This window comes from Coptis chinensis, chromosome 1 (assembly GCF_015680905.1).
Source record: "Coptis chinensis isolate HL-2020 chromosome 1, ASM1568090v1, whole genome shotgun sequence".
Taxonomy (NCBI): Eukaryota; Viridiplantae; Streptophyta; class Magnoliopsida; order Ranunculales; family Ranunculaceae; genus Coptis; species Coptis chinensis.
In genome coordinates, this window is record NC_141456.1 from 41258530 (window position 1) to 41402708 (window position 144179).

The 144179-nt window shown below is 36.5% G+C and overlaps 5 protein-coding genes, 3 long non-coding RNA genes and 2 pseudogenes across 9 annotated transcripts; 4 read left to right on the forward strand and 6 right to left on the reverse strand.

Annotated features, from left to right (window-relative positions):
- The first annotated feature begins 44881 nt into the window (after window positions 1–44881).
- On the forward strand, window positions 44882–49693 carry LOC147524050 (uncharacterized). The gene is given in 6 exon segments (XM_086573412.1): window positions 44882–45203; window positions 45370–45425; window positions 45427–45701; window positions 45793–46000; window positions 48929–49476; window positions 49534–49693. Coding segments are annotated over 6 exon segments (1569 nt in total).
- Window positions 49694–49874: 181 nt separating this feature from the next.
- Window positions 49875–51150, forward strand: LOC147524051 (uncharacterized). The gene is made up of 6 exons (XM_086573418.1): window positions 49875–49917; window positions 49990–50222; window positions 50313–50519; window positions 50594–50686; window positions 50776–50880; window positions 50968–51150. The coding sequence occupies exons 1-6, from the start codon at window positions 49875–49877 to the stop codon at window positions 51148–51150; spliced, it is 864 nt and encodes a 287-aa protein (XP_086429544.1).
- Window positions 51151–52679: 1529 nt separating this feature from the next.
- Window positions 52680–54012, reverse strand: LOC147524052 (glutamate--tRNA ligase, cytoplasmic-like). 2 transcript variants are annotated; one of them, XM_086601766.1, is made up of 3 exons: window positions 53628–54010; window positions 52899–53366; window positions 52681–52812 (listed from the first exon to the last, which is right to left on the reverse strand). In XM_086601766.1, the coding sequence occupies exons 1-3, from the start codon at window positions 53931–53933 to the stop codon at window positions 52771–52773; spliced, it is 816 nt and encodes a 271-aa protein (XP_086457892.1). In that variant the 5' UTR covers window positions 53934–54010; the 3' UTR covers window positions 52681–52770. The 2 variants fall into 2 exon arrangements, with proteins under 2 accessions (XP_086457884.1, XP_086457892.1); XM_086601758.1 differs by having other exon boundaries at window positions 52680–53366; window positions 53628–54012.
- A 1733-nt stretch (window positions 54013–55745) lies between these two features.
- Window positions 55746–56820, forward strand: LOC147524053 (large ribosomal subunit protein uL18y pseudogene; annotated as a pseudogene).
- A 4590-nt stretch (window positions 56821–61410) lies between these two features.
- Window positions 61411–63897, reverse strand: LOC147524054 (tubulin-folding cofactor A-like). Its single transcript, XM_086601776.1, has 4 exons — window positions 63743–63897; window positions 63510–63671; window positions 61902–61988; window positions 61411–61669 (listed from the first exon to the last, which is right to left on the reverse strand). The coding sequence occupies exons 1-4, from the start codon at window positions 63872–63874 to the stop codon at window positions 61571–61573; spliced, it is 480 nt and encodes a 159-aa protein (XP_086457902.1). The 5' UTR covers window positions 63875–63897; the 3' UTR covers window positions 61411–61570.
- Window positions 63898–63981: 84 nt separating this feature from the next.
- On the reverse strand, window positions 63982–67184 carry LOC147524055 (uncharacterized protein At1g28695-like). Its single transcript, XM_086573427.1, is given in 5 exon segments — window positions 63982–64414; window positions 64416–64685; window positions 66252–66514; window positions 66517–66628; window positions 67029–67184. Coding segments are annotated over 5 exon segments (1083 nt in total). The 3' UTR covers window positions 63982–64132.
- A 7588-nt stretch (window positions 67185–74772) lies between these two features.
- LOC147524056 (uncharacterized) lies at window positions 74773–75472 on the reverse strand. The gene is made up of 3 exons (XR_015196853.1): window positions 75356–75472; window positions 74956–75030; window positions 74773–74832 (listed from the first exon to the last, which is right to left on the reverse strand). It is a non-coding gene; the product is annotated as an uncharacterized LOC147524056 (long non-coding RNA).
- A 1787-nt stretch (window positions 75473–77259) lies between these two features.
- On the reverse strand, window positions 77260–78487 carry LOC147524057 (uncharacterized). Its single transcript, XR_015196854.1, has 3 exons — window positions 78312–78487; window positions 77717–77781; window positions 77260–77279 (listed from the first exon to the last, which is right to left on the reverse strand). It is a non-coding gene; the product is annotated as an uncharacterized LOC147524057 (long non-coding RNA).
- Window positions 78488–92644: 14157 nt separating this feature from the next.
- On the forward strand, window positions 92645–94340 carry LOC147524058 (nascent polypeptide-associated complex subunit alpha-like protein 1; annotated as a pseudogene).
- Window positions 94341–94615: 275 nt separating this feature from the next.
- Window positions 94616–96205, reverse strand: LOC147524059 (uncharacterized). Its single transcript, XR_015196855.1, has 3 exons — window positions 95679–96205; window positions 95326–95475; window positions 94616–94985 (listed from the first exon to the last, which is right to left on the reverse strand). It is a non-coding gene; the product is annotated as an uncharacterized LOC147524059 (long non-coding RNA).
- Between the last annotated feature and the right edge of the window lie 47974 nt (window positions 96206–144179).

The following is a 144179-nucleotide window of genomic DNA, read 5'->3' on the forward strand; positions in this document are numbered from 1 at the left end:
AAAATTCCTAGACAAATTTTAATAAAGATTATATTTTTGATCCCTAACAATATAACTCATCTCTAAGATCATATTGCTAGCATGAGAAACCAAAGCAATGACCTATCTCTAAGTCATCACCATAATTCCTAACTAGACTACACCAACTACCATTTTGGGGTAGGATCTAAAGCCTAACTTATGGTCCTAAACAACTAACTAAAATAAATTACAAAAGTTATTCCTCACATGAGCATCATTAACCCTCTACAAAGGGATGGTTTAGCTCATGATCATAGGATTACAATGATCATATAATATTTTCTATGATATTATAAAAGTGAAAGAAGAAGAATGAAAGAAGAAACTAACTTTGCCTTAAGGAAAATGTTGATTTATTTGGAAGAACTTAAGTGTTTCACCATTATAAGAAAACTACTAAGCTTAGAAAAGATAAGAAAAATATAAGTTCAAAAGTGAAAAGTGAGAGAATCATGAAATGTGGTTTAAGGAGTTAATTCCAAAATCCACGCACACTTAAGCTTTCTCTCTTCTCTTGAAATCACATCCCCCAATTTATTACATTTAGTACAAACTTATTTAAAAAATCAAATCATGACAAAATTTCACTATTTTGGATAACCATGCATTTAACCACATGCAAGGTGTCCATTTATGCCAATAATTTGGCACTTTTGTCTTGACATGCTCCATGATTGATGACTCATCTCGGAATGTGGGTCCATTTGCTATGTCCATTGGTGGGCCCGGACATCGATTTTTACAATTTCTGGCCTGAGATAGAGCAAGTCGTACTAATCATCTAGACAACTTATTTGCCAAAACCGGAGTCTCAGTTCAAGAGATATGAACTCGAAAGTTGATGCTTTTCTTCCCCGTCTTCATTGAGCTTCCTACGCATTTGAAGAACTTCAGATATACATCGTTCCCGTGTTTTAATGAAGGTTTAACCAATATTTTCATGTATACTGCGAAAAACTGCAAAAGTACTAAAATATAATTATTTTATGATTATATTAAACACATAATTAACCAAATTGATATGTCTCAATGGGGTTTAATATTACAGTTTTGGGTGCTTATCATACTACCCCCAAACAGCACTTTGCTTGTCCTAAGCAAAGAAGAGACATTAAAACAGATAAGTGGCAAAAAGTGTAATCCTAACTAATTCCCGTTTCGTAGAGTGCGGTTGCATTGACTGTATGCAACAAGGTCTTAAACCACTAGGAATTTCCTAGTTGACGAGTTATAGTCTCGTGAGAGTTTTCGAGAAGATACTCACAAACTTCATCTATACTACAACGACTCAATAACAAAAGCTTGTTTCCTAAATTAATCTAAGATATCTATACATCTCCTTAGCGAGGAATGAGGATTAATTCCTTGAAACTCAAGTTAATATGCATACAATAATTAAAACATCTACATATGAACATGCATATAGTGAAGTTTACATTGAAATGTACAAGTAGAGCCGTTTTTGGATCCTTTGGAGAGCGTCCCTAAATGGGTTCTCACAGGTATGTGTCGAAACACAAATTTGCTCATAATTTTTCCACTCAGGTTTTGCTAATTCCAGTGTGCAGTGGGCACACGTTTCCTCACATACTTGATGACAACAGAGGAGCCGAAATCATATGGACAGCTTACTTGCCAAAATCGGAGTCCCGATTCAAGAGATATAAGCTGTGAAAGTTGACATTTTTCTTCCCCGTCTTCATTGAGCTTCCCACGGCTGATCTGGCGGACTTCAGATATACATTGTTCACGTGCTTTAACACAAATTTAACCAATATTTTCATGTCTACTGCGAAAACCTTCAAAAGTACAACCAAATTGATATGTCTCAATGGGGTTTAATATTACAATTTTGGGTGCTTATCACACTACCCCCAAATAGCACTTTTCTTGTCCTCAAGCAAAGAAGAGACATTAAAATAGATAAGTGGCCAAAAATGTGTAATCCTAACTAATTATCGTTTTGCAGAGTGCGGTTGCATTGACCGTATGCAACAAGACCTTAAACCACTAGGAATTCCCTAGTGGATGAGTTATAGCCTTGTGAGAGTTTTTCAAAGAAGATACTCATAAACTTCATTTATACTATAACGACTCAATAATAAAAGCTTGTTTCCTAAATTAATCTAAGATATCTATACATCTCCTTAGCAGGGAATAAGGATTAATTCCTTGAAACCCAAGTTAATATGCATACAATAATTAAAACATCTACATATGAATATGCATATAGTGAAGTTTGCATTGAAATGTACAAGCAGGGCCGTTTCTGGATCCTTTGGAGATCGTCCCTAAATGGGTTCTCACAGGTATGTGTCGAAACACAAATTCGCTCATAATTTTTTCACTCAGGTTTTGATATCTCAAGTATGTAGTGGGCAAATATTTTCTCACATACTCGATGACAACAGAGGAGCCAAGGTCGATCTATCACATCTACTACTTAATATCACACCATCCTACTCCTAATTGAGCTAGATGTCTTTATTAGGTATTGTGGGGCGGCTTAGGTGGTGGTGTAGAAGAAAATGGAAATGGAAAATAAAAAATGACAAGTATGAGATAATAGGGTCTTCAAGATATTTACACTAGAGAAATCCTTATTTCTTTTCTTGCTTCTACCTGAGTTTTCCTACTTTACTATTAAGCCTTTGAACTCTGATTTTAACGTTAGATCCTCAAGACGAATGTGAGTCTTTTAACGTTAGATCCTCAAGACGAATCCCAACCTATGGGAGTAACAGGCGACGACGAAGGTTATCATGCTCAGCTGGTGTTAGACAAAAAATATGCCTTATACCGGCAATTATCGGATAGAAATTTAAGACCCGGACAGAAGGGTGTTTGACAATGCATACACCATCCCATCCTTCGCGCACGTCGCTTACGAGCAAAAGTACTATGACCATTACCTATTCGAGATGGGTGAGATTTACACCAAATGATTAGCTGAAGTTCGCGAGGAAGATAATAGAAAAGGGAAGAGAAGGAAGGAGGGGAAATTTTTGGTACTCATTGTTTACCAGAAAGCACGTTTGCTCGATTATCAGAAGACATTTATACTCAGTTCTGAATAGAGTTTTTGTGGACTAAGGTTCCGACGCTTGCAGCCACACATTCTAGAAGATTTGAGAAAAGAAAATATAAGAGGGCCCGGATATCATAATGGCGTACTTCCCCTGTTTTAAACACATGGAAGGAAGTACACCAGCGAATCTATTAGTCTCTGTAGACTAGATCTTAGAGAAGAGTCTTTTCGACATATGGAGAGCGCAACTCATGATAATATTTAAGGCGTTGGCCATTTACTTGAAATTCACTGTTATCGTTTAAATTTTTCAAAGAGATAGCCCTATAAGGGGTGACAGAAGAGACAATGAAAGGACCAGACCATCGAGTTTTTAATTTTCCTGGAAAAATGTGTAATCTTGAGTTGTATAACAAAACTTTTTGACCAATTTTGAAATCTTTTCTCAATATGTGCTTGTCATGCACTCTTTTCATGTTGGCTTTATAGGACTTTAAAAGATCATAGGCATCACTCTGAATCTCCTCAAGCTAATTTAGTTGCAATTTTTGCTTTTCGCCTGCCGCATTGGTATTATAATTTAGGCTTTTGATGGCATATAGAGCACGATGCTCCAGTTCAACCGACAGATGACAAAGTTTTCCAAAAACGAGGCGTAAGGAGACATGCTTATAGGTGTCTTAAAAGCCGTTCTATAAGCCCACAGGGCATCAGATAATCAGAGAGACTAGTCTTTCCTAGATGGATTAACAGTTTTCTCCAAAATGGATTTAATCTCTCAATAAGAGAATTCTACTTGGCCACTGGTCTGAGGATGATACGGAGTGGCCACCTTGTGAGTGACTATATTTCTTTACTAACAACTCAAATATTTTATTACAAAAATGTTTTTCCCCATCACTAATGATAGCTTTGGAAACATCAAAATGAGAGAAAATATTTTCTTTTATGAATAAAACGACAGTCTTATGATCATTTGCACGGCATGTCATTGCCTCTATCCATTTTGACACGTAGTCAACAACTACCAGTATGTAAAGAAAGCCATGAGAGTTTGGAAAGGGACCCATGAAGTCGATGCCCTACACACAAAAAATTTCCACAATTAAAATTGGATTTAAGGGCATCATATTGCGTTGAGTAATACGTCCTAGCTGCTGGCAGCGGGTGCATGCTTTGCAATGCTCATATGCATCTCTAAACAGTATTGGCCAATAAAACCCACATTGTAGAACCTTGGTTGCAGTTTTCTTACCACTGAAATGACCACCACAAGATTGTTCATGGCAGAATGATAACACGTCATTGTGTTCCCAGTCGGGAATGCAACGATGGATCAGTTGGTCTGAACAGTACTTGAAAAGGTTGGGGTCATCCCAGAAATAAAATTTCACAGCGGATAAAACTTTTTTCGGTCATTACGAGACCAAGATGAAGGGACTTCCTCGGTGACTTGGTAGTTTACTATATCAGCGTACCAAGGAGACGAAAATACGGAATACAAGTGTTTATTCGGAAAGGAATCACTGATGGGTTCAGTATCCGTATCGACATCACTGACGAGTTGTGATAAATGATCTGCAACCACATTCTCGCAACCTTTTTTATCTCTAATTTCTAGAGTAAACTCTTGCAAGAGGAGAATCCATAGGATTAATCTCTGTTTTGCATCTTTTTTCGCTAATAGATAACAAAGCGCCGCATGGTCAGTATAGACTACTGTGGAAGAACCAACTAGGTAAGGACGAAACTTATCCAAGGCATATACCATAGCGAGAAACTTTTTCTCAGTGGTGGTATAGTTACGTTGAGCTTCATTGAGAGTTTTAGTAGCGTAATAAATGACAATTGGCTTTTCTTCTCTGTGTTGCCTTAAGACAGCTCCAATAGCATAGTCGCTCGCATCACACATTAATTCAAAAGGTTTAGACCAATCAGGTGGTTGAATTATAGGAGCAGTAGTTAGGGCGGATTTTAAAGTCTCAAAAGCTTATTTGCAATTGAAAGTGAACTCAAATACGACATCTTTAAGCAGGAGATTGGTTAAAGGTCAGCAACCTTAGAGAAATCTTAGATAAATCTCCTATGGAACCCTGTGTGTCCTAAAAACGCATGAATGTCGCGAAATATTTTTGTTATAGGAAGGGAAGCAATCTTTTCAATCTTAGCTTTATCGACTTCAATACCGTCCTTTGAAACAATATGTCCTAGAACTATTCCTTTTGTAACGATAAAATGACATTTTTCCCAATTAAGAACGAGATTTTTCTCTTCACAACATGTAAAAACCTTTACAAGATTTGATAGACAGCTATCGAAAGAATCACCATATATTGAGAAATCATCCATGAAGACTTCTATAAAATGTTCAACCATATCACTGAAAATATGAAGCATACAGCGTTGGAATATGCCAGGGGCATTGCAAAGGCCAAAAGGCATTCGTTTATACGCAAACGTACCAAATGGATAGGTGAACGTTGTTTTTTCTTGATCAGCAGGATCTATGACTATTTGAAAATATCCTAAATAACCATCAAGAAAACAGTAATATGCATGACCTGCTAACCGTTCAAGCATCTGGTCGATGAAGGGAAGTGGGAAGTCATCCTTACGAGTGACTACATTAAGTTTGCGATAATCAATGCATATTCGCCATTTCACTGGAATACGAGCAGAGATGCATTCATCTTTATCATTTCGCACAACTGTAATGCCAGATTTCTTGGGAACAATGTGTACTAGACTCACCTAAACACTATCAGAGATAGGGTAAATAATACCCGCATCGAGTAACCTTAAAACTTCCTCCCGTACCACATCTTTCATGGTTGGGTTTAGACGACGTTGTGGTTTACGCAACGTCTTTGTATTTTCTTCAAGATGTATGCGATGGGTGCACACGCTAAGGTCAATGCCTTTAATGTCATTGAGAGACCATCTAATAGCAGAACAATGTGTTTGAATGACATCGATTAAGTGAGATTCCTGGTCGTCAGTCAATTGTGATGATATGATAATTGGGTGACTACCATCTGGATCAAGATGTACGTATTTTAAATCCGAAGGAAGTGGCTTTAAGTCAGGGGTGGAGTGGATATTAAAGATTCTTGAGGAAAGTCATCTTCCATGGAGAAAATAGATTGATGTTCGTCCAAGTCGCTGGACAGCATGGTAGTAGGGTCAAATAGTGGTATTGACTCTAATAACGTGTTTACTTCCTGTGTATAATCATCGACATCAAATTCAGACCCGCCAAAGGAAATAAATTGGTGTACTTCCTCGTCAGGAAAAGAGTTTGTTAAATATTCCTGCACAAGGCTGTCAACCATGTTAACCTCACCATCAAGGTCAGCCTTTGGAATTTGTTTCATCAACTTGAACACATTCACCTCGACCAAAAGATTTTCGAAGGACATGGTCATGGAACCATTCCTACAATTTATGAGAGCATTAGTGGTTGCTAGGAACGGACGCCCTAAGATGATAAGAATGGAGTCACAAGCAACTTCTGTATCCAAAATGACAAAATCGACGGGATAGTGAAAGTCTTGGACTTTTACAAGGACGTTTTCCACAATACCTTTTGGATACTTAATGGAACGATCTGCTAACTGCAGAGTCATGACATGAAGACCTAGTTGCTTGATTAAATAATATGGAAGTAAGTTTACACTAGCTCCTAGGTCTAGTAGCGTAGTAGTCATATATTTGTCATCTAATGTGCATGGAACTGTTGGTCGACCAGGATCCTTGTATTTGACTATACCATTTTATTCTGTGATGGACGGAAACTGTTTGGTGAGCAACGCTTGTTGAGGAACATTGGTTTTTCTTTTTGTGGTGCACATATCTTTAAAAATTTTTGCATGTTTTGGCAATTGTTTGAGAGCATCGAGAAAAGGTAAGTTGATTGTCAAATTCTTAAAAGTTTCTTAAATTTTATTAAATTTTTTGTCAGGTTTATTCTTTGCCAAACGGGCAGGAAACGTTGCCTTAGGGCGGAATTTAACATAAGGATCCGCTTGTTCATTTCCTAATTTTTGAGTCGGTGACTTAGTTGGACTTGGTGTTTCCATCGGAGGTTCATTAGTGGAAACAGATTCATTGGAACCTTCGGATACCTTTGGGTGCTCATCTGGCATACGTATTTGATTATCTACAGTTCTACCAGATCGAAAAGTAGTGATTGCGTGCACCTCACCCTGGTTTGGAGTAGTTGTACCAGGTGCATTGGTAAGTTGAAAGGTCGTGTTTGCTGGCTTAGGGTTCGGAACTGCTTGTCTAGGAAACACGCCTTTCTGACTATTTTCTTGTGCTAATTGTTGAAGTGATTGTTGGATAAATGTCAATATTTGAGATTGTTGGTTCATATAAGCTAAGAAAGTCTCGCTTGTCCAATCAGTAATGAGTGGCGCAGGTTGTGCAACAAGTACTAGTTCACGATTATTGCTAAGAAGTTGTTGATTATAACCGGGACTTGGATTGGCTAGAACAAGGCTGCGGTTGTTTTGATAGTTAGCATTGGAATTACTTTGAAACTGATTTTGACTTTGTTGGTACTGCTGATTATTTCCTGGGCGGTATGGAATAAAGTTGTTGGGTGATCGAACAGGTGGATTGGCAAAACTTGGAGGAGCCATCTGTTGTGTATTCGGGCGCCAAGCGAAATTCGGATGTTGTCTCCAAGGTGCATGTTTCGACCAAATATGATCAAAACAATAAGTGGTGACGAAAGAGACGAAGAACGTAGAAAAGTAGAAAAGTGATGGTGATCGGGAGAATGATGAGACTGTACTTTGCGGTTGCCTACGTACCCAAATTATCGATGGGATCAAGTCTCAAGGACGTAGTTCTTTATGAAAAATAGTTTGGTATTTATATAGGTAGCGTAGAGAGTCCTTGTAGCTTAAGTATTCTTGTATCTTAAGTAATTGTGATTGAATATAACTCTCAATTGATAATTATCTCTTTGATAAGAAACGAATCTAGACATAAATTAACGTACATTAGTAGCAAGCCATGTGGCTAAGGTTCAGCCTTAGACACATGAGTTAATGGGCCTGTACATTGATCCATGGTATTGCAAATTGGGTTTTAGCCCTGTTGATTAAACAAATAAAATAGAGACCCCTACTAATGGACGTTTGCCACGTAGGTGGGGGTCGAAACACTGCCCCCTCTTCGGCATGCGAACAAAGTTCATATGGCAAAGAAGAGAAAAAAATCAAGAAAAAAATGGAATAAGAAAAGAGTGAGCGGACTGTATAACAAAGTGTCGTGTGAACATAAACGATAGGAAAATGGACAGTCGGGAAAAATTCGTGAATTATCGGGAACGAAATAATATCAAACTAACGTATACGGGACGCAATGTAATTAAATAAAAGATGGCTAAAAATGCATAGAAAAACTAAAAGATGCACAGAAAAAATTGCAAAAGAAATTGATTGCCGAAAACTGTACCGAACGCATCACGTAACAATACGAAAGTTGATTTCGACGACGCATGCCAGCGGAATAGCGATATTAGTATTAGGCCATTGAAATTAAATGTAGGGGCAGTTTAGTAATAATAGAAAGAAAAAGAATTTAACTACGAATTGGATTCAAAGGTTTCGGATTAGATAAGAATGTGGAGTAGATAAGAATTAAGATTATAGACGAATTTGGATTAGAAAAGAATCCCACCAACAATGGAACACCAGGTCAAAAAAACCTTATATAAGTGTTGGCGCAGCACCATAAAACCCAATCCAAGAAAAGACATCGACGCTCCTCAAACAGACGTGGTCAAGACTCCCTAAAGTCGTATAAAGCTTTTCCTCTTCTGCAGTATCGCCAACACTGGCCTCTAGAATGCTGTGTTTCGTCTTCGCGTTGTCTAGCAGGTACGTTGTCTCTCCGTCAAACTCTGTTTAGACATAACTTGTGTCGGTTTTCGGTTCGGCTCAGGGGACAAGGCTGGCCGGCAAAGCAATATGGCCTTTGGTGGTAGAACACTGTCCTTGACCCATATCGACGTGCTCTCGCCATGAAGATTTTTGCATGACCAAAGACGATCAAATATCGCATGTCAGTGCTGATTATCTTGTTTCTGATCTCAAGTCTTTGAAATCTGGTGAGTTTGGTTGCAAAGTGGTGTCCCTCGTTAGATCATCACTCCGTATAAAAAAAATCAGCCGCTTCCATAAAACAGTCACTGTTCAGCTCATCTTGGATTTCGATGTTTGTGGTAAGTAAAACTTTACTCGTTATACTCCTTGTTTTTTATTGCCTTTGAACGTTAGAACTCTTTCCTCAGGATGTCCTCTGCATGGAACATATGGTGGCGACAAAAAATACTAACGTTAGTTTTTGGAGTGAACTTCTTCATGATCTGCTGTGGAAGACACGCTGAGATGGCGATACTGATGGCGCCTCTATTCAAAAACTGGTTTTAACAAAACATGATACGATGCAGTGCCATCAAAGGAAGGGCACCGTACCTGTGTCGCACTGATTTGGCCCGGTGCACCCCATTTGGATAAAGTGAACCCGGTTTTTGTGCTATCTAACCCGATTTTTTTTTTTTTTTTTTATTTGCCGCAAGTAGAAACGACCATATTATACGGGCTAAAGAAGTTTCGCGAAAAGGAATGAAGAAATGTTTTAGAAGAAATAAAGAAAGTGAAGATACTCAACTGAAAATTGGAAGAATACTCAAACAAAGCATTAAGCGGAACCAACAGAGAGTTAGAAGACGAAAACAAAGACTTAATCGAGCGGACGGAAGAAGCAGAGCAGAAATCGTACGAAGAATTCGGGAAGGCCTACGAGATAATGGAAGAACACAAACGTTTAAAAGCAGAGGTAATAGAATTGAAGTCACTCGTGGCGACCAAAGATCAGGAACTTAAACATGCGCAAAAAGAAGTGGAGAAAATTAACAAGCGGATGATAGATGTAAATGAGCGACTCGGCCAAGATCACGTGCAAATGGCACATTGTGAATCGACCGTAAGACAATTGACAGAGAACCTAACAGAAATGGGAGATGAACTAGAACGTGAAAAGATGAATTACAAAGATTTGTACGAGTTGTTTAAGCGAAGAACTGGTAAGGAACCATTGGATTTTTCCAAACCAATTATGATGTGATTGTTGGAATGTAATACCAAAGTGCTAAAATTCTGTTGATGAAAATAAAAATAAAGTATGTGTTGGCAATTGAATATCGTTGCGATGTCAGATAACATACCTGTGGAAAACCGACAGTATTGTTAAGTTATGTAGATGAAACGAAATAGAATGAAATGCCCCCAATGCTAACTTTAACTTGGCAAAATGGGACTACGCGAGCGTAAAAATGTCCAAACTCAAAAATGACGACACAAAATGGGGTAATGTCGTCAGATGTTGTCATAGCGAGAGTAACGGACTAAGCGAGCGAAAAAACGTTCAAACTTAGACTGATGAAATTAAACGTGGTAACTTTGTCAGATTTTGTCGTAACAATAATAATGGACTAAGCGAGCGTAAAATCATTCAAACTTAGACTGATGAAGCTAAATGTGGTAACTTCGTCAGATTTTGTCGTAACAATAGTAACGGACTAAGCGAGCGTAAAAGCATTCAAACTTAGACTGATGAAGCTAAACGTGGTAACTTCGTCAGATTTTGTCGTAACGATAGTAACGAACTAAGCGAGTGTAAAAGCGTTCAAACTTAGATTGACGAAATTAAACGTGCTAACTTCGTCAGATTTTGTCGTAACGATAGTAACAAACTAAGCGAGCGTAAAAGCATTCAAGCTTAGACTGACCAAATTAAACGTGGTAATTTCGTCAGATTTTATCGTAACAATAGCAACGGACTAAGCGAGCGTAAAAATATTCAAACTTAGACTGACAAAATTAAACATGGTAACTTTGTCAGATTTTGTCGTAGCGATAGTAACGAACTAAGTGAGCGTAAAAGCGTTCAAACTTAGACTGACAAAGCTAAACGTGGTAACTTCATCAGATTTTGTCGTAGCGATAATAAGGTTTGCTAGAACCAAAATAATACCATTGGAACTTAAGTAAAAGAACTACTTCTTTATTGATTACCGAGTCTTGAAAAATGCAAAGATAATAACGGAAAATAAATGACTAAATTGGAAACAAACTAAAGATTGTATTTTTTTTTCAGGATAATGGGAAAACAACAACTAAAATCTACTTATAGAACTTGCGCAGATGAAACGCATTCCATGGCTTATCAAGAACATTCACATCTAAATCTCAGAGAAAATAAGATCCTTTGGTGGCGGGGCGATCAATGGTGTATGTACCTGTCCAGTTTTCTCCAAATTTACCGGAATCTATCAACCTCGTCTTTCGACAAAGTACCCATTCATCTTTCTCAAACACTTTAAGTCGAACTTTCTTATCATATTTTCATTTCATATCAGCTTGATAACGAATTAACTATTGAAGACCAACATCTCTTGTCTCATTTATCAAGGCTTTGGCTTGAGCAAGTGCTTGATCATTCGACTCCAATTCCACGGCAGAAGTTCGTGTGGTTGGAGTCATCAACTCTGTAGGCAAGATTGCTTCCGTACTGTAAGCAAGATTAAACGGAAAAAATCTCGTTGAATGCTTAGGTGTGGTTCGATAAGCCCACATAACCGCAGGAAGTTCCTTAACCCAATTTCCTTTGGCCTGTTGAAGTCATCACTTGAGCATTGCAAGAATGGATTTGTTAGTAGCTTCAGCTTGTCCATTAGCTTGAGGATGGTATGGTGCCGAGAAATTGTGACTAATCTTCAAGTTAGAACAAAATTGTCTAATTTCTTCAGCATCAAATTGTTTGCCATTGTCGGAAGTCAATGATGTTGGAATACCGAAACGACAAACAATGTCACGCCATAAGAACCTTTTAACATTTGAAGCATGGATCTAGGCTAAGGGGCGGCATTTCACTTAGTAAAATAATCGGGCCATGACGAAGTGAAATGAATTTGTCGGGGAGCTTCGGGAAAGAGGACCGACAATGTCAAGACCCCACTTTGCAAATGGCCAAGGGCTCAAGATTGGATGAAGTTCCATCGCTGGAAGAGTTCCTATATTAGCATATTTCTGACAAGGAACACACTTCTCAGACAAACGCTTAGCATCATTTTGTATGTATGGCCACCAATACTCTTGTGTCATTGCTCTATGAGCGAGACTTCTCCCCCAGGAGTGGTTCCCACATAGGCCTGAATGAATTTCCGCGAGGATGAGTAAACCTTCAGCTATGCTGAGACAATGAAGCATAGGGTTAAGACTTGTGCCTTTGCGATAAAGTTGCAAAAGACCGTCCCAAGTCGAGATGAGACAATATTTCTAAGCATCGCGTTTGACACAATCACCCACTTTATGATTGGGAGGCAAGATGTGATCATGTAAATATGTGATATAAAGAAGACGCCAATCATCCTCGTCACAAGGCGTAAGTAGAAAACTTAGCTTCATGATCATTGTCGGTATGGATCGAGACAATATCATTGATAGGATCATCATAAGTTGTAGATCAAGTGTTTTCTCTGCAATGACAGCTTGATTATCAAGATCACGCTTGCGCTTCCGAGTCAGCACAGGAGATATCAAATTGGCATGACGGGATTCGTCAGAAAATGTCTGGACGAAAAAACAACTCTGAGTGATGTACATATCGTGCAAATCCTCGATGGACAGATCGATACTCGGCTCCTTTTGAAATTCAATGGTAATATGGCGAGGCTCATCTGACTTAACTATCGCGGATAAATATGCTAGAGAATTAGCATGTCTCACATCATGACGCAGACGTTGCACAATACTGATAGATTCAAAATTTCGAGCAATTTGATGAATTAAGTCCAAATAAGCCGTCATTCTCTCGTCACGAGTAGCATACGATCCTCCAAACTGGCTAGCGACTAACTTAGAATATGTGAATAATTATAACTTAGTCCCCTGTGTGAAGAGCGAAGTCGCAAAGTCGCAAATGATGACTTTCGTGACTTTCGGCCTCATTATTTGAAGCGTCAAAACCCAAACGCACTGACTTCTCAATTTTTTCTCCATTCGGCTGCAAGATTACACACCCAATACCGGAGCTAGACTTATTATGCAAACCATCAGTGTAAACAATCCAACAATCGGCATATATATCTGATAAGTGTGGCAAGTCAACGCCCCCAAAAGGTAGTGGCGTGTTGTCGACAAAATTTTCTTCATCCAATAATGTATCAGACATAGGAATATCATCAATAGGAAAAGCAGCCATTAGCGAAGCTAAAACTTGTCCTTTCTTAGCTGTGCGAGTTTCAAAAACAATGTTATAAGCGCTAAGGTAATATTCCCATTTTGCGAGGCGACTTGATTCCTGGGTGTTGCAAAAAAGCTTTCGCAGTGAATATTCGGTATAAACTTTGACAACTCGACCCTAGAAATAATGCTTAAGACGTCGGGCAGCATAAACCAAGTCTAAAGCAATTTTTTCCACTCGAGAATACCTTGTTTCAGCCGTTGTAAGAGTCTTGCTAACAAAGAATATAGGATGACCATCGTCACCGTTGACAAATAAGATGGTGCTTATGATATGATCAGTAGCGGCTAAATACAGACCTATAGGCTGCCCCCTTGCTGGACTGTCAAGAACTTGAGGTTGGACTAAGTATGCTTTCAAGTGACAAAATGCAAATTCACAGTCCTCCGTCCAAATTGATGCGTCTTCAATGTTTGGAAAAAAAGACGACATCGATCAGAATACCGAGAGATAAAGCGATTTAGGGCAGCCAAGCGTCCTGTAAGTCGTTGAATCTCTTTCTTTGACGTCGAAGAAGGCATTTCAAGGATAGCCCGAATCTGATCCAGATTTGCTTCAATTCCGCGTCTAGTAATCATGTATCCTAAGAATTTACCAGACAATAAACCAAAAAAACACTTAGCTGGATTCAAACGCATGTTAACATTGGAGAGTCTGTCGAAAACAGCTTGCAAATCAGTAAGATGATCAGGTGCTTCTGTAGATTTGACAACCATGTCGTCGATGTATGCTTTGACTGTCTTTCCAAGTAGATCAGAAAAAAAGGTGTTGACTAGTTTTTGATATATGGCTCCAGCATTTTTCAGACCGAAAGGCATTACCTGGTAACAGTAAATTTCTTGGTCTGTAATGAATGCAGTAAACTTTTGGCCCTCAATGAATAACGGAATCTGATGATAACCAGAATAAGCATCCAAAAAAGACAAACGCTGAAAACCAGATGTGGCATCAACCATTTTAGATATATGAGGCAATGGATACGGATGAATCGGACATGCTATATTGAGATTCATGAAATCGACACAAACACGTAATTTGTCGTTCTTTTTAAGCATTGCGACTACATTTGACAGCCATGTTGGATAAGTCACAGACCTTATAAAATTAACAAACAAGAGACGGTCGATTTCTTCTTTCACTTTCATCTTTCTATCGAGGATCATCCTTCGGGGCTTTTCTCTAACCGGCTTTGCATTGGGATCAATGTCGAGTTTATGACAAGCCACAGAAGGATTTATACCAGGCATTTGTTCTATTCGCCAAGCAAAAACATGACTATTCTTCCTCATTAACAAAATAAGCTCTTGTCTCTCGGCTTCTGGAAGTTCGGCTGAAATAAAAGTTTTCTTTTCAGGGAGTTGGCCAATTTGAACTTCTAAAAGTGGATCAATGGTCGGGGGTCCTTCAACATTTCTATTGGTAGAGTAAACTGAAGGTCCCGGATGCTGTAATTGCTATTTGACTGCGTTGGAACTCAGAATAGTTTGTCCAAACAACTTCAGACTTCTTATAATCATCGAGAATATTGTCGTGACAAATTAGAGATGCAACTTGATCACTGCGCACTTTACAGACTTTTTTATTGAATGGAAACTTGATGACTTGATGATATGTTGAGACGACAACTTCCATATAATGAATCCAATCGCGATCAAGGATGACATTGTAAGGGGATTTACAATCCATCAATAGGAAATCAATATTGACTTCCTTCTGCATAAGAGTGACCGGAAGAGAAACCTTTCCAACGCAATGAGTAGCGGTACCATCAAAACCAACGATAGGCGCATTTTCAGGTGTGACCAAGTTATCAATAAAAGGAATACTGCGATAACACCCAGAAAACATGACGCTAGCTGAACTACTAGTGTCGATCATTATACGTTATACGCACATATAGCTGATATACGCAGTTATCACGACAACATCATAATGAGGAACATGCACTCCCATTAGATCTTGGTCAGTGAAACACAATGGTTCGTCTTCAATAGTCTCTGTGCGAAAACCTTCCACGAAATTGATCCCGTTAACTTCGTAAAAATTAACAAGATATTTGACTTTAGAACGACGAGCATTTTTCCGCTGAGTATTGGACAATGAGTCAATGACGGCATGTCCAACCTTAATGACATTGTGATCGGTTACAGTTAAAGCTTGAGTTGTCACTTTTTCTGCACATATTGATCAAGTTTCCCATTCTGCACAAGCTTTTCAATTCTTCCCCGCAAAGACTGACAATTCTCAGTCTCATGACCATAATCATTATGAAATTTGCACCATAACGATTTATCGCGAGTTGTTTTAGTGTCGTCGCGCAGAGGAAACGGCGGAGTGAGCAGATTTTTATCCTTGATTTTGTCGTAAACTACCGCATATTTAGTATTAAGCGGAGTTAATTCAAGATCAGTAAAAGGCTTTTCGATCCTACTCGTGGAGTCTTCTTTCTTATACGGAGGCTTCTGACTGGGTTGATGTTGATCAAAAGTCAGATTCTTCTGTTTGTTTCGTTGATCATTGAAATCTTTTCCTTTCTTATCGTTGTCACGAGAAGTTTGAGCAGCAGTGTCGTCCTTAACATTGATAAATTGTTGAACTTGCTGGTATAACGCACGTCTTGAAGATGGAATGTCCCGAACAAGAGAGTTGTACAACCCGTCTTTATCAAATAAGATAGCTTCTTTAAAAGCATAGACCACCATTAGATCAGACTGCTCGGAAATCTCAGTTGCAGCTTGGCAGAAACGAGTGACAAAACTAAGGAGAGTTTCATCACGTTGTTGCTTGATGCTGAAAATAACCCGGACACCATTTGAACGTTTCAGATTATGATGAAAATGTTTTGCAAACTTTTCAATTAAGTCCTTGAACCGATGAATAGATCGTAGGGGTAATTCGCTAAACCATACCAATGCTTCCCCTTTTAATGTAGAAGGGAAAAATTTACATTTCAAAGCATCGTCACCACCCGATAAAACCAGTTTGTTGATGAAATTAATCACATCAAGCATAGGATATCCCTCAACATCATCATATTGATCAAACTCAGGTTGTTTGAAATCTTTGCTGTGAGTAGCACGTTGGACAGCGAGAGAAAATTTGTCAAAATACCATCTTTAATTGCAAGATTCTCTAATGTCGATTCAAAAGGATCACTATCAAGAAAGAGCTTTTTTAATCATTTCTAGGACACGTTGAGGAGTCATCAGATCCATATCGGCTGGCTCATAATCATGATCGCGATGACGCCTATGGGAACGAATAGAACCAGAAGAAAATGATGAAGATTCATCGTGACTGTGTCGAGAGGAATGTGGTTGGTACATTGGACCTTCAGTACGATAATGTTTGGAATGATAAGAACTGCGTCGCTGAAGTGTTTCGCCATACTGATGGTTCCGATCATGAGTGCGACCATTATTTTGTTTGCCACCCGAATTCCTCATGACTTGCCGATAATCTGTAGGACCGTAGGGTGCAGTCGGACGGTTATTAGCAGTACCTTGCGTACCGAGAATATGGTCAAGTGGTTGGAAGTTTCTCGGCGGAGGTCGGGGAATTCATCGCCCATTACTTGGAACTCGTTGATGGCTGTTGCGAATATCGTGAATCTCATCCTCACCACTTAAACGATCCCACACACTATTATGTTGTTGGCATATGTTACATTGTGGTGTGACAGATACAACATCATCTGCGAGTAGAGTGGGTGGTTTAAGATGACGCCTGTAGTAGTTGTTCTGTTTGCGGACAATCTTTAACTTTTGAAGAAGTGCTTTGCGAGACATATGACTTACATTATCCATATCAGATACTGGAGAATCGTCAGAGACAATAACCTTGTGCTGAATAATTTGGCGCATTGGTGGAACGACAGTATTAGGAGGTATTATTCTGTCATCGCCAAGTTGACCTTGACCATCATGTTCGTGATGATCGTCAGTAATTACATTGGGACCTTGAGCTCTTCGAGTATGCGTCATAACTTTCGCAGAACGTGATCGAGGGTGTTGAATAAGAACCGCAGACGGCGCTAATTATGTTTCGACCAAATATGATCAAAACACTAAGTGGTGATAAAAGAGACGAAGAACGTAGAAAAGTAGAAAAGTGATGGTGATCGGGAGAATGATGAGACTGTACCTTGCGGTTGCCTACGTACCCAAATTATCGATGGGATCAAGTCTCAAGAACGTAGTTCTGTATGAAAAATAGTTTGGTATTTATATAGGTAGAGTAGAGAGTCCTTGTAGCTTAAGTATTCTTGTATCTTAAGTAATTGTGATTGAATATAACTCTCAACTGATAATTATCTCTTTGATAAGAAACAAATCTGGACATAAATTAACGTGCATTAGTGGCAAACCATGTGGCTAAGGTTCAGCCTTAGACACACGAGTTAATGGGTCTGTACATTGATCCATAGTATTGTAAATTAGGCTTTAGTCCTGTTGATTAAATGAATAAAATAGAGACCCCTACTAATGGACGTTTGCCACGTAGGTGGGAGTCGAAATAGTGCATTAGGAATGTTGAATGCACATGCCTCTTCTGATGGTTGAGAAGGGGATGCATATAACAAGGAACAATAAGCATCATGATGTCAGGACTGAGACAAAGAACACACGGGGGATGTGTTAACGTTCATGACCTGTTTTGGGAGTTGATCGTTTACTTGAACTGCGAGGGCATCTACTTTGTTAGTGAGGGATTCTATCAGATTTTTTAATTTGGGATCGAGTTTTACCTCAAAAATAGATGTAGCTTTTATAACAGTATCCTTAGATGACCTAGAAGAATCAGTGTTACCCCAATGTGTACCTCTTTTTGCTTGTTTTTCAAGAAAATTATACGTTTTAGTCGCTCCTTTATCCATGAAGCAACCGCCGTTCATTAAAGACACCGATGGAATATGATTAAGATTTATGGATTTTTTTTTTAATTTTTTTTTTAGTTAAAATTTATGCGAAGGATAAAGGCACAACTTTTTTTAAATTTTTTAGTTAATTGAATGAACAAGGGGTAAAGTACAATCATACAATCATACAAATACAACTCATACAATCATACAATCATACAAATACAACTCATACATATAGAATTGAAGTACAATCATGCAAATACAATCTACTCATACATTACTAGATACAGTAGCATGTGAAGATACTCTACTCATACGTATAAAAATACTAATAGGCAAAGTTGTATCATCAATAATTACTTCGATACGCACAAACAAATACACATCAGTAATACGTATATGTAGGCTAAGAGGCAAATATATATTACCATGATATCTCGCTTATGGCTTAATTTATACTACTCGTGTTTTGCAAAATAAATTGATTTCGTCAATATTCGGTGAGATTGCGTATGTCATATAGAGAGCAGCTTCACCCCGAAGGGTTTAGAAACAACTTACCCAACTCAAATTTTAACCCTCGTTGAAATGTTTTCCTCTTCCATGACAAAATCACCTTATTAAACAAGACAATTTTCTAAAATGATGAATTTGGAAGGGAAAATAGTGGATTTTGACCTCGAAAATGACCACCACAAAGCATAGCTTGATGGTGACAACGTGCACACCGTTGAGATCTTTTCGAATTGAGGTCACATGCATGATTCAGACAACCGTAGCCAAAGTTATGGCCAAAATACCAAAACACACCCTAATTACTATGTATATAACTCATAAGTTATATATGCCAACATGCAAATAACCACTCATAAGGTAATATATATGCTAAACATGCGACTTATATATATATATATCATGCAAAACAGTATCACCGATATGTATACATACATTAAGATGCAATTCATAATCACTCAAACGATATATATATATATATATATATATATATATATATATATATATATATATATATATATATCGGTTTGTCTAGAGTGCCACTCTTACGGTGACACCCTTATCTCACACTTCTCTTGGTCCGTCGGATCTGTTCTTTAGATTATCGGATCTAATTCACTAAAAATCGCTTGAAATTTCAAAATTTCACACTATTTCAAAAACAAAAAAGAAACCGAAAACCCATTTTTTCTCTCCTATTACGAAGGTTTTCTCTCTCCTATTTCTATTCTCCAATTTTCCCAAATCCAAACCCAACAATTTTCGGTAAATCAAAATGGAAAATTGAAACCAACTCAGTTCCATCTTCAAAACAAAACCCTTTACTAGAATGGGTTGCATTTCAACTAGGCCAAAGAGGAAAAGGTGTGAAAATCGACAAGTCGTAAACTGAAGAGTTGGTTAAGACTCTTTTAAGGAATTTTAATGATAAGAAACCTTTGGTTAATGTATTGGATAAGTATGTTAAGTTGATTAGAACCGAACATTGTTTTCATTTGTTTGAAGAACTTGGGAAGAGAGATAAGTGGCTTCAATGCCCTCGAGGTTTGTTTTGTTTTTGTTTTTTTTTTTTTTTTTTCACATTTTGATTGATATGGGGTTTGTTTATTAGACTATACTAGATTTGACATTTTGATTGAACTTGTGTAAGTACCATTTTGGTTTAATCATCAAAATCAATAGTAGCTTTGAACTCATGGAAATGTTAGCACAATTTCCATCAATTTGATGTTGATGGAATTGCATCCGTCAATTTCGGTGTTGTTTCATGTCAAAGACAATTTGATTATGTATGGGTTTTGTGCCTTGCAGGTCTAAGACAATCCCTCGGACAAACTTCGCCCGACGCGGCCTCAACCATTTTGTTCATATACAATGGAAAGCAAAGGCAGCAACAAGGCAACAAGTACATGTGTTGTATTTGATTATGTTTGCTTTTTGCCGGTGACCGCCTTTTATCACTAAAAGCCTATCCTTTTTGAATGTACAGTTTACATCAATCCAGCTAGGCTGGTTTAAGTCTCTGAAGGGGGTAAGCTAGATTGAATGACTTGGTATGACTTCAAGTCGTTGAGTAGTAGCGAGTGAGTAGAGAGGATTTTCGTCGAAGTTAGTTTTGGTAGTGTTGACGAAGAGGACATTGCAATTGGAAGCTATAGTGGCATTTGGCCTTTTATATGTCGGTGTTTTATTGTGAACATATATATATATACTTATGTTGATTGGCCTTTTTATGTTATGTGAAGTATCATCGACAAATTAGAAATGGAGAATTCTATCATTGTATATGCTTCAAAGTATTAAGTAAAAGAAAATTTTCCTTTCATTTGATATTATGGATTTTTTTTTGCTTTACTAAGATGATTCTTCCGACAGATCAATGGAAAAGACCATTACTTGTAATCGCTGTCTTGGTCCCTCCACTTGAGAATGTTGAAGGGTATTCTCAAAACTTGGATGGTATGCAACCGAATGAAACATATGAATGTCGACAAAAGATTCTTCGACGTCTATGTTTTGTTAGTATTTAGTATTGTTGTTGTTGTAGTAGTTGGAGAGAGTACTCTTTGCAGGCTTGCTGCTATATATATAGTGCATTATTCCTTAAATTTGTCTTTTTTTTAGTAAACCTTTGATGTCGGAAACATGGTTTTTTAGCTTAGATGGCTGTTTAACTTATATTGATGATGATTATACTACCTACTTACGGGGAAGCTTTGTGTTTACGCAAGCCAAGGTAATTAACCTCATCTCTCTCTTACTAGTCTCTAAAGGTCTTAGTACTTGCTAGGACCGATATTTGCAGCATCGAGTTTTGAATCAAACGAAACATATAAAATCATTACAATCCTTGGAAATATCGGTTTCATTGGGATCCACGGCCGGGGAGTTCGTGTTCTGTCACGACTCCATGGAAGTGATGATATACCGATTGAGGAACCTCACATTCGGGATATGTCGGTGGGTACAACGTGACAAGAAGAAACATATCTTCCAATTTTGCTTTTGTTCAGGGACGTGTGATTGGGACAATCTTCCCGCTCCATGTGATAACCTTGATCTTTACAATGAGCAAGAACGGTTGGTTAAAGCGTTCAAGTTCGAATATTCTTGACATAGATTACGATTTTTAAATGCAGCGAAGGATCGTCCGTAAAGGCTTACAAGGCCTGCAATGGAAGATAAGAATGGTGCCAAATGTATTATAGTATTGAGCAAATGGCAGCATCATACATGGAACATTTTGATAGGGTTTGCTTGCACTTTTGTTTGATCTATTTGCTGTCCCGATTTCTGAATGATCATTTAAAGATCTGCGTAGTAGCTTCTGCTTCCTCCAACGATCGCAGCTGGAGACGCTTGTACCTGTATTTAGCAAAGAACTTCATGGTGGATGGATTGCGGATCGACCAAAAGGCAGGGGACAGGGGCGGGCACCTGGCTCGTATCATTCTTTCAAGCCATCAATAGCCTTTGGCACAATCCTCTCTGTAATAGGAGGCCTTTTTCAGTTTCACAATTTTATTCATTTGAACTTTCTGTTTTATAAATTTTAATCGGATTAGAAATGCATGCATGTGTGCAAAAGGTTGTATATATTATTCCACAAATGTATCAAACCATCGCTTATAATTTGAATACACGACACACTCAATTCATTTTCTGCACACCAAGTAATCGATCATCGTGAAGCTTTTATAATTCACATGAAGAGTCACATGTGCTGAGTGGCTCCACAAGGAGAGGAAACTATCAATGATGGGAAGAAAATGGAGTTAAAATAGGTGGCGTGGGTTAAAGTTTGGAATATCAATTGGCGTGTGTTTTTCAGTTTTGGAGATACTCAAAACCAATTGATGTGTGTTAGTGTTACTCGTTTTCAGCGTTATCTTCCTTACTTACTTGATGGCTAAAACACTTGTTCTCTCTCTTACTCTCTCTTGCTCTGTTTTTCCGGTACCATTTCCTTTCTTCACTTGTTTACTCTCAATTTTTCTTATTAAATATCTGTCATTGATTCAAATTAAATGCTTAATGGAAAGTTTGTTTCATACTTTATGGTAAAATTCCCTTGTGCAATGTATTCTACCTGCGATTGCTTGTTCTACTTCTATGTTCTATGAAAAATAAATTACCTTCCTTTAGCGGTGTAATGTCCTTTCTTGCATCGCCATTACCTTCCTTTAGCGGTGTTATCATTAAGGAAAGAAAAATTGAATCTTGGTGCTACTCCTTTCAATGTCAATGTCTACTTTTTGAAAGATCTCACTGAACTGCAATTTTGATTGGAATGTAGATCGAGGAAGTTATGCAAGTACTGAAAAAGAAAAGACACGGCAATGATAAAGCCGGATGGTTTAAATTACACGGGATACATTAAAAGAGTTATAGATGAGTCGGTTTTAGCATCCTCAAGGCGACAATGGTTCAAATTTTGATGAAAGCAATGCAAAGACACTCTTTTATCTTTGAAAGCATTCGAGCGGACCTTCTTTCCTAGCCTTGTCAAATACATTCGAGGTATTAATGATTTTTATTTTTGATGCTTCGGAAGAATCATCTTAGTAAAGCAAAAAAAAAAAATCCATAATATCAACGGAAGGAAAATTTTCTTTTACTTAATACTTTGAAGCATATACAATGATAGAATTCTCCATTTCTAATTTGTCGATGATACTTCACATAACATAAAAGGCCAATCAACATAAGTATATATATATATGTTCACAGTAAAACACCGACATATAAAAGGCCAAATGCCACTATAGCTTCCAATTGCAATGTCCTCTTCGGTCAACACTACCAAAACTAACTTCGATGCAAAATCCTCTCTACTCACTCGCTTGTACTCAGCGACTTGGAAGTCATACCAAGTCATTCAATCTAGCTTACCCCTTCAGAGACTTAAACCAGCCTAGCTGGATTGATGTAAACTGTACATTCAAAAAGGATAGGCTTTTAGTGATAAAAGGTCATATGACTTAAGCAAACATAATCAAATACAACACATGTACTTGTTGCCTTGTTGCTGCCTTGCTTTCCATTGTATATGAACAAATATAAGTTTGTCCGAGGGATTGTCTTAGACCTGCAAGGCACAAAACCCATATGACATGAAACAACACTGAATTGGCGGATGCAATTCCATCAACATGAAATTGATGGAAATTGTGCTAACATTTCCATGAGTTCAAAGCTACTATTGATTTTGATGATTAAACCAAAAATGGTACTTACACAAGTTCAATCAAAATGTCAAATCTAGTATAGTCTAATAAACAAACCCCATATCAATCAAAATGTGAAAAAAAAAAAAAAAAACAAAAAACAAAACAAACCTCGAGGCATTGAATTACTTATCTCTCTTCCCAAGTTCTTCAAACAAATGAAAACAATGTTAGGTTCTAATCAACTTAACATACTTATCCAATACATTAACCAAAGGTTTCTTATCATTAAAATTCCTTAAAAGAGTCTTAACCAACTCTTGGGTCGGCCGACTTGTCGATTTTTCACACCTTTCCTCTTTGGCCTAGTTGAAATGCAACCGATTCTAGTAAAGGGCTGTTTTGAAGATGGAACTGAGTTGGTTTCAATTTTCCATTTTTGATTTACCGAAAATTGTTGGGTTTGGATTTGGGAAAATTGGAGAATAGAAATAGGAGAGAAAACCTTCGTAATAGGAGAGAGAAAATTGGGTTTGGTTTGAGTTTTTTGTTTTTGAAATAGTGTGAAATTTTGAAATTTGCGATTTTTAGTGAATTAGATCGATAATCTAAAGAACGAGATCGGACGGACCAAGAGAAGTGTGAGATAAGGGTGTCACTATAAGAGTGGCACTCTAGACAAACCGATATATATATATATATATATATATATATATATATATATATTAACAGGCATATTCACATGATTCATACATATTTCTAACCTAATACGTAATAATAGTCTATTACCTACGATATATTAGATAATACATGTGAATTATACAATAGTCTATTAAAATTTGAAACCTGTTAGCGTCCCGCAAGTCTGCCAAAGAAATGAAACTATCGTTTCAACCCGCGGACGTCCTGAATCCGGAAGATAGTTGAAGTATCTTTAACAGGTGCAGAGAATTAGGCCTAGTACTGGAACTAGATAGAACAGGAGGTGCTTCCATTGAAAAATGATAAAAAATAGAGAAAAATCACCGGATTACGAGGTGGAGTTGGCGGGCCTTGAAGTCGGTATCAAGCAAGCGTGCGAGGAATTGTGTACAATCAGCCAATTTTTTCACAGAAGTCTTGTGTTAATGTATAGATTATGCTCCAGGTCCTAACTTTTGGTTCATGTAAGTGCCATGAAAAATCACATCTCGGATCAGTACCGAAACGTGGGAAATTTAAAAAAAAAAGATGAAAATGAAAGAAAATTAAACGAAGGAAAGGAATGAGAGTGGGGGGTCCCCTTGGAGCAATTCTAGTTTGTATGCAATGGTCCTTGGGTCTTTAGAATGGCAGCGGCGTCATTTGATCTTTTCACTTTGCAGTTATAGAGATTTCGATTCTCTACTCCGTTTGTTGTAAACTCAATCTGCCCTTACTCACGAATGTTCGTTCGTTTAGTTTGAGTAGGGATTCGATCCAACCTAAAGTTTAGGACAACATACCACTTGATTATGCTCTTTAGGAAACTAGTGAGTAAGTTATTTAATATTTAGTTATACTAAAACTACTTATCTTATTTTTAGATTCTTAAGATTATGTAAACATGCACACTAAAACAAAGTATAAATCGATATATGGAAAGGTGTGGAGGGAGTAAATCCACTTATGTTAAGAAAAAACTCTATTGCTTTACTTTAGTTTATTGCATCTTAGTCTTTCTTAAAATTCCTAGACAAATTTTAATAAAGATTATATTTTTGATCTCTAACAATATAACTCATCTCTAAGATCATATTGCTAGCATGAGAAACCAAAGTAATGACCTATCTCTAAGTCATCACCTTAATTCCTAACTAGACTGTACACCAACTACCATTTTGGGATAGGATCTAAAGCCTAGTTTATGGTCCTAAACAACTAACTAGAATCAATTACAAAAGTTATTCCTCACATGAGCATCATTAACCCTCCACAAAGGGAGGGTTTAGCTCATGATCATAGGATTGCAATGATCATATAATATTTTCTATGATATTATAAAAGTGAAAGAAGAAGAATGAAAGAAGAAACTAACTTTGCCTTAAGGAAAATGTTGATTTATTTGGAAGAACACAAGTGTTTCACCATTACAATAAAACTACTAAGCTTAGAAAAGATAAGAAAAATATAAGTTCAAAAGTGAAAAGTGAGAGAATCATGAAATGTGGTCTAAGGAGTTAATTCCAAAATCCTACCCACACTTAAGCTTTCTCTCTTCTCTTCCACGTGAAATCACCTCCCCCAATTTATTACATTTATTACAAACTTATCTACCAAATCATGCCAAAATTTTACTATTTTGGATAACCATGCATTTAACCACATGCAAGGTGTCTATTTGTGCCAATAATTTGGCACTTTTGTCTTGACATGCTCCATGATTGATGACTCATCTCTTCTTATGGGCCCGAAGGTAGGTCCATTTGCTATGTCCATTGGTAGGCCCAGACGTCAATTTTTGCAATTTCTGGCCTGAGATAGAGCTAGTCGTACTGATCATCTGGTCAGCTTACTTGCCTAAACCGAAGTCCCGGTTCAAGAGATATGAGCTCTGAAAGTTGACGCTTTTTTTCCCCGTCTTCATTGAGCTTCTCATAGCTGATTTGGAGGACTTTAGATATACATCGTTCCCGTGCTTTAACGCAGGTTTAACCAATATTTTCATGTGTACTGTGAAAACCTACAAAAGTATGAAAATATAATTATTTCATGATTATTAAACACATAATTAACCAAATTGATATGTCTCAATGTGGTTTAATATTACAGTTTTGGGTGCTTATCAATAAGCATATTGCAAATATGGGGGTATATGCATGTACTCTTCTACAAACTATTTGGGGTAATATGAACCTCTAAAAGTTTGAGAAAAGTGCTATGAGGAGGGTGGAGCTACTGATAAGAGCCCAAAACTGTAGTTTTAACCCCTTTAACAATATCGCTTTTGACCAATTATGTGATTAATAAGTAAGAGTTAGTACTGTTATCGTGTACTTGTGTATTTCAGGCATTGAAGTCGAATATATGCAGAAATGTGTCCCTTCTGTGAGATAAAGAAGCAAAGGTTGGTTGTTAAGAAGTTCTATAATTAAAGGCCAAGATTCAAGGAGAAAAAACCTTTTTAATGCCCGGATCAAAGCTGAAAAGTCAAAGTCAATGCGGGTAGAAATATCGCGCAAAAGTCAACAGAACTTCTAGAATCTGTATCTTTGGACTCAAACCTCAGAATTGGGCCTACCTTATGTCAAAACAACCGGATCGGAACGAGCTTTCCAATGGTCTAAGCTTTGACCCAATCAGAGGAGTAGAAGTGGACGAAAAGACTATTGAAGTCAAATCTAGCTGAAAAGGCCTTTGTGGACCGAAAAAATTGGGTTTTGGGCTCGATTTTCCGGCCCAAAACATGACACCTTAGCCCATGCACAAAAAAGTGGATCTTGTCTATTCTATATCAAAAGACAAAAGCTTAGCTCTTAAGTTACTTAGTTTTACTTCATAAAAATTAGTTTTAGAACAATAAGGAATTATTTTTTGTTAGTTTTTTAGTTAGTCAATAATTCAATAGTTAGTTTTAATTCATTAAATTAGTTTATATAGATTAATCTAGTTAGTTTGTTAGAACAAGTTTTGAGTTTTAGAATAAAATACTTAGTTTATATTTCAAGTTTTAATTTCTAATTCAATATTAAATTCATAGATCTAGTTTGTCTTGAATTTATAATTAGTTATTCATAATCTTAGTTCTACATTAGTTTTAATTTCAGTTTTAATTCATTTTGAATATTATCTTATTGTTCAATTAGATTTATAAGTAAAATTACTTATTCAATCATGACTTGTTCGTTTTAGAAATGATAGTATACTGATATTAGGCTAATCCCCCATTTGAGGGAGTGATTATGAAACCTAATGAGGAATAGATTGCTTAGTAGAATTATTTCATGTGTATGTATTTCAATGAGTTTAGTTTATTGTATGACTTCCAAAATAAGTATATGATAAATTAAATTAGGGATTGTTATAATTAAGTCGAGAGACTTGGTTGTAATAATCCTACATGCTAGTAATAATTACTATAGAGATGTAGGTTGTTGCTAGGGATGATAAAGGTTGAGGCTTTAGGTTGAATCGTTGCGTGAAAACCTAAATATGATTTCTTTTCAATGAATAATTCGATTCTTGCATGAAACTAGTTATTAGGTAGATTGATTACTCTTCTCTATAACTTTCTCTTCCATTAAAACCATATTTTTATTAGTTTAGCTAATTTAGATTTATTTGAATCCATAGTATAATCATAGAATAGAAATTTTACATCACACATTACTCTCACCATTGTTTCTTTATGTTTGATTAGTTGAATTCTATTTATGTCTTGATAGTTTATGAGTGGAACGAATCCGTACTCTTTATATATTGTATAATGAATTGAGAGTAGGAATATTGATTAAGCACTTGTTTATGTTGATTGACTATTTGTGTTTATGCATAGATAGTTAGTTAACGTAAATTTGCTATTATCAGCTACTGACATCTATTCATACTTAATGGCAGAGAAGGCTAAACCTTTAGATAGTGGTAAGTGTATTTCAAAAAGTTTGTTTAAGAGTGAGGTTCATCCTAAATTATTTAGAGTTTGAGTGAGGGAGATGTGAAGAAGAAAGGTAGACTCTTGTATGGATTAGAATGGTTCTAAGCTAATGAAAACATTGAAAGTATTGGTTGTTATATTGAAATGACTTGAAAACATGGAAGTAAAGATTGATTAAAACTTGAAACAAGAACAAGTAAACAAGATTGAAGATTGAAAACAAGAACAAGTAAATAACAAGTTTGATTGAAATAAGAACAAGTAAATAACAAGTGATAGAAAGGAAAAAAACAATAAGAAATGTAAAAACTAGACAAGAAATTAAACAAATCAAATGGTTTGGATCCTAAGACAATGGATGGTTTCTCTCTCCCTTGCTTTTAGCTTATATACCCTTACTTTTGCCTTTTACATATTTTCCCTTCTCCATTACAAATTAGACACCTCACACTTCACTTTTGCTTTTGTTTTTTGGTTTATTCTTGACCAAGGTAGGTTTAAGGAGAAAGTCATCATATTTTGAGATAAAGGCCTCCATTTCTGGTCTTATGATTTGAGATCTTTGACTTTTGACTTTAACCGTTGACTTTGACTTTTTCAGCACTTTTCCATAGCAGCTACTAGTATTCATAATAAGTGTGATTAAAACTCCTTTTGGTGCTAAGACGCAGCTTTTGTGATAAGTGGTTTGAAATACTCCTTAACCTGAAAAATGCAATAAAAGCTATGAGTTGTCCTTTTCGTTAAGCGTAAAAGGGACTGTAATGCTGCAATATACAAGTAATAAAACACACATTTGGGAGCTGATCACCACCCCCAAATAGCACCTTGCTTGTCCTTAAGCAAGGATGAGAGAAAAAACTAAGATCACAAATTAGTGATTTATTATAAGTTATACTAATCTCATTTTGCAGAGTGCGATTGCATTGACCATATGCAACAAGGCTTTAGACCACTAGAAATTCTCTAGTGGATGAGCTTTAAGCCTCGTGAGAGTTTTCTAGTGAAGGTACTCACAAACTTCTTCCATTTAGCACAAAGGGTCTTGTTTCCTTATTTATTCTCAAAAGTTCATACATCTCATTAGCGGTGAATAAGGACAAGCTCTTTTGAACTTAGAATAACATACATACAGTAATTTAATCATCTAAAGATAAATACGCAAATATGAGCAATGAAATGCAAAAGCAGAGTTGTTTCTAAGGCTTTTGGAGAGCTTTTTTAAAGTGGGTTCTCATAGGGGTGTGTTGCAATCACAACTCTCTGATAGATTCACTCAAGGTTCATTCTCTCAAGTGCAGTGGGCACTTATATTCCTCGCATACTCAAATGACGTCTAAAGAAACCGGGGTCGATTGATCACGCTTGCCATTTACTATCTCACCATCCTATTCCTAATCTAGCTAGATGTATTTTATTAGGAGTTACGAGGCTAGGTTGATGGTTTAGAAAGAAAAAGGAAGGGAAAGACAAAATCTGATAAGTCGAGAAACTGGGTCTTCAAGATACTTGTAACTAGAGAAGAACCTTGTTTTGTTCTTTTACTTCTGAATTGTGATACATTCTTTTAGCCCTTTGGCTTTGTGACTCCATATGATTTTGAATTTTTGGGAGTTCTAACTTTGCTTTTGTTTCTGATATCGTCTCCTTTTGATTTTGAACTTTTGGGAGATTCAATTTTTTGACTCCTTTGATTTTTTAGAGTTTTGGTTTTTGATGAGTATTTCTTTTCTTCTCTTTTTGAAGCAAATAACTATTCTGTTTTTATACAAGGTCTTCTCTTCTCTTTTTCTGATATCCATCTAGTTCTCAACTTGACAGCTGGGTAAACTTTTTATTGTGTGTTGTAACGGGTTAGGAATTTTTGACGAAGAATAAAAAGTCTTTTAAAAAGGGGTGAAGGCTCAAAAGGGGTAACTAGAAGGAAAACTATCTTTTTGGATTTTTAACGTTTATTTGGCTATATCGATCCAAAAATGGCTTAAATTCTCTCTTAGGATATGGCGTGGTGATCAAGTAAGTGGACGTGTGGTCTTTCTATCTGGACATCCTTTGTGTCATCACTCAATAATCATTCAGATGAGGCTTTTGGCTAGATTCTCATAGGATATGGAACTTAATTGTTCTAACCTTGGCTTCGGAAACTCACTGCTATATACAAACAAATGTTGATGCATGCCATTCATGAAAAGATGCATAAACTATTGTACGTATATTAGTCTAAATACGAAGAACAAGTCCTTACTTTATTGCTATAATGAGACTTCTAAATTTTTTATTCATCATAGAAAAAGGAAACAAGACTGTTTAATACTAAACGGAAAAATATTTTTGGTCTTTTTTTGAATAAATTTTTTATAAAGGAAGAGATATACTATTATATATACTTTATAGAAAATGTCTAGTTTGTGCAAAATGTTACTATACCACCCCCAAATAGAACTACGCTTTGTCCTCAAAGTATGAAGAGATAAGGAAAGAGATTACTATAAAAACATGAGCAAAAATGGCGATACACCTGTATTATGTTCTTCATGATGAAAATACGCCAACCCCAAATAAGTTTGGGGCGTGGGTTGTTTGATATAGAACGAGAAATACATGATTTATTATACTAGAGATATTTATTTTATTATAAAATCTTTTTGGGTTTTTGTATTTTTGAAATATATATGAAATGCAGAAAATCTAACATGCGTGCATGATTATGATTAAACTACGATTTAAGAAATAACAAGTATGTATACAGACACATATGAAATGTGTGTGTGTGTGGGGGGGGGGGGGGGGGTGTTAATTATTTTTTTGAAAGTAATTGTTTTTCTCAATCTAAAGATATCTCTAACCATATAGAGGTTTTGACAATAAGATAAAATTATACGTTGATCCGATATCATTTTGGTTACTCTGAAGTGTATAATTTTTATTTTTATATCCTCAGGTTTTGAAAACTATGTAGAGATGCTATAAAGAGACTCGTACTCAAAAGCAGTGATTGAAAACAAACTGTGAGAGGTATCTCAGGCAACTTTCGTGTCGGCTCTTTATTGAACCCAATCCAGTCAGACTGTGGCTTCAGTTATGTGTGTTGGGGGATTTACTATACAAGACATAATGGAATGGTTTAGCTAATTGGATGCTAGTGGATGGTGGAACTAGGTCTCTTTGGTGGATTTTGGTAGGTCTAGTTAAAATAGGATGGAACCAATGCTCTGTTCTAATTGTTGTAGTTATCTTGTCCTTGTCTGAATGTATTTGATGATTGATGTGATGATATGTTGGTGAGCAAGGGACAATTGGTATCTATGTGGTTTAAGCTGGGATAAAAAGTGCATGGTGATATAGGCGACCCTTAGTAACATATAACTGATCCTCAAACCGCCCTTAGAAGAATGGATATTACATATTTCTAAGGATTGGTCTATGTGGAATCAATTGCCCATTTTGTTTTTTTTTGGAAAAATCACATAATTATTGATGTATCGAGAACCTTTCATAATGAGAACGGAGAAAAACAACTATTTTGACAAAGAAATGTAAAATAAGGAAAAATAAACTTGTATACTCGCTCTACAGGTCCACACTTACTCAAATGACGAGTAAAAAGTGTTTTACAAAGAAAATGTGAGATATACGTGGACTAAGGCTCTGGCACTTACAACCACACACTCCAAGTGGAGTGGTACGTACAGTCCGGTTACCTTAAGGATGCACTTCCATGGAATGCATCGAGAAAACATAACATGAATCTTTTATAGTCAGATATTCAAGACTATATGTGGAGTCATTTTAAGTCAGATTCCCCAAGACTATGCATAAGATGAATGATATACTGTTAACTATATACTAATAGTCTAAACAATTAGGGATCTTTATAGAAAAACATATACAAACATACACTCCCAAATAGAATAAGATGATACTTGTGGAAAGTAAGATGCAGAATGGTAAGAGAATGTTTGTGTAACCTATCATGGAATTTATACAATAACCCGTCATGTTTGAGTTGTCCAAAAGAGTGAGAGGTTGGTAGTAGATATCCTTCATGAGGCTCAATTGATGGGGGATAGGACATACCAGGTTTCTCAACTACTGAAATGATGGACTCTTATGTTTATATATTGGGCAAACTCTCTTTACTAGGAAGGTTTAGAAAATTATGAATGATCTCAGAGGCAATTGGCTTAAGTGTGAATTTGAGGTTTCTTTAAAATGGTTTCGTGGTGTTGTCCTCAGAAATTGGTGAATTTTTTATGAATGGAGGCTAGATTTCAAGAGGTGTTGATTTGGGATGGTGATGGTTAGGTGGTGGTTCTTCACATGATCTCGAGGAGTCAGATAATTCTTCATCTAGTTTTGGCGTTTCCACAAGATTATGGTTCATATCTGTAATAGTAAGGATGTCACAAATTTGTTCAATCGATAAGTCTTTAATGACCAAACTAACTTGAAATCCACTTTCTACCATAGATTTTACTCCCTTTTTTCCAAGCACTTCATTTTCTTTGTCCTCTCTGCCAAGATCTTCATAAAATTTCTCAATGTCATTTTCCAAATGTGTCGAGTCTAATACATGCTCTTGAGTTTCTTATACCGGTGTTTTCTCATTTATGGGTGATAATGCATTAAGGCATGTGAAAGAAACTGTGACTTCAGGCATATTGTCCTCATCATAAGATTTGGAATTTTTATAATAGTCAGGTGGAGGTTGATGGGTTTTTAACTGGTCATGAGTATTAGGATGGGCTTTAGCAATTGGCTTTGTTATGGTAACACCTTGTTTGTCTTTTTGGTTGGGTTCTAGACTAGTAGGAAGAATATTAGTCTCAGATGTGGCATCTTTTGAATCGGATTGGAGAAAACATAAGGTAGTTGCTATTTGCTGAGTTAGTATTGTTTGCTTGGCCATTTCCTGGTAGAGTTGGTCTGTGATAGATGGTGGAGTGGGATATGAATTTGATATGGATGGTAATGTGAATGGTGATGGGTTTTGGGTGAAACCGCACTCTGACTTACCGTATGGATACATGAATGGTGGTTGACTATTTGTGATGGAACTCCATGAATTGTCGGCATGACTAGAAAACTCTTGAATGTATTGGGTACTCAGAAAGTTTGAAAATTGAAGTTCGTAATCATAAGGAACTCCCGTAGTAGACTCGAATTCGGTGTATCATGTGGACAATGAGATAACCAATGATAGGGACTACCGCAAAAAGAACAAGGTTCTGGGTTTGTATTGTAATTTCATGACGGTTGTGATATATATTGATAAGACATGAATGCTTAATTAATGATGATGCACAAACAATATAAATTCTTTTTTTTTTTAGAGTTTTGATTTTTTTTGCTTTTTGTATATATTTTACTATGCCCTGTTCAGATGAATAATTGGGCGCGAGACTAGGATGGCTCTACTACATGTCTCAGAAGAGTAGGCAGTTATTTCACCAAGTGGTGTGCTACCAAGAATCTCACTCACGATGAATCTGGGGGAGGGGAGTGAGGAAGGTAGTTGGTCCACCAGAATCTAGTAACTTATTACTCTAAATACTCATGGCTATATTTTTGTCATTTTCTGGAGGACCGTGACTACTTTGGGCTCTAGTTGATTGATTTTAATGAATTAATTTGGTCTAGGGCTCTCAAGAATTAAGCAACATCCAATTTACCTACATTGGGTAATGACTTCCCAATGGTTGTTATGTGGCTCGGGTTCAGCCTTATGCGTGAATGTAAATTGTAGTGCGGAAAGTAAATTTCAAACAATCACGTAAGCATGCTTGAACACATAAATATCATCTTACTTGGGCTTCGAGGAGGTTTAGAATTTACCTCTTAAGCCGTGCTTACATGCTGCTTGAGGAGAAGGCAACGTCGGTTGGCGCGTGATCTGAGAATCAGGCCTAACCTTTCGAGTTTTACCCTGTTTTAAGTTACAAATAAGGCCCACTTAAAAATCCCACAAGTTGGGTTTTAGACAATTTATACAACTTTGCCTTCAAGGGCCCAAACTTAAACTAAACTAATATTATACTAATCTAATTAACTAGTTTTAGATTAATAACCTAGATTAACTAGAGTCAAATGGACTTAGAGTGTTGATTACCAAGTTGATTCAAAAGGTGTGAGCTATGATCCACAACTTGCCTCACACTTGAACTTCTCAAGGCAATTAAAACCCTAATCCCTTGGTAAGTATATAACTTAAACCAAGTTTAACTCATGTTCATCATAAGAAATCAATCAAAAACTAATTTTTCCTAAATTTTTTTTTCATTTTTCTTTTTATCTCTAACTATTACAATCAAGTTCCACTAACTTCTCCTACTCTATTACAAAATTTGGGCTCGGAGTACAACTATTCGTCACAATTCAACTGGGCTACCAAAAAACTAGACACCCTTCTCTGGAGGTGAGCTCGCGGTCACCCTCCACCAAGCCCGCGATCGCCTGCCGGTGCCGGTGACTTTCCGTCGGCTTTTGTCTGTGTCTTCAACTCCTCTCCAACCTTGTTGTCCCATAACCTGATTTGTAAAAAAGTAGATCAATACTAAGAAACAATAAAATAAAATGATGAAAAATTGAAAATAATAATAATAATAAATAGAAATGGAGAGATGAGAATGATGCTCCCTTATTAGATTCTCAACCAATCACTCTCACTCCTTCAATCCATGATAGCGGTGCCATTTGAAGCTTTAGATAGTGGTGAGTGTGCTTCAAAAAGTTTGTTTAAGAGTGAGGTTCATCCTAAATTATTTAGAGTTTGAGTGAGGGAGATGTGAAGAAGAAAGGTAGACTCTTGTATGGATTAGAATGGTTCTAAGCTAATGAAAACATTGAAAGCATTGGTTGTTGTATTGAAATGACTTGAAAACATTGAAGTAAAGATTGATTAAAACTTGAAACAATAACAAGTAAACAAGATTGAAGATTGAAAACAAGAACAAGTAAATAACAACTTTGATTGAAATAAGAACAAGTAAATAACAAGTGATAGAAAGAAAATAAAACAACAAGAAATTAAAAACATGAATTAAAAAACAAGACAAGAAATGAAACAAACCAAATGGTTTGGATCCTAAGAGAATGGATGGTTTCTCTCTCCCTTGCTTATAGCTTATATACCCCTACTTTTGCCTTTTACAGATTTGCCCTTCTCCATTACAAACTAAACACCTCACACTTCACTTTTACTTTTGCTTTTTGGTTTATTCTTGAACAAGGTAGGTTTAGGGAGAAAGTCATCATGTTTTGAGATAAGAGCCTCCATCTCTGGTTTTCTGATTTGAGGGCTTTGACTTTTGACTTTGACTGTTGAATGTTGACTTTTTTAGCACTTTTCCATATAGCAGCTACTAGTCTTCATAATAAGCATGATTAAGGCTCCTTTTGGTGCTAAGATGCAGCTTTTATGATAAGTGGTCTGAAATACTCTTTAACCTGAAAAAAGACAATAAAAGCTATGAGTTGTCTTTTCGTTAAGCGTAAGAGAGACTGTAATGCAGCAATATACAGGTAATAAAACACACATTTGGGAGCTGATCAAAGGCTCAAAGCTTTTGAAATGGAGGAATTTTTATCTTTATCTTTAAGAAGGAATACTAACTCCAATGATAATTCATCCTCTTCTAGCTTCAAAAGTTATACATATAACTACAATATGAGTAATATTTCACATGCAAGTCATTCTATATCTTATCTAGTTGATTTTGTGAATATTAGGTTTAGTGGAGCTTTCAATAAAGAGAAGCAAACTGGGGCAGGAGCTGTTATGGCTTGGAATGAACATGGGGAACTAGTAGTTGCTGTGGTTAGTCGTTTCAAGGCAAGGTCTGTTGAGGAGAGTGAACTTTGTGCTGCTGAAGTAGCTGTCAAGTTGGCAGCAAGTTTAGGAGGAGGACATTTTGTGTTTGAAAGAGATTGATTAGTCTGTAAAATAGCAATCGGGTTTGTCATTTCGTTCACATTTCAATAAAATTGCAAATGTTTATTTATAAACATAAACTATCAATTCGATCACGTGATTTAGTGAGAAAGTGGAGGAGAGAAAGTTTGATTTGATTTTAAAAGTGTTTTGAGATTTTTCTATTTCTTAATTGATTTAGAGATTGAAAATAGAATTTGAAATCAGGAGGAAGCAGTAAAATGAAATTGAAAACTGAAAGCAGTAAATGAATTTAAAACATATAGCAGTAAATTAATCTAGAAAACAATAAAATTACACTAGAAAGCAGTAAATCTAACTCTACTCCTACTGATGGAAATGTTAACCATTCCATAAGAAAAACTAAAACTAGACCCTTCTATTTATAGTTGAATGGACGGTCGTGATCGAATCTAAGAAATTTGATCCAACGACTGAGATTTGATCACTATTCAACTTTTTGACTTTAAGAAATAGTAATCACTATTTGACACTATTCAACACTATTTGACACTATTCAGAACTATTCATCTTTTGACTTTACAAAAAGTTAAATAATAAAAAATCTAAAATATTTACGTCGTCTTTGATGAATAGTGACGTGCTTGCTTTATCTCTGATTTCAAACTATACATCCATTTTGTAGAAGCAATATACCGTTATATAAAGTTTTCTACACTGATCATTTTGATAGGTCATATGCTTCAATCAGAGTTAGGAAACGGAAGATATCACTGTTTGAACTTTCTCCTGATTCTCGGGCTGTTTTAAGTCAGTTTGACCAAGTCTTGACCCGAAAATTACTCATTTGGCTGGCTCAGGGGCTTAGGTTTGTTCTTTTGACTTGTTTCATGGCCCTTTCCATAGTGGGCCCTATTCCTATGGTGGGACCCATAGCTTTTACTAGTGAGACCTGAAAGTTGACTTTTTTGCAAAATCTAGCATTGGATAAAGCATGTTGCAATGATCTTCTGGGCATGTCACTTGCAGAATTTGAAGTTCAGAATAAGAAGATATGAGCTCCGGAATTCGGTTGACGTTTTAGCACTATTGACTTATTCTGGCCCGTTGAGTCCATGAGCTTTATTTTGGCATCTATGAGCTTTAAACGGCTGAGACGAAAGATTTCAAAATCAAGCTTTATTCTACCATATTATGTGCTAAAACACTGGTTTTGCTTGTATTTTGTCATTTGAATGCCGAAACCTGTAAAAGCAAGAAAATATAATTAATTTATATTTATTAAACACATATTTAATCAAAATGTTATTTATATTACAGTTTTGGGTGCTTATCAGAGATAACACTACGGTGAAAAGTCTATCACGAGAAGATTATCCCCTCAACTGGTCCTTACAAAACATTGTGGAAGGCATCCATAGGATAACCAGTTCTTTTAATTATGTATGCTTTGGGTGGATTGACCTAATTTGTAATGGAGAAGCTCATGAGTTAGCAAAATGGGCTAGTAGATCCATTGACATGGATGAGTTACCCATATGTTGTTTGGACTTCAATTGTATTCCAGTTACTCTTTAATTTAATATAAGGTGGTTTTATCGAAAAAAAAAAGAATATTCAATACATGGAAGGTCAACATGAAAACAACTCTTTCCCCTACACATAAACCAACATCTAATAATTATTTGTTTGCGTGCTCCTTGATCCTCCTTTCAAGCTCATTTGAAATGTCTGATAATACAATGCATTAGCCAAGCAGCAGTATCGCCTAATGCACAGATGGTGTGCCCCTCTATTTGCTTAGTCAATCTTTCAATGATCATCCATAGTGATTGAAGTAGTGGTATTGGGAAGTATCTTCAAAAGATTAGAAGTGAGGTTCACCATAGATTGTTTGGAGTTGAATGATTGGGAGTTTTAGAATAAGGAAGGTAGTTTCTCTTTAGGATTTGTTTAGTTTCTAGTTGAATGAAGAACATGAAGAACATGAAAAAAAACTTGTTGAATGGAAGATATAAACACAAACATTGAAGTAATGGAAAGATTGATTGAAAGAAATAACACAAGAAAGAAGATTGATTGATTGATTAACAAGCAAATAACAAGATTGAAATTAAATGAAGAACAATAAAGTAAAAAGACTTGAAAAATAAAATACTAGAAAGTAAATCCTACATAACACTAGATTAAGTTTATGTGCATTCTCTCTCCCTAACTTTTAGTTTATATACCCCTATTTTATGCCTTTTACTGATTTGCCCTTCTCCATTACACTTGAGACACCTCACACTTTACTTTATGCTTTTGCTTTTGCTTTTCCTTTTTGATTTCTTCTTTATCAAGATAGGTTTTGGAGAATGTCATATTTGGTGATAAGGACCTCCATCTCTAGTCTTCTGAGTTGAGGGCTTTGACCTTCGACTTTGACTTTTTTAGCACTTTTTCATAGCAGCTTCTGGTCTTCATAATAAGCGTGGTTAAGGCTCCTTTTAGTACTAAGACGCAGCTTTTATGATAAGTGGTCTGAATTTCTCTGTAACTTGAAAAAGGCAATAAAAACTATGAGTTGTCTTTTCATTAAACGTAAGAAGGGCTGTAATGCAGTAATATAAGGATAGTAAAATGCACATTTGGGAGTTGATCAGCGATATTGTCCTCTCTCTGCAAGGTGTGCACTGCCCACAACTCCCATGTTTGTAAAAATAAGAAAGACTTGCAATTGTATCCACAACGTATGTCGACTTGTCATCCACAATTAATAACTGCAGCAGTTCCCAGCCCAGACGTAACGGCTTTGAGAGTATCGTATTCCCTCTTTTGCTACCACCTGCAATAAAGCGGGTAAAGATTTCAATTATTCAAATTCTAAACTACGCATCTGTCATTGTACATGTTCTTAATCAATCCATTATGCACTACTATTCCCCATCGAAAAGGATATTGTAATTGAGATAAATAAACTACTGAAATAGTACAAAAACATGGCATCCTATTTTATTTTTTATTTTTCAAAAAATAATTGGCAGAGATTCTCTTGTTTTTTGACATTCAAACTAAACATGTTCCTTTAAGTAAATGTACATATAATCCTTGTTTTAATAATCTAAATTGAGATGAATATAAACTATAGAAAAAGTACAAAAACATAACATCTTCCTTTTAAATGAAGTCCAGAGAATGTATACAGAAGAAAAGAACATGGAAATAATGGAAGTCATGGCTTTATATAAAAGACTAGATAGATAAAACTGGGAGGTAGCTTCTTCAAAATGCAGACCTCGCTCACTTTTAAATGGTTCATACACAAAATGTCCTGAAACTCACTGCAATATCAAGTAAAAGCTAATATAAACAACTTGGATAACATGGAAATGGAGTTTAGATTGTCTAAGAGTCATAGCTATGAGCATTAAGTTGCTAGGGAAGTAACCTGACATCACACTCAAACTATGAAGAGAAAACTGAATGTGAGCAAAAATGTGATTTAACACTCAAACTTCTTATATTCTATTTGAAGCATGTTTGGCAACTGAGAGAATGTATAGAAAAAACAACATGGAAATAACGTAACACATGGCTTCATATAAGCTTTTGAAGTTTAGAAAAGATATTACCATCAAGTGTATGAAAATTGAATCTTCCGGAGAGAGCTAGTAGAAATGAGCTTCTGAAGAGAGCCAGTAGAAATGAGGTCCTCATCCAATTTGTAAGTATTGTACTTGGTTTCAGTAGAAAGTAGATTATATAATGTAAGCTGCATAACAACTTTTATTGGAAACAAATAGCAGCAAATAGAAATAGGAGCTTAATTCAAATTCTTAGGTACTATGATTTGTTTCATTAAAAAAAACTCATCTTAATATCTTCTAAACACAAAATTAAGATGTAGGTTATGAACCCGATCTTTAGTATGCTGAGTTCTCGTAAAGGTCACAAATAGAAGCTAAAAACTCAACCTTTTCATCACAACAAAGAGAACAATATTAACAATTGCAAGCACAAATAATATAAATATGCACTGGATGAAAACCTTGATTACCTAGAAAAACCTATGAGAAATCAAGTTGGTATTTTAGCTTCCATCAAAAAAGCAATATATAATAAACATAGATCAGTTGCTCCTGCCATATATTATGTGTAACTGTCATAGATATAGCCTAAGTGATCTTAATATATTAAAAGTTAGAAAAAAAGATCATGCATAGTATCTTACCTATGTATATATATATTGATTACTGTGCACATTAAAATTGATAGCTGCAAATTTGACAGGAGGAAAGCATGAACTTCATAGTAACTGGCTCATGATATTCATTAGTGTTGCATATGTGAATGTGCCTCGAAAGTTTAGGGCACCCAAATGCCTCAACCACACTAAACTATATGTATATTAGAAAATAATGTATATAGATAAGGAACTAGAGTATTTCTATCAAGTATTATCAGGTGCTCTAGGCTTCCCAAATTATATTTTTCGACAACAACATGCCTGCGGAGACCCACTAATTCAAACATGAAACAATAGCCACTATCATATCCCATTTACAACAATAATAAGACACACAGAGTATATATATATATATATATATATATATATATATATATATATATATATATATAATAAGTTCTCTTGGTTATCAATGATTATCTTCCTACTCACCTCGCCTCTCTTCAGGTAGTAAGGACACTGCCTGAGCTATTTTTTTAATCCCACCACCACATGCTTTATGTCTTGCCCACCTCCCCTTAGGTAGTATCGCTTGTATGTTTGCTAACCCTTTCACCTACCAACTTGTCTCACATGAATACACAGTTCAGTATGCAAACACAACCAGTATATATTATGACAACTAACCCCAAGTACATATTTCTTTTAGTCCAAACCACAATATTCTGCAAACAATTATTATTAAATAATCTGGCCCATGTAGAAACAACACAACAGACCATGGAAAGTATAGTTTTAAGCATACTGGAATAGAAAAGGAAATATATGGAACTTAGCAAAGTCTCTGTAAGGATCAAACCATGCATATTTGTAACAAACTGCTACAAAGTTTAAGGATTGGATTAGCCAAAGTACGTTGCAAGACTTTGAGTCTACATGTGACTGGAAAAATTAAAAATAGAAATAAGATGCCCTTACCATTTCTATGGAATAAAACAAAACCCAGCAGTCTCTATCTTCTTATGATGCTTCTTGTCTCGATTTAAGACTCCTCAACCAACCTCATGTACTCTTTCACGGTGCTTTCCTAAAATATATATGAATCCAAAACAATAAATTGAGGGACACCTAAACTCAATGTCATCTTTCACTTTTGCTTTTTTCCAAATCTTTTGGTAAAGTAAATCCTGTAGTAAAATTATTTTTATGAGCAGTATACCCTGTTCTTTTCATGAGTAGTATACCTTGTTATGCCGCCTTTGTGCGATTCTAGTCGAATTTGGTGCCTCTCTTAGACAATAAACACCCTTCCATGGAAGTGAGTTCCTTATCCATGATGTAACTTTTAAAGAACCAATTATTTGCACGAAACCAAAAAATTAATATAGTGATGCAACACACAGCCTAAATAGTGACTACCTTAGAATCCAATAGCAAAAACTCTGAGCCCATGTTCTGCTTTGGATCCTTCAAATTAGTGGAGTCCCATAATCCGGTAATCGGTAGGTTCTTCTACATAGGCTATCAAGGTCTTGGTAAGGTTGCAGCATCATTCTGATTGGGTCGTACCTATAAAATTAAACTTGGTAATATTGTTGTTATATATTGTATAATTACAAAATGAAATGTTTCCATGAACTAACCAAGAAAAAAAATACTTGTCACAAGAATCATAATAATAGGACGAGTAAAGGGAAATCAAGTTTGAATATATATATATATATATATATATATATATATATATATATAGAGAGAGAGAGAGAGAGAGAGAGAGAGAGAGAGAGAGAGAGAGAGAGAGAGAGAGAGAGAGAGAGAGAGAGAGAGACCTATTCAGCAAACAGTAACTTAGCAGGTACTATTTGAATTGGGTACAAGTGCAATGTTATGTTGTTTGTAGAAAAACCATTTCCAAAAGCAACATCTATTGGAGACTAACCTTTTGAAACCCAGTTATCCCCATCTTATGGATCCATACATATCAAACAGTGAAATATACATCAAACACTACTTGTTGTTGATCAAACATAAGGGTCAAACACCACCCCTTTTGTATTTTTGTTAAAGTTTTAATGAATTCAAACTTACCAAGCAAAAAAAAAACATAAGGGTCGAAAAAGACTTTAATGCTATTACATTCTACATAAAAAGGTTAATGTTACAATGACAGTAGGAGACATCAAAGAGAACACCACCTTAGCCCAACTCTATAAATATTGAAATCGGAAACACTAACAAATATAGAGAGAAGTAAAACTTTTGTGCACTAAATCCCCATCCTATATACTACACAAAATAGTATATACTTGCATATCATACAATGAACTATACAACAAGCACCACTTATTGACCATATATAAGGACAACATAAACCTTTTGGGCTATCACATCATCAAAAAAGGTTAATGTTATCACAACAGTAAGTGACATCAAACAGAAGACAATGTTTAATCAGACACTACCAAAAAAGTGACTTTTAGCCTCGGACATATTGCCGCGGCCAGGGGTTTGGTGGCTATATCTTACTTGTTGCCACGACAAACCAAATATGTGGCAAGAAGTACCTTTTTGCCTCGTGATTATTCTTTTGTTGCAAAAGGTGCATTTTTTGCAACCGTTTCAATGTGGTCGTGGCTTTAAGTCACACCTTTCGTAGCAAACAAATTTTGTGTGTGGCTTTAATTAAGTGTTTGGCGTCGATGGTTGCAAAAAGGCTATTTAAAACATTAAATAATTATTTTTATTAAAAAAAAAAGGCAGAAAATAGAAAATAGATGTTAGCATTTCCAGGTCCTGTTTTGTTTTCGTTTATTTTGGTGAAAATTGAATCTCAAATAACAAAAAGAAAAAGAAAAAAAGAAAAACTTGAAAAGAAGAAACTTGAAAACCTTACTTTACCTTGGGTAATCCATCATCTTCTTCCCCGACGTTTTATGTTAGAGATTTGTTTTGAGAAATCATATAAGCAGTTCATTATTTTATTTAAATCCAAATATCGTAAGGATATTTGATCAATTGATTCGACTTTTCTATTATTAGAATATTGTATATATATATATATATATATATATATATATATATATATATATATATATATATATGAGGTTTTAATCCAATTTACGTTATTTTTGGATAAAAAGTTTGACTTTTCAAATTTAAAGCTTTAGCAATGAGTTCTAGTTATGTTTTTGGCTATTGGTTTCTTCCATGTGAGACCAATATTTGGTGGTAAATCCCACATTTGGACAGTTAATATGGCCTTGTCACAGTCTTTTTTTTTTATTGGTTCTCCTATGTTATGTTAGGATATGTTAGTGAATATTTTAATTTTTGAACTTGATGTAGGATATGATATTCTTGTTGAACAAGATTGTCTTATATATTTTTTTTATGTAGTTGTAGTTCAGTTTTTAAATGGATAAAAGTTGGATGGATTCGACTCTAGGAAGATGCAGTCATAAGTATATACTTGGTTGTGAGAAATTTATCGAGTTTGCTTGGAATAATCGAATTAAGGAACTTGGTGGTGAGATTTACTGCCCATGTGTAGGATGCCTTAATCTAATGGTATTGCCTAAACATATAGTGGAACATCATATAAAGAATCGTGGTATACTACAGAGTTATGTCTGTTGGACAAAACATGGGGAGAGTGTGGAGGTGAATACTGAGTCTAAGAGTATACTTCTTGTACCCTGGCTGTACTAATGAAGAAGCACATAAGTTTTACAAGTTGTTGAAGGAAGCAGACACACCCTTGTACCCTGGCTGTACTAAGAGTTCAAAATTGTCTTTTCTAGTACGATTGCTTCATGTAAAGTGTCTTAATGGCTGGAGTAATCATTCGTTTGACATGTTGCTTGAGGTATTAAATGATTCACTTCCAAATGACATCAATATGCCCAAGAATCATTATAAATCAAAAAAACAATTTCGGGATCTTGGGATGGAGTGCATTAAGATAGACGTATGTCCAAATGATTGTATGTTGTATTGGAAGGATAATAAACCAATCATGGACAAGGATAACTGTGATGTATGTGGTGAGTCAAGATGGATCACGACTTCGGAGTGTACAGAAAATATAGTTAGTTCATTTGCAAAACCTAAGAAAAAGGCTGCTAAGGTTTTGCGATACTTTCCTATAAAGCCAAGACTCCAAAGATTATTTATGTGCGCAAAAACTTCTAAAGATATGAGATGGCATGCTGATGATCGTACGAAAGATGGTGCTTTGAGGCATCCAGCTGACTCCAAGGAATGGAAAAGCTTAGACCAAAGATATCCTTCATTTGGTTTAGAATCTCGCAATGTCATACTTGGAATGGCTAGTGATGGCTTCAATCCTTTTGGTAGTCTTAGTTCTATTTATAGCACTTGGCCTGTTATTCTAGTTCCGTATAATCTGCCGCCTTGGATGTGTATGAAACAACCTTTTCTCATCATGTCATTGCTAATTCCTGGCCCTAGCAGTCCTGGAAATAACATTGACGTGTACTTGCAGCTATTGATTGATGAGTTAAAGGAGTTGTGGGAGAAGGGAGTTGAGACATACGATGCCTTTTGAAAACAGAATTTTAAAATGCATGTAAATGTCTTGTGGACTATTAATGATTTCCCAGCATTTGCTAATTTGTCCAGATGGAGCACTAAAGGAGAACTTGCCTGTCCCTCTTGCCATGAGAAGACTTGCTCAAAATGGTTGCAAAATGGAAAAAAGTATGTTATATGGGAAGTCATAAATTCCTGCCACTTGATCATAGATATCGAAAGAATAAGAATTCTTTTGATAACAAGACAGAAATGGGAGTTACCCCAAGCCCCTTTACTGGAAGTGATGTACTTACTCAATTAGATGGATTCAACCAAATCACATTTGGTAAGGTGAATAGTGATAAGGTTATTGGACAAAAGAGAAGTCAAGAGGATAATTCTTTGCCACACAATTGGAAGAAGATTAGTGTATTTTTTGAGCTCCCATATTGGAAATACCTTTGTTTACTCCATAATCTAGATGTCATGCACATTGAAAAGAACAACGGTGAAAGTTGGCTTGGGACACTGCTTAATTTAGAGAAGAAATCAAAGGATAACCTGAAGTCAAGACAAGATTTGGTGTTAATGGGTATGTGAAAGTCACTTCATCCGATAGCTAAAGAGGGTAACAAATACTATATCCTCCCTACTCCCTTTACCTTGTCCTTGACTGAGAAGAGGAAGCTTTGTCAATTCTTGAAAGGTATTAAAGTTCCGGATAATTTTTCATCAAATATATCGTGGTCGGTGTTCAGTGAAAGAATGCAAAATACCTGGCCTAAAAAGCCATGATTGGCATGTTCTAGTGCAAAGAATCGCTTCCAGTTGCAATACTTGGAATCTTACCTAAGGAAGTTACATTAGTTCTTGTTGAACTCTCTAATTTCTACAAGCAGTTGTGTTCAAAAGTATTATGGGTTGCAGAGTTGGAACGTCTTGAGTACCAGATTGCTATCACACTATGCAAAATGGAAATGATATTTCCTCCATCATTTTTTGATGTTATGGTGCACTTGCCTATTCATTTAGCTGGTCAAGCTAAGCTCGGTGGACTAGTGTACTATCGATGGATGTACCCAATCGAAAGGTCAGTAAGTAAAGATAATAGTAATGGTTACTTTTGTTTGTATTTTGTTAAAATTTGAACTTAAATTTTGTCATCTTTTATATTTATTCAGGTACCTGTACACCTTGAAGAAGTATGTTCGTAATAAAAGTAGACCAGAGGGATCCATTGCCGAAGGGTATCTTGCTAATGAATGCTTGACTTTCTGCTCAAGATACTTAGATGATGGGATGGAGACTAAGTTCAACCGGACAAGGAGGAATGAAGAGTTCCAAGTTGTTGGATTGGATGGACAGTTTTTATTTTTCAGGGATCTGATCGTGCGGTTTTAGGAAAGGAACGTTTAGGACTTTAACAGACGATGAGTGGGAACAAGCTCGTTTGTATGTGCTAATCAATTGTGAGGAAGTGGCATCATTTATTGAGTAAGTCCACTTTATTGAAATTGTTCCTTACTTAAAAGAAATATTATTTATAAACCTATGTCGTAAATACAATAATGTTTTGTACATGAAGCACAAACAAGTGATTAGGGATGAGCTCAGGGGGCGGGCAAGTGCTAGGAATGTGGACCGTATTCATAATGAACGGTTTGGTAAATGGTTTGAAAACCACGTAAGTGTTAATTGTATGCAGTTAGATTATGTATATCAGTTTATGTACTCTATTTACTTTTTTCCAAAGTAGTTTTGTAGATAGCATCTCAATTATTCTCTATTCTTGCAATTTGGATTCTACTAATTGTTTTCTAGTTCTTTCAATGGTATGGCGAATATGATTTCATATATAGTTTAGTAACATGCCTCAAGAAGGATTCTAGTTTTATTTATATTTACGTTTAGCTGATTTAGGGATATTTAGAGGATGTTTAGTACAGTTTAGATTTAGTTTCTTATTTAGGGATGTTTGTTCTACTTGGAATTTAGCTGCAGGTTCCTAGAGCATTGGTAATTAGTCTGTCCAACACAAAGAACAAGGAAAAAATAGGAAGATGTTAGTAAACCTCCCTCCTGCATTAGTTGTTTCCTTTTCTTTTGGGTCCTGGAGAGTGGAAGACAGAGAATGTCTCTCTGCATTACCTTGTGGTGATAATTCATAAGAACGTGATTGAGAGAGGAAGGGAGAGATGGTTACTTGGATCCATCTTAGGAAGGTCAATTGGGAAGGTCAAGAGGGTCAACTTTCCAACTCAAGCATGTTAAGAGAATTTAGAGTTCCAAACTTGCAGCCAAGAGCCAACTGTTTCTTTGCAAAACAATGAAACATACATTAAGGACGGCCTACTAGAAACTTGCTTGCTTGCAGGAAAATGATAGTGGGATTAAATTGCCCCTTTTATCAACTGGTGAAAGATCCCTAACTTCACATCTTCTTTTACTTATGAAAGGACAAGGGGGCTGTGGTTTACTTCTTTAGTATCGATCATAATAGATGCTCATTCTAACTGGATTTCAAGAATTAGTTGGACAAAATTCTAAACTCGGCCATGAATAGCCATCAACATCTCAGTGGCTTGGGGCTGTATGCCTACAAATTTTTGCAAGGATATGGGAGCATAGGAACGAAATTAAGTTTGGAGCAGGAATAAAAAATAGAGCAGCAGTGATCAGAAGAACTGAAGCCTTGTGGGACAGAATCAAGCTGCTATCCAAAGCCAATAGGAGAACTCCAACCATCCTACAAGAATGATTTCTAATACTAATTCAAATACTCAACTGTATGGCTGTACTTATGCTAGAGGGGATGCTGCCTCTGACAAGGAAAATAGTTGAAGGAGCCGCTAGACCTGTGCTATGGGGAGATTAATGAAGTACCCAAGCTGTAGCTTGCAACTTTACAAGAGATATACAGCGGAATCTGCAGAGGAAGTTGAGATAGTTGCAGCCAAGGTGGCATCCCTACTTACCATGAGAATGGACATCTAGAGAATCAGAATTTAATGGGATAATCAAGTCACTGGGCAACCCCTCTGAGCGTAGTAGATGGAAGTTTGATTTTGATGAGTCTGTTTTTTTTGTTTTTTTTTGCAAAAGTATGTTGAATTCTCGTTTTATAAAAGTTGTTTCTGTTGAATTCTTTTATATGCTCTTTAGTGTCAAGTGCTTATAGTTGATTCCCTTTTGTGTAATTTTGATTTATATGGGTTTTGATCAGTTTTGTTAATCATTTCTCTTGAACATATATGATTATATGAAGTTTAAACTTTAGTACTTCAGGCCTTGGAATAACCTTTTCATCGTCGTCAAATGTGCCACCTTTAGTTCTGCCATTTATTGTTGAGATGAGCAGACCCAATCCACTAAGAAATCCAGCTGAGTGTCATTATCCACTGAGAAATCCAATTGAGTGTCATTCGGTTGGTTCATTATGCAGCAAGGCTTTCTCACGAAAAAGTGGCCAGACCCCGTTACTTTTACACAAACATGCTTCCAAACTCCCATATTAGTCGGAGCCCTATCCCAGTCAGGAACCAATTAAATTGTTCATGCTGGTCTTCCCCTGCAAGTGCTTTTGGTCAGTCTGCCTATGCTCCTCAAAAGAGAAGTGGCAATGGTGAGTTTATGTCTGTTTCACAGACTGAAATTTTAATTATATCAACGGGTCTATTGTTTCAGGACAATATTCGTTCTGACCTAGCAAAAAAAAAGGACTAATGTTTCAGGACATATTTTCCTAGCATTTTGCCTGTGGACAGGACCTCACGAGCTTATCAGGGTGTTAGATTGTTTGATCGTATATATGATTTACTTGTCAGTGACATTTGTTTAACTTGTCATCAGTAACATCTGTTTTACTATGAATATTGTAGTTCATCTCGTCAGAGAAATCCCTTTTGGTCCGATTTTTTGGTTTTTCCTTCCAGAGCTGAAACCTACAACACTAATGATTGTGCTTTTGTTACATAGCTCTCTTTCTTTGCTTCAGAGTATATCTTGATCTAATGTTGATCTACTATAATGACTTTACTTGATCTAGTTGTGTTATCAATAGTGGTAAAGTTATTAGGGCTATTCAAAATTTCAAACCTTGTAATAATTACTCATGTACAACATTTTCTATTCTGCTTCAGATAGAGTGTTCTGAGGTATGAGCCTCAAACCTTGTAATAAAAGTCCAATATTCTGCCATGTTGTTTGTTGCAAAAGAAGCCATTTTTTTGTCTTCTTTCTTTTTGATTGGAGCTACTTGCTACTGATTGCTTATGTTTACTGAAGTTCAACATTATTTTTTTCTCCTTATTTGAATAGGTCCAGCAAATGAAAAAGGATGGGGAGTTGGTCAACGAGCAACTTCAAAGTTTAGCATATGGTCCTAGTCGATTTGCTTCTTGTTTCAAGGGTTGTATTGCAAATGGATACAGATTTCACACAAAAGCTCATGAGTCACGAAGGAAAACTCAGAATAGTGGAGTTTTTGTATTGGCAGAAACATCAAGCTTTGCGAGCGTGAAAGACATGAACCCAGTAACCGGTAATGTTGGTTATTATGGTGTGTTGAATGACATAGTTGAGTTGCGTTATTGCAAGGAGAATAGAGTGTTTCTGTTCAAGTGTGATTGGTGGGATGTTATGACTCGCGCAAGAATGAAAATAGATGAATATGGGTTCACTACTGTGAACTTTACACGAACTTTAGCTACGAATGAACCGTTTATTATAGCATCTCAAGCTGAACAAGTTTTTTATCTCCAAGATAATTTGGATGATAATTGGCGAGTTGTGTTAAAGACGCTTCCAAGGGACTTGTATGATATGGGTTTAGTAGTTGAGTCGACTGAAGATAACACGTCTTGCATGTAGCAAGATGTGGATAACATAGTTGACAGCACACACGACATTAACGGTTGGACTAGGAGTGAGATTGATGGAGTAGAAGTTGTTGCGGATACTATTGATGAAGATATCATTGACGATGTCGAATGTGATGAAGACTTCATCAATGATAGTGATTGTGATGAAGACATTGATAGTGATTGTGATGAAGACAATGACAGTGACGATGATTATATGTAGTTTTTTGTGCTATTTTTTTTTGTGGGAACAAACTCATTTTTTGTGCTATTTTTTTTTTGTGGGAACAAGCTCGTTTTTTGTGCTATTTTTTTTTTAATGTTTTGGGAGTGGTTATTATCTAGTGTCTTCCTTGATGGATTTACTTGAAGAATTGCTTTATGTGACGATTTAGACAGGTGCAATGGTCAAACGACTTCGAGAGGATCCTAATGGTGACGAGAGCGGTAAGTTTAACTAAACATTCTAGTTCATTATTGTCTGATGTTTAATTAATGAAGCTTTGGGCTTGTGTACAGTTGGAAAGTGGGTTAGGGGCACTTCTACCATTCCTAAGGTATTTGACCAGCCAAATGGTTCAAAGTTGGAATTGGTATGGAAAGGCAGACAACCAGTGGGACCTCGAAAACATCCAAGCTTGTTCTCTGAATCTATTGGAGTATTAATGGCAACGTCACGTCGATTTGATTGGACAAAAACTTGGGAGCTCCAAGATGTAGGCGACAAAGAGTGGTTATGGGATAACATTAAGGTATGGACATTTGGATCTGCATACACTTGCACTAATTTAAAAAAACTATCTATTTCATTTCTTAGTAGATCTTTTTGTCTCTCGTTTTAGGATAAATGGGAACTTGATGAGACCCGGAAGGAGCCCACTTTGGCTCTGATTTCCGGGGACGGATTCAGAAACAAAAAGAGTAAATGGAAAAGGAGCTTTTACACCCGCTATGCCACATATGAAGAACGTATAAGCCATAGGCCAGAGCAACTATCGCAACAGGAGTGGGTTCAACTTATGGAGTTTTGGGATACTCCGGAGCATCAAGTAAGAAAAAGTGTAATGTTTAACTTAAGTATTTTCACAGGGTACAATACTAACTAGGAGATCTTTTTGTATAGGCAATTTCTAAACATAACAGGGCTAACCGTGCTAAGCAAATAGCGAAGCATACTGCTGGAAGAATAAGTTTTCCCCTGTTTGAAGAGATAATGGTACATATGCTTAATATTTTTATTTTCCTACTACGGCATTGAATTTGACTAGTAATTAACAATTAATAAATTTCTTTATATTTAGTTAGAGTCAGGAGGCTGGAGCACCCCCTTCCCTAGGAGATCTTTTTGTGAGGACTCACACAAGTTCACAAACGAATGATGCTCTTGATGATCAACCAAGAGAATACATTGTATGTAACAATTTCATCTTAGTAATAGCTTCAGTTTAAATATCATACTCGGTTGTATTTAATATCATGTGTGTAATTTTTTTTTAGAATACGAAGCACAAAATGAAAGACCTAGTAGGTATGGATGAACATGGGACACAACTACCTCTCTCAGATGAGATCTATAGGGAAGTGATGCCTCCAGAGCGGCATGGATGTGTGAGGTTGAAGGGACGAGGTGTAACCCCAACCAGCTACTTTGGCTCCGACTATCTTCGGACAATTGTGTGAATGACGGAAAGCCGGGTTGGCTGAAATGCAAAGAGTAGCACAAGAGAAGGAAGGAAAGAAAGACGACTTGAGATTGAAGAGATTAAGAGGCAAGCACGGGGGAGGAGAAAGATGAGCAAAGGCTTACATGAAATAGATGAGATGAAGAGGCAGTTGGATGCACGAGATGCGGACATGGAAACACGACTTATGCAAAAGGTGGCTAATTTTGCCCAAATGGTATCACGTAGGTACGTAAACATGCTTAGTTTCTTGTCTATGAATGTTCTTTTTTCTTTATAATCTGAGCTGGTCTCTTAGAGTCTGTAGTTATCTTCACCCTGTTAAAAAACCTTCCTTGATGCATATTGTTAAGCCATTGAGTTCAAATATTTGTTTAAGTAGTTAGCTTAGATTTCATGGCAACTTGGTTAGTTCTGGAAGTGGTTTTGAGCTTAATATCAAGTACTTGCAACTTTGAGTCCAAATAGTGTTTATGTAGTTGCTTAGAGTTCAAGTCAGGAACTTGATATACACTGGTTTCAATAAACTTCCCTTTTTGTACCCTAAGAATGTAATTCAGTAGATTGATCAAACTGTTTATATCAAATAGAAGTCAGAGTGGCAGACCACTTGACAATTGTGATGCCAACTAGATAAAATTTCCGATGTGAATACTAATAAAACCACATACTAAAACTTTTTTTTTTCTAAAGGGTAATTTGTATAAATAGCAAAAGAATAGGTTACAAGTTGTTACAGTACAAGTGAAGTAGCTCATGAGAATGGAGGCACTACTGTGCGAATATCCTCGGTACATTTCACGTTGTGAATCTATAGTAGTTAAGATGCGCAATACTCCTTATCAACTTTTCTGCTTGCCACATGTTCTGATTTCCCTTTGTTAAGAAAAATACCATGGTCCTGGAATCAGTTTGCACCCTGATCTTTTTGATGTCGTGCCTTAGTGCCTTACTGAGTCCCTGCTCCACTGCTTGCATCTCAATCAGCTCTATGGATTTCTTGCTGGCCTTTCCATGACTTGCTGCAGCCACTTCTTCTTCCTCATTGCGAATGACTGCTGCCCATCCACCCAACATCCCTTGAAGAGTACCATCTGTGTTGAGATTATTTACACCCACTTCTGCTTTGTTCCAACTGCATAATTTCTGTTGCTTCCTCTCGATTTGATCATCAACATTCCAAGTATCCATGAACTGTTGCGTTTCTGGTCCTCTCTCCATCTTGATGTCAAATGCCATCAGCTTAATCCTCATATCCTCTATCACTGATTTCACCAATTTTGGAATATAAGTTATCTTATTCTGAAACATTCTTTCATTTCGCGTTTTCCAGCTCCAGTAGTTGCTTAAGTTGCTCTTGTTATTCAAATTCGGTGCTGATCGTAGTTTCCTGCTCTTGTATGAAAATTTAATGGGATAGAAGCACTTCATCCTTAAATTTCTATTACAGTTCCCAAATGCAGGAGATCTGTGGTTCGAAAGTGCTTAAACTGGCTCGAAATGGTCTATAATGTTGTAAAACTTATTTTAGATTATTGAAAGGCCACATAAACTCAATACCCTGCAACCTGGTTTGGTTTGCATTCTAGTAGTGGCGAAAAAAAATGAAGTTTGCATTCTAGTAGTGTCGAAAAAAAATGAAATCCTCTCCTTCTTCAAGCTACAATATATGCCAGTAAAAGTAGAAAAGTTAGTAAAAATTTTGACAGACCTTGAACGAAGAAGAGATAGAAACAGAGGGTGCACCTTTTTTTTGGTATTTAAGTAATCAAAGTCAACCAACAAGAGCTTAACCAACTCATCTGTTTCAGGTAGCCATGTAAGCTTCCATTTTGTCGTCTTAACAGAGCCCTCCAGGTGCAACAGTCCTGTCAACTGTGTGACAGTTCCATCATTGTCCTTCCCGATTTCATTGATTACAACATTTCCCCAATCCATCAACATAATTTCCTCGCCGACTGAGATAGCAGACGCATCAGCATAATCTAGCCACATTCTTCTTGTGTACGTTGTTGCTTTTGATCCAGCCCCTTCAAATTTCTTGTGTCTTGGAATGATGCGCACAAATGGTTTTTCAGGACCATTGATCAGAGTCAATAACACACGCTTTTGTTCAAGAACCGCAGTATGCCTGGCACAAACTGGATCAATTAGCTTCTTATTTATGGTCCACAGCTTGTCCCACTCCATCAGATTGAGATTCTTTGAAGCTCTCTAGAAAAGATAGAAAAATAAAAAAAATAAATGGAGGAAGTTAAATTCAATTCAGGAAGATAAATGATGTAAGAATATCCAAGCTAAAGAAAGCAAAAGTTCTGAGGGAACAGTTTTGAAAGGTAAAGAAATTTACATACAGGCATACAACATAGCTGTACAGTACATCATAATCTTATCCAATTGGCTTATGAGAGAGAGAGAGAGATAGAGAGGAGGGGGAATTGAATAGGACAAGATTTTAGTTGAAAAGCGTCTCACCTGTTCCAGAATGAACTGTACTAAAGCCTCGATCTTCAGACCTCTACGTACTATACCTTGCACAGTTGGAAAACGAGGATCATCCCATCCATCAACTTTTCTGTTCTGTACAAACCAAAGAAGCTTCACCATATTCAACCGGCTAAACTCATAAAGTTGGACTTTTCGCAGTCCCATGTCCTCGAGAATTCTCTGATACTGTGCATTCCTATCATGATACTCACTCGACCGAAGGGCATGAGTTATACCTTCAATAGCATCAACGAATGGACATGCAAAGTCGTAAGCTGGATAGACTTTATACATTGACCCGGTACGATGGTGAGGATCCGAGTTGTAACGGTAATACACTGGATCTCTAAGTGTCTTATTTGGATCCTACATGTCCAGCTTACCACGAAAAATGATGATCTAGACTAGTAAAGACTATGTATACCTATTCACATAAATAACTTATATCAGTTTTTATTATTAACCATGTGCCTGATCGTTACAAGGGTTGGTTATATTAGTGCTACTACTTAAACAACTGTTGTAAAATTTTTTACTGAATCTAACAGTTTCTTGTAGGAAACAAACCTATTATTGTTGACTGTTGTTGTTTGTTTTTTCTTTCTACATACATTGTGGTTATTATGTTATAATAGTGTAACTACTTAAACATTCTATAATAGCTTGAGCTCAAGTTTTTACCGTCCCACCAGAGTGCTGCACATATAGATCTTCTTAGAGCAAGAGTGGGTATACACTAAAAAGGATTAATAGGAATTGAAATAAGGCTTAATATTATAAGTGCAAACGTCCTAATTCTAGAGAAGTATTACAGTCTCAGACAAATATGTTCTATTATAGTCATTATAACTTAGAACTGATTTGATTTTGTGTATGTGGTGGTTTTGCCAGAATTAATTATTGGGGACAAACAGACAGACAGGTATTGTGTGTGTGTGTGTGTGTGTGTGTGTGTGTGTGTGGGGGATAGTCAATATTGAGAAATTTGAAGAAAGTGGTACAGGGGAACATTTTTCATCAATTAAACATAAATTTTGAAGTGCCATTCATGAGGAGAGTGCCTGACATAAATTTTATTTCATAAAACATAGAGAAGCTGTACTTGAAAAACTATGAAGTGTCTAAGGCATTACTTCTGTCAACAAGGTAATTAACTGGCAATCTACCTACTTGTTAAGAAACAGAAATTTGTTTTTCTGTCGAGCAAGAAAGATAAATTCGTTATTTGGTAAAACATAGTTGGTCTTTCTGGTTTTGACTTTGTTGAAAACTTGAACTATCGGAGTTGTTGAATATATATTAGGATTAAAAGAAAAGATACCCAAATCATTTTAAATGCTGATTGACCTTTTTTCTGTTCATTTTGATAGATTAATAGGAGACAAGAAGGGAGCTATGGAAGTGTTGTTCTGAATAATAGACCTTTAATTTCCTAAGCTTGATTGTATTCAACTGCTTCTTGTTTTGACTCTTGGTGGCTTTTGAGTGCTATCTATGTTTTGACTTTTGAGATATTGTCTACTCTGGTGTCTTTGTTCAGAAATGTGAAAACAAGGTTGTCACATTTTAGTAGTAGGATGATCGATCTTGCATTGCATTAGATTCTAACCGTGATCCATGTAAAAAACCATTTCGGTAGGATATTTCACTTCCGAAACTTGAGTTTAATCTTGGATGGTTAGTGAGATGCTGCTGAGCCTCAATAAACCCATTTTTCTGGATTGAAGTTTCAAGACTCTCTACTCAATTGGGAAAAGGTGCTAGAGCAGGGTTGTGCTTGAACCGCTATTCTGAGCCTCGTTTAAGCTACTTGTCGGCTTTCTCCATGAAGAAAATGATGACCCAATTTCAATAACATCAGGAATAGCAGGATACGAACTGGGCATATCGGGAACAAAAACTGGTCTTGTAAAACTCTCGTCGTAGAGTCTTTGACTTCTAGATATTCCCGTGCCACACATATCAATCTATTGCCATGGTTTACTTTTTTTATTCGATAAGCCATAAGAAATTGGGAAATTTGGGTGTTCCTACACTCAACTTGTAATCTTGGTTTTCTCTCACTCTCATTCTCTTCAGCGTGAGGAAGAAAAAGCATATCCAAAAACCCAACCATGGTGTTCATCAAACCCACAAAGTCGAGGGCTTACTTTAAGCGTTATCAAGTCAAGTTCAGGAGAAGGAAAGCTGGAAAGACGGATTACAGGGCTCATATCCGTCTTATCAACTAGGACAAGAACAAGTACAGGACACCCAAATATCGTTTTGTTGTGCGGTTTACCAACAAAGATATAATTACTCAGATTGTATATGCTAGTATTGTTGGTGATATGATACTTACATCAGCTTATGCCCATGAATTGCCCCGATATGGGCTTGATGTTAGTCTCACCAATTACTCTGTAGCTTACTGCACTGGCCTTCTCTTGGCTCGTCGTGTCCTGAAAACACTCAAGATGGATGAGGAGTAGGAGGGAAATGTTGAGGCAACTGGGGAAGATTTTTCTATTGAGCTCATTGATTCCAAGAGGCCTTTTCGTGCATTGCTTGATGTAGGCCTTATTAGAACAACAATTGGTGCACTTAAGGGTGCATTGGATGGTGGGCTTGACATTCCTCACAATGACAAGAGATTTGCTGGATTTAAGAAAGAGGATAAGCAGTTAGATGCAAGGGTTCACCGAAAGTATGTCTATGGTGGCCATGTCGCTGCTTATATAAGGACGCTAATAGAGGATGAGCCAGAGAAGTACCAAACCCATTTCTCTGAGTATATCAAGAAAGGCATTGAAGCTGATGGCATAGAAGAACTGTCATTTAAAGGTACATCTTTGGTATTCGCGGCCGATCCAACAAAGAAAGAAATCGGAGAAAGAGGCTCCGAAGGCACACAAGAGGTTCAACTTGAAGAAGCTGACATATGATGAGAGGAGAAACAAGTTGATTACGCGATTGAATGCGCTAAACTCTACTGCAGGAGCAGATGATGATGAGAATGATGATTAGAGATAGTTCACCTGATCCATTATGCATTTTTGTCGTTTTTGTTTTTTGTCAAAAGTTTCCCGTGGGACCTTTTCTCTTATGCTCTCTAGATTTGCTATGTTTTCAGTTATCTACTATTTTATAGTTTTGGATATTTACAACTTGAAAAAGTAGACTTTGAGGGATTTACTTTGAAGTGCGGTTATTGTTTTGTTTATCAATTGACCTATCTTATTGAAAAAACTTCTGGTAATTTGAGAAGTTATTGGGTAGAGTGATTAATAAGTAGGCATTGTTTGCAATGTCTGGTTGATCTTGGTTTTAAGAAAGGGGGGATGGAGCAATACTTTTATTGTAGTTTACAGTAATACAAAGAAGCAAAGTAATATATCTTCTTTTACTGAAATGATCACCTTTAGAACTGATACAGAGACTGATAATGAGATTGGGTAGCCTCCTAAGTTTTGTTTCGATTTAAGAGTGTTTTGACTAAAGAAGAAGTTTGATCTTTTTTTGTATAAATTACCTTTTTGTTTTTCATTTACGGAAGTGGCATGCAAAAAGAGTATCTTGTTTCATTTGCGGTGATTATTTGTGTAGTATCTTGTTTTCAACTACTTAAAGTAGAATAACTGATGGGGTTTAAGGCCGATTATTGGGTATTGTCAACTACGTCATAATCCATGTGTTTGCTACATTATAATATTATTTATTTGTATTATTCAGTTTCTAGTAATGGAATTGCATCTACATCTATTCTGTTTTGTCTAGAATATAGAATTTTAGATATGTTACAAGTAGTGATCGGTCTTGACTTTTTCCTTTTTCCTTTGGGCAGGTGAGAAAAAAAGGGCAAGGAATGGTTATCATCCTTGGTCTTTCGGGTCTTAGGTATGAAATAGCTACAAAACTTATAGTGAACATTTTGGTTTATAGAGTCGACACTAATGAAGCATATGCTAAGCTTGGTAGATGACTAAGCACTGTTGGAGTGATAAACCTTTAATTATTGTCTTCGGTTTATGTCTTTCTTGTTATTTCTAAACTTTTCTTGTTATTTGTTTACGCAAAAAATAAATGCACAACGATAGCGTATTGTACATGCATGATTGATTCCGAAACTTCATAGTTTTTGCGATTTTGGCGCTAATAGGCGGAATATGGTACTACTGCGTATGTGTACTGTTGGATTTTGGACTTCCATCACACGAATTTTTTGTGTAGATATTTTGATACCTTTGTTTGTGTGATACCGAAATACTATAAATATGGATTGTTGTTTCTCTTATTTTTGGTAGTGATTAGAATTGGTTTATATAGCTTCCATGTGAAATGAAATTTCAGTTTAGATTCTCATTCATAGCTCTATGTGGTTTTAGTACACAAATTATTATTATTATTATATATGCAACACTTTTTGCAACGACCATTTGCTATAAAAAAAAAAAAAACCCAAAAGTAATGTCTTGCCGCGGCCATTTCTTTGTCGCAAAAAAAACCAAAAGTAATGTCTTGTCGCGCCATTTGTAAAAAAAAAAAAAAAAACCAAAAGAATGTCTTGCCACGGCCATTTGCTGCAAAAAAGAAAAAAAAATAATGGCGGGAGAAACATTTATTGCCACGACTTGTGGCAATAAATACTTTTAGCCTTGTGGGCGCGTTCGGTGTGACAAAAAGAAATTAATTTATTTTGATAATTAAATTAATTCAAATAAAAAACAATGTCTTGCCACGACATGGTCGCGGCTAAATGTTCACTCTCTTGCAGCAATGGCAAAAGTCATGGCAACAAACTTCTTTCCACACCTTCTTTTACCTCGAGCGAGGCTAAAAGTTTTTTCGTGCCAAAACACATGTTGCCACGAATTTTGGGCTTTTTGCCACCACAACTGACCGTGGCAAAAAACCATATTTTTACTCAAAAAAAAAAAAAAAAAAACTGATTCAAAAGCACTAAGCTAGAATATAGGGAGAAAGCAAAACATGTGTGCATCAGACCATAATATAAGAAAGAACAACATAGTGACAGAGAAAGCAGCAACCTATCACACTCACCTGAAAATTTGGAGGTCAGAGTGTAGCTACATCAACTGCAACAAATTGCCCAACATGTTTAGCAGTTAAAAATAGGGTCATCACCAGAGATAGAAAACTTAATGAGACAAAAATGACAATTCAATGTCATGGAAAAAGAAATTAACAAATTAAGAAGCAGAACATGAGATGTAATGTTGGTATAGCCCGGGAAGGTATGACTTATTACGATGTTGGAACACCAAAGAGAGCTAGAATGCCTAGTCATCCATTGAGGCAAAATTTATATGTCTTTGTTCTAATATCTAATACAATTATTGTCACATGAAAAATTAAGACTGCCCTGAGTATATCATATGCTCGGATATTTTTCCATAGGTTAGGAATGAAACAGATTGAGATTAACCAATGTAATTAATGAAACTTGGAACTGCCTTAGTCAAACACAAAACTTCAAGATCAAAGAACAGGCCAATAGGCCATCAACAAACCAATAGAACCAATACTATACACATTGAAATGCAAGAGCCTCTGTAAAATGTGATAAAGGGAAATTAGTGAAATTGGTCTTTACACTTCTAAAGTACTATTTGATAGAGAAGATTCGAAGCTACTTATAACAAAAAGAAGATAGAAAGCATAAAGAAGTACTATTTGACGCAGGCGTTTGCATTCTTTATGTGTGGAAAATTGTTCTCCAATCATGTTTTAGCTTCTGTTTCTCTATCGGTGCCGTTCTCAATGATTATGAATTGCATTGTCATTAAGTACTAATGAGCTCTCTTGGGTAGAGTTCTCCATTTTGAGAGGAACTGAATTATATGGTGGTCAAAAGAACACACATAACTCAATCACTAAATACAAACCCCACTAAAATTATAACCAAATTAACTAAAAAATCAGAAAAGAAATAAATATAAACAAAACTAAAATCGTAAATCATAGCATTTCCTCAAATATATAACAGAAGGCTAATACTTGCATACATATTTAAGATGTATTTTTCAAATGTCTACTGCTTTAGTTAGTCTTTGCAGCAGCTTCTTCTTCACAAACAGAATCCAACTTATAATATTAGCAGAAATGTTTCAGTTTTGTCTTCAAATCAAACTTTTCCCACTCGTTATACATATGACACTTTTCCCTGTAAATTCATAATTTATAAACAAAAGAAATGAAAATGAACTATTATACCTTTCAAAGTGGTAATTATACTTGTGGAGCACTTCATCTTTGATAAAAGTTTAGACAAAAGTTCAAAGTAGTAATTATAATTATCTAAAGCTACATAGAATATACTGTTGGGGCTATTGAAAACATCAACATAGCTTGTTTTGTAGTAAAATCCTAGAAAATGTTGAAAATAAATCTATTAAAGAGTCCCGGCTATCTATAGGGACTTGTTTCATTTGTTAAACCCATGATGATTAACCTAAGGAACATACCTTGTCACTATTCAATAAAAAAGGTCATATAGCGGAGGCCAACCCTCGTTCTCAGCCAACAAATGAACAACATCTTCAAAATGTTTCAAGGCGTGAATCTCATCAAACATACATGGGAATATATATCAATTTCAAATATCCCACAACCTGAACATGTAATATTTTCGTTTTCTTCAAACCCAGTTCTCACAACAACAATACAACAATTCCAAAAGAACCCACAACCCGAAGAAAAGAGAGAATGGGGGAGACGAAATGAGAGATCGAGAGCAGGAAGAGGAATATTTGAGAGTTCTAGAGATAATATATAAAAAGACGAAAATGCAACCCGTAATAATATAGAGCAAAAAGACAAAAATGCCCCTGTGACAAACGTGAAACGTGACATGAATTTTCCTATTCATCAACTCCTACATTTTTCTAATACTAGCATTCTGGGCACGCTCCATGAGCGTGAAACCTATTCGCACACGAGCGATGTGCCTGTTGTTTTTCACACTTATTTTATGCTACGTACCTATCCGAAACCGAAATCAATCGGGTTAATAAAAAACCCCGATTCCAAAATTCAAATTTGAATCGATCATTAAAATTTTAAATTTCCGACCCGATTTGTTGCTCTAGATGTAAAGAAGTCTCACTAACCATAGTTAGCAAATCGGCGAATTATTCGGAAAACGTTTAAAAATATCGTATTTATCAATGATACAGAATATTCGCTAATTTGGCAAGAAATCATTAATTCGCGAATTATTCATATTTTCACTATAAGTTTGCTGAGTATGTTGTCAAATTTTATCGTATTTTTTTTATTTTTAGCTTCGTATTATACTCGAATTACTTACGAACCCGAACTTTTACCGAATTCTTATCGAAGCTCGAATTTTACTCGAATATTTTCCGTATCAAATTTTTGCCGTGTTATAAAAAAAACACGGCATAAGTTTGTGGCAATAAAATTGTTGGGATAAAAAAAAAAAAAAAATATAAATAAAATATATATATGGGATATATATATATATATAAAATATAAATAATATATATATATATAATAATTGTAATAAAATTTTCAATAAAATTTTCAATAAAATTGTCGAAATTTTGAATGACATAGGTTGTGGCATAAGTTGTAATAATAGTGTGAAAATTTGTCTGGAATTTCCGATGAAATTATTGAAATTTCAGATGGCATGGGTTGTGACATAGATTGTAATAATAGTGTTTGGCAAGGGCAAAATCGGAAATACTACGTATGAAAAAAACCTGTAGGTGGGGGCGCGTTATTTAAAGGAGAGAGATAGTAAGATATATAACCTTCTTCTTAATTAGAAATTATACTTGCTGGAAATACAGGTTTAATCTCAACAAGAGCCCCATTAATACATTTAAAGTCCCATAACTAGTGAGAACAAAAGCTAATTTATTAACAAAAGCTAATTAATAAATTGCTTGGATTGATGGAACCAATCAAGATTCGGATGTTTGACACAGAGCTTCCATTTCAGAAATGACGCTTCGAGCTTCCTCAATTTCTTCTCCATCCTGCTGATTTAACTCCAACTCTGCCTGAAATAGAAAGCATGCCTAAAAAAATGGAAACGGAAAAGTTTCTAGGAACTTTGACTTGCTCTATCGAGGGTAGTCCAGACACTGGTGTATGTAGCTATGCCATTGTACTTTAGATCGCAAGGAGCTGGACGTATAGATACAATCTTAAACTAATTGCAAGAAAATATCTGAACTGGGCTGAAATTACAGGCACATATTTATGCTTAGTTATTGTCAGAAGTTATGATACCAGAGTTTCTTTTATATCAGCTAAAGAGGCTTCAAGGCGCTTGCGACAATCAGGAATCATCATCCGTGACTCAGCCAGAACATTCTCCTGATCAAACAATCAAAATGAAAAAAGGTTACAAAAATAAAATTGCATATAATAAATCGAATCATATTGATACACAACAGTTGTTAGGGGATGCACCTATTCTCTGTTAAGATTGGTTGAGATTATCTAAAGTACTACTAATCATAATAAAAGCATATCTCATTAACAACAAGCTGTGGGCATCCCAACGTAATAAGCGGATCCAACTCTATTTATCAGACATGTAACTTTTGGGGAATGCAATTTGGATAGTACCAATTACTCGAGACTTTCCTATTTCTCTTTTGGGTCTTCTAGCTAATAAAGTACGTACACAATCTGAATTTCAAGGGAAGTAAGTTCCATTGATTAATTAGGTGTTCTCTTCAATCTCTGATTTTCCCTTTTGTTTGCGTTTTGTGAGGATTTTAAGCAAGATATAAGCTGCATTGAAATTTGAGACAAAAGAGAGCAGGAAAATATGCTCATGATGATGATCTGTCAACTCTATTGCTATTTGCAGACTGCCTTTCGTTCTCTTTTTTGGTGGTCTATAAGAGGACTTGAGAAATATCAGTGGAGCACGTCATCACTCAACAGATGGGTGTGGTGTGTGTGTGTGTGGGGGGGGCAACAAGAGCTAATGAGTGGGCAACTAAGCTTCTTTCTTCTCATCAAAGCCAGTTGGTAACCGATCTGGAGTGGAATCCTGGGACACAGAGGGTTATTAATTCCTAAATGGAACTGTTGTTGCACACCATTAAATGAAGGATAATATGCCTGGTGTTTTCTCTTTTCTTATTTATCTAATACTTTTTTAACCAATGATCTTATGATCTTGATTTTCATTGATTAACAACTGACGTACAAGTATACAAGGAAACCATGAGAGACAGGGTGAATAGGCATCTGCACGGAAACAAAGATATCCCAACTAGGATGATACCCCTTGGCAGAATCATTCTTTGACATCCCACCATTGCTCCCTTAGAAAGACACTAAGGTAAGCAAGAACTCCAAGAAACTCACACTATATGATTACAAGAGCATTGAAACACAAAGTTACCAAATAACAGTATCAAATTGTATACAAAGTATTGAAACTCTAAGCTGTCTAAGGGCTGAATTTCCAGCTGCCCAATTGAAAAGCCCGAGAATTCTTTAACATCACCAATAATCCATCTAGTCCCTTTTGTCTAAGTACTTGGAATACTTGGAATTCTTAAATAATAAATACTTGGAATTGCACTTCAGGCAAACACAGAACCATCACAAGCCTAAAACAGAGTTTAGTCTATGAAAAGTATCTCCCACGATTACAGAATATAAAGGTAATTCTTAAAATAGTTAATGGTATACCCTAAAAAGAAGTTGATTCTTTTCTTTCTTCAGAAACTGTATAACTTGTCAGATAACTAATTATTTAATCGTAAAGCAATAAATTGAGAACTTTTCACTATGGAATCACATCAACATCCAAAATAATTAGCCAAACAGAACAGAGACTCATTGTTCAGTGAATTAAAGAGATGGTATACATGCCTGTTGCTTGAGATCATAAGGGTCAGCTCCTTTTTCTTTCATATCAGCAGTTTTGGCTGCTTCTCTCTCCACCTCTCTCTCATAAGAATGAAGCTCTTTAGTAATGCGCTTGCATGTCCCAATCTTTATTTTCAGATTTCTTATTAGACTACCCATTTTCACCTACACATTTAATTAAAAATAGTCAGACCCAATAACTGAAAAACCAAAAAAAAACGAAATTTGTTACTTGCCTGAAGAACGAAGCAACTTTTTGAGTAAGTAGAAAATGAATTCTTACACAGAGAGAATGCTTTTATTTTAGGTTCAAGTAATTTGGGCTTACTGGGCTTAGACCCATTACTGGAACCATTCCAAAAGCCCATTCCAACACCTCCTCTACTTTCTCAGTTTTTTTTTTTTTTTCGATAATCTCTCAGTTTCTTGTTATGTCATACAGTTAACTGATAAAGTGTATTTTCTCAATGAATCGGATCTCTGAATCTCAAGCTATAAAATAAATAAGTGTAATAATTACATAGATGATCAGGCTTTCTCTTAAACAGTAGTATAACATGTCTATTGTTTAAGAGAATGCCCTGCATAGATGATATAGATCACATCTACAGATATTTTGAACTATGTTACAAAATATTAACGTTAAAATCCCTCCATGAATTGATACATGCTGTGTGTTCAGACCATTGCATGGTCCTTTTCTCTTTGGTAGAGCCCCTTAACTTTCTCCATTCGACGATCATTGCTTTCAAGTTCTTCCAATCTCGTAGAACAACTGTTAGATCAACAATCTTGGCACTTATGGTACGACAACAATTTGCATGAACTGTGGTTACTAGACCAAAACGTCTGCTATTTTGGCAAAATCCACTAAAATAGACTGTGTCCAGATACTTTACTTTAAGGCCCTATGTCTCTGAACTCTCCAGCTTGAATCATACTTTTGAGCACATCTTGCTCTTTCATTCCTACATACTTGGTGCTATTTCTTGATGTGTACCATTTGTTGAACAGAGAGATAGTCTTGTTATTTGATCTTGTAAAGTAGAAACCGGTGTTGATGAGATTGAACGCACACATCTGATTGCGTCCAAACTTGTCACAACTGATTTGGATATCATCTGTTTCATTTTTACTTAATCTTAAAAATGGGTTCCTTAGCCACATTACATCGATATCCTGCAACAAAAGATGTAGTGTTAGCGATCAATCACGTTTATTGACATTCTAAATATCCCTGAAACATGGGCCATTGATTTTCGCAAGAACTATATACGGCTAATTCGGATGCACATGCTCCTAGTTTAGGCTTGCTAAAAGAACATTTATTCATGGCATAAACTCAAAAATCAAAAGTCAACCAGTTTCTAATTTTGATGAAGAGAGTGAGTATCAAAAGTTTAGTTTGGAGTATCTGAGTATGCCAATGCCCAAGGGAATTATGTTTTGGACAAACTGACAAACCTTATTGTTATGGCTAGAAATTACTGACAGAGGTGCTGTGGTAGTCATTAGTCAATCAATTCTCATTTTCTCTTTACGCAATACGACTTTTAGCTTGCAAAATTAGGTGGGGTACATGAAACATGAAACATGAACGCTAGAACCAGTCCGTAGAAGTTGTGGTCCTCTTTTTTCCTCATGCGTCCTTGTTTGAGTGTGTAACTCTGCCGACCCGAGTGGGCACTGGCATACTTTAATGAAAATATATAATCGAAGGCACAAGATTTCCTTTAATTATAAGTCAAACAACTCGTCATGGAAGTTATCAATCTTAATTGAAAGTAACATCCAGCAAAGAAAATCAAGCACTTAAGTTCCAATTTCCAAGTCTACAAGTCAAGGGTCACATGAGAAACCGTGAAATATGTATGCTTCCGGAAGTTTTAGTCCTCTTAATCATCAATGTTCATTGACACTGTTAACGAAAGCTTGAAAACTCCAACTGGGGATTGTTGATTAATCAAAATTTTGTACACATGAAGTCATGAACCAGGAATAATCTCATGATCCCATATACATCCTCCATTAAACAACTATCGTCTCTTTGCCCTTACAGGTTAAACTTTTTCTAAATGATGGACCGTTTGAAGTTTTAAAAGTGTTACCCTTTTTTTCTTTTAGTGGGCAGGGCACTAGCTAGGCACCCAAAACAGTACAATTTATTTTCTATATCTAATTTCCAGTAATTTTTTTCAGCAGATATATAAATGATCCCAGAAAAAAATGAAATCAACCAATGTAATTTCTATAAGAAAAAAAAAAAAAAAAAAAAAAGAAATCGACCGAAATGTTAAGGAGACCAAAACTATAATACAGTAAAATATTAGTACTATAAGAGCGTTTGGAATAATTGATGACAATCTGGGAAAACTGCGAAAAAACAGTGATCAACATGACTTGTTTACCAAGCAATCTGAAAAAACTGATTGTAATTAATTTGATATATTGCGGTCCATGAAATATTTTCTCATGTTCCTATATATTCATTTCTCCCTACGTTATTAAGCAGTATTAATTATTAACCCAGAGAAAATAAGAGATTTACGTTGGTTTCAAAGTCCAAACCATCAAATCAGGATAAGTCTAGTTCTAGTGCTTCATTTATCAGTGGGCCTAAAGAATATATATCAGTCGGCATGCAAAAGATACAGGTGTATGCAATAGATAGAATCAACACCTGGAGTACAGGGCCATGATTGTCTTATAACGTTTAACATTGAGCAGTAAGTATCGTGAGCATACCGTGAAAATGAAGCTGTACCCTCGTTGAAGAACATCAGCCAGAAAAAGAGTTCTCCTCCACATCATACTGATGAAGTCACGAGACATGTACAATTTTTCACCACCAAAATCAACACCATCAGTTACAAGTCTATAGCAATGAAGTCCAAGGAACTTGCATCTATCAAAAGCTATTTGGTCCATTGCAACTATAAGAAGATGATTAATCAAGAATTGCGTATTTTCTCCAAGCCAAAAACTGTCAAGAAATAAATCAAGCATTGGTTTTCTCCTTCAATATAAGCTTTGTTTAGTATTGCTATTATCAATGTCTTGTTCCCCATTGAAGCTCCACTTAGTGCTGTTTCAAGTTCATCTCGTGGTGTAACACTTTCAACCTACACTCACAACAACTAAAAAATTAAGATAACTTTTAAAATTATAAATAATGGCAGGAAAAGTGTTGTTAGGATTATCTAGAAGATTCATTTCCATATAGAGGAGGAAATCCAAAAAAGATACTAGCTAGCTACCCTAACAACATTTGTTACCTAATAAATTTTTTCAGTATCTTTTTCTTCATATCAAAAGCGAACCGTCTAAAAAAGATTATGTGTAAAAGCAAACCAAAGCTAATTAAGTACATAAAGAGTATGCTATTTTTTCCAGACAATATGATAATTAGTGTATTTTAGCTTGAGTTGAAAGGAAAATAAACTTACGCAAAACTTTCACAGTTTAACCACACGTATATATATATAGTAACAGAGTAACTTGTGTGCTGGAAAACAAGCTTACCTTGTATGAAGACGGACATGTATAACTCCGAACTGGGGAGAAGAAGTTGGTGAAGGAAGGAGTACTCCAGATGGAAAAAAGGAGTAGTCCTGAGAATACTATTGAAGCTATCACCAAATTTCCAATGTTATTCTTTGAAGAATACATATGTTTCATTTACTATCCCTGCTCCAAGCCTCCAAGTTCTAACCAAGCATAGAACTTCTATGTTGTCTCTCAAGTGATCTTTAAAGTTGGTGTTTCGTCGGTTTTGAATCAGAGTATATTGTGCGACTCGTGAAGTTGTGAGTGGGATTTGAATACGGGTGCAACTCGGCAGGTTGGGTCGGGTTGGGGTCTAACCCTAGCCGCTTTGTTAGTGCTTGTTAGTAAGTTCGTGAATTTTTAAATTTTTGAATTTTTGAATTTTTGAAGTATCTTTGAAATCGAATTAAACGGGAATAATTTGGCAATTATTCGGATTCGGGATAATTTGGCAATCAAAAGTATTAAACGGGTAAAGTTGGGATTCGGGAATAATTCGGGCAAAAAATTGGAGATGTTCACAAAATTTTAAAAAACTTTTATTACATAAATTCCTATTTGTGATAATGAGATGTGAATTTTAAAAGGAATTGTTTTAGTTAGAACACTTAATACAAATAATTCTATATGGTTTTGATCAATTTTTTGTGAAATGAATGTGGATCATATCTACAAATTTTTACCGAATTATTCACGAACAATTGTACTTATATAAATATTTCTCGTACTACAAATATTTTTGAGAATTTTTTCACGAAGTTTTTGAAATTGAAATCGAATTATACCCAATTGATTCACGTTCCTGAACTTACTAACTAGGTCTAGCCCAACCCAACCTTCAATTACTCTAACCCCTTGTTAGTAAGTTTGCGTTTAATTCGCGTATTAAACACGATTTTTTGAAGTATCTTTGAAAACAAATTATTTGGGAAAAATTCGGCTATTATTCGGATTCAGAAATAATTCGGTAAAAAAATTGAACAGTTTTAAAAAAAAATTATTGAAAAAGAAAAGTATTTGTTTAGTATGTGATGTGTGGTTCAAAATGAGTATCTACATTAAAATACTACTTAGAACACTTAATATAAGTAATTGTGTATCGTTTTGACCTATATTTTGTGAAATGAAAGTGGTTTATATCTACAAATTTTTATTAGAGAAAATCGAATTATACACGAACAAACGTATAGACGAATATTTTCCGTTTAGCGAAAATATGACCCTTATATTTCCCTAAATATTTCAAATTTAAAATGAAATTATACCCGATGGATTCCTGTTCCGTATAATTTCTGTCCCCAAATTTACTAACTAGCTAGGCTTCAACCCAAGCTCTATTCAGGTCTACACCGGGTTTTATATTACCAACCCAACCCCGGCCTAAGTGGGAATACATCAACCCAATCCATACTCAGGTCAGGCTGTTTGTTTTTTTTTTTTTTGGCGAAGAATTGAACAATACACATTTTCTTTTGCTATTCAATCATTAATATATTGTGAGCAGACAAATAATTTATTACTTCTTATTGTACAAGGTAGTAGATAAAAAAATAAAAATAAATAGAATAATCATACCTCAATTAGTTGTAAACCTAATTGATTAGGCTCACCATCGTTTTGAATTTGAAAATACAAGAAATTTAATTGAACAATAAGGGGTCGATTGAATTTCAATATTCATTTTCACCGATCAATAATATTTATGCATACATGAAATCTCATTTATTAACATAGAAAAACCGTAAAAGAAAGCAATATAATTGTCAATATATGAAATTTACTCATCATTATGATCAGACTCAGGTTATTTGGGTGTTTTGACGTCCCAATCCAAGCCCAACCCGAATTAAGGCCGGGTTTTTATTTTCCAACTCAAGTCTAATCCAATGAAATTTTATTGCAGCTCAAGTTTGTCAAAATTCGGATTTTAGGCGGTTGGGTTTGGGTTTATCCAACCCAAGTTGCACCCCTAGATTTGAAATATATTTGATAATGCAATTATTGATATTCATTCACTATGGAAAGTCATGTGGGAGCTTCCGTATTAATGCTTACACATAAACAATAAGGTCGTAAGGCCCAAAATTGATGCATATATCAAGTACTTTGATGTCTTGGACATTTTTCAATTAAATTGAATTAAATTTTGCAGTCAAAATAATGCAACGCTCACATCAATAATCAATTGGGATTCACTTACGGACATACCTTAATTAAGTCTAACCGAATGGTTCGACGACTTTAACACTTGTACTATTTTTACCAAAAAAACACTTGAACTAAATGGCTCCAAGAAGTCAAACTTTATACCCACTACTCACATGTGGATAAAAGTTAAAACTGAGCCTGGTACCCTGTACTATAGTAGCAACTTTTATGGAATGACTGTAGCCCCTACAGTTTGTTTCTTTTTGATTGTACTATTGGAGACTTGCAGGAATCTTCAGCCGTTCAATGGGGATTGCAGCAGATTCTGATCGGTAAGAGTGTAAGACTAATGTACCTCTAGTACTGTGGCACATTGAATCTGGATGCTATATACTGTATAGCAACGGTGGGAACATTCTGAACATAGTTCTACGGAAAAGACTTCGGTCGTCAGACCAAGCCCGTCTTAAGCGGGCTTCGAACCACATTTTTTTTTTTTGTTTCTTTTTAAAATGTGTTGAGCACTTTTTACGTGAAGTTGCTGATGTGGACAAAATTTTTGTGGCCGGGAACCGCTTTGGACGGATCCTAAGCGCTTATGAGGACCGAAGCTTTTCTCGCTTCCCTACAGCTTATGATAATTGTAACTGTTTACGTACTCTTTTTATTTTGTTCTTACTTCTTATGTTTTTCTGTGTTACTCTTTACCACCTCAAAGGAAGTGTGAAGGAAGAAACGAAACATGTGACAATGGACCACTAACTCTCACTTTTAGTAAAGATTAGAATATTTTGTCGGTTCTGCTGTGCAAATTGACAAATCACAAGGCATTTTGATGACAACACAGAATCAGGGGCCCGATCCGCCGATGCAGGATTCTCCGATGCAGCAAAGTTAGAGGGGGCTACAGCCCAGGTCAGCCAACTCACAGATCCGCCCCTACACAAAATACAATAAAGGAAAAAGCTTACGGCCCCTACTGACTACAGAATGAGCACTATATTAGGAACTTTGTTAGTACGTTACTAAATTATTTGTGTTTTAAACACGAATTTTTTAAATATTTTTGAAATCAAATTAAATGGAAATAATTCAGCAATCAAAAGTATTAAATGGGTAAAGTTCAGATTCGGGAATAATTCGGCACAAAAATTCAAAATTTTCATAAAATTTTAAAAAACTTTTATTAAAGAAATTCCTATGTTTTTTACGATGAAATATGAAATTTAAAAGGAATTTTGGATTTTTTTTTTCATTGGTAAAGATGTTTGTTTTAGTTGGAACACTTGGTATAATTTCATATGGTTTTATGGTTTTAACCAAATTTTTGTGAAATGAATGTGGTTCATATCTACGATTTTTTACCGAATTATTCACGAACTACAATTTAGACGAATATTTCTCGTACTGCGAATGTTTGACTGATTTTTTTCACAATTTTTTCAAAATTAAAATCGAATTATACTCGATTGATTCACATTCTGAATAATTTCCGTCCCCAAACTTACTAACTAGATTAGGACCACTAATCCACTATATACCATATATAAGAGGAGATTCTACACCACAAGAACAGGAGCAGACTGATTAGTGCCTCATCCTTCAGTTGTTTAGAGTTCGTAAAATAGCATTCCACGTTTAGATATAAGTATATATTACCAGGAGACACAAATTAAGATCAATGTTCAATCTAGGTCTTTATTGCTCTCTCCAAGTGGGCTTGTAGCTTTGATTGGCACTGGAGTAATCTGATTCTGGAGTAATCTGATTGGGCTTAAGGAGTTATGATGTATTTTAAGCAACACATGCTGGTTTAGATGGTGGAATTCAGATGTAAATTGTGATTAGAAAGGATTACATTGGAAATGAAAGAACTGTACATTTTTCTTCTTGATAGATGATTGGCTGCATGGTTGGTGTTAATGATAAAATTTCTCATGCGGATGTGCTTAGTGAAGTATGGATCCTCTTAACAGGCTATATAAACCAAGTTCAGGTGATCTTTCCTTCCTCACACTTCTCATGAGTTGAGTTTGTTACTACAACCATGGCATCATCAAAAGCATCATTAAAAGGAAAATCTCCCATCAACCTCAACAATATTAACCCAATCGAAAACTTTTCTTCTGACTTTGCCAGAAAAATCAAGATGTCCTATCGATCGGCCCCATCAATCAATTACTCAGACCGAATGAAAGCTAAACTGCTGGAACGTAATAAACTTAGTCTCTTTGTCAAAATTCTAGATGGAAAACTTTTGTCTGGTACTTTCAAAGTGAACCTTGAAAAAACATGGGCTCCATTTCGGATCACTGAAATGCACCTGTATAAAGGAGATATTTATCAAGTGTGGATGCATGGAAAATCAACATCAATTTGAGATGATTTTACGAGCTCAACCTTGGGTCGTATCTCAGCATATTCTACAAATTGTGCCAAAGATGGAGATGAAGGAGAATTGAGAACCAGACTTTAATAAGTTTTATGTGCAAGCTCATGAACTTTCCAGAACGTACTATTTCAAGACAGGGAAATTGTTGAGGGCAACTTGATAGACTCAGGCTGTTTTGCACCTAATCAACTGATTCATCTGGAGTGGTATGCCAAATATAATGAGTTTGCTCAGTTGACTCGATTCAAAGCCCTAATGGATATTTTTGATCCAATCCCACCGGGATTCAAACTGCCTGAAGCTGTTAATGGTGTCGAATGGGCTCAATTCTCTAATTAAAATCTTCCGGTGTGCTGTTTCAAAAGTGGTTTCATTGGCCATCATCAAACTTCATGTAATATAGCATATGTGGATTTAAGTGTGGAACCACAATTCACATCAAATGGAAAACACTTTGATCTTTATAATCCGAAAACAAGGATCTTCCCCAAGCCAATGGCAGACCGTCCAATTATTGAAGTATCTCTGCTCAACTAGTATGACTTACCACGAGTGTATCAACCGCTAAGGATTCGGGAAGACAAAAAGCAAGAGAAAAGTAATAGGCTATCACCAATCAGAGATGATATGCATGAAGAACATTGCCACCATATGCAGGAGAAAGGAAAATGACCTTTGATCATGGAAATTAACTCCCCTGAACCTTATGTTGAACCTACTAATAACATGGGACTTTCTTCATGGATTAACACTGAATGGACTATCAACAACAACCCTGTCAACTTTGAAACTCAGTTTTTGAGTACACTGGTTTTTACTTCACAGATGCCAATCCAGTAGATGAATGTTTTATCAAATCTATCCTATGTTATGACATCTCAAGCTATGATTAATGATCCAACTAATATCCCTTTTGTGGACCTCATTGGGTATTCTGAATCAGATCTAATTGGTGACAATTCGTTGTACTTTAAAAGACAGGAAATTGAACATGGAGTGGCACAACCAGATAACAGTGAGTTAAGGAATGCACAATGTCAGAAAGAATTTGATGGGAGTATGTTTCAGGACTGTGAATACAGGCGCAAATCATCTTTGAATAAAGGGGGATATAAGAATTCAATCTCCTCAAATGGGAACACACTTGGCCTTTCTGGTAGGCGAAACAAATTCCAGACGGTGAAGGCAGCTGCCCAAAAATAGCTCCATAGGGCGCCATGAATTGTGTAATATGAAACTGTAAGAGAGATTAAAGATGTTATCAAGAAGCTAAGACCAAATATCATCTTTTTGTGTGAAACTAAGGCTAGCTTAATTAAATCTAATAGTATTATTAGAAGTATAAGGGGTGGTTATCAGTCTTTTGTATATCTAGCAAGAGATCTTTCTGGTGGTTTATGGTTATTGTGGGATGGTGATGTAGACCTTGATATAGTGTATGTGGACTCATGGATCATTCATGCAAAAATCAATGAGAATACACTACAACAGAACAACACTTTTGTGACGGCTAGGAGGCGTCAGAATTATTTTTTGTGACGCCTAGGAGGCGTTGGAATTTAGGCGTCTGTGTTGATGTCAGAAATATTTGTGACGCCAATATGCCGTCACAATTGAAATATTTACTGACGCCTCTGTGCCGTCACTAAATATACATTACTAACGCCTCTACGCCGTCACTAAAATTGTATTACTAACGCCTCCACGCCGTCACTAAATTGGTGTATTGTCGTCACTATTGAACTTTCAAATCCCCAAAACTGGGCTATAACTTTGCGCCAAAACAAACTAACAAACTAATAAATGCATCGGGAATTATTAATTTGTCTTTTTTTTAGATATACTTACTAACGCCTATATACCGTCAGTAATTATAAATTTGTCTTTTTTTAGAAATGCTTACTGACGCCTGTCAGGCGTCACAAAATATTATTTATTTAAAAAAAATAATATTTGTTTTTGGTTTCCATCATAATATTTATATTTTTTTTCCCCTAAAATCGTCTGCATAAATACAACCACATATACCCCAAACACATAATATAATTAAGACTTGACAAACAATTATACACAAGGAAAATCTTAGTCATAACCATCACCAAAATTTGACTAAGTATATATATCACTAAATGAAAAACATTTAAAAGATATAGATGTATGGATATAGCAGAATCTACCAACATACTATTTTAATATAATCCCTATATAACAACTCAAGATCACATCCTAAGAAGCAAGAGCATGGGGTCCTTGGCGATTCTCCAGCGGTCTCGCTTAAAACATACACACCACGGACCAAAGCCGGCACTACAGATCTCGGTGATGTGCATTTTCCCTTCATAAAAAGAAAAAGATTCATTTAAACTATACCTTAGTCAATATAAGCTAAGGAACCACTAAAACAAGCTATTGACTAGTCAATATACACACTAAGGATCCACGGAAGCAACAAAACAAGTCAATAGGATGGTTAGATGCGTCAATGAGCAAAGGCACCCACTACAACTTTGTCGTGGCCATACAGATTTACGTGCAAATATATGTACAAAATCGAATGGGATAAAATTTTATAAAGGAAGTGCCTCGGAATGGCCCGGATACACTAATCACAAACTAAAAATGTGAATCATACAAGAATACCACAAGAAAAGGCTCTAGTTTTGTTTCCTTTCGAATATATCAAACAATTAATAAAACAATTATGTGGTTCAGAATAAACACTCGACCAATAAATACCACCAAAAACATCATTTCTCCAAGAGTAGACACAATATTTTTACCCATCGGGGGGGAATATGCCAATGTTTTCAGCCCACCCTAGTGTTGAAATTTGGACAAATATCATGTTTAATCCATCAAATTTCCATTAAAATTAATGTTATGTACTAAATTGCAAGCAATACATAAGAGGAAAGAAATAACTTTTTGCCCTTTTTTTTAATCAAGTCGGTAAGTACACAAACCTGTCCAAGGAGAAGCTCGGCTAAGACACATCCAACGGACCACATATCAATGGTCGCGTGTATTCTATAGCTCCAAATATTAGTTCGGAGCCCCTATAATATCTTGAGCATATGTATGATATATTGGGTTCGCTAGGTACCTATATAACAAAAATATCAATGTCAAGCCTTATCATATCATAACCCAGTAGGGCTATACAACTATTGTTTGACAACTTACCATCTTCTATGCACTTCCGAAATCACATATCTTAAGCTGATGGGTGTGAGGATTAACCTACAACAAACAGTACTTCAAAGGTTAGACTGGAAACAATTATACCCAGCTAAAACTAACATAAATTGCAGTCAATACACATCCTTTAAAGTAAAGGGTAAACATTGAGGAGCAGAATCTCACCAATAAATTTTGTGGTTTAATGTCACGATGACAAACTCCAATAACACCATGTACATAAGCAAGTGCTCGACAGATCTACAAAGCATAAAAATGTTGAACAAATAAATAATATGATAAACAAAAAATTCAGCTAAGTGTTAGTATCACTGCATTCAAGTGTTTCTCGGCTTTCAAATAGACATTAAATAAATCATATATATAAAGGTGTATCTTTGAACCATACAAAAGTGTATCCAAAAACTTCTTAGGCAGATATGAGAAATGGAAGTACAATATTTGCAACCAATTCTTATCAAAAAAATAAAAAGAAAAAATAAAAAGAAAAAAAAAAGAGACATTGTTGCCGACAAGTTACAACCCAAGCAATGTGTATTAAACAAGAAACATGACATGCCATTACCATGTGTGTTGTCCCGTCACATCACACGAGCTACCACCTCTATAAAGATAAACTTTGTTCCACATAACCACATAAGCGTCCACATCATAGTCAACCTGGCTGGAGGACTAACATCACCATAATGAGTAAGTGACTCTTGAGAAACCGGGGCGGGCTGACCCCATAGAACCAAATAACAATGATGGTGACGATAACAACAATGAACAAAAGTGATCATGGTGTGAATCAAATTATAATTGCAACCAAACTGAACCAAGTAGCTAGTAAGGAAGCATAACAAACCTGGTTAATATATGGCTCCATTTGATGTAATAACTTCGTAACCACGAAAGTACACAACCAAAGTCGAAGGTTCAATAGCCTAAACGTGTTAAAGCTTGCTTACAGTAGAATGCAACAACACTAAATCACCTACCTGTTTGAAGTATCGAAGATGAGCATCCATTGTCCCACTAACAGACTCCAAAAATTTCGAATCCAAAGCGGTGGCAAATTGATGCGTGAGAAGCATAAGGATCCAATTTATTTCAGGTATGTATATCTGCCCAAGGAACTTTGTAGATGTATGAACAACCTTGACTCTAGGAAAGCAACCAAGTGCATGTGCTTGCTTGATTATTGAAAAAGTTGCAGATATTATAGCGTGACTCGCAACAATAGCAGCTGCAATCCCAAGAACAAACATTGGCCAGTATAAACCCTCTGCAAAAATACGATATATTAGTTAGTTATCAAGCTTTTTCAGGAGAGATGACCACATTAAAGTTTAGGTACAATGTACCACAAGAGATCAGAACAGACTTGGTATGGAATGATAGAAAGCATGGACAACGTGCCCAAGTTCTTCATAAGGTAAGTAGCCTGTCCTATATACGCCAATAGGCCGGAGGCTAGGAAACACGATTAATATGAAAGCAATCCGAACTACCAAAATAGAAAAATGGTCTAAATCAGCAAAGAGCGCTTCTGTCCCTGCAGTAATGATGTGCACATCAGTAACCCAAGAGACCGCTAGTCCTTCTCAGTAAATGCAAATGAATTGGAGATGACATGCGCTAAATATCAAAATAAGAAGTTGACCTATGATACTGAGCCTTCGGAACTGTGACCATGTTTCCAAATGTTGAATGCACCGACGCCTCCCATCATAAGAAACCAAAGGAGTGCGATTGGAGCAAAGAGCCACCCAACTTTATCGGTTCCATAACTTTGCATACTAAACAAGCAAAAATAACTGTAATAATCGATGAGCTGGACTTTAACACGGATTAACGTTTGAAGCGCACCAAATATCACTTTTTGGATGTAATGTTCTTTGTTCATGAGGAACTTGCAAGTTACAATATCACGAGAACAATTTTGAGCTCAAGAACAAAAAATCGAACCGTGTATCGTTAAACCTCTAGAGAACCAAGCTAGGACTCAAACATGTTTAACTACGCCGGATTATTTGACCAGAAATACTTGTCCATTAAAGTGAATACGCAAGCCACGCCACAACACTTCCGCAGAGTAACTTGCTAAAACGAGCAGCGAGAGAAAATAAAACTGTCTCGGAGAATAAACAGGGCTGTTGTATTTCTCATATTATATACCCATTATATCGGAGAAAAGAATAAAAATAAGTAACTATACAGCTCCCATTTATGTACACTACCTAACTGCCTAGTTAGAGTTTGATCAAAAAATTTGAAAAGAAGAAGAATTGGGAGTTCAGAAAAGATGGAAAAGGGTGCCCCAAACCATAAAGCATAAAGCACTAATGCAATCCAAGTACAAGGTTACCTTGATGAGCTCAGTATTGGATGTTTGGCCTGCTAGGCTAACAAACCACATTGTGAATTTGTGACCATGTCCCGCTTTTCAAGAAAGATCTGCACCAAGAGAAAAAAAACGTCTTGTCTTGGCCTTTGCATTCTCATACCTATTCCGTAGTATAAAATTTCAGTGACAAGCACTAAATAGTAAATCAGCAATAGTAATACCGTGGTCGCCAAACCGATAATTTAATGAAGAGACCACTCAAAGGAAACTCTATAAGCTATTACAGCAACTCTAACTGCCAGATTTTGAGCTTTATAACATTCTGTAATAGTTTCAATTGGTCGAGATCCCCATTTTAAGCCCTCTTATATTTTCTTCAAATATAGAAATTTCCCTCTCATAATTGTTTTTAAAAACGATAGAAAGTCTTACCCGAACTGAAGGTAATCATTACGTAAAAACAAAAAAAATAAAAATCATAATTAGGGTCTGTTACGCACATCAACAACTTGGAAAGATCTGCTGATGCATGATTTTTGTTGTGAAGATTCGGAAAGGGGTGAAGACCCATGGTCACCATCACATAGAAGAAATTACCTCTTCTAACATGGTAGCTATATCCATCTTTGTGCCTTTCCGCAATGACAAAAACTTCTCACGAGCTAAATCAAAACAATAAAATAACTACAAGTCATTAATCCAGCTCGAAGAGTATAAGACAACATATGAATAAGTTGTGATTGTGTATACCCAAAAAGTATGGAGACTTGAAGTAGTTTGGTTTTGAATAAACAGTTTTCAACTGAAACCTACTGAACACAGTCACATACATCGAATGTTCTTGGACAAAGAAAATGGTATATATGCTCACTGACTAGAGTTGAATTAAATAAACTTTTCTTCTTTTTGTGGATTCCAGAATACTGGTTGAAGTTTATGTTGTCCCTAGATTTTATGGTGTGGAATGTGGATATCATTGAAGGTTCTTTTAAGTAGTCTATTGAATCACTACCACATATAGGGTTGCAAAAATTACATCCATATATCTCTTTTGGGACTAAAAGTTCACACTTTCTGGAACTCAGATTTCAGATTCGGAAAATCAATATCCATTTGATATGTATTTGCAGTCCTCACCAAGTAACCAGAGACTTGAAACAGATCTCCTATAAAATGAGGGATGCAATAATACCTTTCAGAGAAACTTGGGTGCACCACCAGTAGCTCTACCAGGATTAGATACTGAATTTGCTTCCAAGATTGTTACATGTAGTGTTCCATGTAAAAGAATCAAAGCCATTTTTCACCTGTTAACAAATATATATGAGATAAATGATACAAAAACTATATTAAGTGAAGATCTAAAGAAACAAGATATACCAGAGAACGCGTCAAAGAGAGATGAAAAGTTTAGTGATGGAGGAAAAAAAAAATCAAGTGTTGACTCTTCTTGGATGGAATATATATATAATATAAAATGAGAGAGCGTTTAAAGGGAATTAAGCACAGTTGAATAAAGAGCAAAAGCATAATGACTAAAGTAAAGAGAGGAGCATAAAAGGGAATTACACAAACGTAAAGTACATTTCACTATCAAAAAAGTTAAAAGTTAAAATTAAACTACATTAATTGCGGTGAGGAGAAATTGTAGGGTTTTATTTTATTTTAATTTATTTATTTATAGTTTTTTGGTAAGAGATTGTTCAAGACCTTACCTCAAGCAAATGGCTAGCGAGTGAAGTAAAGAAGAAAGAGATTGATTTTGCGTTAGGGTTTTGAGATTGAGAAGAAAGAGAGATGAGGTCGAGAAGAAAGATGAAACTGTTGAGAAGTGAAACTTGACGCCCTCATCTCATGTCACATGCCTAACACGTGTTTTAGTTGTGACAGTTTATAAAAATAACTCCGACTCCTATTTGTCGTCACTATTTTTTTATGCATTTTTTAAATAAACTAAAATACGTTTTTGAATTATAGTGACGCTAAAACCACAAACTGACGCCTACATGCCGTCACATCCTTTCTAACGCCACTTTGGCGTCACAAAACCAAAAATGCCCCTGTCACAAAAATGCTGTTATGGTGTAGTGATAGTTTATTTTTTTGGTATTTTTTTGGAGTTTATGGCAATAATGACTTCTTTATAAAGAAAGAACAGTGGAAAATGTTGGAATTGTTGAATCCTAGAACTGACCAAGCTTGGTTATGTGCTGGAGACTTTAATGACATTTTGTATAGAGAGGAAAAAAGAGGGGGCATACCTATGTATCAATGGCAATGTCAACCATTTACATATATGATTCAGAATTGTGCTTTCATGGATTTGGGCTTTGTTGGTCCAATCTTCACTTGGAATAATAGACAAAGTTTTCTTAACAGAGTATCTAAAAGGCTAGACCGTGCTTTGTGCTTAAGCAATTGGAGAGGAATGTTTCCAAACGCAATGATATACCATAAAGCCACACTGGCATCAGACCACAAGATACTCTATTTGAGCTTTGACCCAATAAAGCCAAAGCTTAAGAGGCCTTTCAGGTTTGAAGCTATGTGGACGACCAGGGATGATGGCTGCAGAAGAGTGATTCAAAATATCATGGCATAAGATTTTTATGGTTCTCCTTCATACACTTTTTGTAAAAGGCTGGCAGCATGCAAGACTGATTTGATTGAGTGGAATCATAAAATTTTTGGAAACTTGGATTACAAATTGAATCAGCTGGACTTGGAAATAAAATAATGCCAACAGCAACAACATCGAATTGGGTGTCCCACTAAACAACAACTATAGTAAGAACAAGATCTTCTCATGGAGTATGAAGAGATTATGAAATTGAAGGACATACACTGGGGACAAAAGGCTAGGAATGACTGGTACGGAATGGGTAAGTTGAATACAAAATACTTTCACTCTGTTGTGATTCACAGAAGGAGAAGAACTGATATTAACAACTGGTTGGTGAAATTAAATGGTGAGGTGTTGACACAGAGGCATGAGATTGGAGATCATTTGATTGATTACTACTCAAACCTACTGTCAACGTCGAATCTTGACCCTGATGAAACGCTAATGGATGTTATCCTACTTATGGTGACTCAGGAGGACAATGACACCTTGACTAGATCAATTTCGCATGAGAAGATCTGGTGGGTTGTTAAAAATATTGAATCTTTTAAGCTCCGGGGCATGACGGATTTCAAGCAGTGTTCTATAAAACATATTGGGAGGAGATCCATGAAAAGATAACAAGCCTTGTCTAACACTTCTTTAACTCAGGAACTTTCACTAAAGAGCTCAATCACACCAATATAGTCTTATTCCAAAAGTTCAACATCCATCTGTAGCTGAGCATTTCAGGCCAATCAGCCTAACAAATGTTAGTTACAAGATCATCGCAAAGATAATCGTCCAGAGAATGAGACCAATTCTACAAAGAATTATAGGACCTCAACAGAGTGCTGTTCTACCAGGGCGGTCCATACATGATAATGCTCTTCTAGCTCATGAGGCATTTCACGTTATAAAGAACAAAGCAAATGTTAAGTCCAAACTCTTTGGCCTGAAGTTGGATATGCACAAAGCGTACGACAAAATTGAGTGGCCCTTTCTTGAGGAGGTACTAAAGAGATTTGGCTTTGATGGAAATTAGATCAAGAAGGTGATGTTCTGTGTTAAAAGTCCCACATTTTCTATTCTCCTAAATGGATCCACTTATCGCTTCTTCTCCCCAACACGAGGACTTCATCAAGGCGACCCCATATCTCCTTTTATGTTTGTACTCTGTGCTAAAGTACTCTCTCTTAATATCAATAGACTCAAAGTGCAAGGGCTGATTCATGGTCTCAAACTCTCTAGAAACAACTCACCAATCACTCATTTGATGTATGCGGACGATACAATTATTTTTGGGAAAGGAAATGTTGAAGAAGCAGAAAAAATTAACCGATGTTTAGAAAAATATATTGAGCTACCTCGGGTCAAAGCATAAACAAAATGAAGTCACAATTCCTTCACCACAAGAGGCTCCCAGCTAGTGAAATGAGGATTTTTCACTATATTTTTACACACCTTAATAATATTACGCATTTAGACCAATTATGTTTATAATAAATAAGAGTTAGTACTGTTTATGTGCTTTTGTGTATTCCAGGTCTTGGAGTCAAATATGTGAAGAAATATGTCACTTTTGAAAGAGAAATGAGCAAAGGTTGGTTGCTAAGAAGTTCTATGGTTAAAGCCCAAGTTTCAAGGAGAAAAAACCTTTTTAAATCCCAGTCAAAGCTGAAAAGTTAAAGTCAACGCGGGCAAAAATAAAGTATAAAAGTCAACAGAACTTTTGCAGGCCGCATCTTTGGACTCAGACCTAGAAATTGGGCCTACTATATGTTAAAAAGACCGGCTCAAAAAGCGCTTTCTAATGGTCTAGACTTTGATCCAATCAGAGGAGTAAAAGTGGACGAAAAGGCTGTTGAAGTAATTTTCAGTAAAGAAACCCTTTTTAGACTTAAGTAATTATGTTTTGGGCTTGATTAAATGGCCCAAAACATAGCTCCAAAGCCCATGTATGAAATTGTAAACCTAGCCCTCTCCTATATAAAGAGGACTAAGGCTAAACTTTATTCACTAACCCTTCCATTAGATATAATAATTTAGATCTCTCCCCTTAGTTAATTAATCTCTCTTATTAGTTTTCTTTAGTCTAAACCTAGTTTATGTTATTTAGCCTAGACACCATTAACTCAATTCAAGTTATTATTAATCAAGTAATTCTTTCATTATGTCTTATTCTACTTATTATTATGTTTATGATAGTCTCATGATTCATAGCTAAACCTCCATTAGAGGGGTTTGATTGAAGTTTTGATGAAGATTTGATGTGTTAGTATAGATTAATTGTAGTAAGATATTCCATTATAGAAGGTAGTTAATTCACCATGAGAATGGATTTCAATTGCCTCACATGCTAATTATTAGTTGGTAGAGATGCCATGAATAATTAGAGATTAAAAAGACCTAACCTTTATGTCAAAACATAAAGATTAGGAGTTCAACAACTCCGTACTAGCATATTAAGGGATTAATCAAGGTGGATATCAAATCTCTCTAGTTCATTCTCCATATTCACATCTTAGCATTTAATTGTCATAGTATAAGATTTTATTTTCATTAGTTATTCTCATTGGTATTATAGAATTAGTCTTATTAAAATTATTACTCTCATTGGTATTATAGAATTGTTTAAATTAGTAAAACTGTTACATTTAAGCAACTAGGAGTGGAACGAATTATTTACTCCAGTTATATTATAAGATAATCGAGAGTAGAAACTTTGATTAAGAACGTAGAATAACAAGTTTTCCTATTCCTAGCATAAATAATTATTCATAGGGTAGCAACCTTTTTAATTTCATTCTATCAAATGGCGTCGCTGCCATCTTAGTTGTGTTTAGATTAATTTCCCTTTGTGTTTTCAATTCTACCAATATTCCACTTCACCTACCCACTCGATTGTTTGGTTCTAACTGCGTTTGTTTTTTTTTTTTTCAGATTTTTTTTTTCCGAAACAGCACTTTGAGCGCGCCCGCCCTCTCGTTATTGGATTTTTTTTTTCAAAACAGTACTTTGAGCGAGCCCGCGTCCTTGTTTACTCTTTCTTTGAGCGCGCCCCCGCCACTTCTGAAGAAATCCCGATTTGCACAGGTTAGTTACCAGCTCTTGTTTTGTTCCAGTTATTTTTTAATCAATGTTCCGAACTTCTTCAATACACTAAGATTGCGTATCAAAGACGCTATTCATACGTGTATCAAGGAGGCATTCATGTACTCCTTCCACTCCTCACCTTATCTGTCAGAAGAGTTTTAATTCTAGTATATCAGGTTGTCGTTTGACTACTGTTAGTGTTTCTTTCATATTGGACTTATCCTTGCATGAGATTAAGGTCTGGGAAGAAAAAAACCATCTAGCATTATATATCGTAAACGTCAACGCACACGCCTATCTAGAATACCACACTACATCTGCATCAATGGCTGAAGAAGCAGAGACTCCTCTCTTTGATTTTTACAAAGCCCTAAATGATAGCCTTAAGTCATGCATCGTTCTTGCAGACCCAGTGGGGGATTTTCAAATTGCCCCAAATATTTTTAATTTGTTATCGGGTTTTCATGGTTTAGACCACGAAAAGCTTTATCATCATATACGTAGGATAGAACAAGTTTTTACCACATTCCATCATCCTACCGTAGGTTCGGAACAAATTAAACTGAGGGTATTTCCTTTCACCCTAGCCGATAAGGCGACGTCTTGGTTAACTGCCCAAACGCCTAATTCTGTGGACTCATGGGCCAAACTTGTTCAATTGTTTATGGAACATTTTTACCAACCGCTGAAGACAGATGAAAGGATTCAACGGCCGATTCATTTTTTCCACCAAAACCCTCATGAATCCTTTTCAGAGGCTTGGAACAGGTACACTGATCTTCTTATAGAGTGTCCACATCATAACCTTGCGAAAGACACGCTTGTGCGTGCCTTTTTCAAGGGGATTTCACATCATCATAAGGAGGTTCTTGATATAATGAATAGGGGATAGTTTCCTTAATAAAGGAGCCTTAGAGGCTTATAAGTTTTTAGAAGATCAATCTAAGCGTAATAATAACTTGGGGGGGGGGGGGGTAACGATATCCCCTGCTCCGCTAATTCTTCTTCAATAGTTAAGGCTGCTAGTATGTTTGAGGTTAAAACTGATCCCGAGCTTAGACCTCTAATCGAATCTTTCACAAAAAAGGTAGACGCCATTTCTATTCAACATAAGCCTACTCCTGTCATGAACATCAACTCTTTTCCATGTAATTTTTGTTGCAGCCTTGAGCATACCGACTCCTATTGTCCTCTTGTCTATGAACAACTATCACAACCACCATCACAGCCGGATAATGTTTGCTCCGTTAATAGCCTTCCTATTCCTAACGCACCTTGGAGACAAAACCCCAACTTCAGTTGGCGTAATAATCAACCTGTTACACCTCCAGAGTTTAATAATCAAAATGTTAGGTCAGCAAACAACTACAACCCAGCACCACCAAGACAAGTACAAGGACAAGTTAATAATAATAATAATAATAATAATAATAATAATAATAATAATAATAATAATAATAATAATAATAGAGGTATCGTTCTGGTTAATAATAAGTATCACAACCCACTCGTTAATAATCAACGTGGGATAGTTCCTGTCACACCACTTGTGACCACTACACATTCACAATCAGATCATTTCGATGCCTACATGGAAGCTGATAAATGGGAAAACGATAGTTTTACTCACGAATAAATGATGAAACTCAAACGCAAGTAAAACTAAACTATTTTCTACTAAGGGTTTTATCAAAGTTTTCTACTCTCGATTCTATCGAAATAGAGTTGGAGTAAAAGATTCGTTCCACTCCTAGTTCTTTAGAATTTGCATTTTCTATTATTATCGGTCCTATCCAAAGTTAATGAGAGTATGATGGGAATTATACTACGACCCAAATTATACTAACAAGATATGATTTAATACAACTACGGAATACTAAATTGAATCTATGATAAAGAATTAGGGGGGATTGATTCCACCTTAACTCGACTTAATTTACTAATGAAGAATCGTCATAATCCAAATTGAACTGCTTTTGCATAACAATTGGTTCTTCCTAATCCCTAATTGTTCATGGTAATCTCTACCAACTAACATCTAGCATGTGAAACAATCAAACCCATTCTCATGGTGAACTAATTGTTTTCTAGAATGGAATGAGAAATCACGACTATTCTACTCTTAAAAAAAATCAAGCTTCATTAAGGCTTCTTCAACCCCCTCTAATGGAGGTTTAGCCTAGAATCATTATGCTATCATGAATATATAAATTTAAGCAAGACATGATATAAAGATTGTAAATTTACTAATTTGATCTAAACAATAATAATCTAATGATTCCAAATGAACTAAAACAAGATTTAAAACTAATTGGAACTATAATTATGATTTAACTTATTATCAATTGAAGACAACCTAATTTACGAATTTGAAACAACTAAAAGTTAAACAATAATTTAATCAATAAGCTAAATAGGAATTAAAAACTAATACTTTATTATAAAACTAAATATGATTCTAAAATAATAATCTACTTTGTTCTAAACTAATTAATGGAATGTAAAAACTAGATCTAAAACAAGCTATTGAAACTAATTAATGGAGACTAAAAACTAGATCTAGAATTAACTATGCTCTAATGGCTACTTGCTACCTAAAACTAAGGATTACTTAAGAGTTAAGTTTTGTGTCTTGAAATGGAGGAGACAAGATCCACATTTTCGTGCATGGGTAGAGGAGCTATGTTTTGGGCCGAAAAATCGAGCCCAAAACGCAATTTCTTCAGTCCACAGAGGCCTTTTCAGCTGGATTTTACTTCAACAGACTTTTCGTCAACTTTTGCTCCTCTGATTGGGTCAAGGCTTAGACCATTAGAAATCTCTTTCCAATATGGTCGTTTTGACATAAGGTAGGCTCAATTCTGAGGTCTGAGCCCAAAGATACGGTCTTCAAAAGTTCTGCTGACTTTTGTGTGTTGTTTCTGCCAGCGTTGACTTTGACTTTTCAGCTTTGACCGGGCTTTAAAAATGATTTTTTTCCTTGAATCTTGGCCTTTAATCATAGAACTTCTTAGCAACCAACCCTTGCTCCTTTATCTCACCAAAGTGACACATTTCTACACATAATTGACTTCAATGTCTGAAATATATAAAAGCACGTAATCAGCATTAACTCTTATTTATTACTCGCATAATTGGTCTAAAAGTATTATTGTTAAAGGGTTAAAACGACAGTTTTGGGCTCTTATCAAACCACCCCCAAACAGTATTTTGCTTGTCCTCAAGCAAATATGAGAAATTAGAATAAGTGACCAAACACGGAGTTTTAACTATCGAGTGCGATTGCATTGACCATATGCAACAAGGCCTTAAACTATTAGGAATTCCCTAGTGGACGAGTTATAGCCTCGTGAGAGTTTTCCAGTGAAGGTACTCACAAATTTCATCTATACTACAACGACTAAGAAATAAAACTATTGTTTCCTTATTTATGCTCCCAATTATCTATATATCTCACTAGCAATGAATAAAGAATAATCAAGTCGAAACCTAGGCTAATATATGCATAATAATCAATCATCTACGAATAAACATATATACAATGAGTAATACTATGAAATGCACTAGTAGGTCCGTTTCTAAAAACTCGGAATAATGTCTTTAAGTAGGTCCTCACATAAATGTCAAGACAAAAACCACTCTGATTTTTTCCGCTCAAGTTTTGCTACTCTAGTGTGCAGTGGGCACATTTTACCTTACAATCTCAATGACACACAAGGAAGCCGGAGTCGATCAAACACATCTGCCACTTACTATCACACTAACCTATTCCTAATTGAGCTAGAGGTATTTATTAGGTGTTGCGGGGATTAAGAGATGGTTTATGAAGGAAGAAAATGGATATTAAAAAAGGACAAGTCTGAGATAATAGAGTCTTCATATTATGTAACTAGAGAAAACCTTATTCTTTACTTTTGCTTCTACACTTTGTTTCCATCCTTAGCCGTATATATTTTTTTCTTTTTCTTTGGCTTTTGACTCCTTTGATTCTATTTTTTTTGGGAGTTCTAACTCTTTATTTTCTTTTATTTATTTGGATGGAAACTTTCTTTTCTTATCTGAAGCGACTAACAATTCTTGATTTCAAAGGTCTTTCTCTTTTCTATTCTTCATCTCTATTCTCAGACTCATTCATAGAATGGGTAGGCTGATTTTTATTTTTATTTTGCTTTGTAAAAGGTTAAAGGAATTGTGGTTTATGGAAGGCTAAAGAAAGGCTCAGAGGGGAGACTAGCGGAATATAATTTCATAAGGTTTGAATTTCTGGCTATATCGATCCAAAAAGGGCCTAAATTCTCGCTTAGGATATGATATAGTGATCAAGCAAGTAGACGTGTGATTCCTCTTTCCGGATTTTACTTCTCCCTTGTTTTATTTCTCAAATGTTTCACTCATATAAGGCTTTAGGCTATATTCTCACAGGATTTGTAGAATAAGTACTCTAGCCTAGATTTCAGAAACTTACTGCCAAACAATCATAGATACTCATGTAATATATTTATAGATAGATGCAAATATTATTACCTACATATTAACCTAAGTTTCTAAAAATTATTCTAATACAAAGGCTACGTGAGACTTCTAGATTATTCAGAGCATAGAGAAAGAAAACAATACCAATATTCCTAAGTGTATAGCATAACTTTTTATTTATATTTTTGAAATTTTTGAAATTTTTCTAGAAAACAAGTGCATATTATACATATCTATATCCTAACAGATGCCTTAATTACACGTGTTTCTATGCCCACCCCCAAACAAGAAACATGCTTTGTCCTCAAATTATTTAAATAAAAATGGTAGAAAAATACCATAGAAACGCGTGAAATTCTGAAACATCTACAAAACAAGGTTAAAACATACTAATATAGAAAAAGAAAAATAGACACAACTCTATATGAGTTCCACCCGTTATGGGGTTAACAATAATCAAATTGCTTGGGACATAAGCAGACACTAACTGAGACTAAAAACTTACCTTATCTCCCACTTAATCGTCATCCTCCTCTTCTTCATCCTCTTCATCCTCCTCAAAGAGATGAGGTTCCTTCGCGTCCTGCCATGCCATGATAACTTGCCAAGCCTGTCGCCGGGTGTCATCAACTTGTGCTAACCTGTCGAGTGTTACTATGTCTGATGGGATGTAAGGGGCAACCAAATGAGGCTGCACCTGCCATCTCGGCCAAGTCATAACTCGAAATGAATGAACCGCCCAATTGGTGGGTCTCATGACTTCAACCTTTTTCCAATCCGTGAACTGGGTACAAAATTCAGGTAGACAACTGCGCATGATGCGACAAACCAAAACAGGCATAATAAGATACTTATGCCTCATGCTTTGGGCTATCTTAAGACTAGCCACTAATACTCGGGGAATGTCATATCGCCGATGTCTCTCAGCTAAAGCAAGAAAAACATTACCAGTGGTACTATTTGCTAAAGTAAATTGCCAATCCCCTAAAATATTCATCAAGATGAATAACATGGTGGTGCCTACATTGATGGACAGGCTACCAAGGGCTATGTTATAACGCCCTTGGTCCATTATATGAAACACCCCTCTCCCATAATACTCATGGAAATATGTATAGTCACAGAGGTATGCATTATCGGTCATATATCCCCACGTGTGAATAGGATCAGGTATTGGTATTCCCGAAACTAACGCTACCAAATACTTACTGAATTCTAGTGGCGTGTCATTAACCATGACGGAGAATTCTTGTTCCCCATCCTAGTTACAATAGAAACTAACATTATTGTAAAAATATTCAGTAGGCTGAGGTGAATACGAGTCGTTTTCACTTACCAGTAGATGCCTCCATCCTAACTGCAAGATCCTATTGTGGAACCAATGTCCATAAGTCTCACTTCCCAACAAGTCTTCGAAAGATTGCTCCGGTATGACTATAGGTGATGTCATCACAAAACTACTCTCTAGAATAGCTGGAACGATCCTAGAACAACCCACGAAAAATTGGAATTTTTCGTGTCTACGGGGGTCAGGGCGTGGGGTGCGTTCAACCTAAGCCTTGTATGGGCGCGGGTCGCGCTCCGGAGAATTTGGACTTATAGTGTTTTGGGCGCGGGTGGCGCTCCGAATTGGTCTGGGTAGGGCGCGGGTCGCGCTCAGGAGCAAATGGACTGACAGTATTTTGGGTGCGGGTGGTGCTCCATTGAGGCGCAGGCGCGCTCCGAGAAGCTTAAGTGCTGAAGTGAGAAGGAAATAAGGGAAAACTTGGGAGTGAAAGGTGAGAGATGAAAGTGAGAGATGTGAGTTTTGTGTGAAGAATGAATAGAGTTTATATAGGTTTTGAGTTTCCAAAATGAATCAGGAAGTGACCAAAAAGTTTTAAGGCAACTACTGAAAACAAAAAAATTCCAAAACCGAAAACGGAAACAACCCATATTCTTGATTCTAAAACAAACCTAATATCTTTTAAATTGAATTTAGAATAGTAACTTCTAAACTCTTTTAGATATCATCTTACCACAACATCTAATTATAGGTATGCCAATATCAGCAATATTCCCAACAATCACTCCAAAACAACTTCTAAAATTGAGGTTCATATAAAAATTATGCCAGAATAAATAATACCACCCCCAAACAATTCGGGAAGGTGAGATTAACAATAAAAACAACGCACAATTTGAAAAGAACCACATTATATTAAAATTGAAATTCTAACAACATTTAACTACCCAATTCAAATTTAACTACGGAATTCAAAATTAACATCCGAACTAAGGGTGTGTTTGTTATGATGGAAACACTATGGAAAGGAAAGGAAAATAAGAGTGGTCCACCTTTTCCATAGTTTTTAAGGCGTTTGTTTACCCATGGAAAGGAAATGGGTTTTTCCATATGGAAACAAAATCATGGAAATGGAAAAGGTTTTGTGTCCTTAGCTAACCCCTGAAAATTTTGTGGAAAGGAAAGGAAATGAAATAGATAGATAGGGACTTATTACTAATACACCCATGACCCAACAATACAATTATTCCTTTCCATAGCTTTTGCAAACAAACATGATTATTCCTTTCTCCAGTTTTTACTTTCCTTTCCCCAGTTTACCAAACACATACCATTTAAAATTATTTCCTTTCCATTCCATTCCATTCCATTCCATTCCATAGTGGACCACCCATTTTATTTCCTTTCCTTTCCATGAGTTAAAATTTAACAAACACACCCTAAATAAAAACAAATACAAAACATAAAAGGAACGATAAAAACAACATCTAATCCATAAACTCTCTAAACCATCCGCTATTGGTGGAAGATGGAACATGAGACGAGGATTGGACCTGAGTTCTCGATGGCCTCGAGCCATCTGTCCTTTGACGATGACGCTCATGCCTCTCAGACTCATCTGAAACAGAACCCCCCAGGGGTGGCATGCGTCGTAGAATCTCTACTTGGAACAGGCGTTGTGCTTCCATTGCTGCTTTCATCTCTGCCTTCATCTCTGTATAATACACATCATGACGCTGAAGGAGTGTCTCCATGTTGCACAAGAGATCCTCCTGACCTTTTTCGAGCATTTCAAAACTCGTCTGAAGGTTCTTTTGCTTATTTCAAATTATAATCTGCCTATCTCGTACATCTTCACAAATACCATAAACGGAATGCACGCCAAGATCAAAGATCGACATGCGTTTCGGAATCAAATACACCTTTCCAAGGCATCTTCATCCAAACATGTCATATCCTCCATTTCCTCATCCGAATCAACCACCCTATCCTCCAACAACTTCCAAGTCTTTTGGATACACTCCGTATAAATAATTGCATTTGAATGCAATTTTATCATAATAGGAACATATTTTGTGACAGCTCTAAAAGACAGCATGATCTTAGTGATCAATACCGGAAGGGGCGCAAAGCTCTTTCCAACTCCTCTAATCATATTTAATATAAACTCGAGGATGCAGAAATTATACCTCTTCGTCTGCAATATCCAAAGAACGTGCAGGCATGTCAGACCGATGTCGCTGACTTTGTCCTTCCCGAGGACGTTCTTACCAATCCACTGAGCTACAGCTAGTTGGTTGGTTCGTGAGACGACTGTCGAACGTAATGAGAATTCGGATTGTACTGACCCTCCACGACAGTGTCTTTCATCAATGTAGGAACTCCAGTATACTGGGGTTCCTGCAAGGTGGTGTCGAGGTGGCGTTCCGGCGTGATGCCTAAAATCTCGGCCAACAACTCTCTCGATAGTTCTCTCCTTGTCCCAACCACCTTAACAAAATTTTTATTCCCATCCAACTCCCTCTTCTTATAGAATTGTTCGACCAAATCGGAGTAGTAGAAATCATCAGTCGAATACCACAACCTATTCCAATCTCTCCTAATCATCTCGTCACTGTAAAACGGCGCGAAGCGGTAGGCCGTAAAAGCTTGGTCCGGCAAAATTCTCCGTCTTTGAGCCATTGGAAGTTTCGAAAGGATGTGTGGGTTTGAATAAGGTAGGGAGACGAGTTTTGAAACAAACTTACTAAAAGTAATGGGAGGAGGCGCGGTGGTGGCTGTGGCAGTTCGAAATTTGTGAATATTTTGTATTTTTTTGGTATTCCAAAAGGTCGGAATTGGTGGGGGAATGTTTTGGAGAAGATTTGAAGTTGTTTTAAATTGTTGGGCGTGGGTGTAGTTAGGTTTTTCTTTTTTTATTTTTGGTTAGGGTTTTTAAGCTTTGTTAATGGCGGTGAGGAAAAAGGAAAACGAGCTGTTTTGGTTTGGAAGATGGAGACGCAAGTGCGTGCGAGATTGGGCCCAAGTCCAATTCGATTTTCGAAATTCGTCGATTTTTCGCGCAACTTCAAACTAAAATTGCCGCTTCGTTACCAGTCCGATTTATACAAATGAGATATGAAAACGATCAGGAGAGAATTTCCAATCCAATGATACATAAAACACTCTATTCCAACCGTAGGTGACATATAAGAAGATGGAAAATGCCTCAAAATGCGTGCATGATGTAAGTTATGCGAACGAATAAAATCTAAATTAATAGATAATGTCAACCCGAATCGAAATACGATTAAATGGCCTAAGAAACACAAATAGAAAGTTGAACAATCAAGGACGGAAAAACGAACACCCCACTTCCAAACAAATTTTAGACAACAGAGTTTAGAAAATTTGTTTTAAACGTGGGTCTTTTAAAGTCAGATTCTCGAGACTTCCTAAATTACTATTTTTATGATTTTAGAATTTATTTATATTTTTTATGAAAAAATATTTAATAGAGAAAAACAATAAAGCAATAAATGCATAATTCACACCATAGAGGAACATAGCTTAAAAATATATATATATCCAGTTATTTGTTTAAGTATTGAGTATCTGACTATAAACGGCTCATTTTGTTGTTTGGTGTACTTTCTTAAAATTCCATATATTGGTAAATGCATCATTCAGGTAATCGGACCCTCCCTATGGAGTGTGTGGCTGTAAGTACCGAATCTTAAGTCCACGTTTAATATAATTCACGTTTTCCACTCTTGCATGTTTTCTCGATTTTTAAGCTATGTTCCTCTATGGTGTGAATTATGCATTTATTGCTTTATTGTCTCTCTCTCTCTCTATATATATATATATATATATATATATATATATATATATATATATATATATATATATAACACTCTTATTGTGCCATTCTTATCTCACACTTCTCCTGAACCGTCCGATCTCTCCTCAAGATCTGATGATCTAATTCACTTCAAAATTACGAAATTTCAAAATTTCAAAATATTTCAAAATCAAAAAAACAAAAAAACGCCTAATTTGTTTTCTTCTTCATCTTGGTATTCTTCTTCTCCAAAACCCAAACCCTTCAAAAAAATTCATTTTCACTTTGGTAATTGAATATATTTATTGGGCATGACCGAAGAGTTGGGCTTGGTTTAAAAAGAGGAGTGAGAAATTAAATTTAGGGATTTGGGTGTCTGAAAATGAGTGGTCAGAGTGAAAAAGAGCTCCTCGCGCGCTCAGCTCGAACAGCAGAAGATCGGTGTAATAAGTCTCCCCCAAAACTCAATATTGACCTAATAAACATAAATAGACTAATAATCACCTTTCCTGACATTGCAGCCTGATGAGCCTGTCGTTGAAGATGACGACGACGACGATGACAAGGATGATGATGAGGGTCAAGGCAAGTTATCCTTTTCTAGAAATTATTTTTAGAGACCATTCCTTGTATTGCTTTATATCATTTGTGTAGATTGTTTTCCTACGATGTCATAAATAGTTCACAATTTGTGGAAGAGCCATTACATTGATACATAATAGTTGGAGGCTGTTCGTTTAAGTGTCCTTATGACCACACACAGTAGAAATCTTTTAAGGGGTTGTAGGATTTAGGAGGTTTTGATTGTGAAATTGATAAACGCACACCACAGTTTCTAATGATGATAAAAATCCAGTTTGTTCTTATAACCGTATAGTAATGTTAATTGCGATGATGATTAGAATTGTCAAATTGTGATCATCGAAACTGTTAAATCTGTTGAGTGTTCATCACGAATTGAAAATGCATCGATGGATGAGGCTAGAATCTTCATTTCTTGTATGCATAAATGTTGGATAGATCTGTGTTTTGAGATGGATTCTCGTTAAATTCCTTTCATAACAAAGAGCATTCTCCACCGACTCATGGATTATGGCATAAATTTAAATCGTGAAAATAGAAGATGTATTTTTAAATCGTTTATCTAAATTAGCCAAATTGTTTGAAGACGTTATGGTTTGTGATGAGGTGATAAAACTTTCTTTGAAACTTTACAATGCACTATATGCGGGACATGGAGATGGCAAATGGTAGATCAAAGCAGAGCGTATGAGAAAAAGAGTCACAAGGCAATGTTAAAACTTGGAATGAAAGCCATCCCTGGTGTGAGCCACGTCACAATCAAGAAGAGCAAGAATGTTGGTCACATGCCTTTAGCTTAAGCTTTTGAAAAATGTTATTAGTGCGAGTGAATTTTGGATTTTATTTTTTATTAATGCTTTCCTAAATGATTTTTCACGTTGCTGTCTCAGATCTTGTTTGTGATCTCAAAACCAGACGCATTTAAGAGCCCAACATCAGATACCTATGTCATATTTGGGGAGGCAAAGATTGAGGATGTGGATGAGACCCAGGCTGCAGAGCAGTTCAAGGCTCCTGATCTCAGTCATGTTATCTCCAACCCAGAGTCATCAGCCATGGCTCAGGACGATGAAGATGTGGATGAGACAGGGGTAGAGCCAAAAGACATATAATTAGTGATGACGCAAGCTGGTGTGTCAAGATCAAAGGTAGTGAAGGCGCTCAAGGCTGCTGATGGTGATATTGTTTCTACCATCATGGAGCTAACGAACTAAGAGAGCCTTTTTGGAGCATATTCTCATGGTTGAGACAAGTATAAGGTTTTTATATTTGTTTTTAGAGAATTTGTTTGGCTGAGGGAATTAGTTTTATCTATCGTGTTGTATTATTAGCAAATTTTCTGAGTGCAACTGTTTGCTAACGATTATGGGTTGTTTTCCAAATTGCATATTTGTGTTGGCATGTGTCAAAGTTCTGCGACTCCTGCACCCATCTGTTAGGTATCGTTGTGGTCTTTGTAGACTTAGGCCCCCTGTAGTTAATTATCTAAAACATTGTATTTGTCACGGGGAGGAGGTTTCCTTGCGTTTTGGTCTGAGGCGGAGGCCTATTTTCATGTATGTGTTCTAAAAGATTTCTGAATAGATCTATAAATCCTAAACTTCTAGTTTGTGGTATCGTGAAAATGCTTTCTCATACGAAATATGTGACAATTTGTTTCTGTATTCTTGCTTCGGATGATGTTGACAAAATGGATACTTTGTATTACAAGATGTGTAAATTTCTCAGCAACTGTTTTCTTACATATGTATAAAATGCCTCCTACACTATAAATTAGAGAACGCAAATGTGTGCAAAATCCTAGACAGGACTGTTCTTGGTTGATAATGTGTTATCATCACTTTCGAACTTTGAAACTAATCATTCTCAATGCCTCCATGAATTTGAAGGGAAAAGCCTTTCCATGTTAACGTGTTATCATCACTTTCTTCCTGCAAAGAGCTAGGGCCCCAAAATCTAATCTTTACAACCAAGCAATGGTGAGGGAACATCATTTTGGATCTGGCTGTGAAAGAGCACAACTGACACTTGATTAATAACCATCACAGAAGGTAGAATAAGTACCACATGAGATTGAAAACAGATAAGTTGCAGGAAAAATATAGGGTATACAATTGTAGAAAATCAATGCCAGAAGGACCCTTTGAGACTTGTGCTCTTTCAAAACTGATAAGCGGCAGGGAAAAATGAACTACGTAAAAAATGAAAACAATAGCAGAAGGTGAAGGCCCCTAGAGACCTGGTCAGTACCTGCATAAATGACTCTTAAATCTTGAAGATGCATGCATTGCAGCAAGAAAATGCCATATTAGAATTAATTTGAAATTGCTGAAACTGATCCTCACCATTTGATTTCTTTGCCTTGTAGTCTTTGCCTCGACAAGCAAGTTCATGAATTCGGTCATAGTTTCTTTTTCTCATGGCGTCTTTCTCAAATATAGCATCGGACAAGAGCACTGTCGATGCACCTCCATGGATGTATGCACCTATTGAGTCTACATCATGCAAACCAAATAATTCAAACACAAGGAACTTAGACCAGATTTAGTATATTAGATAATCCATCACCAACTTCCGACATGAACTGTCACGCAGAAAGAAGCCTAATTTTGCAATGCTTCATTCAGAAAGAAAGAAATGGAATGAATTAAATGATAAGATCTAGAAATGTGAAAACCTAAAAGCTCAAACAACTAACCTAGCATTATGCCTTGGGAAGCAACCATCGGAATATGGGAAAATGATTTCTTAAGTGCTGTTATATATTGTACACCACCTAATACTGAAACAGGATAAACCTATATATAACATAAAGGTTTAGAATCCCATTAACTATGCATGTATGGGCATGGAAATGTTTCTTCCAAAATCAAAAATAAAAGTAATAAAGTGCTCCAACCAGGATGTCAAACTTTATTTGAATAGTGTAATCATAATATTCAGAGTAGAAATTCAGCAGGAATAAGAAGGGAAAAGATAATAAAATCTACATATACGTCAGAATGAAAATTGCAATGGTGTGTTCAAATTGGTGCCGAAGGGCAAAAGTTTATCAGTGTGAGCGAGCTTACCTTCACAACTTGTGCACCAGCGTTATGTGCATTCAATACCTGTTAATCATGGATTTCCTTTCCAAGAAAAAAGGTTACAAAACAAACAAGGCAAGTAGAAGTTCTTACTTTTGTTGGTGTCATTACTCTAGGGATATAGAGAACTTCACCTATATCATCCGAATATCGATCTCCAGAGCTTAATTAGAGAAAAATTTGACTCAAGAAGAAAAGTCAGACAGCTTAAACCAAGTTCCATAAAATGTTTACAGATTAACATACTTTGACTATAGCAGGACTCATTAGGATCCTTGCCCCTGCCTTAATGGCACTTTTAGCATCCATATCGTTCAAAACTGTTTCCAACTGCGGCATCATTTATATTTCAATCGAGAACATGTAAATGAGCCAAATATAATAATATATACTATTTCTATTTTTGAAAACAATTACTCCTAGGACAGACGAAGGATATTGCTAAACCAGCCCTTGTAACACCTGTATAGAGGAGAGGTAAAAGCACATGATCACTCAAGCTGATGGCAAATGATAACCGGAAAGTTAATGAAATCAAGTGTTTAAAAGTACCTCAAACACATCCAGCTACACATTGAATCATTCATAAAAGGTCGTATTCCGAAATCTACATGGTGATTTTGCACATCCAAAATGTTTTCTTTGCAAACAAAAACGATGCCCTTCAACTCGCAAGCTAGTCTTTTTCTTTTGAAGAATGAGATGTAGACTCATAAGATATTTTTTCAAGTGGCAACCAGAAGACGATTTTCCTCCAATTATTATAATAAGCACAGTAACTCATAACCCCAGATAAAACGCCCAAAAGTGCAACACTTTTGACGAAAAGTCCCCACATTAGCATCACATATTCACATGCCACATTCATTCTTTCTTCACTCTCCAAATTCCCCAAAAATTTACTCCACACAAATCATTTGGCCTTAGAAATGAAACTCTAAAAAACGTGATTTTCAACAAGTATAATTTGGAGGATTCCATTACCAAAGTGAAAATGAATTTGTTTGAAGGGTTTGGGTTTTGGAGAAGGAGAAGACCGAGATGAAGAAGAAAACAAATTTCGCATTTTTTCATTTTTTCGATTTTGAAATATTACGAAATTTTGAAATTTCGTGATTTTTGAGTGAATTAGATCATCAGATCTTGAGGAGAGATTGGACGGTTCAAGAGAAGTGTGAGATTAGAGTGTCACTATAAGAGTGTCACTCTAGCCAAACCGTATATATATATATACCCTGTACCCTGCAATTTTCCATATATCAACAACCTAAAGAGTTGTGGGTCTTTCCATAAATAAATAACATGGAATGCACCCCCAAACAGAATCAAGCACCAAGATTTTCTCCGACTCAACTTATTAAAATGAAAGCGAAGTCTGATAGATCTAGAACGTAACCGAGCATGCACCTTCTTCTTCATCTTTGAACGAGAGAGTGTCCAAGTGAATGATCATGAGAAAATAGATGTTTGTGGAAGATATGTTGGATATGGATAAGTTTTAGAAGGAATGGGAAAAATGAGAATGTGGGTTTAGCACAAAACTCATTCATGGTGTAGGTGGGAACTGTCTCAATTCTGAAAATAAAGGTGTCAAGTGCCTTTCCCTTGGGAATTATTTTTGTATTAAGAGAATTTAGAAAATCATTAAGTACAGAAGAAGCAAGAGGGTCAAGCGCAAACTCCAGGTTTCTTTGAAAAGGTGGAAGGTGGGGAAAATTGGTGATTGATAAATGATATATTTTGAATAGTCTACCTACGAAATGAACAATGAAACTCAAAACGTAAGTAAACTACACACTATCTTATGTGCCTATGTTTATCAAAGAATTCTACTCTCAATCCTATGAGATATAGTGGAGTAGAGTGATTCGTTCCACTCCTAGTCCTTCCGCATGTTAATGTTCTCTAAGTATAAGTATTCAACTCTTAAAGTCTAATGAGAGATTTACGAAAAAGCAACTAGACTACGATGCAACTACCCACAAGATGCACTAGTCGACTATTAGAACAACTATGAGAATGCTACGTTGATTCTATGATAAGAAGTTAGAGGGGGATTGATTCCACCTCAACTCGACTTAATCCTATTAATCCATTTAATCGTCAGTAATCCGAATGAATCGCTTCAAGCGAAAATTGGTTCTTCCTAATCCCTAATTACACATGGCATTCCTACCAATTCATAACTAGCATGTGAACGATTAAACCCATTTTCATGGTGAACTAATCGTTTCTAGAGTGGAAAGGAAATTACGACGATTTTACGATAGTCGGAATCAAGCTTTCATCAAGGCTTCTCACCCCCTCTAATGGAGGTTTAGCCGAGAATCATTACGCTAATCATTTCGATTAAATTTAAACTAAACATGATAGAAATAATTGAAATTTACTAATCTAAATTAAACAATAATTAAAATCTAATTAATAACTAAGAATTGAATAACAAGTAATAAATGAAATTAGATCTAACACAAATGTAAATGACAAGAATCGAAATTGACAAACTAGCTATTTTATTTATCAAACTAATTAAGAACAATGATTCTAAGAATTTAATCTAAAACAAGAGTTGGATTTGAAATTAAACTTAATTAAAAACAATTAAATAAAAACTAGATCTAGAAGCTATTTTAATGGCTACTTTTTACTCTAACCTATCTACCATTAACTATCTACCATTAACAAAGATTTAAGCTTTTGTTTTTATACTTCCAGATCCAAAAATCGTGCATGGGCTTGGAGCCATGTTTTGGGCCAGAGAATCAGGCCCAAAACCCAATTCTTTCAGTCCAAAAAGGCCTCTTCAGCTGCAGTTGGCTTCAACAGACTTTTCTTCCACTTCTGCTCCTCTGATTGGATCGAAGCTTAGACCATTGGAAAGCTCTTTCCGAGCCGGTCATTTTGACATAAGGTACGCTCCATTCCGAGGTCTGAGTCCAAAGATACGGCCTTCAGAAGTTCTGCTGACTTTGTGTCTTTGTTTACGCCGCGTCGACTTTTCGGTTTTATTTGGGCTTTAGAAAGGCTTTGTCTTCTTGAATCTTGGCCTTTAATCACGGAACTCCTTAGTAACCGACCTTTCCTCCTTTATCTCACTAAAGTGGCACATTTCTGCACATAATGGACTTTGAAGCCTGAAATGCATAAAATCACGTAATCAGTGTTAACCCTTAATTATTACTCACATAATTGGTCTAAAAGTATGATTGTTAAAGGGTTAAAACTACAGTTTTGGGCTCTTATCAGTGATGGAAGATGAATGAGTGTCAGCTAGAGCTCTCAGGTCTAGATCATTAGAAGCCTTGAGATATGCAAGACATTCCTCGATAGGTGGGTCAAAAGAATCACTGGGATAGAGGGTGAAAAATTCATCTTCCGTCATAGTGTCAAGGGATGAAGGAATGTTGGCAGGGTGGGACTCGCGAGGTGGCAAGGAAGAGTTGCAAAATAGATGAAGGAAATCTTCCTCGACTTCCAGGGAGTTCTGGTCGAAGTTGGAACTTCCAAAGGAAAGGAATTTGTGGATCTGATCATTTGGAAACGTGGTTTTGAAATAATCATGAGCTAAGCTCTCGATCATGCTAACCTTTTCATCGATATTCGTGTCAGGAAACTGTTTCCTCATTTTAAAAACATTGACCTCAACAGAAAGATGGCCAAAGGACAATGACATCGAACCATCGAGGCAGTTTATAAGCGCGTTGGCAGTTGCCAAGAAAAGGCGCCCTAAAATTATCGGAACAGAGTCGTTAGTGACTTTTGTATCGAGGATAACAAAATCCGCAGGATAGTAGAAATCCTGAACCTTAACAAGCATGTTTTCCACTACACCCTTAGGATACTTGATAGACCTATTAGCTAATTGCAATAGGTTGCATCCCTTGTAGGTTGCATCTCTTGTAGACCTATTTGTTTATATAATAATAAAGGAGTAAGTTAACACTTGCCCCAAGGTCTAATAAAGCAGTGGTCGTGTGAGTATCCCCTAAGGTGCATTGTACAGTAGGACGACCAGGGTATTTGTACTTAACGATTCCATTGTGTTCCATTAAAGTTGAAAACTGTTCAGTTAAAAAGGCGTCTTTAGGAATCTTTGTCTTACGCCTAGTAGTGCACAACTTTTTGAGAAACTTAGCATGGTGAGGTAACTTTTTAATTGCTTCAAGAAAAGGTAAGTTTATCATTAGATTTTTAAAAACTTTCCTAATCTCGTCAAAGTTTGTATCCTTGTTTAACATAGCTAATCTCTGAGGAAATGGTGGTTTCTCTCTATATTTAGCATATGGATCAACATGATGTTTAACCTTGGTTTTCTATTTCTTAGGTTGTGGTTTAATTGGTACCTCTACATGGGTAGGATCTTCCGTTATCATTTTGGTATCTAGTTCGATATCCGGTGTAGGGACTACTGGTGGGGTAACTATAGGCATAGTTACTTTGTTATCAACCACTCTACCTGAACGGAGAGTGGTGATGGAATTTAGCTCACCTACATTTTTATTATCCTTACTAGTTTTACCGCTTACCTCAAAGGCTGTGTTTGTTGTTTTAGGATTAGGTATTGCTTGACCTGGAAACCTACCTTTGGGTTGTACTCTCTCTTGTGCTAACTGCTGTAAGGAAAGTTGGATGGCTTGTAAAATCTGTTGTTGGGTTTGCATAAAGGCATCAAAACGATCCGGTTGTGGAGGAGTGTTAGCTATAGGTTGTGTGACAAGAACTATGTCACGTTGATTATTAATGGGTGGATTTTGATAGTTATTATTTACCGGAACGATACCTCTATTAGTATTATAATTATTATTGTTATAATTATTATAATTTTCTTGTCCTTGTCCTTGCCTCGGTTGAGTGTGGTTGTAATTGTTTGTTGGCCTAACATTTTGGTTATTAAACCTTGGAGGTTGTTGATTATTTCGCCAACCGAAGTTGGGGTTTTGTCGCCAATCTGCGTTAGGTTTGCTATTAATGGAACAAACATTATCTTGTTGTGATTGTGGTTGTTCATAAGCGAGAAGACAATAGGAGTCGGGATACTCTGGACTCAAATAGAAATTACATGGATTGGTGTTGACATTCATGACGGGAATAGGCTTGTGTTGAACAGAAATAGCCTCTACCTTTTTAGTGAGAGATTCGATTAAATTTTTAAGTTTAGGATCAGGTTTCATCTCAAACATACCGACGACCTTAACTGTTGTAGAAGAACTAGCAGAACGGGAGATATCGTCACTACCCCCCAGTTATTATTACGCTTTGTTTGATCTTCTAAAAATTTATAAGCCTCTGAGGCTCCCTTACTGAGGAAACTACCCCCATTCATTATGTCAAGCACCTCCTTGTGGTGGTGTAACAATCCCTTGAAAAAGGCATGAACTAACGTATATTTCGCGAGGTTATGGTGTGGACACTCTATAAGAAAATCGGTGAAACGATTCCAAGCCTCTGAAAATGATTCATGAGGATTCTGTCGAAAGAAATGAATCTTGGAAAGCATTTCATCGGTCTTCAGTGGTGGGTAAAAATGTTCCATAAATAGTTGAACAAGTTTGGTCCACGAGTCCACAAAATTAGGCGCTTGGGAAGTTAACCAAGATGCCGCCTTATCGGCTAAAGTGAAAGGAAACACCCTTAGTTTAATTTGTTCAGCACCAACCGTAGGATGGTGGAATGTAGTAAGGACTTGGTCAATCCTACGCGTAATGCCGATAAGGTTTTTTTCATGGTCTAACCCATGAAAAACGAGTAACAAATTAAATATATTTGGGGGGATTCGGAAATCCCCCATTGGGTCTGATAGAACGATGCAAGATTTTGGGCTATCGTTCAAGGCTTTGTAAAAGTCAGAGAAAGGAGACTCTCTTTCTTCAGCCATTATTTTAGGTGTTGTGTGTGGTATATTTGCTAGAGGTGTAGCGAGTGGTATACTAGAAAGGCGTATTTGTTGACGTTGCTGGTTGATTACGTTAGGCATTTTTCTTCGACTTGACCTTAATCTTATGCAAGGTTTACCAATCTTAACTAAACACGACAACACTCAAACAATCCTGATATGCTAGTATGAACCTCTAACAGGAGATGCGAGGTGTGGAAGAAAGAAGTACCTGAAAACCTCCTTGCTTCGCTTATGAATAGCGTCTTGTTCACGCGAGCTCAGTGTATATAACAAGTTAGAAACATTGAATAACTTGAAGAAATGGAAGTTTGAACTAACCTACGGAAATCGGGTGTTTCGTAGAGAGGCGTGGGCCTCACGGTTAAGCTCTTGATAGAGGAATTCGCTTTTTATCGATTAGAGGTCAAGTGAATTAGGCGCGGGTGGTGCTCCAATTTAGCCTACCAAGGGCACGGTCGCGCTCCGTACTTCACTGATGTCCATTGATTTGGGCGCGGGTGGTGCTTCGAGTTAGCCTACCAAGGGCGCGGTCGCGCTCCGTACTTCACTGATGTCTAGTGATTTGGGCATGGGTGGCGTTCCAATTTAGCCTATCAAGGGCGCGGTTGCGCTCCGTATAATCCTACGAGGAAAATTTCAGTTCTGAAATGGACAACCACAGTTAGAATCAAACAAGGGTGGGTGGGTTTAATGGGACTTTGGAAAGACTAATTATACTAATGAAAACAATTCTAAATGGAACTAAGATGGCAGCGGCGCCATTTGATAAATGGGAAAACGATAGTTTTACTCACGAATAAATGATGAAACTCAAACGCAAGTAAAACTAAACTATTTTCTACTAAGGGTTTTATCAAAGTTTTCTACTCTCGATTCTATCGAAATAGAGTTGGAGTAAAAGATTCGTTCCACTCCTAGTTCTTTAGAATTCGCGTTTTCTATTATTATCAGTCCTATCCAAAGTTAATGAGAGTATGATGAGAATTATACTACGATGCAAATTATACTAACAAGATATGATATAATACGACTACGGAATACTAAATTGAATCTATGATAAAGAATTAAGGGGGATTGATTCCACCTTAACTTGACTTAATTTACTAACGAAGAATAAATTAAGTAATCCAAATTGAATCGCTTTAGATAACAATTGGTTCTTCCTAATCCCTAGTTGTTCATGGTAATCTCTACCAACTAACATTTAGCATGTGAAACAATCAAACCCATTCTCATGGTGAACTAATTATTTTCTAGAATGGAATGGGAAATCACGACTATTCTACGCTTAACAAAAATCAAACTTCATCAAGGCTTCTTCAACCCCCTCTAATGGAGGTTTAGCCTATAATCATTATGCTATATTGAATATATAAATTTAAGCAAGACATGATATAAGATTGTAAATTTACTAATTTGATCTAAACAATAATAATCTAATGATTCTAAATGAACTAAAACAAGATTTAAAACTAATTGGAACTATAATTATGATTTAACTAATTATCAATTGAAGACAACCTAATTTATGAATTTGAAACAACTAAAACTTAAACAAGAATTTAATCAATAAGCTAAATAGGAATTAAAAACTAATATTTTATTATAAAACTAAATATGATTCTAAAATAATAATCTACTTTGTTCTAAACTAATTAATGGAATGTAAAAACTAGATCTAAAACAAGCTATTGAAACTAATTAATGGAGACTAAAAACTAGATCTAGAATTAACTATGCTCTAATGGCTACTTGCTACCTAAAACTAAGGATTGCTTAAGAGTTAAGTCTTGCGTCTTGAAATGGATGAGACAAGATCCACATTTCGTGCATGGGTAGAGGAGCTATGTTTTGGGCCGGAAAATCGAGCCCAAAACCCAATTTCTTCAGTCCACAGAGATTTTTTCAGATGTATTTTGCTTCAACAGATATTTCATCCACTTCTGCTCCTCTGATTGGGTCAAGGCTTGGACCATTGGAAATCTCTTTCCAAGCTGGTCGTTTTGACATAAGGTAAGCCCAATGCCGAGGTCTGAGCCCAAAGATACAGTCTTCGAAAGTTCTGCTGACTTTTGTGTGCTATTTCTGCCCGCGTTGACTTTAACTTTTCAACTTTGACCGGGCTTTACAAAGGCTTTTTCTCCTTGAATCTTGGCCTTTAATCACAGAACTTCTTAGCAACCAACCCTTGCTCCTTTATCTCGCCGAAGTGACACATTTCTACACATAATTGACTTCAATACCTGAAATATATAAAAGCACATAATCAGCATTAACTCTTATTCATTACTCGCATAATTGGTCTAAAAGTATTATTGTTAAGGGGTTAAAACAACAGTTTTGGGCTCTTATCACAAGCTCAACAACAGATTTTACAATCCATACAACAGTTAACCAAAGAGAGAGCCCAACCAAAAGGTGTGTTTCCAAGTCAAGCTATACCTAATCCTAAAATGCCAAACACAGTCTTTGAAGTAATCGATAATACTAGTAATCAAAATTTAAACGTAGGTGAGTTAAATGCCATCACCACTCTCCGTTATAGCAGAGTGGCTAATAACGTCGTAACTATGCCCATTGTTACACCACCAGTGGTCATTACAAATGAAAATTTACTAGATACCAAAATAGAAACTGAAGATCCTACCCCTGTAGAGGTACCAGTTCAACCACAACCCAAGAAAATAATGGCCAACGTTAAACATCCTATTGATCCATATGCTAAATATAGAGAGAAACCACCGTTTCCCTAGAGACTAGCCATGTTAAGCAAGGATACAAATTTTGACGAGATTAGAAAAGTTTTTAAAAATCTAACGATAAACCTATCTTTTCTTGAAGCTATTAAAAAGTTACCACAACATGCTAAGTTTCTGAAAGAGTTGTGTACTACTAGGCGGAAAACAAATATTCCAGAAGATGTCTTTTTAACTGAACATTTTCCAACTCTATCTGAACACAATGGAATCGTTAAGTACAATAATCCTGATCGTCCCACTGTACAATGCTTCTTAGGGGATACCCACATGACAACTGCTCTATTAGACTTGGGGGCGAGTATTAACTTACTCTCTTATTATCTATATAAACAAATAGGTCTAAAAGAGATGCAACCAACTAAAATGATGTTGAAATTAGCTGATTGTTTTATTAAGTATCCTAAGGGTGTGGTTGAAAATGTGCTGGTTAAAGTTCAAGATTTTTACTATCTAGCTGACTTCATTAACCTTGACACAAAAGTCGCTAACGACTCTGTTCCTATCATTTTAGGGCATCCCTTCTTGGCAACTGCCAACACAGTCATAAACTGCCATGATGGTTCGATGTCCATGTCTTGTGGCCATCTTTCTGTTGAAGTAAATGTTTTCAAAATGATGCAACAGCTACCCGATATGACTATTGATGGAGAAGTTAGTATGATCGAGAGCTTAGCTCAAGATTATTTCAACAACATGTTTCCAGAAAATTAGATGCATCAATTCCTTTCTTTCGAAAGTTCAGATTTCAACGATGACTCCTATTTTCGAGTCTACTCCTATCTTAGATCCTTTTGTAGTTCTATTTTCCGAGTTTGAAAACCTCTTACCTAAATAAGTCTTCACTACTCAAGACGAGGACCCTCCGGAAGCCTTTCTACCCATTCCTCCTACCCCTGTGCTTAAACCTTTTCCTACTGAGTTGAAGTATATTCAACTTGATCTGGATGGTAGTCATCTGGTGATCATATCTTCTCAATTGTCTATTGATGAAGAGGCACTTTTGATTAGGGTGATTAGGGAAAATCGTTCCGCGATCGGTTGGTCCCTAGACGACATTAAGGGTATTGATTCTAGTGTATGCACACATCGCATACATTTGGAGGATAATGCAAAGAATTTACGCGAACCTTAGCATTACTTGAACCTTGCCATGAAAGAGGTGGTCAGGGAAGAAGTCTTACGGTTACTCGATGCGGGTATCATGTATCCCATCTCCGATAGCAAATGGGTAAGCCCCATTCATGTAGTTCCTAAAAAATTAGGGGTTACTGACACACGCTCCTTTTTGTGTTATTGAGATGGTTTATGGATGATGTAGATAGATGATGGTCGTTAAACAAAATAGAAGCGTATCAAAACCTAATTATTCCTCAATAAGTAAAGGATGAGTAGGATATCGTTCCACTTTTAAGTATATATTATATGAAGGACAGGACTGGAAAGGGGGTTTGAGGGATTAAAAACTATGATTATAAATATTGTAGATTATAATGCTAAATTAAACTAAACTAACTAAACTATCGAGAATTTATAAGAGAGGGAATTCAAGAGATTAGAATCCATCGATAATTTTGATCTGTGACCTTATGCTTCATGGTTGTTCTCACAAGTAGACTACAATTAGGCAATCGAGCGAGTGCTGATGCCCTCTTGGATTAAACATCATTAACGAATTACTCTACTTAATGTTATTCCTATGTTTATGCTATTAATATCTTCTTTCCTTTTATGTGAGCTTGGGCAGCTATTCAATGAATCACCATCTAAGGTAAACACAAAGAATACTTTCCTTACTCTAAAACACTACACAACTAGAAGAAAAGTAGAGAATAATAGTATAATATTCAATTACAATAAATAAAACTTTATTCTAGCATTATATTCAATTGCAATAAATAAAAGCAAGTCACTAGCAAATATTCAATTGCAATAAATAAAACCCTAAACTAGCATGATATTCGATTACAATAAATAAAAACCTTAATCTATACTTCTATCCCTGGTCTGGGAAATGAAACTAATAACTAAAAACATAAAGAACTAACCTGATTGGAGAATACCATGAACTAAAAGAATCAACGAACCTTAAGCACCGGCTTTATCTTCTCCCTCAAAGGAGAAGATTAACCTTCCATAAAGAAGGAAGAACACGAAGAACGAGACGAAGAAGAGTCGAAGAACATAAGACTAGAAAGACTAATTTATTAAGACTCGACTAGTTAAAACTGAATCTTTTATTATTAATCTCTCTCTGCCTCAAGTTCTGGAGACCAGAGTATAAGTGAATTGGCAAATTACATGAGGGACTTATGTCCTCTATTTATAGGGGTTACAATGAGTTCTAGAAGCATTTCAAACCGCCATTTGTTTCCTAATACAAATCAACTTCTTTCAGAGTCCAATTTCGTCTCCAAAACTGAGAAGGAAGTAGCTACTGTGTCGTTTCATGCATCTGGACGCACGATCCATGTGTCTCAGATGCGAGCAATGTGTCTGGACTCACGATCCATGCGTCCCAGATGTGGAAGTCTATTTTTCCTCTTTTGCTTTATCATTCTATCCTCTTTTGTGGGCTTTGGTCCAAGCAACGAATCCTTTTGTCTGGGGCTTCCAAATTGGCTTTAAAATAGGTCCAAGTTGCATCTTTAATAGCTTCAATTCCTTGGCCTTCTCTATGATTGTCTATGGGCTTCCCATGTGATCCTTAATGCTTTGAATTGCTCCGTTTTACCTCTTTTTCTTTAATATTCCACAAAACTCTCTCTTTCGCCTGTAGAATCATAAAACATAACTTAAAAACACTATTAGTCCACTAAGATAGCTAAACAAGAGGCATAATCGAGGGTTAAAATGCACTTTTTGAGCACTTATCACAACTCCCAACTAGCCTTTTGCTAGTCTCTTAGCAAATAAGATAAAAAGATATAAGTGATCAAAATCACATCCTAATAACAAAAATAAAATCCTAACTCACTTTTGTAGGCATCGCGATTGCATTTACCATATGCAACAAGGCTTTAAACCTTTAAGTTCCCCAAAAAGGACGAGTTATAGTCTCGTGAGGGTTTTCAGATGATATACCCACAAAATCAATCAATAGCATATTCAAGAATGATAGTATTTTTCAGAGAGAGAAATTTCTTACCCCCTTAGTGCTTACTCCAACAGACAGTCTCCATTGCTAACTACATTACTGCAAAGACTCATAGATTATGATGGGAGATAGTAAAAATTGACAAAATTCTCAATCAAGGCTTATGTGTGTATTTAATCAATCTCCTATACTCTTCTATCCAAGAAACGGAATCCCTAGTTTACCTTTAGACAGATAATATCGACTTTCAGAAAAGAATATCTCAGAAGATAGTATACCTAGTTTACCTTAAACGGAATCCTCACCTGTCATACTCTCAGAAAAGAATATCTCAGAAGATAGTATACTATTTTACCTCATGTATGTGGGGAAAAGAATAATGAATACGAACATCTCACATACTACCTTGAAAAACAGACTTCTAGATGACAGTAGTCTCATGGAAATAATGTCAATCACATTTGAAGAGTCGGGTCCTTCACTTTAGCATCCTCTCACCTATTCTAGACTTCGTACCATATTGTAGTGATAAGTCATAGGTTGTAACTTGGCTTGGGTATTGGTTTATAAAGGAAAAGTAAAAAGGATTCAAAGGTTGTTTCTGAAACACTATGGGTTTTGCTTCTTTCTTTGGAAGATTTCTTCAAATTCTGTATTGCAGAGAAAATTCTTCCTTTGTCTTAGCTTTTCCATCGATTCTGTTCAACTTTTTTTTTGCCTTTAGCTCAGTGGTATATCCTTGATTAGTACTGGATATGCTTGTTTTCTACTAGCTTCTTTCACTTAGAACATAATGACAGTCTTCATTATATCTCTCTGGTATTTTCTTGTAATATTCCTTTTGTGCTATTTCTTCCTCTTTGTGCCCCTCGTATTCTCAGAAACATATGGGTATGGCTGATAAAGATTTTGGCTATACTCCTTGTCTGGAGTTGGGTAAAGGGTAAAAGGTTTTATGAAAGAAAATGGCTTATTGTAAGGCTCAAAAGGGTTTAACATGATGGTCCTACTAGGTGGGATAAAGGCTGAATAGGTTCACTACTTGACTTATCAGTATGATACTTTGTTTCGAATAGACTACAAGACCTAATGGCTATCTCCCCAGTTGATGTCACTTCGTGATTAACCAAATCATTGAATAATGAGACTATATTACAACGATATAAAGAACTGAAAGATGTTGAGTCACTAAGACTCGGATTTTTCGTAAGACTCTCTAAATAATGGGTATAAAGCTCAAGTCTCACGGGCTAAGTCTAAAAAAAATTTGCTTCCAGTTTACTAGGGATTAAATCTCTCTTCTAACAAACGTACACAAAACTGACCAAGTACTATGGTGGTGCCTTGATAAAGAATTCTATCAACAAGAACTATGTCTGAGCATAATAAATAGTCTAAGCAGTAATGAAATCAATAATATCAACTATCTATCAAACTCAACACTAAGCAGTATAGAATATATATCCCAGACTCATCATTAAATTTCATTTTTCTCATGCTGCTGATATAGAAAAAATATTTTTGTTTTTGAAAACTAATTTTTGAAATTCATTTCTCAAGTACACCCTCCCCCAACTTAACATATGCATTGTCCTCAATGTATAGAAATTAAGTAAATGAAATGAATGAGAAAAAGGGAAGATGTTACCATTGATGCCGAATATCAAAATTAATTCCAAAAATAAGAACATTTCCTTTTACCAAGATTTTTTTTTTTTTTTTCATTTTTCATTTTTTTTTGTTAGGCCTTTTTAAGTCAGATCCCTAAGACTATAAATCGTGCATTATCAATTTGGAGTAAGGAGATCAAATTTTCTTACCCAAATCTGACGAATGTTTGGAAGACGAGGAGGTCTCACCTTGTGGGTTGTCAAAAATACTCCTTGATATGCTGGAAAGATTGCTGGTGAAGTTGCTTTTCTACCTTGAACTATTTTAGGTCTGATGATTATGTGATATGCCTTGTGGTTCCTCTGTGTAGAAGATTGACGAAAATCTTTCTTTCTAACAGGACAATAGTATCTGATGTGCCCTTTACTACCACAGTAATGATAATGGATGTCTAGCTGACTGCGCTCAAGGTGGGCGGTAGACTGGTTCACATACTTCTCCCGTTCAGACAATGATGATGTAGAAGAAGCTTCAGCAGTGCAATTCTTCTTATCAATATGGTCCACTTTCTACTTCAGAAGACTCATTTCAGTTTCTAGATTCTGTTGTTTTTCCAAAATATCTTTAAGCTGATTCTCTAGTAACTGATTTTTCTAGGCAGAAGTCTATTGTTTATCCTGAAATGTAGAGTTCATCTTCGTAAGATATGATACTCTCTCTGTCAATTTTCCATTCTGCTCACTTAAATCCTGAATTTTCTGCAGAGATTCCAAGAACATGGCTAGCAACGCCTCTGTGGTGGGGTTCTCAGGTTCATCACAGTAGTTTTCTGTAAGTTGAGCACTCTCAATTGTATCTTCGAATGGGAATGATTCTTGTATCATGCTATTAAAGAAGTACACCTCTCCACCTTCGGTGTCATCACAATTCTTATGAAACAGGTAAAAGATATTTATGTCCATGGACATCTTACCAAAGTTGATCTTCATTTCACCGTTGTGACAATTTATCAAAGCTTTTGCGGTAGCGAGGAAAGGTCGTCCTAGAATAATTGGTATTTTATCAAAGGCTTCCTGGGTGTCTATCACAATGAAATCCACTGGATAGTAGAAATCAGCTACTTGAACAAGAACAACCTCAACTATGCCTTAGGGAATCTTGGTAGAACGGTCAGCCAACTTCAATTTGACTTCTGTAGGCTTTAGGTTCTCCAGGCCCAACGCTTGGTACACATGATATGTCAAGAGATTAACACTAGTGATAAGAGCCCAAAACTGTAGTTTTAACCCTGTAACAGTCATACTTTTAGACCAATTATGGGAGTAATAATTAAGAGTTAATACTGATTACGTGTTTCTATGTATTTCAGGCTTCAAAGTCCATTATGTGCAGAAATGTGCCACTTTAGCGAGATAAAGGAGCAAAGGTCGGTTGCTAAGGAGTTCTGTGATTAAAGGCCAAGTTTCAAGAAGACAAAGCCTTTCTAAAGCCCGGTCAAAAGCTGAAAAGTCGACGCAGGCAGAAACAACACTCAAAGTCAGCAGAACTTCCGAAGGCTATATCTTTGGACTCAGACCTCGGAATTGGGCCTACCTTATGTCCAAACGACCGGCTCGGAAAGAGCTTTCCAATGGTCTAAGCCTTGACCCAATCAGAGGAGCAGAAGTAGACGAAAAGTCTATTGAAGATAACTGCAGCTGAAGAGGCCTTTTTGGACTGAAAGAATTGGGTTTTGGGCCTGATTCTCTGGCCCAAAACATGGATCCAAGCCCATGCACGATTTTTGGATCTGAACATATAAAAACCAAAGCTTAGCTCTTTGTTAATGGTAGCTAGTTAGACCTAAAACAATAGATAATTCTAGATCTAGTTTTCATTAATTAAATTAAGTTTAGTTTAAATTCAATTCTTGGTTTAGATTAAACTCTTAAAATCATTGTTCTTCATTAGTATTGATAAATAAAATAGCTAGTTGTTAATTTCAATTTTGTCATTTCAATTTATAGATCTAATTTTAATTCTTGTTGAGTATCATTTCTGAGTTGTTAAATTAGATTGAAGTATTGTTAGTTAAATTAGCCAAGTAGAATTTTGGTATGATGTGTAGTTTTAAATCAATGGGAAATGATAGTGGTATGAATCAAGGCTAAACCTCCATTAGAGGGGTTGAAGAAGCCTTGATGACGCTTGATCTTTGTTAAACCTAGGAATCGTCGTGATAATTATTCCACTCTAGAAACGATTAATTCACCATGAGAATGGGTTTAATTGCTCACATGCTAGTTATGAATTGGTAGAAATGCCATGTATAATTAGGGATTAGGATTACTATTTTGATATGCTAAGCATTCAATTTGGATCACGACGAGTCTTTGTTAGTAGGATTAAGTCGCGTTAAAGGTGGATTCAATTCCCTTTAATTCTTTATCTAGATTTAAACCCTTAGCATTTCTCTTTTTCGTTATTAAGTAACTTGTTAATTTAATTCACCCCTCGTAGAATAGAATTCCCCTCGTAAAACTCTCATTAGACTTAAGACCGATTAATTTGACTAGAAATCATTCCATGCTAGAGAACTAGGAGTGGAACGAATTTGTTACTCCACTCTATTTTGATAGAATTGAGAGTAGACACTTTGATAATTATAAGCTCGTAATAAGTTTTAGTTTACTTACGTTTTGAGTCTCATCGTTCATTTCGTAGGTAAATTATCTTTTTATGTTTTATTAAATGGCGCCGCTGCCATCTTAGTTTCACTTTAGCATTGTTTTCATAGTATAATTAGTTATTTTTAAGTCCCATTAAACCCATCACCCTTGTTTGATTCATACTGTGGTTGTCCGTTTCAGCATTGAAAAGTTCCGCGAAAAATTACATTGAGCGACGCCAAACGCCGGAACCTTGAGCGACCCGCCCCATATCGGCCGACCGCCCTAAAACACTGTAACTTGAAGTTACACGGAGCGCATCGCGCTTCTAAGCGAAGCGACCGCCTAAGCTAAGCTAAATTTTTCCGGATTTCTACAGGTTTGTTTCGAACTTCGATTTTTTAAGTTTTTCAGTGTTCTAACTTGTTATATACACTAAACACGGGTAAACAAGACGCTATTCATAAGCGAAGCAAGGATGCAATCAGGTATTCCTTTCTTCCATACCTCGCATCTCCAGTTAGAGGTTTATACTAATATATCAAGATTGTTTGGAGTGTTGTCGTGTTTAGACTTAGACTTGCATGAGATTAAGGTCTGGTCGGAGAAAAACACCGAACTTAATTAACCGTCAACGTCAACAAACAAATCTATCGAGTATACCAATCACTACACCTCTAGCTACTATCCCACCAACCACACCTGACATAATGGCTGAAGAAAGAGAGACTCCTCTCTCCGACTTTTCCAAAGCCTTGAGTGATAGCCCTAAATCTTGCATCGTTCTAGTAGACCCAGTGGGGGATTTTCGAATTCCCCTAAACATATTTAATTTGTTACCCGTTTTCCATGGTTTAGACCATGAAAAACATTACCAACACATGCGTAGGATTGAACAAGTCCTTACAACATTCCATCATCCTACGGTTGGTGTGGAACAAATTAAACTGAGGGTATTTCCCTTCACCTTAGCCGATAAGGCAACGTCTTGGTTAACTGCCCAAGCGCCTAACTCTGTGGACTCGTGGGCTAAACTTGTTCAGCTGTTTATGGAACATTTTTACCCACCCCTAAAGACGGATGAGATGCTTTCCAAGATTCATTTTTTTCGACAGAATCCTCATGAATCATTTTCTGAGGCTTGGAATCGTTTCACCGATCTGCTTATAGAGTGTCCACACCATAACCTAGCAAAAGACACGTTAGTTCGTGCCTTTTTCAAAGGACTTCTACACCACCATAAAGAAGTCCTTGACATAATGAATGGGGGTAGTTTCCTAAGTAAGGGAGCCTCGGAGGCTTACAAATTTTTAGAAGATCAAACTAAGCGCAATAATAATTGCGGAGGGGGGGGGGTAGTGATGATATCCCCCGTTCCGCTAGTTCTTCTTCAACAGTTGAGGCCGCCGGTATGTTTGAGATGAAACCCGATCTAGAACTTAAAAATTTAATCGAATCTCTAACTAAAAAGGTAGAGGCTATTTCTATTCAACAAAAGCCTATCCCCGTCATGAATGTCAACTCCAACCCATGTAATTTATGTTTGAATCCTGAGCAGCCTGACTCCTATTATCCTCTCGCCTATGAACAACAACAATTAGAGCAAGATAATGTTTGCTCCATTAATGGCTATCTTATTCCTAATGCCCCATGGAGACAACATCCTAACTTTAGTTGGCGAAACAATCAACAAGTTACACCTCCAGGGTTTAATAACCAAAATGTTAGGCAAGCAAACAATTAGAACCAAGCTCCACCTAGACAAAGACAAGGTCAGGGGAATTATAATAATTATAACAACCAAGCGCAACCACGACAAGGTCTAGCACAAGGTCAGGGTAATTATAATAGTTATAATACCAATAGAGGTATCGTTCCGGTTAACAATAGTAACTATCACAACCCACCCATAAATAATCAACGTGAGATAGTTCCAGTCGCACCACCTGTGACTACTACACCTACACAACCGGATCGTATCGACGCCTTTATCCAGGTTACCCAACAACTTTTCCAATCAATGACTCAATCAAACCAACAGATCTTACAATCCATAAATCGGGGCATACAAACGGTTAGCCCAAAGAAAAGACAACCAAAAGGCGTGTTTCCAGGACAAGCGATACCAAATCCTAAAATAGCAAACACAGCCTTCGAGGTAAACGGTAATACTAGTACGGAAACTACAATCGTAGGTGACCTAAATGCCATCACCACTTTCCGTTCGGGAAGAGTGGTTGATAACAAAGTAACTATGCCTATAGTTACCCCATCAGTACTCCCTACACCGGATATCGAACTAGATACCGAAATAGAAACTGAAGAGCCTACCACTGTAGAGGTACCAGTTAATCAAAAACTAAGAAATAGAAAGCCAAGGTTACACATCAAGTCGAACCATACGCTAAATATAGAGCGAAACCACCGTTTCCTCAGAAATTAGCCATGCTAACCAGGGATACAAACTTTGAGGAGATTAGGAACGTTTTCAAGAATCTAACGATAAACCTTCCTTTTCTTGAAGCTATGAAAAAGCTACCTAACCACGCTAACTTTCTTAAAGAGTTGTGCACTACTAGGCGTAAGACCAACATACCTAAAGACGCCTTTCTAACTGAACAGTTCCCAACTTTATCCGAAAATAATGGAATTGTTAAGTACAAGGACCCTGGTCGTCCTACTGTAAAATGCACTTGATTCCCACATGACGACCGCTTTATTAGACTTGGGGGCGAGTTTTAACTTACTCTCGTATTATTTGTATAAGCAAATAGGTCTACAGGAAATGCAACCTACAAGAATAACGCGTTGCAGTTAGCGAACAGGTCAATTAAGTATCCTAAGGGTGTAGTGGAAAACGTGCTTGTTAAGGTTCAGGATTTCTACTCTCCTGCTGATTTTGTTATCCTCGATACAGAAGTCGCTAATGACTCTGTACCGATCATCTTAGGGCGCCCTTTCTTGGCAACTGCAAACGCGCTTATAAATTGCCGCGATGGTAAGATGTTCTTATCTTTTGGCCATCTTTCTGTTGAAGTAAATGTTTTTAAAATGATGAAACAGTTACCAGAATCGTCTATAGATGGGGAGGTTAGCATGATTGAGAGCTTAGCTCAAGATTATTTTAACAACACTTTTCTCGAAAATAATATGTATAAATTCCTTTCTTTCGGAACTTCAGATTTTGTAAATGACTCCTACTTAGAGGAAGTCAACACCATCCTTGAGTCCACACCAATTGTAGACCTTTCGGTTGCTCTATATACTGAGTATGAAGACTTGCTACCTAAGCAAGTATTCATTATGCAAAACGGGGACCCCGGTGAAACATCTATTGTTTTTCCTTCCACCCCAGTGCTTAAACCTCTTCCCCCGGAGTTAAAATATATTCAACTTGATCCGGATGGTAGTCATCCGGTAATTATATCTTCTCAGTTAACTAAGGGTGAAGAGACACGTTTAATCCGGGTGATTAGGGAACATCAGTCTGTGATTGGTTGGTCCCTAGCCGACATTAAGGGAATTGACCCTAATGTTTGCACTCATCGCATCCATTTGGAGGATAACACGAAGACTTTCGCCAACTCAATCGCCGTCGAACCACGCCATGAAAGAGGTGGTTAGGGAAGAAGTTTTACGATTACTTCGATCGCGGGTATCATATACCCAATCTCGATAGCGAATGGGTAAGCCCCATTCATGTAGTTCCTAAGAAATCGGGGAGTTACCATGGTGCGAAGCTAAAAGGGTGACTATGTTGTCACACAAGGTCCTATGAAATGGAGAATCTGTATTGATTCTGGGACGTTTAAATGCTATGACACAGAAGGATCACTTTCCGTTACCTTTTATAGATCAAATGCTCGAACGCCTAGCTGGTCATGCTTTTTATTGTTTTCTGGATGGCTACTCAGGCTATTTTCAGATTATTATTGATATTGATGACCAAGAAAAGACTACCTTCACATGTCCCTTTGGAACGTATACCTATAAACGAATGCCTTTTAGACTTTGTAATGCTCCTGGTACCTTCCAACGGTGTATGCTTCATATATTTAGTGACATGGTAGAGCGCTTTATGGAAGTTTTCATGGATGATTTTTCTATCTATGGAGACTCCTTCACTGCACGCTTGCTTGTCTAACTCTTGTCTAAGGTTTTAACACGGTGTGAAGAAAAGAGCCTCATTTTAAACTGGAAAAAGTGTCATTTCATGGTGAAAAAGGGCATAGTACTGGGTCACATTGTATCTAGAGATGGCATCGAAGTAGATAAGGCCAAACTAGATAAGATAGCGACTCTACCTAAACCCGGATTTGTCCGTGATATTAGAGCCTTTCTAGGCCATGCAGGTTTTATAGGTGATTTATTAAAGATTTCTCGAAAATAGCTAGGCCTTTAACTAATCTGCTTTTAAAAGATGCAATCTTTGATTTTAATTTTAACTGTAAGCAGGCTTTTGAAACTTTAAAAGCCGCCCTAACCTCTGCACCAATTATATAGCCTCTCGATTGGTCTAAACCTTCCGAACTCATGTGTGATGCTAGTGATTATGTAGTTGGCCTTTGTCTTGGGGACGTAAACTAGATAATAAGTCCACTGTTATTTATTATGCTAGTAAAACCTTAAACGATGCTCAACGGAATTATTCAACTACTGAAAAAGAATTCTTAGCTGTCATTTATGCTTTAGATAAGTTTCGCCCTTATTTGGTTGGTTCTAAAACTTTAGTTTACACGAACCATGCAGCCCTTAAGTACCTTCTTGCAAAGAAGGATGCTAAGCAGAGATTAATCCGATGGATCCTTCTCCTGCAAGAGTTCACATTAGAAATAAAGGACAAAAGAGGGGTTGAAAACGTAGTTGCCGACCACTTATCTAGACTTACAAACAACGATAATAGTGATTCTGAGTCCATACCGGACTCCTTTCCTGATGAGCATCTGTATGCTATTTTTTCAAAGACCATGGGGTATCGACATTGAAAATTATTTAGCGGCTGATGTTATGCCTTATAATTGGTCAAGAAATGAACGAAGAAGTTCTTGGCGAGTTAAGCTATACTCTTTGGGATGAGCCCTACCTTTTTAAGTATTGTGCGGATCAGATTATTCGTCGTTGCATTCCCCAGTGGGAATATAATGAAGTTCTATCGTTCTGCCATGACAAAGAGTGTGGTGGCCATTTTAGTGAAGTGAAAACAGCCGCTAAAGTTATTCAATGTGGATTTTATTGGCCTACCCTTTTTAAGGATGCCCAAGTGCATTGCAAGACGTGTATTCGTTGCCAACAACTTGGGCGAATCACAAAGCGTAATATGATGCCATTAAATCCAATCTTGATTGTAGAAATTTTTGACGTTTGGGGTATTGATTTCTTGGGTACCTTCCCTGTTTCCCACTGTTATATTTATATTCTAGTTGCCGTGGACTATGTGTCTAAATGGATAGAGGCCTTGGCTTGCCGTAGCAATGACCATAAGACAGTTGTATTTTTTATTAAGGAATATATTTTCTGTCGGTTTGGCATTCCTAAAGCCATCACTAGTGATGGTGGAACACATTTTTGCAACAGAGTTGTTGCATCCATAGTGAAAAAGTATGGAGTTACACACAAAGTAGTAACTCCTTTTCATCCACAAACTAGTGGACAAGTAGAAGTTTCTAATAGGGAAATCAAAAAGATTTTAGAAACAACTGTAAACCCTGATAGGAAAGACTGGTCAAAATGTCTATCGGATGCCTTATGGGCATATAGGATGGCTTTCAAAACTCCTATAGGTATGTCTCCCTTTAGACTTGTATTTGGGAAACCATGTCATTTGCCCATTGAATTAGAGCACCGTTCTCTATGGGCTATAAAAAGCCTTAACTTCAATATTAATGAGGCGGGTGTCAAACGCAAGTTGCAATTGAATGAGCTTGAAGAAATCCGTAGCGATTCTTACGATCTCGCGAAGGATTATAAAGCTAACATGAAACGTGTTCATGATAAGCAAATCTTGTGCAAAGAGTTTGTGGTTGGTCAAAAGGTTTTGCTTTATAACTCCCGTCTACATATTTTCCCAGGGAAACTAAAAACCCGTTGGTCTGGTCCTTTTCTGGTTACTGAAGTCACCCCTTACGGGGCAATCACCTTGGTAAATCCCAAGGACAACAGTACCTTTCAAGTTAATGGTCAACGGTTAAAACATTTTCACGAACGTCCCCACGATGTAGAGGAAGTCCTTTTTACGGGACCCTGTCTATGAGGATTGACCCTTGTCATTTGGTGTACTTCCTTTCACTTCCATATAGTGGTAAGTGCACCATTTAGGTAACCGGGCCCTCCCTATAGAGTGTGTGGTTGTAAGTACCAGATCCTAAGTCCACGTTTCACATAATTCATGTTTTCCACTTTTGCATGTTTTCTCGGTTTTTGAGTCATGTTCCTCTATGGGGTGAATTATGTATTTATTGTCTTTCGTTTTCTTAAAAAAAAAAAAAAAAAAATCATAGAAATAGCAATCCAACAAGTCTTGGGAATCTGACTAAAAAATGACCCACGTTAAAACAAAGTTTGTGTTAAAAAAATTTGTTTGGGGGTGGGCAGTCGGTCTTTCAATCCGGATTGCTCGAACTTTCTATTTGTGTTGCTTAGGCCCATTAGTTGTAGTTCAATTGGGTTGACGTTATCTAAAACTTATATTTTCTTCGTTCGCATAACTTACGTCACACACGCACTTCGAGGCATTTTTCCACCTTCTTATACGTCACCCATGGTTGGAATTGAGTGTTTTATGGATCATTGGATTGGAAATTCTCTACTAATCATTTCCATAACTCATTCGCCAAAATCGGACCAGTAACGAAGCGGCAAATTGAATTTGAAATTGCGTGAAATATCAAAAAAATTCGGAATTCAAATTGGGCTTGGGCCCAACCCCGGCTTGGCGGCGAGACTCTCGCCCCCTTTGTTTCCATTTAACGATTATCAGCGTTCTAACCCACCACCGCCATTAACAAAGTTCAACCTAAAAAAAAAAAAAAAAAAAAAGAAAAAAGAAAAAGAGGAAACAAAACCTAACTACACCCACGCCAAGCAGTTAAACCAAACTGAAATCTTCTCCAAACCATTACTACCACCAACCCCAACAATTTTAAAACTCCGAAAACAGCCACCAATTCAAGCTTCAAGCTGCCACCGTACCCACCATCGCCACCACCGTTGTTTTTAATTGTTTTACATCAAACTCGCCTCCTTCACCGTCTACAAAACCATTGGTTGTTTCAAAAACTTCAATGGCGCTACGACGAAGAATTGTGCCGGAGCACGCATTTGCGGCCGACCGCTTTCGCGCCATTTTACGACGCGGAGATGATTAGGAGAAATTGGAATGGACTGTGGTACTCGACTGAGGAGTTCTATCACTACGATTTGGTAGAACAGTTTTATAAGAAGCGAGAATTGGAGGGGGATAGGATTTTCATTAAGGTAGCAGGAACGAGGAGGGAAGTAACGAGACAGTTGTTGGCTGAGCTGTTAGGAATTACGCCTGAAAGCAACCTAGAAACGACCATTCAGGAATCCTAGTATACTGGAGTTCCTGCTTTGATGAAAGATACTGTCGTGGAAGGTGAATACAATACGAGTTCTCATTGCGTTCGCCAGTCAACCCTGAGAACCAATCAACTGGCTGTAGCTCAGTGGATTGGTAGGAACGTCCTCGGGAAAGACAAAGTCAGCGATATCGGTCTGCACTGTCTGCACGTTCTTTGGATTTTGCAAACGAATAAGTATAATTTCTGCATCCTCGATTTAATTTTTAATGTGATTAGAGGAGTGGGAAAGAGCATGGCGCCTCTTCCCGTATTGATCACTAAGATCATGCTCTCATTTAGAGCTGGCACAAAATCTGCTCCTATTAAGATAAAATTGCATTCTAATGCAAGTATCTATACGGATTGCATCCAAGAGACTTGGCCGTTGTCCGAAGGAAATGTGGTTGAGTCTGGGGATGAAAAGGAGGATATGACATGTCCGGATGACGATGCATTAGATAGTTGTAGTTCTAATTTAGAACGCATGCAAGTGTTGTAAACCGCTTTGCGTTGCGTTTATGGTATTTGTGAAAATATCCGAGATAGACAGATTGTAGTTTGAAATAAGCAAAGCGAACCTTCGACGAGACTTGAAATGCTTTCGAAAAGGGGGGGCGATATCTTGTCTAACTTGGAGACTATCCACCAGCATCACCAAGCCCAGTATGCAGTACTCAGGACTGAGATGGAAGCACAGCGTTTGTTCAAAATAGAGATGCTACGACGCATGCCACCCGTGGAGGATTCTGTTTTAGCCGAGTCTGAGAGGCATGAGCGTCGTCGCCGAAGGACAGATGGCTCAAGCCATTCTTCATCCCAGGACCAATCTCCATCTCAGGGTCCATCTTCATCACATGGCTAGGTGTTCACCATCAGTTTGTGTTCGCTGTTATTTGATTGTTTTATTAGTTGGATTTTAATTCAGTTGTTAAATTTAAATATTAATGTGTTGTTTTATGTTGTTTGGATTTAAATTTTTAATATAAATGGTTATTTTCGAATTGTACGTGTTTTTATCATTAATCCCACCTTCCCAAATTGTTTGGGGGTGGTAATATTTATACCGAGCATAATTCGTTATATGATCATCTTCTGTAAGGTTGTCTTGGAGTAAAGGTTGAGAATTTGGCCGATATCGGCATATCGATGAATATGTGTGGTGGTAGCATGAAACCTAGGAGAGTTTAGAAGTTACTATCTAAATCCAGTATAAAAGATACCAGGGTTGTTAGAAAATCATGAATATGGTTTGTTTCCATTTTCGGGTTTGGAATTTTTCTATTTTCGGAAATTGCCTTAAAACAATTTGGCAACTTGCCGATTCGTTTTGGAAGCTCAGAACCTATTTAAACTCCCTTCATTCTACACTCACAAACCACACTACACCCCACCATCATCCCTCACCTTTCACTCCAAGCTTTTCCTTCTTTTTCCTCTTAAACTTCGCAAGACTTACTTACGAAAGATTTCATGCCCCAAGAGAGTGCATCTGCGCCCTACACACTCCCAGAAATTTTACTCAAAGCACGACCTGTGCCCAAGTTGAGCGCGACTCGTGCCCAAACATTGTAAATCCAAAAACACCGGTGACCGACCGCCTGCCTCCATTACCACGAAAATTTCCAATTTTCTCGAGGGCTATTCAGGATTTTTGGAGTCGTTCAAAGAGTAGTTGAGATGACATCTCCTATAGTCATATCTGAACAGTCTTTCGAAGACGTGTTGGGAACCGAGACCTATGGACATTGGTTCCGACACAGGATCCTGCAGTTAGGATGGCGCCATCTACTGGTAAGTGATGACGATTCATATTCAGCACAGCTTACTGCTTATTTCTATGACCACGTTAGATTCTATTGTAATCAGGATGGAGAACAAGAATTCTCCGTCGTAGTCGATGACACGACACTAGAATTCAATAAAAATGTGGTCGCTTTAGTTTCAGGATTACCAATACCTGATCCTGTCCACATATGGGCATATATGACCGATAATGCATACCTTTATGATTATACATATTTCCATGAGTATTATGGAGGAGGGGTATTTCGAGTAATGGACCAGGGGCGATATAGCATTGCCCTTGGTAGCCTGTCCCTAAACGTAGGCACCACCATGTTATTCATCCTGATGAATATTTTGGGGAATGGCGTTCATTTTCGCAAACAAGCGATCTGCTAGTGACATTTTCCTCGCTTTAGCTGAGGGACGTCGCCGATATGACATTCCCCGAGTTTTAGTCGCTAGTCTTAAGAGAGCCCAAAGCATAAGACATAAGTATCTTCTTATGCCTGTTTTGGTAAGCCACATCATGCGTAGTTGTTTACCTGTATTCTGTGCCCAATTCACAGATTGGAAAAGGGTTGAAGTCATGAGACCCACCAATTGGGTGGTTCGCTCATTGCGAATTATGACTTGGCCGGGATGGCAGGTGCAGCCTCAATTGATTGCCCCGTACATCCCATCAGACATAATAACACTTAACAGGTTAGCATTAGTAGATGATAAATGGCGGCAAGCTTGGCAAGTTATAATGGCCTGGCAGGATGCGAAGCAACCTCATCTCTTTGCTGAGGAGGAGGATGCTTAAGCGGGAGATAAGGTAAGTTTTTAGTTTTGTTATTATTATGCGCTTATGTCCCAAGCAATTTAATTCCGTTAACCCCATAATGGGTGGAACTCTTTATAGAGTTCGCGTCGGTATTTTTATTTACCATATTAGTATGTTCTAACCTTGTTTTGCGGATGTTCGAATTTCCGCGGCGTTTCCATGGTATTTTTCTACCCTCTTTATTTAAATGCTTTGAGGACAAAGCATGCTTCTTGTTTGGGGGCCTTAGAAAACGCGTGTAATTAAGGCATCTGTTAGGATATAGATATGTATAACATGCATTTGTTTTCAAGTTAAAATTTTTAAAAATATAAATAAATAAGTTTATGCTATACACTTAGGAATATTGGTGTTGTTTTCTTTCTCTATGCTCTTAACAATCTAGAAGTCTCACGTAGCTTTTGCATCGAGAATAATTGTTAGAAACTTAGGTTAATATATAGGTAATAATCTTTTGCATCTATCTATAAATATATTACATGAGTATCTATGATTGTTACCAAGATAAGTTTCTCGAAATCTAGGCTAGAGTACTTATTCTACAAATCCTGTGAGAATATAGCCTAAAGCCTTATATGAGCGAAACATTTGAGAAATGACACAAGGGAGAAGTAAAATCCGGATAGAGAAATCACACGTCCACTTGATTGATCACTATGCCATATCCTAAGCGAGGATTTATGCCCTCTTTGGATCGATATAGCCAGAAATTCAAACCTATGAATTATTTTCCGCTAGTCGCCCCTCTGAGCCTTTCTTTAGCCTTTCATAAACCACAAATCCTTTACCCTGTTACAAAAACAAAACAAAATAAAAAATAAAAAATAAAAAATCAACCTACCCAATCTAGAATAAGTCTGAGAATAAAATGAGGAAGGAAGAAGAAGAGAAAAACCTATGTAAACAAAAGTTAGTTAATTGCTTCAGAAAATAAAGAAAAGAAGTTTCCATCCAAAGAAAAGAAAAATAAAATAGAAATAAAATAAAAACTCCAAAAAAATAGAATAAAAGGAGTCAAAAGCCAAGAAAAAGAAAAAAATATGGCTAAGGATGGAAACAAAGTGTAGAAGCAAAAGTAAATAACAAGGTTTTCTCTAGTTACATAATATAAAGACTCTATTATCTCAGACTTGTCTTTTTGAATATCCATTTCCTTCTTTCTTTAACCATCTCCTAATCCCCGCAACACCTAATAAAGACCTCTAGCTCAATTAGAAATAGGCTAGTGTGATAGTAAGTGGCAGATGTATTTGATCGACTCCAGCTTCCTTGTTGTCATTGAGATTGTAAGGTAAAGTGTGCCCACCTGCATTAACCGGAGTAGCTTAAACTTGAGCGGAAAAATCGTGAGTGATTTTCGTCTTGACATTTATGTGAGGACCTACTTAAGGACGCTATTCCGAGCTTTCAGAAACGAACCTGCTAGGCATTTCATAGTATTACTCATAGTATTTATATTTGTATCATAGATGATTGATTATTATGCATATATTAGCTTAGGTTTTTGACTTGGTTATTCTTATTCATTTGCTAGTGAGATGTATAGATAGTTGAGACATGAATGAGGAAATAATAGTTTTATTTCTTAGTTATTGTAGTATAGATGAAGTTTGTGAGTACCTTCACTGGAAAACTCTCACCTAAACTATAACTTCGTCCACTAGGGAATTCCTAGTGGTTTAAGGCCTTGCGATATGGTCAATGCAATCGCGACTCAGTGAAATGAGAGTAGATAGAACTCCATTTTTGGTCACTTATTCTAATTTCTCATCTTTGCTTGAGGACAAGCAAAATGCTGTTTGGGGTGGTTTGATAAGAGCCCAAAACTGTAGTTTTAACCCTATAACAGATCATACTTTTAGACCAATTATGTGAGTAATAATTAAGAGTTAATCGATTATGTGTTTTATGCATTTCGGGCTTCAAAGTCCATTATGTGCAGAAATGTGCCACTTTAGCGAGATAAAAGAGCAAAGGTCGGGTTGCTAAGAAGTTACGTGATTAAAGGCCAAGGTTCAAGAAGACAAAGCCTTTCTAAAGCCCCGGTCAAAAGCTGAAAAAGTGCTAAAGCAGTAAACAACACTCAAAGTCAGCAGAACTTCCGAAGGCCGTATCTTTGGACTCAGACCTCGGAATTGGGCCTACCTTATGTCAAAACGACCGGATCGGAAAGAGCTTTCCAATGGTCTAAGCTTTGACCCAATCAGAGGAGTAGAAGTGGATGAAAAGTCTGTTGAAGCTAACTTCAGCTGAAGAGGCCTTTTTGGACTGAAAGAATTGGGTTTTGGGCCTGATTCTCTAGCCCAAAACATGGATCCAAGCCCATGCACGATTTTTGGATCTGAACATATAAAAACCAAAGCTTAGCTATTTGTTAATAGTAGCTAGTTAGACCTAAAACAATAGATAATTCTAGATCTAGTTTTCATTAATTAAATTAAGTTTAGTTTAAATTCAATTCTTGTTTAAGATTAAACTCTTAGAATCATTGTTCTTCATTAGTATTGATAAATAAAATAGCTAGTTGTTAATTTCGATTTTGTCATTTCAATTTATAGATCTAATTTTAATTCTTGTTGAGTATCATTTCTGAGTTGTTAAATTAGATTGAAGTATTGTTAGTTAAATTAGCCAAGTAGAATTTTGATATGATGTTTAGTTTTAAATCAATAGGAAATGATAGTGGTATGAATCAAGGCTAAACCTCCATTAGAGGGGTTGAAGAAGCCTTGATGACGCTTGATCTTTGTTAAACCTAGGAATCGTCGTGATAATTATTCCACTCTAGAAACGATTAATTCACCATGAGAATGGGTTTAATCGCTCACATGCTAGTTATGAATTGGTAGAAATGCCATGTATAATTAGGAATTAGGATTACTATTTTGATATGCTAAGCATTCAATTTGGATCACGACGAGTCTTTGTTAGTAGGATTAAGTCGCGTTAAGGTGGATTCAATTCCCTTTAATTCTTTATCTAGATTTAAACCCTTAGCATTCTCTCTTTTCGTTATTCGTAACTTGTTAATTTAATTCACCTCGTAGAATAGAATTCCCCTCGTAAAACTCTCATTAGACTTAAGACCGATTAATTTGACTAGAAATCATTCCATGCTAGAGAACTAGGAGTGGAACGAATTTGTTACTCCACTCTATTTCGATAGAATTGAGAGTAAACACTTTGATAATTATAAGCTCGTAATAAGTTTTAGTTTACTTACGTTTTGAGTCTCATCGTTCATTTCGTAGGTAAATTATCTTTTTATGTTTTATCAACTAGCACCAAGGTAAAAAAGAGCATTACCTGTGAATTTTTCTCCTATCTTGCATGATATTGTAGGATGTCCTGGATCTTTGAGCTTGACTGGAGCTTGCTGATGGATACTAGATGTTGTTTGTCCAGCTAGAAACGCTTGCTTTGGAACATGAGTACTTCTCTTTATGTTGCATGCATCCTTCAAGAATTTGGCATATGATGACAATTGCTTGATCGCTTTGAGAAAGGGGATATTGATGTTATCTTTCTCAAATGCCTCCTTTATCTCTAAAAATTGCTTGTCCTTTTTGCTTTGAGCAAAAAACATAGGAAAAGGTGCCTTTATTTGGTACAAACACATCAGCATGTGTCTGCTCTTCTTTCTCTTTGGCATTCTTGCATATCTTGTCTTGTTAATCTTAACAATTGGGAGTGGAAAGGATTTCTCCCACTTGCTTTCAAACTTCATTTGAAATCTTGACCGATTGCTCTATAGCAATGTCATCATGAGAAGGTAAGTCAACCTTGTTGTCTACCTTCAATCTTAATCTGAGAGTAGTAACTGAGCTGACATGATCATGGAGGTGATCAGTACTAGAAGTTGTCCCAATGTGGCATACATATTCACTCCTCAATATTTGTTCCAATAAGCTAGGTTTAGTGGCTAGTGTCTTTACAGACAAAGCAGTAGTAAGTTGGTTGACCTTAGCCTATAGAGACTCCATTCTAGAACATTGACTTGCCTGAGATTGCTGGAGATTGAGCTGAGACTGTGCAATAAGCTCTAGAACACTTTCAAACTTCTGATTTTTTTGTGATAGCAAAGTAATAGCATTCTCCAGGTTGGCAGGTGCGTCATAATTTTTCCTAGGATCAGGCACTAACTCTCCACTTATATTGGAATTCTGCTGAGAGTATAATTGTTATTGAGGAACCAACTGTGAAGCTTGACTTGTCTGTGGAATATAACTTTGATCTTGAGAACACGGGGTCTAACGTTCTGTCTCCAATAATTACCTTGAAAGTTATTACCACCTTGGTTGGGCCTATGAAATGAGTTTATATTGTACTCTCCAACTGATGCATGTTGATAGTAACCAGGACATTCTAGAGTTACATGAGAAGTGTCCGAACAGACTTCACAGTATCGGCTAGCTTGCATGACTGGAAGAGATTTAGCTTGAGACTTGTTGATCTTGGAAGGATTCATGGAGAACTGATTGAATTTCTAACTCAAAGTTTCAATGCTGGTGGCCATGCTGGCCAATGTAGACTTCAGTTCTTGATCTGATTGTTCATGTGCTTGGTAACCAAATTGCTTTGGCTCCCTTTCCAAGATAGCGACATCCTCGATGCTTGTAGTCCATTGTTATGTTTCTTCAGCTAAATTCTCGAGAAAGTTGTAAGCTTCCTCTCCATCTATTGATGTAAACTTGTTTTTGTGCATTGATTGTATCATCTGCTTGTTCATCATTGAGAGTCCTCGATAGAAAAAATGAGCCAGTGTGCTCTTGTCGTATCCATGATGTGGACACGAGACTAGCAGATTGTTGAAATGCTCCCAACTATAATGATATTCTTCAGTCGTTTTTCCTTTGAAATTGTTGATAGCTTGCTACATGGCATCAGTCTTCTGGGGTGGGTAAAACTTGTTCATAAACTTCGTTCTCAACTTCTCCCAGTTATCTATTGAATTGATCGGCTATGCAGTTAACCATTCAGAGGCTTTACCTTCGAGTGAGAGCGAAAAAAGAATCAACTTGATACTCTCATCTTTGATATTCTGGTTCTTGAAAGTTCTGAGGACTGATAGAAATTTGTTCATGTGAACATATGACTGAACATTGTCTGAACCATTGAACTTTGGAAGCATAGAAATTACGGATGCTCTAAGTTCAAACTGGTTAGATTCTGTCTTTGGAAAAACAATATTGCTGGGTGGGTCTCCAATGATTGGCGAATAGAAATTGCTCAGCTTCTTCCTCTGTTGTGCTTGCATGGGTGGGATAGCTTCACCATTATTCGGTTCCATAACACCTCCATCATTGTGTGCGGCCATTGTATCAATCTCGTCTAGTATTCTTGTGAGTCGATTGTTGAACCTTGTCCACTGTTGTGTTCTTTCCGGACGACGGGGCATACACTAGAAAGTGCTATGCGAAAATGACGAAAAACTATCCTACAATGCTTGAATACAATTAAACTAATATGCAACTATTCTAAATTATACTAAATAGCAAAACTACTTTCCTTCAACTGGGTTGGGCTTTGCAGCTAGTATCTCACCCATTATGTAAAGCTATCTCTTCTAGGGTTATGGTGAATCACTTAGATTGCTTAAGTACCACGGCCCACAGACAATAGTCCGTTTGTCAAGATTCAGACAAGAAACACTAGAGTTTGATGTTTCGCTGTGTTGGCTTACAACTTCAATTGTTGAAAAGGTCCTAAATGCAATTATACTAAAAAGCAATAATACTAAACTACGATGCAACTATACTAAGAATGAAATAAAAAGAATAAAGATTTGACTAACCTGGATAGTAGATCTTGTCTTCGAGATATCCTTCAAGCTTCTCTCTTTCTTAAAAGGATGGATGATGCGGCTAAAATTACCTCAAGATCCAAAATTCTAATCTTGAAAGAAAACATTAAACATAAACAACTTAAACCGACAGCGGCGCCATTTAACACTTGCTTCTTTTTGTGTGTGAGATGGTATATGGATGATGTAGATAGATGATGGTCATTGAACAAATAGAAGCGTATCAAAACCTAATTATCCCTCAATAAGTAAATGATGAGTAGGGTATCGTTCCACTTTTAAGTGTATATTATATTAAGGATAAGACTGGAAAGGGGGTTTGAGGGATTAAAAACTATGATTATAAATATTGTAGATTCTAATGCTAAACTAAACTAAACTAACTAAACTATCGAAAATTTATAAGAGAGGGAATTCAAGAGATTAGAATCCATCGATACTTTTGATTTGTGACCTTATGCTTCATGGTTGTGTTCACAAGTAGACTATAATTAAGCAATTGAGCGAGTGCCGATGCCCTCTTGGATGAAACATCATTAATGAATTACTCTACTTAAGGTTGTTCCTATGTTTATGCTATTAATATCTTCTTTCTTTTTATGTGAGCTTGGACAGCTATTTAATGAATCACCATCTAAGGTAAATATAAGGAATACTTCCCTTACTCTAAAACACTATACAACTAGAAGAAAAGTAGAGAATAATAGTATAATATTCAATTACAATAAATAAAACCCTAAACTAGCATGATATTCGATTGCAATAAATAAAAACCTTAATCTATACTTCCATCCCCTGGTCTGGGCAATTGAACTAATAACTAAAAACATAAAGAACTAACTTGATTGGAGAATACCATGAACTAAAAGAATCAACGAACCTTAAGCACCGACTTCATCTTCTCCCTCGAAGGAGAAGATTAGCCTTCCATAAAGAAGGAAGAACACGAAGAACGAGAAGAAGAAGAGTCGAAGAACATAAGACTAGAAAGACTAATTTATTAAGACTCGACTAGTTAAAACCGAATATTTTATTATTAATCTCTCTCTGCCTCAAGTTCTGGAGACCAGAGTATAAGTGAATTGGCAAATTACATGAGGCACTTAGGTCCTCTATTTATAGGGGTTACAATGAGTTCTAGAAGCATTCCAAACCGCCATTTGTTTTCTAATACAAATCAACTTCTTTTAAAGTCCAACTTCGTCTCCAAAATTGAGAAGGAAGTGGCTACAGCGTCATTTCATGCATCTGGATGCACGATCCATACGTCTCAGACGCGAGAAATGCATCTGGACTCACGAACCATGCGTCCCTGACGCGAAAGTCTATTTTCCCTCTTTTACTTTATCCTTTTATCCTCTTTTGCGGGCTTTGGTCCAAGCAACGAATCCTTTTGCCTTGTTATTCCAAATAGGCTTTAAAATAGGTCAAAGTCGCATCTTTAATAGCTTCAATTCCTTGGCCTTCTCCATGATTGTCCATGGGATTCCCATGTGATCCTTAATGCTATGAATTGCTCCGTTTTACCCCCTTTTCTCTAATATTCCACAAAACTTTCTCTTTCACCTGTTGAATCATAAAACATAACTTATAATCACTATTAGTCCACTAAGATGGCTAAACAAGAGGCATAATCGAGGGTTAAAATGCACTTTTTGAGCACTTATCAGTTACCATTGTGGGTAATGTTGCGGGTGAATATGTTTCCACAAGAGTTCCTATGGAATGGAGGATCTGTATTGACTACAGATGCTTAAACTCCATGACAGGTAAGGATCCCTTTCCTTTACCCTTTTAGATTAGATGCTCGAACGTCTAGCTGGTCATGCTTATTATTGTTTTTTAGATGGCTACTCTGGCTATTTTCAGATCATTATCGATCCTGACGACCAAGACAAGACTATAAACGAATGCCTATAAACGAATGCCTTTCGGCCTTTGTAATGCTCCTGGTACCTTCTAGCGGTGTATGCTTCATATCTTTAGTGACATGGTGAAGTGCTTCATGAAAGTTTTAATGGATGATTTTTCTATCTATGGAGACTCTTTCAGTGAATGTCTATCTAAGTTTTCCAAAGTGTTGACACGGTGTGAAGAGAAAAATCTGGTTTTAAATTGGGAAAAATGTCATTTTATGGTAAAAAAAGGAACAGTGTTAGGTCATATTGTATCTAGCGACAGCATAGAAGTAGATAAGGCCAAATTAGATAAAATAGCGTCTTTACCTATACCACAAACTATCCATGACATTAGAGCCTTTTTAGGCCATGCAGGTTTCTATAGGCGTTTTATCAAAGATTTTTCAAAATTAGCTAGGCCTTTAACTAATCTGCTTTTAAAAGATGCCATCTTTGATTTCAATTATGACTGCAAATAGGCTTTTGAAACATTAAAAGCTGCTTTAACATCTGCACCGATTATACAGCCTCCCGATTAGTCTAAACCTTTCGAACTTATGTGTGACGCTAGCGATTATGCTGTTGGTGCTGTGTTAGGCCAAAAACTAGATGATAAGTCCACCGTTATTTATTATGCTAGTAAAACTTTAAATGATGCCGAAAGAAATTATACTACTACAGAAAAGGAATTTTTAGCTGTGATTTATGCTTTAGATAAGTTTTGTCTTTATTTGGATGGTACAAAGACCTTAGTTTACACTGACCATGCAGCTCTTATGTACCTTCTCGCCAAGAAGGATGCTAAACAGAGATTGATCTGATGGATTCTTCTCCTGCAAGAGTTTACCCTAGAAATTAAAGATAAACGAGGGGTCGAAAATGTAGTTGCCGATTACTTATCTAGACTAACAAATGACAGTGATAGTGATTTTGAGTTCAGACCTGATTCTTTTATTCATGAGCATCTTTATTTTATTTTTTCTGCACCTTGGTAAGCCAACATTGTGAATTATTTAGCTTATGATATTATTCCAAATGTTTGGTCAAAGAATGAACGTAAATTTTTTTTGGCTAGAGTTAAGCTATACTACTGGGATGAGCCTTACTTTTTTAAGTATTGCGCGAATCAGATTATTCGTCGTTGTATTCTCCAGTGGGAATATATTGAGGTTTTATCCTTCTGCCATGACAAAGTAGCCATTTTAGTGGTATAAAAATGGTAGCTTAAGTTCTTCAATGTGGTTTTTATTGGCCTACCATTTTTAAAGATGCCCAAGTGCATTGCAAGACGTGTGTTTGTTGCCAACAACTTGGGCGTATCACTAAATGAAATATGATGCCTTTAAATCCCATTATGGTAGTAGAAATTTTTGATGTATGGGGCATTGATTTCATGGGTTTTTTTTCCTATTTTCCACGGTTTTATTTATATTCTTGTTGTCGTGGACTACGTTTCCAAATGGATAGAGGCCATGGTTTGCCGTAGCAATGACCATAAGACAGTTGTGTTTTTTGTTTAGGAATATATTTTCTATCGGTTTGGCATCCCTAAAGCCATCATCAATGATGGCAGAATGCATTTTTGCAATAAAGTTGTTGCTTCTTTAGTTAAGAAGTACGGAGTTACCCATAAAGTGGAAACTCCCTATCATCCACAAACTAATGGCCAAGTAGAAGTCCCTATTAGGGAAATTAAAAAAATATTAGAAACGACAGTAAATCCTGATCGAAAAGATTGGTCTAAGCGTCTAACAGATGCCTTATGGGCGTATCAGACAGATTTTAAAACTATTATAGGAATGTCTCCCTTTAGACTTGTGTTTGGAAAATCTTGTCACTTGCTCGTTGAATTGGAGCACCGTGCTATGTGGGCTATAAAAAGCCTGAACTTCAATTTTGATGAGGTGGGTGTCAAGCTCAAATTGTAATTAAATGAGCTTAAAGAAATCCGTAGTGATTCTTATGATCTCGCGAATGATTTAAAGCTAACATGAAACGTGTTCATGAGAAACAAATTTTGCATAAAGAGTTTGTAGTTGGTCAAAAGGTTTTGCTTTATAACTCCCGTTTGCATATTTTCCTAGGGAAATTAAAAATCCATTGCTCTGGTCCTTTTCTAGTTACTGAAGTCACCCCTTACGGGGCAATCACCTTGGCAAATCCCAAGGACAACAGTACCTTTTAAGTTAATGGCCAACGTTTAAAACATTTTCATGAGTTAATGTCCCCGGATGTGGAGGATGTCCTTTTACAGGACCCTGTCTATGAGGACTGACCTTTGATGTTTGGTGTACTTTCTCTCACTTCCATATATTAGTAAGTGCACCATTAAGGTAATCGGGCCCTCCCTTTGGAGTGTGTTGCTGTAAGTACCGGATCCTAAGTCCACGTTTAACGTAATTCACGCTTTCCACTCTTGCATGTTTTCTTGGTTTTTGAGTCATGTTTCTCTATGGAGTGAATTATGACTTTATTGTTTTATTGTTTTCCTTTATATTAAACCTTATTCATAAAAAATAAAAAAATATTAAAACTCTATAAACAGTAATCTAGCAAGTCTCGGGAATTTGACTTTAAAAGACCCACGTTTTAAGACAAATTTTCTAAACCCTGTTTTCAAAAATTGTTTGGGGGTGGGGTGTTTGATCTTTCTATTCTTGGTCGCTCAACTTTCTATTCTTGTTGTTTATGTCGTTTAGTCGTATTTTGATTCGGGTTGACACTATCTATAAATTTAGATTTTTTTTTATCATATAACTTATGTCATTCACGCGTTTTGAGGTATTTTCCATCTTCTTATATGTCAACCACAGTTACATTTGAGTTTTTTTTATTATAAATCATTGGATTGTACTTTCTCTGCTGATCATTTTCATAACTCATTCACTAAAATCGGACCGTTAACGAATCAGGTATTTTAGTTTTAAGTTTTATGAGGCATAGGACAGGATGGGCATTATAGGAATTGTTTTGGGCTTGGGCCCAAACGAATTAACCCTACGTGGTCATGTGATCTGCATGTGACTATCTAAACAAAAAAAAAAAAAAAAAAAACGCCGTTCTTCTTCTTTTCCGCCTCCACACCGACCAAAGAAAAATCACGCACCCTAATCGCCACCCAAATCCAGTCCAAATTTTGATTAAGTATTTAATTCCCTCTCCCCCACCTTGCATTCACCCCAATTGCCAATTCCAAAACTCAATGGCTCCTCAAACCCCAATGATTCTTTTGGAACAAGTTTTTAACCAAACACAATTTTCACCCTTTTTCGGTACCGAAATGGTTATTAGGATGGGAAAGGTTGTGGTATACTACGGAGGATTTTTATCACACTGATTTGGTGTATGATTTTTATAAGAAGAGGGAGATTGATGGGTGTAGGATTTTTGTTAAGGTGAATGGTAGTCGGAGGGAATTGACTACAGTAGTATTGTCTGAGATTACTGGCATTGAGCAAAGAGACATCGTATAATTACAATGCAGGAATCTCAATTTGGTGGAATCAGTCCTTTGATATTAGAGATTGTATTGGAAGGACTTTACAATGTTGGCTCGCATTGTGTTCGTCAGACGTCTCTGAGAAGGAACTAGCTGGCTGTGGCTCAGTGGGTTGGTAGGGATATTATTTCCACCACGAAAATAAGTGACATCAATTTGAGTTGTCTGCACATTCTCTGGATCCTTCAGGATAAGAGGTATGAGTTTTGCATCCTTGACTTTTTGTTAGGTGAGATTAGAGTAGTTGGTAAATTGACTGCAGCCTTCCCTACATTGATTATGAAAGTTATGTTGTATTGGGGATGTGTTCCGAAGACCGGTAAGGTTTTGTTGAAGTTGCATGAAAATGCACTTATTTATCGAGAATGTATTCCAAAGGATTGGCATTTGCCTAAGGTTAGGAGTACTGAGGTAATATCGGATGAGGAAGATGAGAAAGACATGACATGTTTTGATGCAGATGCTTTGGAAAGGGCTACTACGGATATAGACCGCGTCTCATTACTTCATCGTGGCCTGCGAACTCTCCATAACAAGTATGAGATGATTCGTACGGGCCAACGTTCTCTGCATGACCTCTGTGAGGCTATTCAGACTAGGCAAGGTACTATTGTCCATAGGCAAGCAAATTTCCAGGCTAACATGGAGACTCTCGTCCAGAGTAATAATGTGCGTTGGGAAGCCATGGATGTTTTTATAGAGCAACAATGCACGTTTCAAGTAGAAGTTCTACAACGCCTGCCACCTCATGAGGGTTTTTCTTCTGCTGACTCTAGAAGGCATGAGCGTCGTCGACGCAGGACAGATGGCTCTAGCCCATCCTCATCTCGTGGCTTGTTTTTTTTTATTAGTTGTATCATTGTTTTTAGGAAATTTTTCTGTTTTTAGTAGAATTTGATTCCCAGTTGTTTAGTTAAGTAGTTAATATTAGTTTATGTATTTGGATGTTATTCGAATTTCGAGTTAATTAATTTTTTGTCCGAACATGCTATCTATTTTTCATGAACCCCACCTTTTCGACTTGTTTGGGGGTGGCATTATTTGTTTAGCATTGTATTTTACCTTATCCACCTGTTTTTTGGAAGTCAATATTGCAAGGTTTTAAGAATATAGTTTATGTGAGTATGTTGCTAATGTGGTGTAGCTAAAATTAGCTATTCTTGGTTTGTGCAACCTCAAGGATTAGAAATTGGATGATTGATATTTTTAATTCCAGCCTAAAAGCTATCGGTTTGATTTTGGAGTATGCATCTGGTCTGTTTCTATTTTGGATTTAGAAATTTTCTTTTTCCATCATCTTGCCTTAACAATTTGGGCAATTTGGGCAACTTGCGGAACTTAGATTAAGAAACTAGTGCTCTATAAATACATGACACACCATAAACTTCACACCACACCTCTCACTTTCACTTTCACTTCACACCAAAATCAGTACTCGGAGCGCGCACGCCCTCTCTTTTGCCTATACACAGAGCGCGCCTGCGCCCAAGGTACTGGAAAGCAGAGTCAGAGTTGAGCGGGCCTGCCCTCTTCCATAGGCCATTCTGAGCGCGCCCGCGCCCTTGCCTCAACAAGATTTCCAGTTTTTAAATTTTCTTTGGTTTTCCGCAGTCACTTCCAGGTGTTCAGTAATATGTTTGTTTGCTATGAAATCTCCTCAAATCATACCGGAGCAGTCCTTTGAAGAATTGCTCAAGAGTGACACCTATGGATACTGGTTCTGCGACTTGATCATACAGTCAGGATGGCAGCCTCTAATGGTAAGCTCTGATGAATCTTATTCTCCTGAACTTACCGCTTATTTCTATGATCATTGTAAGTTTTTTTATCGACTAGATAGGGAACATGTGTTCTCTGTCGACATTGATGGTAAAACAATGGATTTGAGCAAGTTCTTGGTAGCTTTTGATCTTGGACGTTCTATGCCTGCTGCCCAAAACTCATGGGGCTATATGGTTGATAATATATACATCTACAACTATGAGTATTTGCATGAGACCTATGGGGCAGGGGTTTTTCGTGTAGAGGACCAAGGGTAATATAACGTAGCCCTTGGTAGCTTGTCCCTTAACATGGGCACTATTATGTTCTTTATCATGTTAAATATCTTAGGGGAATGGTTTTTTTCTTCTGCGAATAATGCCACTTGTGACGTCTTCCTTGCTTTAGCTGAGGGACGTATGCTCTATGACCTTCCCCAGACCTTAGTGTCTAGTTTAGCAAGAGCCCATAGTATGAAGCATAAGTACCTTCTTATGCCTGTCTTGGTTTGCCGCATAATGCTATGTTTCTTTCCTGAGTTCTGTATCCGTTTCACGGATTGGGTTGGGGTTGACATTGTGAGACCCACCAATTATATTATATGCCCTTTCCGTGCAATGATTTGGTCGGGGTGGAGGCTACAACCTAATTGGGTTGCACCTTATACCCCATCCGACCAAGTGGCGCTTAACAGGATAGCAAAGGTAGATGATAAGTGGCGTGAAGCCTGGAAAATTATCATGGCTTGGCAAGATGCAAAGGAACCTCACGTCTTTATAGAAGGGGAGAACAACGCTTAGTGCTGGATATGAGGTAAGTTTTACTTTTTGTTAGTGTCTGCTTATGTCCCAAGCAATTTAATTTTTATTATTCCCATAATGGGCGGAACTCATATAGAGTTGCGCTTGTTTTTTTGTTTTTTTGTTTTTTTTTTTTTTTTTTTTTTGTTTTTTTAATCTATATTAGTATGTTCTGAATTTGTTTTGCAGGTGTTCTAAAATTTTCACGCATTTCCATGGCATTTCCTAACCTTCTTATTTCTATACTTTGAGGACAAAACATATTTTTGTTTGGGGGTGACATAGAAATACGTGTAATTTAAGACACCTATTAGGATATATATGTATAATATGCACTTTGCTTTCTAGTAAAAAAATTCAAAAATATAAATAAAAAGTTTATGCTATGCACTTAGGAATACTGGTATTGTTTCTTTTTCTGTGATGATAGTAGTCTAGAAGTTTCACGTTAGCTCTTAAATTAGAATAGTTTTTAGAAACTTAGGTTAATATGTAGGTAATAATCATTGCATCTTTCCATAAATATATTGCATGAGCATCTATGTTTGTATTGGCAGTAAGTTTCTAAAATCTAGGCTAAAGTACTTATTTTACAAATCCTGTGAGAATATAGCCTAAAAGGCTTATATGAGTGAAATATCTGAGTAATGACACAAGGGAGAAGTAAATTCCGAATAGAGAAATCACACATCCACTCGCTTGATCACTATACCATATCCTAAGCGAGAATTTAGGCCATTTTTGGATCGATATAGCCAGAAATTCAAACCTATATGAAATTATTTTCCGCTAGTCGCCCCTCTGAGCTTTTCTTTAGCCTTTTCATCAACCACAAATCCTTTACCCTTTTATACGAAACAAAACAAAATAAAAATCAGCCTACCCATTTTTGAATGAGTCTGAGAAATAGGATGAAATGAAGAAAAGAAAAGAGAAAGACATGTGGAAAACCAAGAATTTGTTAGTTGCTTCAAATAAGAAAAGAAAAGAAAGTTTTCATCCAAAGAAAAGAAAGAAAGAAATAAATAAAATAAAAAGTTAGAACTCCAAAAATAGAATCAAAGGAGTCAAAAGCCAAAAGAAAAAGAAACAAATGACTAAGGATGTAAACAAAGTATAGGAGCAAAGTAAGAACAAGGTTTTCTCTAGTTACATAATATGAAGACCATATTTTCTTAGACTTGTCCTTTTGAATATGAAGACCTTATTCTGTATTCATTGCTAGTGAGATGTATAGATATATGAGAATAAATAAGGAAACAATAATTTTATTTCTTAGTCGTTGTAGTATAGATGAAGTTTGTGAGTTCCTTCTCTGGAAAACTCTCACGAGGCTATAACTCATCCACTAGAGAATTCTTAGTGGTTTAAGGCCTTATTGCATATGGTCAATGCAATTGCACTCGGCGAAACGAGATTAGTTAGAACTCCAATTTTGGTCACTTATTTTAATTTCTCATATTTGCTTGAGGACAAGCAAAATGTTGTTTGAGGGTGGTTTGATAAGAGCCCAAAACTGTAGTTTTAACCCTTTAATAATATTACATTTAAGCCAATTATGTTTATAATAAATAAGAGTTAGTATTGTTTACGTGCTTTTGTGTATTCCAGGTCTTGGAGTCAAATATGTGAAGAAATATATCACTTTTGAAAGAGAAAGGAGTAAAGGTTGGTTGCTAAGAAGTTCTATGGTAAAAGCCCAAGTTTCAAGGAGAAAAAACCTTTTTAAAGCCTAGTCAAAGCTGTAAAGTGAAAGTCAACGCGGGCATAAATAGAGCATAAAAGTTAACAAAACTTCCGTAGGTCGTATCTTTGGACTCAAACCTCATAATTGGGTCTACTATATGTCAAAACAACCAGCTCGGAAAGAGATTTCTAATGGTCTAGGTCTTGATCCAATCAAAAGAGTAAAATTAGACGAAAAGGCTATTGCAGTAATTTCCAGTAGAAAAACCCTTTTTGGACTTAAATAATTAGGTTTTGGGCTTGATTTAAAGTCCCAAAACATAGCTCCAAAACCCATGCACGAAATTGTAAACCTAGCCCTCTCCTATATAAAGAGGACTAAGGCTAAACTCTATTCACTAACCCTTCCATTAGATATAAAATTTAGATCTCTCCCCTTAGTTAATTAATCTCTCTCATTAGTTTTCTTTAGTCTAAACCTAGTTTATGTTATTTAGCTTAGACACCATTAATTCAATTCAAGTTATTATTAATCAAGTAATTCTTTCATTATGTCTTCTTCTACTTATTATTATGTTTATGATAGTCTCATGATTTATAGTTAAACCTCTATTAGAGGGGTTTGATTGAAGCTTTGATGAAGACTTGATGTGTTAGTATAGATTAATTGTAGTAAGATATTCCATTATAGAAGGTAGTTAATTCACCATGAAAATAGATTTCAATTGCCTCACATGCTAATTATTAGTTGGTAGAGATGCCATGAATAATTAGGGATTAAAAAGACCTAACCTTTATGTGAAAACATAAAGATTAGGAGTTTAACAACTTTATACTAGCATATTAGAGATTAATCAAGGTGGATATCAAATCTCCCTAATTTCTTCTCCATATTCACATCTTAACATTTAATTGCCATAGTATAAGCTTTTATTTTCATTAGTTATTCTCACACATTAGTCTTATTAGAATTATTACTCTCATTGGTATTATAGAATTGTTTAAATTAGTGAAACTGTTAGTTTTAAGCAACTAGGAGTGGAACGAATTCTTTATTCCAGTTATATTATAAGATAATCGAGAGTAGAAACTTTGATTAAGAACGTAGAATAAAAGTTTTCCTATTCCTAGCATAAATAATTATTCATAGGGTAGCAACCTTTTTATTTTCATTCTATTAGTTCCCTACTTATCTGGGTATACCACCGGTGTTCAGTGGAAAGAATAAACGAAGACATTTCTTGCCGTTGATAGAAAATTTTAACAACAGACTAGCGTCGTGGAAGGCTTCCTTTCTATCCAAAGGTGGGCGACTAACATTAATAAACTCTGTCCATTCGGCATTGACTACACATATCATGGCGTGTATCCTATTACCGGTGAATATTATCAAGGAAATGGATAAAATAAGAAGGAATTTTCTATGTGTGCAAGAACCGGGAGAAAGGAAACTGTAGTACTTTGCATGGGATCTAGCTTGCACACCACTTCAGTTCAGAGGCCTGGGAATCGAGGACCTTCAAATGCAAAACCTGGCATTACTTGGAAAAAAGGCTTGGGAATTATGCAATCCCCAATCATTCTGGGTGACACAAATGAAAGATAAGTACTTCAAGAACCAAAAATTTATGCATGTTCATCTAAGCACAAGTGCATCAAGAACCTAGAGAACTATGCACTACCTGAGAAATATGTTGGTTATAAGAAGGCGATGGAAGGTAGGTGATGGCATCTCAATTTGAGCATGGAGGGATAATTGGATTCCGGATACTCCTACTAAACTGCCCCTCATTGAAAAACCAATTGGTTGCATGATGGACCGAGTATGTGATTTCATTGACCCAGTCTATAGACAATGGAATACGAGACTTATCAGGGAGCTCTGGCCGGCAGACTATGCGAAAAGGATCAGGTCCATCCCACTTACTCTCATAGTGAAAGAAGATTCTACCTTCTGGTGGCCAAATAAATTTGGGATATATGATGTCAAAGTGCTTATAATTTGATGCAGAATTATTGTGAACCAAATAGAGAGAAACTTCACCTCTTCTCCAAAATATGGAAAAATAAGGTTAGATTTTTCATGTGGTAGTTTACACATCAATTGCTACCGACTGCTGATTTGTTATGTCATAGAGGTTTTCATGTTGAGTCTATGTGTTCACTGTGTATGGGTGCTGAAGAATCACCAAAGCATCTCTTTCTCCAGTGTCCTTTTGCGAGGGCTGTTTGGTTGGGCCTTGGACTGTCAGTATCGATATCGCACTTCGACATCACCCAAATGAAAGAGTGGTTACACCATATGATGAAATGCTTAGGAAATGCTGATGAGCCAAGCACATGGATTACACTACTTGGTACTGGACTCTGGTATATCTGGCTCGCAAGAAATGAAAAGAAGTTCACTGGTACAAAACAATATCCACTCAGTTGTGTGATAAAAGCTAAAAAGATGGCAACAACAATGCAGGAAATTGATGACGACAGCTCATCAAACAATCAGAAGATGATGGAGATTAATGTCAAATGGGATTGTCCCCCGAGGGGTTGGCTTAAACTAAACACGGATGGATCATCGCATGGAAATCCGAGTGCTGCCGGGCTGGATGTTTATTACGAGATGAGAATGACAATTTTATAATGGCCATTGCAGTTCCAATTGCATATGAATCGGCGTTGATGGCAGAAACTATGGCACTAAGGGTGGGCATCAAGGTAGTGAAAGAATTAAACCTTACAAATGTAGTGATGGAAACAGATTGTAGTCTACTACATCAGCTAGTGACTAACAAGGCTTCTCAGGTTCTAGCACTAGTTAAAGACATGATAATGGAAATTTGGGAACTGATGAATGAAGGAAATTTTATCCTGTAGTGGAATTATAGGGAAGTAAATCATGGTGCAGATGCCTTGGCAAACTTTGTAGCTCAACAGGCTGAAACTATGGATTGGGAACTCACCACAGAACACATAGAGCAAATTCCGGAGAGCTGGAGACAACGGATGCCAAAGTTCGCCTTTGTGTGGAATGTAACTCCACCCCCATTCTTAGGTGGATGGATTAATCATGATATGAGAGACATGTGTACTACAAGGTTGATTCCTAGATAATGAAATATCTTAAGCGAAAAAAAAAAAAAAAAAAAAGATCCATGGTCAATGTAATTCTTTTTTCTAGGAAATGTTGTTTGCACTTGCGTACCAAGGTTTAGGTGCGTTAAAAGAATCAAAATCGAAGGTAAAAATGTAAAATGTATTGAGAGGCACTGGTGGGAATTTAACAAAAACAAACTTCTGACCTTTATTTGGTGGCGCTTAAAGTATTCGTGGTAAAATGTCGATCAGTTCCAGCCACCAGGCATTGATGAGGTAATGAGGAGGAAGCTTAGACGTAATATCCCGAGCAGCTTGGGGTTCATTTGTTCATCTTATGAGCTTCAGAGGACCTCAGGACCATACATTATTAACCAAACTCATTGTTCTCTAATTTAATAGGTGACTGTTCCACACTAATGCCTTGGAAGTGGATATGTTTCCTAGCCATCTAGATGAACCACATAATTTCACCAGAATAGAGAGATTAATTCATTGTCATTGGGGATATGCTCGTACGATACCACCATATATGTTCCTTATAAAGAGTCTCCCCATATAAAGACTCTTTATTCTAAAATTCTAAAGTAACGAACAGGGAAGCCCTTTCTAAGAACAGTAGCAGACTGTGTACTTCAGGGTTCAGGCATCTTTGGCGAGGAGAAGATCTCTGTACTCAAACTATAGACCGAAACAAATTTTACTTCTGGAGTTGAATTGACTATAATTAATACATATGGTATTCACAAGGTTGGATTATTGATAGAATCATGTATGGAAGTTAGACTGCAGAATTGCTCTTGATCACTGGCGAAGTATATCTGCAATAAGAAATATCCACTCATAGAGGCGACACATCCTTTTTTCTAATTCTTAATAGGGTTCTTAATATCACACCATCCAACATCGAAGATATTTAAGTTTTGACGTGTCTTCATGTCCCTCCATCTCCTAGCTAAATGATGAAGTTAAGACCAAGGCCCAAAATATCGATATCGATGAATATATCGGTGTACCAAAAAACCGATATATATTGGATATATCCATTTTTTTGGTGACCAGTCCAAACTATTTAAAATATCGGATATATCGAAAATATATCGAAAATATCGGATTTATATTAAAAAATGGTCAAAAAGTCAACCGATATATATCATAAATATCGTAAATATCGGTGATATAAAGTTTTATATTGAAAATTCCGATATATATCGGAAAAAAGGGTTCTATATTCGGTGGATATATGTCGGAAATATCGATGTCAGTGTACCAAAATACCGGTATATATCGGTGATATATCGGATATATCGCCGATATTTTGGTCCTTGGTTAAGACGACAACTCAGACAGTAATAATGCTCTCACTAGAGTAAGTCCAATGGAGGGCTATATGGGATGCTAAATGTAAATATAGCACCCCAACCACAAAAATGTCATTCCAATAGAGCTGTTAAAAGGGTCTTAAATTTGGAAGGAGTAAAAAACCCAGCCAAAGTTAAGACCTTCGCTAGCAGCTGCTATAATAAGTTCGGGAGATGGATGGCCTAGTTTCTGCCGTTCGTGTGTTAAATTTTGACGGACGGCAAAAACTGTGTCGTCCGTCCAAAAAAATTTCAACGTAAGTTCAAAATAATGGACGGACGGCAAAAACTATGTCGTCCGTATCATTTAGCACTTCAAAACAGAAAACGCGATTGGATTGGTTTTTTGATTTTGGGGTGCCAAATTTGGGTGAGCAAGCTAAAAAGCCTATGTGGCACCTTTTAGCACCTCTCCATTGGACTTGCTCCTAGGATACTGTTAAGTGTTTGACTAGTGACTCTACTACAAAAATCAGCCAAGAGACTGCATGAATAATGTTAGACAAATCCCGAGTACAATCCACAATTAAATTGCCCAAGAGAATGCATGAATTGAAAAGCAAGCAACTCAAACATCAAACAATATTGAATGTCAAGTATCTATCACCATTATAAAGAATCTCTAAAGATTGCTTTTAAGAGCAAGTCCAATGGAGGGCTGTTATAATGGGCTGCTAAAAGGTGCTATAATAGCGATTTAACCAACCTAAATAAACAGGTTAATTAACTCCTATTACTATTATTACTTGTAAGCGTACAAAGTCTGTTGTAGTAGGTGTGTGAGAACAAGGTCGAACCCACAGGGATTGTGATCTAGGAATAACTAAATTCTAAAATACTATTTAACCTAATCCGAATATAATGGTTGTTGATTTGAAGATTTTTTAACTACTAACTATTTTAATTATACTATGAAAACTATGAAACTTGTATTAACTATGAATGGTGGAAACACTAAGGCGTTTGATTCCACCTTAGACTCTTGTAGGTTCTCTTAATCCACTAATGTAAAGTTCTCTTTTATTGTACAAGTAGCATGAGGGAAAGGTAACCCTAGCTTGCTTGAAGATGTGATCGTGTATATCTTATATCAATCTATGTATTAGGTTGTTTGAATTTTCAGCACATAAGTATAAACTCCTAGCAAGAACTGTCTTCTTACAGTACAACTCTTCACAAGTTTATAATAACAGTAAAGGCAAAGCTTTGATGATAACAACACTTAATCTAACTATGGACTAGTCAATACATGAAGACTATCAAGAGAGATATAATCCATGAAAGTAGTGCTACTATAAACAGTGAAATTAATCAAGCTAATCATTAAAAATCAAGTTGAGAACAGTAAACAGTAATCAAGAAAATCCTACGCAAGTCTAGGGCTTCCTCTAAGCCCTAGATTGTTGCTTAGCTACTCTTAAACATGATGAAAGAAGCAAGACAATAAAAAAGAGGAGTCATTGACAAAACTGTCGTTTTGTATGGTGGCTTCTTCTCCAACAGCGTCTTCTTCTTCTTCTTCTTCAGCAATTTTTTCTTGAGGTTTGTGATTCTCTGTGTTAGGGGTGAGAGCCAGAAAGAGCTATCTCCTTCCTTTGTTTATATAGAGGTCCAGTGGGGCATACAAGCCTTGGAATCCCTTTTGGAAACCTTTCTTTTCGTGTTTGAATCATTTTGGAACTTCCCAAATTGCAATCCAAACGGTTAGCGCAAAACTGCGAAGGTTATGGAAAACACTGTTATTCTGCGAAATTAGAAGGGAGCGCGGGTCGCACTCTGACATAGGCTTCTTAAGGCGTGGGCGCGCTCTGACCTCTTGACAACAGTACCTCAACTTTTTGCAGTAGCTTTATAATGTCATACACATGTTATTTCATATCTCATTTTGTGTAGTCTCTCTATAATCAAAACGTGAGAATCTCACAAATCCGAAAGTCCTCAGTCTCAGTCTGTTTCTTCGTATTTGCGTTGATTTCTATAAAACCAAGGAAATAGACTAATCAAAGGAACTTA

What these genes read in the sequence shown, in the direction of transcription:
- LOC147524051 (XM_086573418.1), top strand. Translation starts at nt 49,875, where the DNA reads ATGGTCAAACGACTTCGAGAGGATCCTAATGGTGACGAGAGCG. An exon ending in TCCTAATGGTGACGAGAGCG is followed by an intron (nt 49,918 to 49,989) that starts GTAAGTTTAACT and finishes GCTTGTGTACAG; the next exon opens with TTGGAAAGTGGGTTAGGGGC. An exon ending in CCCTGTTTGAAGAGATAATG is followed by an intron (nt 50,687 to 50,775) that starts GTACATATGCTT and finishes ATATTTAGTTAG; the next exon opens with AGTCAGGAGGCTGGAGCACC.
- LOC147524052 (XM_086601758.1), bottom strand. Translation starts at nt 53,933, where the DNA reads ATGTATAAAGTCTATCCAGCTTACGACTTTGCATGTCCATTCGTTGAT. An exon ending in TACAGTTCATTCTGGAACAG is followed by an intron (nt 53,367 to 53,627) that starts GTGAGACGCTTT and finishes TATCTTTTCTAG; the next exon opens with AGAGCTTCAAAGAATCTCAA.
- LOC147524054 (XM_086601776.1), bottom strand. Translation starts at nt 63,874, where the DNA reads ATGGGCTTTTGGAATGGTTCCAGTAATGGGTCTAAGCCCAGTAAGCCC. An exon ending in AAAGTTGCTTCGTTCTTCAG is followed by an intron (nt 63,672 to 63,742) that starts GCAAGTAACAAA and finishes TTAAATGTGTAG; the next exon opens with GTGAAAATGGGTAGTCTAAT. An exon ending in CTTATGATCTCAAGCAACAG is followed by an intron (nt 61,989 to 63,509) that starts GCATGTATACCA and finishes TTGTTTGATCAG; the next exon opens with GAGAATGTTCTGGCTGAGTC.